This window comes from Macrosteles quadrilineatus, unplaced genomic scaffold, assembly GCF_028750875.1.
Source record: "Macrosteles quadrilineatus isolate MER2022 unplaced genomic scaffold, UCM_ALF_1.0 Scaffold_8__2_contigs__length_117827958, whole genome shotgun sequence".
NCBI classification, from domain to species: domain Eukaryota; kingdom Metazoa; phylum Arthropoda; class Insecta; order Hemiptera; family Cicadellidae; genus Macrosteles; species Macrosteles quadrilineatus.
The window spans coordinates 4,777,989-4,911,885 of record NW_026542601.1 but is presented as its reverse complement, the minus strand read 5'-3'; the positions used below and the strand labels follow the sequence as shown (position 1 = coordinate 4,911,885).

The 133,897-nt window shown below is 35.0% G+C and overlaps 1 protein-coding gene and 1 long non-coding RNA gene across 2 annotated transcripts; one reads left to right on the top strand and one right to left on the bottom strand.

Moving 5' to 3' along the window:
* The first annotated feature begins 25,654 nt into the window (after positions 1–25,654).
* Positions 25,655–27,996, top strand: LOC128999485 (uncharacterized). Its single transcript, XR_008491299.1, has 2 exons — positions 25,655–25,805; positions 27,878–27,996. It is a non-coding gene; the product is annotated as an uncharacterized LOC128999485 (long non-coding RNA).
* A 5,126-nt stretch (positions 27,997–33,122) lies between these two features.
* Positions 33,123–107,331, bottom strand: LOC129000905 (uncharacterized). The gene is made up of 4 exons (XM_054427984.1): positions 107,169–107,331; positions 81,316–81,365; positions 62,986–63,023; positions 33,123–33,836 (listed from the first exon to the last, which is right to left on the bottom strand). The coding sequence occupies exon 4, from the start codon at positions 33,832–33,834 to the stop codon at positions 33,175–33,177; it is 660 nt and encodes a 219-aa protein (XP_054283959.1). The 5' UTR covers positions 33,835–33,836; positions 62,986–63,023; positions 81,316–81,365; positions 107,169–107,331; the 3' UTR covers positions 33,123–33,174.
* Between the last annotated feature and the right edge of the window lie 26,566 nt (positions 107,332–133,897).

The window sequence follows — 133,897 nt, the reverse complement described above, 5'->3', positions numbered from 1 at the left end:
CAACCATAGGTTATGTAAATTTACTCACGTTAGGCTATTTCTCAGAAAGGCATCTTTGCGGTCACGTGTGTCGTTCCCACCAAATGTGATTGGTTTCCCGCCAATTTTACATCCCCCGCGAGACCGGGGGTGACTTTCGGTCAAGCGAAACTTCCCTTTATTCCTCCCTCTGTAAACTACGTGCCAGATCTTATCGTGTGGAAAGGGTGGTTTTCCTCAGTGTGAAACATGTTGACTTTATACCACAGTTTTACTTATTTTACGCATAAATGAGTTATATTTAAGCTACAGTACTTAATATGCAGAAACTGAAAATCTTTTTACAAAACTATTTTATTCTTTCCATACCTAAGCAAATAGTTAACTGTGTAAACTAATTAAGTATATAAACATATTTATTATGGTAAATTTACGTATCCTCGATGATTATTAGTGATGCTTCTATTACATTGAAAAAATATTTACGAAATTAATTTTCCCATGCAGATGAAAGAATGCAGTAAAAGGACTAAAGTGAGTAATTTTTTTATAGTCACTAAGGTCAAGCATGTCTTTTTCTTATATCGTTAATATAATAGGGCAAGAAATAAGTAGGAGCCTAGGTAGACTCAAGGGCAAAAATGAGTTTTTGAAATCTAGTCACTTGGGTTTAAAGTGAGAGTTTCTCTTATGTAGTTGCTAATGTCAAAAATGCGTTGCTATACGTATTCAGTCGCATATCCAAAGTATATTTTTTTTAAGCCTATGTTCTTAGTTCTTATACACGACTTATGAAGGCATTGTTCTGTTCTAAATTAGAGACCCTTGGAAAGATAAAGAAACAATACCCTTACTTGTCGAGGGTTGAGCTAAAATTGAAACCATTAGTGAATTACCTTCGCATTTATTTCATAACAAGTAATACGAGAAATGATAACCTTTATATAATCACAATCACAAAATTCACCATCAGGATACAAAAAAAACCGCACATTTTGTATTTTCTTTATATTTTTATTGAACGGTGAAGTACTTTAAAGAAGAAAAGGAAAAGCAAGGCCAAAGAGAGAAATAATCGTGAGAGAAAGGAAATCAGTGGACAAAAGAAATGAATAAATTCACAACTATTCCGGTCAGTTTACAGAAAAGGTCAAGAACACAGTAAAGTTGACGGCAAAATCATAACGGTGGTGGACATGGGAAGAACGAGCCATGCTATTGTTTGATTATGAAACATCCTTGTATAGAAACCTGTTGTAACCTCTAGTGTTGAAGTTGTTAAGGAGGAATGCAAGTAGCAACAATTGAAAATCACGATGAACAGGTAAAGTGGTTTTGTCGTTCAGCAAGTTTATTTGAAATGTGTTTTATTGCAATCTCCCATTCCTAGTACTTATTCCCTTGTCTGTGGTGTTATTTAAGTTTATTTCTCATATTAAACCAATTTCGTCTTCGATGTAGTAATTAGATAGGTTTTAAGTGCCACACGATGATAGTTTAATTAAATTTTGCATGTCATGAAGGAGAGATTTCCATTGCAGAGAAAATTCTCCTCACTGGGATACTAATTTCTTATACTTTTTCAAACCCTACTCTACAGGACTCGGGCATATAACACTTAACCACCCTGCCTCTATGGATAAATGGCTTCTTGGTTATTGAAAATATTTCTTGAAGAATTACAATAATAAAACACTAAAACACACGTAAGGAATGTTAATACGAATCCAGATGACTAGAACACCAGTTAAAACAGACTGGTTACAGTTAGAAAAATCCTGATTTTTGTAAGAAAATCGTAAATTTGAGTTCAAATGGTCACCTAGCCAAACTATTTAAGATTAATATGATTATAAATAAATAAGTGGAATTTTAGATAAAATATTAGATTCTCAGTCTACAAAAAAACACAAAAATACAAATAATCGTAGACATAACCAATTTGTGTACAACAAAATTAGATTCAAAAGTCTTTAGCTACGTTTGATTCCCTACAAGCTCCACTAAGTGATAAGTCTAAAATTTCGTCTCGCACGAAAGCTGCTTACAAGAATTACAGTCTGCAGCCAGAGATAGCTCTAAAAGCTTTGGAATCTTCCACACGAACACGATACCAGTCGTATCTTTACAAGGGCTGTAAATGTTTTTGGGCAACACTCAAGTATCTATGACACTCCTCCTGGAAGAGTGATAGGGACTGCTCACAAAAACTTTCTAGAGTTGTCAGAGATTTCCAAAGGGAATTCTTTGTATGATCTAGTTTATTCAGAAACCTCCAAAATATGTAATGATAGTTATCTTTGTGGGGATTCCAGTATTACGTACCTATCGATGAAAGTACAATTTAAAACACCGTAGTAAATTCATTAAGTTGGTTATTGTTTTTATTAGATACAATAATATGAGAATATTAAATTTATTCATCAACTAACCTATTCAAAAGTTCTTAGTAGTTTAAAGATTTGTGGAATGCAAAGTTAATACTATTAGCTCATGTTTATGGTTAATCATAAGTAAAATGTGCTCAATAGAAGGCCAATTAAACATTTGTCCGATGCTATACATTCGACTGATAAATAAGTAAATAATAGGAACTGACATAAGATTTTTCTTTAAATTACGAATTATTTCAGTTTTAATTATCATGCCACAAATTTACATGTTGAACAGAAAAATATATTCGGATAAAACCTGTTTCGCAAAGCCCAAGATAACTACAAGAGCTTGAAAATAATTCCTTGTGAATACAAAAAATGAAGAACAATGTTTGTTAATATAATTTATAAAACGTGGGTTTATGGTGATTTTATTTTGCAGACAAAGTGTAAAACCTAGCTATCCTAATTGCCCAATAGACTAAAGGCATATTAATGACATAAATTATTCAATGAAAAGTCTTCAATCCTTTTTTCTCTTTTAAAACTGACAATATAAGAAGTATAAAAGAAATTTTGAGGAAAAACTAATTCATAAATAAATAACAATTTTATTCCTCGATCATCCTCAGTCCTCCAGCTCAATATCTATTTAGAAGTAAAAGGTTGAATGTATGAAACGTTTTATCCTGAACAAGTTGCATCTGATTCGTCATTAATCCTTCTGTAAAAACTTACAGTACATCAAGAAAGAATGCATGAAAGATTCATTTATTCTGACACATCACATTTACTGATCATCAATCCTGTCTTTGATTCTGATTTTGTACACTCCGACGTTTTAGTAGTCAGTAGGATGTGTCTGTTGCATATTCTGTGGAAGACTTCAGTTGCTTCGCATAACAATGACATCTGGTTGTCGAGGCGGTTTCAGACAAGTTCACGCATCCTGAACACACGTACTTCGCCAGGATTCCCACGTCGAGACTGTGCACAAGTGTGAAATATCGTGTGATACAAACGTAGCATAGGCCTGTTCTAGACTTGTTTTGAAGATAGAAACTTTACTCGATGGCTATGTGTGTGTGTGAATTCAAAGTTCAGTTTTCTTTGCTTTAAATTGTTTGTGACCTCTTTCGATTTTGCATTTGCCCGTTCACATGGGCATTGGGACGTGCAAATCAAAGGGGGATTTTCTCATCATGGAATCAATACACTTCCTATTTCCACATAGTTTCGTAACTGTTTCTATTTGATGAAGCACGTAGTATAAATATAAAAACACACTTTATATATTGTCTTCTTTTGAATGGAAATCTGTGAATTTACTTTCAAAAACCTCACATAAAAGAACAAAGCATTATGACTAACACCCAAGTAAAATGATTAAAATGCTTTTGTCCCAACCCACTCTGATAGCATCTTTGACTACTAGACAATCCATCTCCATGTTAAATTTGTAGCCAGCTTTTTAACCAAAATCGTCGAAGTTGATGTAAGCCACCGACAGATTGTGCTGATCTAAATTACTGATTTCAGTCAAATACATAATATTTTTACCAAGTCAAACTATAATGGAATGACTTATTGTGAAATATAGCACACTTGTTATGACCCATCAACTTTACCAGCAACAAAAAATAAGGTAGAAAATAAAGTTTAAGTCGCTACCGCACTCTGTGACTGGCTCACACCACTACGTTAAAAAAAATTGGCTACAGCTGGTCCATATAAATGGGAAGTCTAATAGTATTCTGTGTGATTCCTTACAAATTTAAATATACTCTATAACAATTCTGCCACGCGAAACTACACAAAAGATCATTAACCTCGACAAGGTAACACATCGTTTGTAATGCGGACTAAGTGGAGCAATTTTGAGGTTAGTACAGACGACAAACCATTCGTACCAACTTGACAGAGTGATTACTCGCCATGCAGTGAAGGCAACCGCCAGCAGCAATGCTGCCAACCCACGGTCGTTAGCTGGAAACTGATGGGGCTTATTGAAAATCTCGTAGAGGGAGTGATTGGCGGGTTTATCCAGAGATTTATACAGAGGGGAATAATTGCAAGCATAAACACTTGATTTCCTGCAATCAGTTTTGTGGAAAGGCTGATAAACCGGTATGAATCATTTTAACCCTGGTTGATTGCGTTTGAATTGAAAACAAGCGGATCATTTCTTTCTTGTTTAATGGCTTGAAAGATGTTGAATCGTTAGGGTAATAGGCGTACTCCTTTCCATGTTTGTTGGTTCAAAATATACCAGTAGTGAGTGATGTTGGAAGATTTGATGAAGGTAACGGCTATTTGCTTTTACGGATTTTTGAGGTTTATAGGTCATTACCAAATTTACGTGAGGGGTCATTCTCGAGGTTCGAATTAAAAACTCTTTGGAGTTAAGGCAGTTTTCGTTTCCAAATACGATTTGAACGTATCACACATTGTGAATACCAGTAAAAAAGGATTATGGTTTCATTTTACATTTTAAGATAAAGTGACATTATTTTCGTGCTAAAACTCTCTATTATTTAAAACTAAACTGGAAGTATCTCAGCGTGCATCATGTTTTGTTTAGACCTCAGAGAATAAATAACCAAAGGCATTTTCCCGAACTACGTACATTTCCTTTTCAACACATAAAGTAAGCAACAGGACATGCGATTCCTAAGTATTTTTTGTCGTAGATTCCTACACATAATCAACTTACGTACAATGTAACATGGGCTTTATTGCGAAGCTATTAAAAAACTAATCAACTGCAAGATCAGGTAAATATTTCTTTCCACTCATCTACCCAATCATGCAATCTTTTTTCCTAAAAACATAAGAAGGGCGCTCCAAGGGCGTTGAATCCCAGGATGTATCAGTTTCAGACATTGACTTTCCAGGTTTCCTGCACGCGATGTGGTAGATCCCCCTAAATCCAAACCCACGCCTCGTCTAACTCACGCATTGCTCTAGATTGTGTCCGATAACGCCATAAATAAACCACCCACATTAATAACAGGGTGGTCCTACGCGGCGTGCCACAAGGTTGCTTTCTAGGCCCGCTTTTGTTTTATCTCTCGACGTAAACTATTCTTCACTAGTGATTAATGTAACACTAATTGATAAGTTTGTAACAGGTGTAGAGCTTTTTTTGAGTGTGAGAATAAATTTGGAGATAAGAAGGAAGGCGGGAAGAAATATGGGAACAGAAATACCGCGTGATAAATGACCAGATTAGGAAGTGACAAAACACTCCGGAAGACTGATAAATGATGGAAGGAAGGGCATAGTATACAAGAACAGACTATTCTGTAGTATTGTCTGTGAGTCTGTGCGATATAAATTCTTTTAAACGTAATGCAGAATATGTAGATGCAGAAACAAAAAAAAAAACACAACAAAAAAAACACTTTAATCAGATGAATTGTTATGAAGATTGTCGACGTTTCTTCTGTAAAGAGGCTTGTGAGTAGTGGACCTAACCTAGAGGAGTATATGTTATTGAGTAAAGAATTTATTGGGACAATGCTTTTAATCATGTCACCTCTTTTTTTATATCAGGGTACGTCTTACAGTGATTGAATGTAATCAAACCAGAAATTAATATAATATTTGCTCGTTGGTGGACTTTAATTGTCTTAAAATCATCTTCAGCTGATTCATAAGGGGCGTCATAACATTTTATGTTAACTCACAGTTACACCTAACTACCCCTGTTGTAGGTTTTGTTACAAACCCTTACACATGCCCTTGCGCATCATTAGTGGTGTGAAAGTCCAGGTGTATACATTGGGGTAGTTCACCCCAGAGTCTATACAACCCTAATTGAAGATCCACTTGATTGTGGGGAGTTTGTTATCTTGGTTGGTGAATTGTTCCCAGTTTGTCAAAGCCAGTGCGTGGATTCCACCAGTGTGCATTGCGCCCAGGGGTAGCTGGTTGATTTGAACTTAGTTGAAAATTCGAAGATACTTCTTAATTTTCTTAATCGTTGAAACATATTCTAACAAGTTTATACATTATCAGTGAAAAATGAAATGTTGAAAGTAATTTTGTATGAGTTTTAGTCAAACGTATTTTTACCCAAAATAAAACGTAGTTTAATGAAACTTTTAGAGGGTAAGATGGATCTATTTCCTCTTTTAATTTTCAAGCTAACGACTGTAGATTTGATAATAGTTGATTATAGTAAATAGGTACATACAGTCTGATGTGGTTGCGGAGTTATTATACGCGTTTACACCCCGAAATGGCAAAAGAAAATAATATTTGGCAGCACTTTATTCTTAGGGTCTCAATTACTTATTTTAAAACTGGGTATATAATATAAAGGCAAATAAATGTATATTACAGAAAGTGTACAAACATTTATAAAGTATGTATATAGGAAACGCTCCCTATGTTTAAATTATGTGACGATAACCAACACAATTTAAAAATCAATTGAATCCATGGTACGCACAGATCCTTTAAGTTACAAAATAATAAAGTTATTTAGTGCTATTTGGTAAAACAGAGAATGAGTGGGTAATTTTCCCTAACAGCAATAACATTTCCCAGTAATATGCAGTAAATGAGCCAGTTTTCAACTGGTCAATAGAATAGCTATATAGAGCAGAATGTATGGGTGTCTATTGGGACGTTAAGGAGCCCACAAATCGTCTTATCTTTCAGGATGTCGCGTCGTCACCCCTACACAACACTCCCTTGGTTACTACTTTGATAAGAAGTCTTTCACAGAAAATGTAAATACTAAAGCTGATTTTATGGTTCAAGGGCACAAAAAAGGGAGTGAGGTAGTGAGGAGATATGCATTTTAAAATAGACTGTAATGGGACATCTTTAGGTATTTGAGACATGTTGAGGGGATGGAAGTGCTTAAGTAAATGTTTTCGTAATACCTGTAGTAAATTGTTGATTTTGAGGAAACAAATCTTAGTAAACTTACTCATTTGTTGTATGCAAAAATTGATTGATAACAAATTAATCTTGTAAAAATTTATAAAACGTGTGATACAGTAAATTTTTAAACAAACTTTTTTAATTTGGTAAACGAGCTTATCCTTTAATAAATTTATAACCAATTTTTAGGGAAAATTATACAAACTCTTGCCTGGTGCTGGTAACCCAAAACTAAAATTCTTTAAATAATTGAAGGAAATATTACAAACAAATAAATGCTTGAGAAATCCATCTAAAAGTGACTACTCCTTTTATAATCATGAGATCATTTTACATAAGTAAAAAATTACTTTTGATGCAATCGTTTACGTAAAAACTGCTTTATTAACCAATAAAAAGCTCGTTATCCTAAAATACTGTTGAACTGGTCTTCTAATTTCACTTTACTGTATTTCAAAGTTTAAATGTACTTAACATTTGAAATTGTTCAATTAAATTTTATTTTAATTTACATATAATTTATCTATTTACCTACAATCCAACATAATAATTTTATAGAAATTCAACTGAGTTTATAAACACTATTAAGACTAAACTGTTATTTTACACGAATAATAATACTTTTCAAACTGCTTTACTGAAAAAAAATCTTTGAACCAGCTTCAAATATGTAGCTAGACTCACAAACTCTCTCGACGTATATTCAATGTTTCTTCCTTTGCTATTTCAGTTCAATGAGTCGCAAAAGGTTTCAATTCGGTTCGTACAAGTCCCTTTAAAGTGTAACCGAAGTAAACGTAGCTTAAAGAAAATAAAGCACTTGCCAAAGACGAACTTACATTGAATTGAATTTATAAAGTTTTCTGTTTTTGCTAATACACTTATATAAACAAACATCCCTTTAGTTCGAACGATCTGAGAAATTAGGGGTTGCAGGGAAATATTGAAAAAATTAATTAATAATTCTTCCAACACTGAGATTTCAAAATTCTTCAGAATACTGTTGAGATAAATTCCAAATAAACGTCGAACAAACAGTAGAGAGCAACTGAAAGAAGACGAGGAGTATTTTGTTGGGCGTATAAATCGAAGATTGTTGAGGAGAAATATTTATAAAGAAGTCTCAGTCGAGAGAAGCTAAATCTCATGGTCTAGTGGATACGTCCCTTTCGCTTGAAGACTTCACAGTCTTGGTACAAATGTTGTTTATTTTATTCTTTTAAATAGTAAAATATAATGCTATGTCATAATAAAATAAATATTTAAATCAGACTCCAAAATCAGTAAAGAAATTGTTTTTTTAATATTATCAAAAGTAAAATACCAGGTGTAGCATACATTTATTAGTTAAGATCTTTATATAAAAAGAGATTCTAGATTTAGATTTTTCTGATTAAGTAAACGTCTATGAGGACAACTTCCTATTTGTAAATTTTATGTGGATGATTTGAATATTCACAATTATGTTGTGAAGCTGGAACGAAGATTACTGACCAAATTTTTTTGTAGTTGAAAAATAAAATAAATAAACGAATGTTGCAAATAATATTTTGTTTGCTAAACAATTTTCAGATCTACTAAAATCGATGAATATCATTGAAAGATTCGAGTTATGACAATTCGTGTAATGACTGTATATCGCTGTGCAGTTTATAAAATACCGTCGTTTCAATCTATCAAATTATGGTACTAAAATAAGAGTCTTATAACACAAAGTTATGTAGTAATTTGAGTTTTATCTGCACTTGTATTTTAATTATTTATTTTTCTGCTAAAAATCTACTGTACAAAGATAAATGATAATTTTGGGATTGGATTGTTTAAAACCTGAAATTAATGTGGTCAAAAAGCTACTTTTGAAGATCGAACACTTTCCCATGAATGTATTTTTTTACGTAAGAACACGTTCCACTACTTAAGCGTTGGATGAAGTGATATTTACCAATTCCAAAACGCATGACGGAAAATTCAAGCCCCAAAAAGAAAAAAAAATGTACTTATAAATAGTATAAATAATATCTCAACACGCTTATATTTTGGTAAAATTTAAAGGTCTGCAAAGATATAAATGCTTTGTCAAAACAAGAAAACCTTTGGTATAGCGAGGGGAATCATAAGTAGGGGTTATGGAGCTTTGAATTTAGGGGACTGTCCATTTAGTAAAGCCGGGCACGTGAGAAGACTACATTTACCATACTGGGCAATGAGATATGATCGTTCTAAATGATGTGTGGCACACACTTTTAAATTAAGAATCATATAGTCCATGAATGCCCTAGCGCAACTCTTCATAATGGATTCCCTAAACTATTATGAGCAATGGTGGATGTGGAAGGTTCCAATGGAGTACGCCTTGAGTTTACTTTTGTGAAAATGCATACAGTGTAAGGGGCACAGGCATATAATAATGCATCTTTTTGCACAATGAAAAAGTATTGTATTTTTTTATCTTGATAAAATATTTGGACTAAAACAAAGATTTTTTATCCCAATAAAAAAATAATGACAATTTTGTAAACAAAATACTTTATGTGATACCTAGCTTTCATGCTAGTAAAAAGTGTTAAATCACAATAAATTATTGAAAGCTATACAGTGCACGAAAACCTGGTCCTTATTACGAAAAAAATATTATACATTGATTATGATCTGAAGTGTAGGATAACGATTGTTAGTAATGATAAACCTGGTAAAATAAATAACCTATTAGCAAAATTAGATTTTGGATTTTCTTTACCGGCACACCAAATTTTATGTTTATTTAGGAGCGGTAGTAATTCATGGTTAATTTATAATAAAACATTTAGTACACTTAAAAAACGAGAACAAACGATTAGGGGTCTTAAAAATGTAAGAATAATTGTAGAACCAATAACCATTATTTTTGAATTTACAATATAAGTTTACAGAATAAGCATACAGTAAAAGTATAAAGTATAAGTATATAAACAAAATAGCCATTGAAGTTCAACACAATAATTGAAATAATAAAAAAATATTCCATATCAATAAAGTTATCCAAGTTAAATCTGTAAATAATCGTCAACAAATTTTTTAACACAATCCTAACGTAATTTTTATCATAAATTAAATTTATTTAAAGAACAACATTAAATACATTAAAAATAAAGTATTACTTGACAAAACACATCCAATATAAAACAAATGTGTTAGGCTTACAGTAATACATTCCTATTGAAATCTTAATATTCATTCCAAGCACACTATTGCATATAAATTTATTGAAATAATAAAATAAACTGTTTAGCTCTCCTCAAAAATACTTAATTTAGAAAATAGAATTAAATATATACAAATATAATATATATTTATACAGTATATGTTTAATTTAGGCATGTTAAAAAATTCGATCAAAAAATTATTTTGTTAATGAACCTTTGAAAACCTATTAATGAAACCTATTTTGTTTCGTGACTCACCTTGATATATTTAATCACAACTAGTAAATACGTCCACCAATGTTCAGTTCACTGCGAGCGCTCCGTACGTTCGCTACGGACACCAAAACGCAACTGAAGAACAGCTGAACACTGAGCAGAGATGTTGGGCGTGCGCCTGGGGGAGGGGAGTTCTACCGCTACCTGTTCAGCAATGCATGTGCACTTTTACCAAAAACAGATGGTGCTGAAAAATGTCGTTTTTCAAACATCTCCTGGTTTAAAATTCTACAAGGGTTGGAAGGAAAATGGAGGAGGGCGAAATGGATATTTTTAGAGAACTGGGATGAAGAATCGTAATTTTTAAGACGTTTGAAATGACCAATTAGATGTGACGAGTTCATGATGAGAATGGAGTTTTATTTATTCTAAGATATAATGGATTAAACAAATCACTTCTTTGATAGGTCATCATAGTGAGCAATCTACTACGATAACGTATAAATAATATTTATGTTCACTATTATTTATTTCTCGTTAAATCATCAGTTATAGAACTTTAAAATCATGAACAATATTGTATATATATACTCACAAATGTCTTACAGCTATAGTAAATGATAATAGATCCGATTCAGGTGGTTCCGAGCCTAAATTTTTGTAAACACATCCATAGAATAAAATGTAGATCTCCAAGGTGAGAAGAACTGTCTCGGTATCTAAAATTCAAAACTTTAATTTAATAAAAATATTAGAATATTATTATAATAAAATAACACACAACAAGTAAGCTATTTTTTGCAATAGCTTAAACTGTTTTTTTCAGCAGATCACAATTTGCGAAGATGTTATGATTAACAGGAAAATTATATAACTTAATTACACGTATCTTCAAATTATTTAAATTTAATGACATTTACTTAATGAACTGTAACAAGTTCCCAGGTTTAATTACGGAAGAAGCGGTCTCTTGGAGGTTAAATGTTGAATTTATTATTTGCTAATTGGACTCAAAGAAACGTTCCCTCTTTTCTGAATTTTGTTGCTTTTATTAATTAAAAACTAGGGGCTTTAGTGTATCAAAGGTGAAGGGAGTGGTTTCCAGAAATACTGAGAGAATAATTGTCTTAACCCACTTGGAATAATTTATAATAATTAGCAAAGGGAGGTATTTAAAAGGTAACAATACGGAAAAAGTATAACCCTTTGCTTAATTCAAAAATAATAATCATATTTTAAAACAAATGTATAAAAAGTTTAGGAATTTTCATATCAAGATAAAAAACTTTATAAAGGTGAAAGAAATAATAAAATTTATAGGATTCAATCGTACAATAAATATATTGTTGATCGGATTATTTTTTTATGGAGCGTTTTTTTGAATTGACGTATCAAGGATGAAATTCATTTTTGTGATTTATTGCCGATCACAAAATAAAAATGTATACTTTTGAAACTTGTGCTACTTTTTTGTCCTAGGACGCTAGGCACGAGCCCGGAATCGTTTTTCACATTGCTTCAGGCTAGACCTAGGGGTTGCGGCATTATCACTTAGATAAAATCCATTGGTGATTTGGCAGGATTTTACACTTATATTAGCAAATAATACAATGTCATAAGACATTTTTATTCCTGCCCACTTTCCTGTTTTAAAAACCTTATAACAGCTGAAAACGAAATCATGATATTTTATAACTTTTTTATGATTGATAATTATAATTAAAACACAAAAACAAAAACCCATAATATTCATTGAAATCCAAACAAATACGTCCATTACTACTAATAAAACATCGTCCCTCATAACAAAACAATTTCATCAAAAGAAAAAGATATCTAAGAATATGTTTTGCCATAAAAAGAAAATGGATACAGAAATAAGGAAAGGACCGAGAGCCCCTCAGCCCCTGTGAGCCCCTTGGGGTCATCGATTTTGGACAAACCAATCACATTTGGGGCAAGGTCAATACTTCCCCTTAAAGCGTTGTAGATCCGCATTCGATTTGAACTCCAATAGAACTGGATTTGTGTTACCACTCTTTATGTCGTTTTCTTTTACGTTCTTCCGTTTATTTCATAACTTTATTTTACCGACGTTATGATGTTGTACAGACATCGGTTGGAAAAGATAATTTAAAAATGTCCCCATCAAATATAACCATTATAACCACATTTTTCTTATCAGCTGTTATGGTTAAACGGATTTTTTTTTAAATAATCTCCCATATTTTATGGATAAACTTTATGACTAGACTTGTAATTCACAGACTAAAATTTAAAAGTGACTTAGAAAATTAGATTTTATAGAATTCTTTCAGCAACCACTGAGAAAATTCCACCCCAAAAGGTTATGATGGCATAAACTATTCATCCACCCAAATCAAAGAAATCCAACAACACAATAAAAAACAACAAATAAAAATGTAATATGTTTGTTCAAAACAAACAATTGAATAACGAAACAAAAGTTAATTGTCTGGTGTAAACAAAGGCTTCATATCAACAGACCGGGAAGGGTTGCCTTTATTGGAGGAAGAGTGAATCATCTGATCTGGTGTCTAGGGGAGAAGTAGGCTTAGCAGAGGGGGAGTGGGGGGAGAGAGGGGTGCGTGGGGGTGACGTCATTGATGACGTGATTAATACATCTAACAGCTGAGAAGCAAAGGACTACCCCAAGGTTGTGATCCCGCACATTTTTCTTGATCATTTATCAAAAGCTGGCATGAGAACGACTCGTGTGAAACTTTCCTGTAATCCAATAGTTTATTAATAAGGTTTTAGTCTAAGCTGATAGTCCATAAAGGAAGCGTGCAGTCACGAAAGAGATTTTTACATACTTACAAAGACTAATGTGTTGGCCTACAATGATTAGGTGAAATATTTCCTTGAATAAGGTATTGTGTCAACACACTAGGACAATAATTTAATCTTAATACTTAAGGTAAAAAAATTCTGAATATTTTAAAATGATACTTCAGAACTTGACTCAACCAGATCATAGAATAATTCAGTTAATTTGTGTTTTTACCAGGAAAGTTTTGGGGTAGTTTTGATTTTTTCCATTTCTTATGTATTTCGGGGTGCTGAATCCGAATCTGAGGTTTGCCAACAAAAATTCTTGACGCAACATTGACAAAAATGAGAAAAATATGGAAAAAATGATATTTTTTGTAATATTTGGCTTATAACTCTGAAACTATCAACTTTCCGTTATTAGACTATATTATAAAAATTAAAGTACAAAAAATTTTCTACAAAATTTACCCCTAATGTGGTAATCTCCGATGAACCGTTTAGGCTCCAGAGCTATTTGAAAATTGGAACATTTTTTGTTAGTTTTTAAATTTCTCCAATTATTCTGTCAATGACATATATTAATTGTATATACCCAGGCAATTAATATATTAATTGTATATTGGGTCTTATATATATCCAAAGTCTTAAAATTGATTAATTTTGTGTTACTGAACCGTTGATTTTTTATTTAGTGTAGAGAAAAGTTACACGAACTGTTGCCGTATAAATTATCCTCGCTCAGAGGGTTGTAATGAGGCAGGTTCTAGCAAACATTTCGATGCATTATTTGTGAGCATTCTAGCTTGTTCATCTGGGCATTTAAAAAAAGTTTAAAAGTAAAAAAAATTTCTAAATTAAAATAACAGCAATCTGTTTATCATGTAATATCGTATGCACCTGATGACGTGATATTAAGATTTACGTAAATAATAATAATGTTATGTAGGCATATACTGTTACTAAGCATTTATATTGTGTGTAGATTTAACAAGTTAACAAATAAAGGAATGTGCGTTTGGTACCATACTTACTTTCTTACTTACTTAGACTCTAGCATCACAGCCCATTGTACATCCTCAATCGTATTGGCACCCATTATACAATTTTCTGTGTAAAATTTCAAGACCGATGCATGGCTTAGAGTGATTGGCACTGTTACCATATGCCAATACAAATTTTTTCACCCCCTATCATTCACCCGAATGTAAATGTAAACTCTAAGCGAGTTATGTCTACGCAGCTGCTTGAGTTGGGGGCAGTGAGGCAATGTTGGATTTAGTTTTCTAGCCAAAATTCGTATTGACTATCTTAAGTCAATTAACCCTTACCACGCTCATGTAGGCCTATGCCCTAGGCCCTAGGACCTACAACCTACAAAATCTACACACAATGTAAATGCTTAGCAACAGTATATGCCTAGATAACATTTTATTATTTACGTATATCTTAATATCACGTCATCAGGTGCATACGATATTACATGATTTAACAGATTGCTATTATTTTAATGTTGATAGTTTTGATTTTGGTGTTACTTATTATTATGTGTAACTTTTTTTACTTTTAACCTTTTTTATATGTGCAGATGAACAAGCTAGAATGCTCACAAATAATGCATCGAAATGTTTGCCAGAACCTGCCTCATTACAACCCTCTAAACGAGGATAATTTAAACGGCAACAGTTCGTCGGTTCAGTTACACAAAATAAATCAATTTTAACACTTTGAATTTATATAAGACCTTTGCCTGGGCATATACAATTAATATATGTCATTGACAGAATAATTGGAGAAATTTAAAAAAATGTTCCAATTTTCAAACAGCTCTGGAGCCTAAACGGTTCATCGGTGATTACCACATTAGGGGTCAATCTTGTAGCAAATTTTGTGTACTTTAATTTTTATAATATAGTCTAATTACGGAAAGTTGATAGTTTCAGAGTTATAAGCCAAATATTACAAAAAATATCATTTTTTCCATATTTTTCTCATTTTTGTCAATGTTGCGTCAAGAATTTTTGTTGGCAAACCTCAGATTCGGATTCAGCACCCCGAAATACATAAGAAATGGAAAAAATCAAAACTACCCCAAAACTTTCTCGCTATGAGTAAATTTAAATACAAATTTACTGGATTAGAAATACTAAATATTTATAAAAAAATTGTCAAAAACTCATGAAGTTGGCAAATAACAGTTAAGTATCGTGATTTACAAGACATATTAAGAAATTCTTCAAACATATCCAAAAAATCTCAATCTTTGTCTATAACAAATCTCAAAAACTCAATGCATCGGCAAACCACAAAGTTAACAGTTAAATAAAAAAAAATAATAAAAAAAAAAACAATGAGCGATTCTCCAACATGATCATAAAAACGTTAATTAGTATGAAACAATCACACTAACCTCTTGACTTGATCATACAATATATGACAACAAATGTTAGACGTTGCACGAAGTAACGTGGCGTGTAATACTGCAACCAGATGATTAAATCCCCGATTCTTAGTCCAAATTCAAAAACTCACGGCATCGGTGGATCATAAATACAAAATTAGAATTTTTAATTTCTAGTGAACAAAACCTCAACAAATGGTTTTACCATCCGAAACCTCAGCGCAACGGCAAAAAGTTACGTTTCGCACGACAATTGAAAATTTTCTAACCTGATGATGAAAAGCCTTGATTTTCTAATAAATCTCCAAAACTCATTGCATCGGCAAATCTCAAAGTCAAAAGTTGGAATTTGCAAGACGTAATGAGCCTAATGAAAGAGGAAGAAATGACATGTTGCTCTCCGTTAGAATCAAACATGGATGGTCACGGCATTGTCCCGTAATCATTGCCCAGAGCTGTGGGTCCAGGTAATCACAGCCTGTCTTCAGTCTAGTCCCACGATCGGCGCATTCGATCCCACTGACACAGTTTGGCCGTTTACGGACCTTAGACTGACCGTAAATCCCTAGAGTTGACGGACCATCAGGGAGTTCACTGTTGGAATAGGAGCTATGAATGGAAATTGCACTGGTTACAGTGCTTCCCTATGAATCTGGTGACCAGTTAGAGAACAGTTTGCGACTTTGATGGATTGTTTCAATTCACCCAGCTGTTTTTAATTTATATTTTTGTAAAAGTGGTCATGGTAGGAAACAGCTGTTTATCTTAGTGACAAACATACACTAGACATCCCACTCATAGCTTGATTCCATATTTGGAAAATATTTCAGTCTGAACATCGTAATAGTAATATAACGATGGAATTAGTGGAAATTTTGAATTATTTCTTGAAATGGATATTTAATTTATCCACTTCTCAATAATTTTTTCTACCGTTTGCAAAATTGAAATTACATGTACATTAACATGATGAGTACTGACAGGTGTCCATCATTTTTTTGAATGAATAAATGGTCCTTTTTTTATTGAGGCAAACTTAGGACCTCATGGTAATTTCTTACAGTTAGACTCAATTTCTTTCAATCAAAACTTGGATGATTTATTTTTGTTACATACTTGTGAGTATGTAACAGGTTAATAGACTTAAGTGTCTTGTTTTGTAAATGTTCAAGTTTATAATTTACAATGAGACCGTAATCAAGTACAAGATGTTTTGTAAGAAACAGCTGTAACAGCAGCTGATAATTAAATCATCTGGTTCATTGACAGCAAGCTAGCTGCCTCTAGTTCAGATGATTTGACACATCATTAATCACAGGGAAATAATCTTGGTAACTGACATTGACAGATTGATATATCGATACAAGACCAATAGGATTTGTTATTGTTATGAGATAATCATCGTCATAAAAACACTTGACTTATCATGATGGTGACCTAATGTTCGTGTGTGTAGTTGTTGAGTATGAAATATTATATATTTCTAGGGTTGTTGGGTATACTTCTGTTGTGATTTTGTCGTGTAATTGAATGAGTTTTCGGCTTATCAAGGATTTTATTAACTTGACTATTTATTAAACGGTCTAATAGCATAATTTGAGTAACAAAAATGTTTGGTGCATTTAAAAGTGAGAATTTTATTTACAAAGTAAACCACTTTGTAGTTGTGAATGTTGTTGGGCGTATAAACAATATCTGTAGTATAATGTACGAATCTTGATAATTGTTGATGAATACAATTCCATGTTAACTGGATAAGACAGTTTGATAGGCTAAAACTGAATCTAGCTTCAAAACACGATTTTCAGGGCCAACTCTGTTTTATCATTAGTTACAAGTAAAAACTTCATGGAAATAATTGAGTGAATAAGTATTAACTTTATGAAACGTAATTTTGTAATTGAAACGTAAAAACATAATTGCTATCGGCAGCTGAAATCGAGGCTACAGTAAGTAATAACATCGTTATTTTGCGATGAAAAGAAATACAAGAAAAAGGTCTTTAATAATTAACAGATTCAAGGCGCAAAGGCTGTGAGAAACACAAGAAAATCCGTTTCCAAAGCAATAACTGCATAATGCAGTATGCTTTGTTTATTGGATCTTCAGGTATCTTTATATCCCTATCTTCCACTGGTTTGGAAGATTGTTTCCTTAAAAAGTACCCTTTGTGAAAACATTTTTTAACAGTTACCGTAAATAAATATAAATAATTTTGTAATAAACATTTTGAATTCCACATTATATTTGGTAAACCATTCTTTCACAATACAAATTTGCTGATAACGGTTTTAACCTTTATAAAGCAACTACCGGCATTCTTTACTACCTCTTTCATCACCCATGATACTAAATAATTCTCATACGCTCTTGTATTTTGTCCCAAATTTGATTTAATTGAATAAGTATTTCTGTTACCTGTAAGTAGGCACTAAAAACGTTCCATCTATAATATGTTTCGAAACAATACCGCTTTCTGACTCGAAGAGATCTATTTTTAGAGACCTCTATAATGATCCACTGTTTTGACTACGACCTCCATAATGGTTTGCCGTTATAATACTAAATGGCTATATGCTAAAACAATTGAGAGGAACATCAAAAATGCTGCATATTGAAACATTCGTAAATAAAAAAAATATTTTCCCATATCACATAGGCTACTCTAAAGATGGCTCATTAAAACGCAGATAATTAATATTGTAAAATTAATAAAAACCATAATATTAGAACGACCTCGGTCTTTTACAGTAATGTATCTACGGTTAAGATGTTACTTAACGAAAATTGTGAGGCAAAAAAATACTTCTACAACATTGTTAGCGGAATTAGTTAGCGGGACCAAATGATGTGCGTTTTTAGAAGATGGATTTTCTACGAATAACTGGACGAGAAGTGTTCCTAATTTAGTCTTTAGAGTTACAAAACCATCTTAACAGTTACTTCGAGGACGTTTTCAGTACTGAATTTTAATCACAACTTTTTGATACTTTGATATTTTGCATACCCAATGTCTAAGTAAAGATTTAAGATATTTAACCATTAAAACAGCGAAACCCGCTAAATACAGGTTACGCTAGTGACAAATGTTGCTGGCTAACTATGATTAAATTACTCTCTATTTTCATCCAATTAGGAGCAAATTAGCCCAAATAAGTGTGATTAAGAGACCTACCGTGTAATTTTGGCACATTTGTGTGACAGCGAATAAATCAGACTAAAGAGGTGTGTTGAGCAATGTTAAACACATCTCGTCTGGAGTTTGAACCGGAGAGATTTTAACTTGAGAAAAATCAGGTCAACAGCTTCCTCAAGAGCTGAGAACTACCTGAACTAGCTGAACATATTGTAGACTATACAATTATAGTCCACAATATTAATAATCAATAAATGCACACAACTACAACTTTAAGGTTATGTGAAGAAATATTTAGAGGAATCAGCAAAAATAGTAATTATTTGCCAGGTAAATAAACGCGGTGACAATAAAACAAGTCTATTGCATTGCTATGGTTACTGCTTGTGTATTTTATGTACATTAACGTTTAAGTGGATAAGCAAACAGCTGATTTTCGGCCTGAGGGATGTAAAAACCTGCTCGGTCCCCAAATGAAGATGACAGCTGGCATGGACAGCAATACACGTCGGCCACCAATAAACGTTTCTAAAACGGCTAAAAACATCGTAGTGTGGTGAAAAATAGTATTGTAGCTTCTAAAAAATATAGGATGAAGCATGAAAAGTCAGAATCGTAGGATTGCAATTAATGATCAGCAATATTATAGCACTGTAATTTAGGTAAACAATTGTGATGGTTTCAGTTTGTATCAAATCACTTTAAACTTGCTAAAACATCACCCTTTAGTTCATAATTCCCTTTTTTCCTTAGTATATTTTCAAATCATAGAGATATTTGACCCGTTGTTCTATCATCTAGAAGTACTGAATTTAATTTCGCTGGAATGACTCTTTTCAATGATACTAGCCTTATCTGAACATTTACAAACTATACAAAACAATATTTCATACAAAGAAGCTACTAAAAATATTTGTATGTAAATATAAGAGAGACCAATAAAGATCTCAACAGTAAGCAAGGTTAAACATACACATAACCTAATCATATTACGTAAACATCTTACAGTCAACAGTTCCCGCCAAAAGCTACTCCAGTGGCAATTGAGGTTATGTTCTCGAGGCAATTTGGCGGGAAGTTCAACTTCATTACTGCCTAATTACTTCCAGACAAAGATTTGCTCTCCCCTCTGTAGGTACCCTAGAGCGTGTAATAATTAAAACCTTCCCCAAACCCTTGCTTCGCTGTCCTAAAGGTAAACTGAACGCTTTGTTATTTTGTTATACATTCGAATTGTGTTATTTTCGCTGGCTTTAAGTCGAAGTAGCTTAAGTCGGAGTATTTTTTTCCGTAGTGGGACTCAAAGATTTATCACTCTTGATATTAGGGGCTGATGTGAATGAGTCCCTGTATTCAGTGAACAATCAACTGCTAGAGTGAAAAAATTAACTCACTCCGTTACTCCAATTTAGATTCACTCCAATTGCATTAACTTAAGTCATCAGATGACTGGATAATTAAAGGGTTTGCTGCCTGGAAATACATATAATTCTCAAATTGAAGATGCATAGAGGGCATTTCTATTTTGAGACATTTATATCCAGGCAGAAAAAGGACAGATTAATATTTTTCATAAAGTATTATACTTGGACAAAAACTTAATAAAAAAAAAAATTATTTCCAACTAATGACTGGAAAATAACACCAAAGAATAGTCTTTGACAGAAAAATTTCCCCTGCTGAACTATTTTAATTGTTTGAAAAGGAATAGTATTTTATTCGTAATGTATATGCATAAAAATTGTATTTTTAATCAACGTAAAAAGCAAAATCTGTTAGGTACGATGCATTTTCCCCTTAAAACAAAATTATTAATTTGTTCATCATCAGTCAAACTTTACCAACATGAAACAAGTCACAAAATATTGAAACTATGAATGAGAAGTTTACTTGTACTGTACTATCAAAACCAATGGTCAATACAAATAGAAAATGGCCAATTAATTGTCTTTTCCGTTGTTCACATTACAAGTACAATACAAGAACTACGAAGTCTGTTTCCCTCGTTGGCGGTCGGACACGTACACACGGAAGTAGCGAAGAGATCGCTTCCTTTAATTGGACCATTCGTTAGTCGTAGAATTATGTCTTAATTACTTCAACAGACAATCAGAAGCCCAGTGAACCGGACCAGCCTCTGCAGTAGTGATAGTTGCAGCTAGTTTTGACTTTCGATTTAAATAAAACATTTTTGTGGAAACAGTTTGTTTACTTTGAGTTTTGTTTAAAGAATGTGTTGGGCTTTATTCATAGTTTTTTGCTAAAACTTTATTTTTGTACATAAAGTTATTTGTTTTTGTGCATTTGTGGTATGGGGAGTTCTTCAGTACAGAGATAGCTATTTTGGGTTGTAGAGCCCTATCAAATTTTTAGAGGAAACCTCCAGAACGTTATAAATTTGTAAATTTATGAAAAATTGATTTATTTTTCTAAAGCTTAATTTGAAACAAAATTTTTCTAAAACTTAATTCGAAAACTAAATAATCGGTTGGAACCTAGACTTATACATCGTATAAACTGTATGTTCTTTCATGAAACAAGATTAACCTGTAAAATATTCGGTGTAAGGCCTTTGCTAGAAGTCTTCTCTGAGTAAACTCGAACATTGAACATATAATATAATGTTAATAATTCGTGAGTGAAAATTCCATATATATATATTCATTCACTAAACAAGTAAGCCTAAATGCCTCAAACAAAACGAACTCCCCAGCAGTCCAGCACTATTTTCCACCAATTAAACAGTTAGAGCTCGTATAAAACGAGCTATAACGCATCGTGTAGTTTTTACCAACCTTATTTGCGGGGAAAGTTCCCTTTCTCTAACATTATAACGTCTATTATCCAGGGACTGGTTCAGTTTCCAGATATTATTGCGACCATCTAGCTGCAATTATAAGGCCATCATAGTGGTAGAAACTCGGACAGCTGTTTTACAGATGGTGTTTGCGTGTTCTTTACTGTCTGTTGGCGTTCTTATTTGTTGCTTGGGTGTTGAAGGGTAAAAATATTACTTGTTTAGTGTTGAAGTGTTAGTTAATTTAGTAGCATTGACTTTTGGATGGTACAGTATTTATTACATTCAGTTAGCTGCAGTACAATTAAAAACAAACTTAAATTGGCTGGGCCAACCACTGATTGTGCTACAGTCTACAATTCTGTTTTATCTTTTAGTTTTTTTTTTTTTAATGTCAATGTTACATATAGCTAACAATAATTTTTTCTTGACTGGTACATTTTTCAGTTTTTCCTTGTTAATCGGAAGATCTTTTTGACAGAACTCAGTAGTTTACATCAGTGTACTCTACAGGTTAGGTTAGGTTAGGTTAGGTTAGACTAGACTACTAGGTTAGGTTAGGTTAGGTTGGGTTGGATTAGGTTAGATTAGATTAGGTTAGATTAGGTTAGGTTTGGTGGCTTAATTCACTATTTTCATGTACAGTCTAAAACCCACAACAGATTTAACATGTAAATAGAAGTCTAGTTCTATTCATGGCCGAAGATAGTAGTTTAAAGTTAGTTTGAATTGATGTAAGACCATAATCAAATTAATAGTGTGAAGCTGCTTTTGAAAATGAACTTGATCAGGACCGTGACGCATTTTTGTCCGTATTTATAAGGCAGAAGTTGAGTGAAAAATGAGTGTGATGCTTTGTGCAACTATATTACTGACTAGAATATTTTTTTTCCATAACCATAACCATATAAGATCAAATGATCAAGAATTGCTACCCAGCCATACAATACCACGTATGCAAGCTATGCGTCACAAAACAAAACTTTACATAGCTTCTCTATTTGTCAACTTGACTGAAATAAGTAGTTACACTTCATTATGATAATGAAACGTAGAAATTTCATGTGAATCTTTAGTCAAATGTGTTAAGTATTTATTTTGAAAAATTTCATTACTTTTACTCATTTATATGAACTAGCTGTAAACAAAAAGTTAGCTAGATACACATTACTAATAACGTACCTGAGTTAAAAATACGTTTTTGTACTCTTACATTTGTGTGCGTGTGTAGTGGAGCTATATACACACGTGTGTGTAGGTTTATTGTTGACTTAACGGAATTCACGCAGTTTGCACACATATAATTAATGTGCTAACTGTCAAGTCTATATTTACATCCTTGCATGGTGATTTAACCGTATAAACGAATGACTTGACCATTTCCTTGTCGTTATTAATTTTTAACATGCATCATAAATAAAGCTATGTTATTCATTGACACTGATAATAATTCAGGTAGGTATCATTTTAGTATAGATAGACTACGGTGAATTATAGGAAATAAATTCCTATGTTTTACTTCTGACCAATATAAAGAAAAAGTGTTATCACTAGTTTAAAAAAAAAAAACTTGATTCAATTGCACCACCGTTAGGGTGCTATGCTATCAATAAGAAGTGTATTTAATCACATCAAACTGAAAAATCAACATATTTAGGTATAGCATGTTTGATGTAAATTTTATTTATTACATTCTATGCAATGTCATTCTTCCAAGTTTTTTATTTATTTATTTACTTTTTTTTAAACAGTGGCTTCAGGTGATCTTGAATTTCTATTTCAACATATACAGTGAACATTATCACTAACTATTACTATAACTTTACTGCAACATACACTCTTTATTATGTGCTAAACATGTTTTTTTTAGAATCTTCGTATTAATCACAACGATAGTTTTACATAATTGGGAATTGAATTCAATAAAACACTTAACTAGCAGAACCAATCTAGGAGAACATAACGTTTTGTACTATAGTCACCTGGCTTTAGTTAATTTTATTATTGCGCTCTGCCTTGATACGAAAGTCACTTGATAACTAGATGCCATAACCTTAGAGATACCTGTGGTATACAAGAGAATCTGTTCTAGTGCATTATTAGATACAAATAGAGTCCTAGAATATCTAGACTGTCTGCTATTCCTATATGTCATTATTATACTGAATTTGTACTGAATCTTTCGTGGTGAACAAGCCTTCTTCGATCATTGGACTTTTAATAAATGGGGGTTAATGAAACAGCTGATCTTAGTCAACAAAACTACACAGATTTCACTTCTATACTTCTCCTATTCATGTTCAGCTTAAAATAAATAGCTGGGTGGCGTTTCTGTGTTATAATTAAATGTCGTCACATAAAATACATTTATTTAAATATTAATTTTCATCAAATTTGTGGTTTAAATTAATACTCTCATTGCAAAATATGTTTAATAAGTACAATATTCAATTACTTTTAGAGATTCCAACAGATTAGTGGACGAGAGGCGTGCAGGTAAGTGACATGGCTCTTCCAGTGTTTCAAGACCGTTACACCGAGTAACCAGCACACTCTGGTGTTGACGGAACGATTAACACAGGCTACAATGACCTTGTAGACATGTACACACGTGTATAACAGAGGTCTAGTTCACGGGTTGATACGTTGTGACAGAGCTAGGACACCGTAGTTACTATGATGTCACGTGACAAGGTTTACAAACATGGTGAAAATGCCCCATAAACAAAATTTACACCTTATTTTTTAAAACTACTTTTTTGGATGCAGACATATAACATTGCTGTATATACGTACTGCCTCGAGGTAGTTAACTGCATACATCTATTATATGGTTCAAGTGATACAGTAAAATTTGTGATCATCGCTTAAGCAAGGTCATTAAACAAAATTTGCTAAGAATGTATTAGTTTGAACGAATTACAGGCCAATATCCTGAGGGCTCTGCTTTAACATGCTTTAAAAGTTCACATGATTTTAAGAAAAGCTGGTCGATGAACTAGTATAGACCCCTATTAGTATTACCCAGTTGTAGCAAAATGTTTTTGTTGGTGTTCTAAAAAACAGTTTTGTTTGATCAATGGAGAAAATTATATTCACTTTGCTTTGGTTTAACCTATATTTAAATAAAGAGGACACCATCTTAATTCTGGGACATTAATACTGAATTTGCTAAGTTTAGACAACCATTTAGCAGCAGTGTGTAACAAGACAGCTAAGTTTATAAATGGACCACTTTACAGTTTTCATGCACAATTTATAATGTCTATTGTTTTTATTTTGAGATCTCCTTAGTATTTAGAATACATAGAATAGAATTAGGGGGAGCGAGCTGGCGTAGTGGTTAGAGCACGGGATTTCAGTCCCTGAGGTCCCGGGTTCGATCCAAGGTCACCAATGGATTTTATCTAAGTGATAATGCCGCAGCCCCTAGGTCTAGCCTGAAGTAATGTGAAAAACAATCCCAGGCTCGTGCCTATCGTCCTTAGGACAAAAAAAAAGTATTTAGAATACACTGTCATTATACAAGAGGTACCAAAAAGGTCCAGAACATGGTAAAATTTATTCAATCCAGACTTTTATTATTTCGGATTTTTTGGGTCCCAATCCGGATTTGTGTGCTTTTATAAAATAATATAACCAACTCAATTAAAAAAGATAATTACATTAATATTTAACACATCAATAAGTTATTTATAACCTTTGTTGATATAACTATCACACATATCTCAGTTACACACTAGGAAAACTTACACTTTACTTATTGACCTTGTACTTGCCCACTAAATTACCCAATATCACTTATATGCGGAAACGCGTATGAAGGTCTCTGATACGATAAGTGGACATATAATACAGTGACCACATGCAACTTCACAATCCAACCATGAAGCTGGCTGTCGTGGTGTTGGCACTACTGGTGGTGGTGGGTTCCGAGCCACTGGGTCTGCAGGACGGTAGGGTCCAAACTAGAGGGCTTCTAGATGGACTCACTGGGGGTAGCAGCCAGTGTTCGGAGAAAAATCAAAGAGTAAGTTTTTGCTTTGAGTTATAATTGTGATTTTTAAGTTATGTAAATTAATGTGGATATAATTGTCGCTGGGTAATAGCATTGAGTATAGACCTATCAAAAATTAAAATTAAAATTTAAAAATTAAATTTTTAAATAAAAATTAAAAAAAAATAAATTTCACTTTCTACCTCCTATAGACAGTACTGATTATGGAGAAATGAGTGTTTTATTTAAAATTTTGGAGTTTGAATGTGGGGGGAAATATCCGTTTTGGGCCCCCCTGAACCCCACAAAGTGGCTTTCTAGATCAGTCCACTAGGGCCAGATAGACACTGGAAAAGCGCCACTGCCAAAAAGAAATAATACGTGTAATTTCGTTTATACCGTTTATTTTAAATACCCAGTTTATAAATAATACTCCCCAGTGAACGGTTAAATTAACTTTATCATTAGTAAAAGGGTTGCTAGATTGACAAAGAAGATGTAGTAGCCCAGGGTTTGGAAAGTTAGAGAGGAAGTATTTGCTTTAAGGAAAAAATGTGTAAAATATAGTCCTTATAGTTGCATGGAAAACATATAAAATATACCTAATCTAGATGTAGGCTACAACAACGGTATTTTACCTAGTAAAATAGCTTGTTAAACATTCTGTCTTCGTGGAAAGTTTTAAAATAATATAAAATTAAGTAAATCAATATACCACAGTATGAGCTGATTGACGAAGGTGCTGATATTGATTTAGTCACAGGATCAGCTCAGGGTGAAAAATATGTATTTAAAAAAAATAGGCCCGAAAAGGGGTTTTGGGGCAGCCTTAGAAACTTTCAGTGAAGATGTTAAAGGAAGAAGTTGTTATATACATTTAAAAATTTAATGGATACCTCTAGAGTAGGCCTATACATTTGCATTTAAAATTCCTCCTAAAATTTCCATGTTGTGACAAAGTGGTGGTGAAAAATCAATTTTTATTTCCTGGTTTGCTGATATTGCTTTTTTATGTTTTCCTTTGAAACTTTTTATATAAATATGTTACTTCTCGACAACTATACAACATAAAGAAATAATAATGACTTTTTGTTGACAATGAGTTTTACTTTGTGGACGGCTCCTTAATACCAACGAGCTCGTTATTGGTCCACAATTCCCAAGATTATTTATGTTAAAAAGTTTTCTAATATTTGTAATGGCTGCCATCCAATTTTTAAAATTGTTTTCTAAAATAGGTATATTCATTCTGTTTATTGATTTGTCATTAGGCCTATTATTATACTTTGTAGTGTATAGCACCATTTGATATCAGATGAATTAAAAGTATTTGTGGTGGATTCCAAAGATCCATATATTACATAATACATAACAATTTGAACAAACAATAATTTGGCTTATGAGAAATTTTAAATATCTTTCCGGCGTCGACTGCGGTAATATTTACTTCCCTATAAAGAAATTTACTACAACTATATCCTCATAAGAATAACAAAATTTAATAATCAAAATTGAATAATCAAAACATACTATTGAAATAATAAAACTTGAAAATTTATGGTGTTATAAAATAAGGATGAGTAGATGATAATAGTCTAATTATCGGTTTGTCAAACAATTACCTATGTTTAAGTTATCTTCTATTTTCCGTGTTATTCATATCAGGTGTGATAAACAGGCTATTACTTAAGTAAACATCTAGTTGACATAAAAATACTCCTAATTATTACAACCAAGCCCGTTTGCAATTTGTTTAAAGCAGTTAACATAAAAAAAAACTCCTTCATATCTTATTATAAGGATATCGTATTTTACTTCCACAAGTCATCTAGACTCTAGCTATTTTGTAATTAACTAATAGTTAAATGTTTTTAATCCTCTCTTTTAATACATTTTGATTTATTGGTAACACAGCTACCAATGATATTAACAATATCAGTGATGAAAACAGGAGAAAATATATATTTTTGACAGCCTATGCCTGTTTATTGATTTATATTCGTTTTATTATAAATTGTGGTGACATATGGTACTTACAGATGAGGTGTCTACTTCAGTACCTAAAACCCAATGATATTTTCTTAATATGTATTTTTATTTTTTAGTGCCAAGGGGGGAACTGCTGCCCGTCTCTCGCCTGTCTAGCTCTCCCACTTCTCAACATCAACCTATGCTTGTAACAGTATCATGATATCAGCCAATAAAACAACAGCTTCAAACATAATTTCTGCTTTGTTTTATGCCTTTCTTAGAAAACATCAATAAGTACCTTTATTTATGGGGTAGTTGTATGTGTAAGTACTTTTAAGTCAAGATGAAATATTCATTGACTATTAAATATTTCAGTGCAACAGATAAAAAAAAAATAACGCGAAACAAGCCTTTGCAAGTAATACGGAAGATGTTTAAGGAGACATTTAATTTGGTTATACTCAGAATGTTCATAATTATAAAAAAAAATTAAAGCAAGTCCAAACAATGAGTCTATGATAGTGAAAACTTCAGGCATAAATCGAGCAACCACATATAATAAACAATAACAGTGAGAAAAGAGTGTAATGTGTCCAAGACAAAATGCACAGAGTCAATACAACATTTGATGAATGTCTCAAGTGAAGTGGCTTCCAATGCATTAACAAATTATAAAATCAGTAGATAATGTTGACAGTCAGGAGAGCGTTCAAATTGAAGAATCATTTTGCTTGAAGACTACAGACACAGTACAAAAGATGAAGAACGAAGAATAATTAAAACAGTCTGTTTAAATTCCACGTGAAAATTGTGTTCATACAAAAATTTGTGTTCCATAATATGAAAAACTGCAGTTCACCCAAATTGCACTAAGAAAGTATGCAGTAGGCTCTTATGGTGAGGATTAGCGTAAAAAGTATATCTAATTGGACATCAAGAATGACTTAGATAGAAGACAATTAGTACAAACAATTTTATGTAACAAACTTTGTACTCAAAATAAGAAAACTTTTAAAATGAAGTCTCTCATATAGACAGTCTAAGATAAAGACAATCCTTTTACAGAAGATAAAGAACTATAATGGAGAGAGACTATGGAGCATTCAAGACGAAGACGGAACCTTGTATCTTTGATTATTAGTACTACTAGTTAAAATTTATCACTATTTTTTTTTATCAAAATCGTCTTAGTTGATGTGAGCCACCGATAGATTGCGCTGATCTAAATCACTGATTTCTGTGGCATAAAGGACAAAGTCAAACTAATAGAATGACTTATGGGAGGCTAATAGCAATTGTTATGACCCATAAACTTGGCCAGCAACAATAAATAAGGTAGAAAATGGAATTTTAGACTCTAGCACATTCTGTGACTGGTTTACATAACTATATTCTTTTTTAATAAAAAAAATAGACGGCTGTTCCATATGCATGGGATGTCTACTACAGTATCCAATAGTCAATGCTTGTATCTAAGATAAAGAGTAGTATAACACAAGGAATATCTAGGTTGAAGACAAACTTTTTGTATACAAGATGACATGAAATGAAGACAATGATGGCTACGAAATACATTCAAGATAAAGAGCTTTATAAAGTGAAGACAGTGTATAGAGAGTTCAAGATGAAGACACAACCATCCAGGCCCATGACCCCTGACCCTGCGTAATATTTATATAGTACGTAGTCATTACATGTACAACCTCCAGTTGAGGTCTAACTGACCTTTGACTTCCTCGTCGCGTATTAAACTTCCATTGTGCCTGGTAAGGGTCTTGGCCTAATCACAGTAAAGATGTTCCCAGTTTTGACTATTACATTTGAGATATGGAGTAGAAAATGGATTACAGTATTTTTAAAAAATTATAGTAGAGTTACTTAAGGGTGAGAATATTTTTGATTTGAAAATTTTTAGAAGCAGTTGCTAAATTTACTCCACTGGTCGATTTGTATTGTACTTACCACAAGAATATTTTGGAAACTTTGTGTCCGTTACCGAACAGTTTAAACAATTCATAATTTATATTTTTGTTCAGCTACGTTCAAGAGACTCCTGTTCCAAAAGTTTAAGCTTGTTCACGTTAAAATTGTAAAGCATTGCAAGGTTCCAGGTTTACTTTAATACTTTTCAAAGAAATGGCGACCATACAAAGTAGGTATTTTAAGCCAAGTATGATCTAAAATCTTGGCTCTAGGAGACTTCCTAGGGGATGGTTCTTAGGGGATGGCTGGGTAACACGACTGTGTTACCTTGTACTGTATTTCAAAACATGCAAAATCGGCAAAATTGTTCGATCGAGATACCAAATCCCTAGTGCATCTCACAGAATGCAATCTAACCTCCATCGAATTTTGAATTTACGATGCAGGAAAATCCAACAACCTCTTGTACAAGGAAATGTTTACGTTTCATGAATGCTAATTAAACATGTTACCTATAAAATGCTAAGTGAATGTATAACCCTGGCTGTGTATACGTTCTGTCACTTGGTCACTTGTCGAAGGGCCATTTGGAGTTTTATCCCCCATTTTATTGGCCTAGGACCGGTTGGCCACTTAACAGCACAAGTTTACAGCTGTGATCGGTGAACAGCCTGCAGACCTGCAGAAGAGTTGTGCAGAACTGCGCACTGTGCGTGTGTAGAACCTCTTCAGCAAGTGGTGTGCATGGAATAATTTGTCGACGAATGGAGGTGAGTGGTGGAATGGTTGATCTGTGTCTGTATTTTACTGTGAGATCGACCGTCTCATCAGCCACGATAGGTTAGTTAATAAATGGCCCGATCAAGGATGGCTGGGTCTAGTTTAGAATAATCAGTAAGTTGCTGACTTTCTGATCGAATTGATTGATTGTAGAACTCTCTTATTTATAAAAAAACAATGGGATACAAAAGACAGAATCAGATTTCCTACAAATGCATCCAGGGGATCCTCAGGGTTCTATTTTGGGCCCTATTTTATTTATATGCTACATTAAAAAAAATTCCCAAATGCACTGACTGGGTCAACAAGTGGTGATATCAATCTTAAAACTTTCGGGTAATTCAATTACTGATGTTAAAAATTCTACTGAATTGGAGCCCAAAAATATTTAACAATTTATAACAAACAACAATTTAACACTAAATACAAACAAGACAAATTTGGTTCTCTTTCAAACAAATAAGATCAAAAAAGATCAAACCCCTAAAATTACTCTAAATAATAACCCAACCAATCAAGTTAAATCAACCAAATATTTAGGCCTGATAATTGATGAATATCTAAATTGGAATTAACATATTAAGTATTTGGTTGGTAAAATTAATTCTGACTTGTTTGTTTTAAGATCAATAACTTATCTCTGTGATAAAGATGTGTTAAAAATGATATACCACTCGCTTATAGAATGTCATATTGGTTATAGAATCGAAATTTACGGTGGAACAGCATAAAACATTTAAACATTGAAAAATTTGAAGAAGGTTTTAAAACCACGAAAACAGGCCATTAGAGTTATTAAAAGATTAAGGATAAAAAGTCTGTGAAAAGGTTAAAAACAACCCCAATTTTTTGAAGAAACTAAAATCAATCTGGCTCCCTATATATAATAGAAGAGTTTCTAAATAAAAAATGAATTAGCTATCCATTCTAAAATAGTTGTCAAATTGTATGGTTAGGTTTTTTAGATTAAATTGTATAACCAATTTTGTATGCTTTAACACTATTCATGTTGCCTATAAAAAATGGTATAAAATGAATAAAGATAATTTGATTGATTAGAGAGCTCGATAACAAATCAACCCCTAGCTATCGAAATAGCTAAAACACTACATTAAAACAGACTAATCTGGAATGTTTGTTTGGCCAAAAGAATCAGGATAAAAGAAACAACAGGAAACAATTAATACCTTGTATATTACAAACACAATAACAACTAAACACAAACAATTTACATGCTTACGACTAGAACAACTAGTTCTAGTTAACCATAAAAATAAATTTGATTTACAATATGGAAGTCTTATAAATATTTATTTAACATGAATAAATAGGTTTCTTACGACAATGTAAGAAAAAATAAATAAATACACTTAAATTAGTAAAACTAAATCTTATTCTTTATCCATAGAATCTAATTTAATTTCTTATGACTAATAAGTTACTTCGAAAATTATTAATACTTGTAAGCTTACATGTTCTAAAAAAGTTATTATTTTGAAATTTTGTTACATAAAATAATTAGTTTTAGTTGTACTAATGATCGTTCTGATATAAATATACTTAAAAAGCGAATGCTGAATTACATCATACTAAAATACTACGAAAGATAGAAGGCCTATTGTACAAAATAGAATATACAAAGATTTCAATATGAACTACATACATAATAAATATACAGTTACATACAACATGTCACACTAAACTCTCATACTTAGAACTATAACATGACGTTCTGAACCTAATCTCTATAATGAAAATACCATTAATTTAAATCTCGTGTTATAACACATCGAGCTTCAAATTTACATTAGTAACCATACTCAATATCAACATTAATGTGTGGTGATGTGGAGCGATCCGCTACAAATGTTACATTTTGAAATTTGAGGAACAGTATATTCTTAATACCTTCTGATTGTTATGTATTATGCATATTTATTATTAAAATATATGCATTGTTTGTTAATATTTATTCTGAAATAGAGAAAAACATTACATAAGCATAGGTTCATTATTCATTTACATTATTCATCTAACCACGTTTGAAAATATAAAAAAACTGGGAATTTACAAATATATTTGCGTATTCACCGATAATTTTCTATCGATACCTACAATGGAATCTGAACCCAATATCTGGCGATGTAAAAAGAAATCTAGATTTTGTTAAACTTTCGAAATGTTTTCAGTAGTGCGATGGGTCGATAATCTAACTCGCGAGGTCAAGGCCTTGCCAAGGTCACAGAACTAGTTCCTCCTAATTGCTTCAATCTTGCTCCCGGAATTGAGCTTCCACTTTCCCCATCATTAGACTCCAGACGCCTACAATTTGCAGGAGTCATTTTTCCAACCTTTGGCTACGATTCCACAAATCGCGACTGTTGACAGACCACAATTACCATTAGGTGTCGAGAAAGGGATAATGCCTATTGACAGGTCCATTTCCATTCGATCGTTTGGAATTAATTTCAAAAGGAGCCGACAAGGCATTATTGTTGTTGGATTTATTTCTATTAGTTTCTCAATTTCAAAAGAGATTGTAAAAGAGTTGCAAAAAAATTGAAGAATTAAAAATATTTGTAATTTATTGAATATTTTTCAGAATGTTCTTATCATATATAATTGTCTATTTTGCAGTACTGTTCATTTTAAAATCAACACTCATAGCTTTTCCGTAAGTGTGACAAAGATTTTTATCTCACCACAAAAGTCCTCAAAATTCTTGAAATCAAGGATAGAAATTTGTCAGGGCATCAGCGTAGAGTGAATTGTAAGCATCCCTCAGCAAGTAGATATCAGTAGGTCTTCCGTTGAAGACGTAAGGACCTTTGTCTAAAGTAGTGATAGGAGAATCCTTAGGTGGGGACGATGACTGACTGTAGCCCAGGTCGTTCTCCAGTGTGTACACTCCAGTTGGCTTCCCGTTGGAGACGAATCTGACAGGCACGTTGAGGAATTGTGAGTCAGGCCTCCTCTGGACTACCGGGGGTGGTTGAAGAGTTGGAGGGTTGGAGACGTAGCCGACCCCGGGGATGTAGATATAAGGGGTAGGTGGAAGCCGTATGTAGTAGATCGGAGAGTTTCCAGGCTTCTTCGACCCAGGACGCATCCTTGAAAGGATTTCGTTCTCCTCGTTTTCCCCTCCTTCTGAGTAGGTGGCTGAAGCGAGAGCGGCTGCAAGGGCATCCTCGTACTGGAGAAGCCCTGAGGGGTCGAACATGACGGGGTTGTTCATATATGAGGGCTGGTAGTAGCCAAGGGCTTTGCCCCTTCTGTGATCTGAGGATTTCTTGGGCTCTTCAGGAGTTTCCGTTTCTCTTCTGAATCTCCTTGGAAATGCTTCAACTGCGAGCGTCATCGCCAGGACCAGCAGCCACATTTTGTACATTTCTGGAACAAAATAGTACATTTTAACAAATAGCTGAGTAAAAGTACAACAGTTATTCTTTGATAAAATAACTCTGACCATGAAAACAGGTGTACATCATAAAGCAAATTAACAACAATCTATGATAACTACTAGATAGGCTAAGTACTAGTTTTAAAGAACATTTTCGTTTGGTTGTATTGTGTATTTACTATGGTGAGTACCATAATGTAGCTTGAATCAGCCAATTTAAAATGTTTAACGATAAGACAGACAATTTTGTAGTGTGTAGCATCATTGCCATGACATACTGAAGCCATTTCTGTCCTTGTGGTTCTGATTTCAAAGAGAGCTCAGTTGAATGGTTATCGTATTTCTTTCATTATAAGACACCTCAAAACTTTAATATGGAAATGTAATATCTAGTATTGCAATGTAATTACTGTATTATGTTCTATGATACTGAATAATTTAATTTTCCTATGTACCATTTTCACGATACATTCATAGATGTCCATACACTATACAGACAAAAAACCTGTAAAATATTCAACGAGATGGGAGCCGATCATTTTACTAAACAGAAGTTTATTAAGAAATACAATTTTATAAGTGAAGGATTTGTTTTTCAGGGATCAAGTGTTCAAAACGTTGTCATTCCCATATCCCAGAATTCCTGGATGCACCAAACAAACAGCGTGTACAATTTTCACACCAGGATTTTACCACCTCATCTACAGGAGAACAGGTTTTCAAAGACGTTCCCTATTTGGAATTTATTAGTTGTTTAATGGTCCCAATAACCCCTCCCGAAGGCTCCGAAGATTTCCGAAGACTGACGGAATTTCCCGATCTTTCTATGGCGGCATTCTTAGTCGACATTCTCTGCAGTATTTACAACCCATTGTTGCTAATTGTGGCAATTAATTCTGCCCCTTTACGGCACTTGGCAGCCGGTTACGCTAGAAACAAACCTCGCTAAACTATAAATACTTTTTGCATCGTTGGTTTGTATAGGAAAAACAGTAAGTGATTTAAGCTCATTGAAACTTAGTTATGTTTTTTCTATGAGTTACCAATTTGTCTTTGCCGCTTCTGAAATCTCTGCATTTCAAGGCTGTTTTGAAGGTTTTAGCTATTTTCACCTTTGCAAAATGTTTTAAAGTGAACCGTTTTGGTTGGTAAAACTAAAACAAAGCACCATATACCATAACCTTTACAGATCAAACATATCACATGGTTAGTTAATTGGTTTTATTTTACTTCTAATATTAAGTTTGGATGCTATAAACCCCTAATTCACGTTATTTTTTTTGCAAAGTGTTAGGGAAGTAATCTTTTAAAAACAAAGTCGAGTTTTCCCTATGTAACGAAATCCATCTAATGCAATTAAAACGAGTTAACCATACACATTCAACATTAACTTATGGCATCATTGTGTTCAGTCTATCACTGATGTGCAGTTTCTATTCTTTTCCATCAAGTGAAATGAATTAAGTCACCTTTAAACCAACCTATCAGTTTCATTTCTTTAATTTCAATACCCCAAGATATTTGCATATTTGTTTGAGGAGTAAATGTTGCATCACACAGGACACGATGCAGGAGTTCATGAGACGTTTCAAATTGCGACAAAGACCTTTAATCGGAATTTCTATGGATACGTTAAATTCACTCGACAACGACAATCCAAAGTGCGTATACGAAGACGGGGGTTTGAATGAGTCAACGGCTTTGCTAATAAAAAAAGATCAGCCCTTTAGCAAATCAAAGGACATCTAACGGTCAAATATTCTTAGGTCCAGTTTCGAACCACAAGAGAGCTTCTTACTTTTTCAGAATTAAACCACTAAATGAATTAATATAAAAAAGTTGGCTATATAGAAATGATGTACATAATCAAACCCTTTTACATGACCACTATTCTCCAGTCCACCTGAGCCAGACTGTTTGGTGATTCAGGCATCGGCAGCTCCAGTGGTAAACGGTACCGCCGCAGAGATCCGCCTCGGTAGTCCTGATCCTTCCCTTTCCTGGAGACTTGATTTGTGCCTGAGAGTTCATAATGAATCACGCCAGTTCCCACACCTCGAGCGCTTTCAATCCTTTTATCCTTAGATCCTTCAATCCTTCCTATTCTGCAATTGTTGCCCATCCGTCTTCCAGGACTCGGTGAAGGATGAATGCGCGATTTGCTAATCTGGAAACCTGTACTAATTGGGTCTTTGGTTTATTGAGGATTTGTTAGGTATATAACGTACTTCACTGTATGATCAAATATATTGGCTCAACGTGATCATAATTTTGAGTAGGGATTCAAAAACAGTAAATTTATTTGGTATAAACAATATATTTCAAAGCTCCAGGACTCTGAAAAATAGGATTTCTCCCCATCTCTGTAGTCCTGATTTCATTGAAATTACACCAGTTTTATTATAAGCTCAAAATCATTGTCCCTTACAAAAATTTCAACATAACACAAAAAATAAATTAATTACACTTAACTTTTAACACATCAGAAAACATTTTTTGTGTTAAAACGAATAGATAGTTGGGCAACAAGCTGTCCTTCATATAGGGAACAAGTGACTATTATCATAGTAGTGTTATATAGTCAATGCTATTATATCCTTCATGCATTGGACCTGGTGTAGCCAAAAGGTACATGCAGAGCAGATGAGATAGAATCTAGAGAAATTGTTAATCAGGAATGTAAATGATTTAAATTATTTTAACAGCAAATTACATGTATAATAAAGTCTACAGTTACTAAATATAATTCACACAGATCAGATCAAGAAAAAGGGTGTTACGTATTGCACGGAAATAAATATTATCACAGAGAACTGATATTTTACTATGTTTTTTCAAAATATGTTTGCGCAAGATTGTTGATAACACTACAGAAACGATCACATAGTTTTTACGAACAAGCATGGCATTGTTTAAGAATTTTTAACCATCTTCAAAGTTTACTCAGAATTATGCTGACTCTCTGAAACAAGTGTAATCGGAAAATACCATGAGTCCATCAGCATCATATATGGAAATCCCTTGACTCATTATCTATATTTTCCTGGCGGGAAAAAGTACTGGTTACACACTTTTTACCGTAGATCCAAAACAATCCTGCAATTTCAAGTACCCTGGTGAGGAAAAGAAGGAAGTAGAAACACGGAGGAACCTACTGCTTGAGCATGCCGTTCCATCAACAGCCATTAGAATGTAATAATAATTAAATATTATTACATTCTAATGGCTGTTGATGGAACGGCATGCTCTTAAGTACGGCGAATGTCGTCTTGTTTGAGTGACCTATACTTTTCTCGTTTTCTATATAGGTAGATCGATGCGTAATGTAGGCTTTAGACTGTCCTGCCACGAAATAACCACATGAATAAAAGTCTTTAGTAATGACTTTGAATCCATGACTCCAGAACAGAGGTTCCGCGTTCTATAAGCTATATGGAAATTCCGAGACATAGTGCTCTGGAATCCATATAAAGCTGTTACAAATTGGGGAAGGGCTATCATGAAGATTATCCTTCTACTAGATAACTCCCGTCACCTAAAGGTACAGGTCTGCAATAATTATTCATGTTTGTATATATGTATTGAGAAAGTCGCTATCAAGCTGCCCACTTATGCTGCACATTCAAAATCATATCCAGGAATTCTTCAATGGCTTTGACAACATGAACATTTCAATCCAACTAACAAATCCCATACAGAGACGAATGAACCTCCAGTTGTATGAATGGTCGGCGACAATGACAGACTACGACCTTGACAGTAGCACATTGGCGTCGTTCACGTTGGAAAAACTGGCCAATTTCCGACTGTTGACCGAGAGGAGGCAGCGGCGGCGAATTCAAATATGGCTTCCAGTACAGCTGTGACGTCTTTGTACACTATCTGGGATGTGAAGACATTCTTGGTCAGTTTCAACGATTATATTTTAGTACATTGATTACTGGGCAAAATACTCGGTTAGTATCTTGACAAAACGAGTCAAGTACTTAGTACCCGGTTAGGAGCATTATTTGATTGTTCATTGAAAACTTATTACATTGAATACTAAGAATATTTTGCTGCAATATTTGTGTCTTAAACTATTTATTGTTTGTACATTGAACACTTATTCTGAATATTAATTGCTCGGTTTGTTAAATATAGCTGGGTATCCGAGTATATTGCTTACCTATCAATCAAAAGATCACATAAGAAAACCCGGTAGCTTTTTTATGAAACTGCCCGTCTGTCATTGATTACAGCTTAAAGTGAAACTGAGTGAAGAAACCACTGATCTTAGTCAGCAGTAAAGCTAGATAATCCTCTCAATTAATTTTACCCTCTATAGAAATTACAACAATAAAATTATGGCTAATCACATTGACTTTTGTATGAATGAATAATTTAAGATTGGATATTTATTATGAATAATTTCGTCCCACTATTTCAAGATCAATGTCATTAATATTGAGTCTTTTATTGAAAAAGTTAGAAAGTTTTGTTAAAAAGTAGAAAAAGATTACTAAAACTGCATCGAAAGCCATGTTATAGGCAATAGGAGATTCTATTTCAAACGTCTTTTGCCGATATTTGATCGTTTTCATTATCACTCTTAAGAAAAAAACGAATAACATAACCATAAACATATTTCACCTCTGATCCAAAAACATGACAAACAAACATTACAACAGATGTTGAGGCCTAAAAGCATTTATAGGAAAATCCAATACGAAAATCTTTTGGCTGAAATTCGTACACTTAAGCCAAAATGTCACCTTTGATTAAGACCACTGAGCTTTTATCATCATGCTTGAACTTGTCGAACGATTTTCCATCTGTCACATCCATCTAGCCAGCCACCGGGAAGCAGCGGTGTTTTAACCCAACGACGTCCAGTTTTTGCCCAGAGCTGATAAAATATTCCCGACAACCGTGCTATTACAGCGCCATAAATGTAGCGCTGCTGTTAGGTTAGGTTTACAGCTGGCAACAATGGACCGATCAGCTGTTACTATCAATCTCCCGCGCTCGCGCTCCCGCGTCTGCGGACAGACCATCGGCGACAATTATGGTTTGTGGCCAGTAAAGTAGGATTGTAAAAAGTGCTGATTAAGGTTTGTAATGTCATAACGAGTTTTTGTTAATGGTTTCGAAGGATAGTTTGTCTTTGGGACATGCACTTGGTGTCACATAATTGTTTTGGTATCACGGTTTGGTAAAGATTTTGGATACCCTGCAGCACCAAATATGCAAACAAAGTGACTTTTTTTAAAGGTCCATAACAAAACTACCTTAACGCTTAGCTATGCACCTAATATAGACCATTGACTCTATAAGTAATCAAGCTGTTAGATAAAAAATTAATATATCAGTATTTTTGATAATAGCCATTGAATAATTTGTTTTATGTATTGTCCACTTAAAAAATTGAATGCATCTATTCCACTTATCATTGCATAGATAGGTTAATTTCCTAGAAGGGATTTATTGTTGGGAAATTGTTAGGTTTTTCTTAACACGTTCACTACCACAATAGTACTATTTTTCACAAAACACAACGACGCACATATGCAACAGCTGGTCTCATTAAGATAGACTGCGTCGCATATTTGCGTCGGTATTCCAGTGTTATGAAAACGTTTATATCTTTGTAACAGTCTATTTGAAGGCCCAGAATTTATTCTCTGCAGTGGTCTACATGGATGTCTGTCACATGTGTGCGTCACTTGGTCTGGGGATATGATGATGGGCAAATGATAGTTGGCAAAACTGTTTTTCTGACTTTGGCGCATCACTGGCCCGTGGTCTGTGTGTTCTGTGAACCAAGTGACACCTGGATTAGATGTGTAGTATTAAAATGTATACCTCGGTTCGTGGCAATGACCCTATAGCGTCGCATCTGTGGCAACCGGTAGCGAACGTGTTATGTCTCACAATGTGTAATGTGTCTTTTTTTGGTACTTTACATTGGTTGCAGTTTTACACAATTTATTGTGCACCCTTACAAGTGTACACTAGAACCTATCACGTGACACATATTCCCGCCACTTCCACATGTAGACTCCCGCGGATTCCTCTCTCTTGTCTGGTAACCCCTGACCTGACCATGTATGGGAGATGCGTGCTGCCTACAGCGCAAGCGACTCGTGGTCCGTTACCGAGCAAGCGCAAACGTGCGCATAGATACATGTACTAAGCGTTGTAAATCATTGATTGATGAATGATGCCAAATGGCAAATCGAAAAGCGTCGCGACGAGTAGCAAACGAGAAGCAGGTGATGTATGAAAATCATCGTCGCTTTTACTGATACAGTATGTTTATTGGCCACTCCTCGACATCATATTAGGAGGGGTACGATTCACAGCCTTCAAATATTGAATTAATGAAGACGCTCTTACCCCTTCCTTAGATAGTGCGAATAAAGAAAGGATATATTGATATACTAGTAGAGTACCCGTCCTTCGTACGGGATTGGAAAAAAGTATAAAATGCTTATTGCAGTTATACTCAAGCTATGCGTTGTAACGGTCAAAAATTGACACCTAAAAATTTTTGACCTTATACGAAATAAATGCATATTAAACAAGGAGAGAAGATCGTTTTATTTGTTTTGGATAATGAAAGTAGTAATGAGCGGAGTGGAAAAGTACTGGGCTGAGCAAACGTTGACCCCTCCTCAATTCGGAAGATTCTCGGAACGGCCGCTGCCGCGCCAGGCGCTAGTGTCGGGCCACGAGCGGGGTGGGGGAAGGCAAGAGCGGAGCGAGCGGCAACGGAGAGCTCAGTTGGTCAGTCTCGTACCAACCACCAGCCCAGTCGGACACATCCTCCCCGGTGAGTGCAGTATACCTTTGGTTACACCTTAGTAACACTGTAGCTACACTCTACCGCTCTTATGTTCGATAGCGTAACATACATTCTATCGTTGCTTAAGGGTTATTTCGTTTCGTTAATTAAAAGAAGAATATACTTTTGTTTACATTTTAGTTTGGCATAGAGGTTATTTGCCGTTTTAAGCGGCTCTGGGAACCAGGGTCGCTCCTCTGACACCCAGAGTCACTTCATCGATTTTATTTGTAGCTAGTCATAGAGCCACTATCAATAGAGGTCAGCCCTTTAAGCTTTAATCGTATTGGCAACCAGCGTCGCTCCCCTGACACCCAGTGTCGCTTAGTCAGTTTTAATCGTATTGGGAACCAGGGTCGCTCCCCTGACACCCAGTGTCGCTTAGTCAGTTTTAATCGTATTGGGAACCAGGGTCGCTACCCTGACACCCAGTGTCGCTTAGTCAGTTTTAATCGTATTGGGAACCAGGGTCGCTCCCCTGACACCCAGTGTCGCTTAGTAAGTTTTAATCGTATTGGGAACCAGGGTCGCTCCCCTGACACCCAGTGTCGCTTAGTCAGTTTTAATCGTATTGGGAACCAGGGTCGCTCCCCCGACACCCAGTGTCGCTTAGTCAGTTTTAATCGTTTGGGAACCAGGGTCGATACTCTGACACCCCGGGTCACTTGACCGACCGTATTCACCGTTCTTCGTTATTAGCGATCGAGGCACGATCCCTCGACGCTAGCTCGCCGTCTCGTAGTTTTGGGAACCAGGGTCGCTACCCTGACACCCCGAGTTACTTGATCGACTTTCATAGTTTTGGGAACCAGGGCCGTTACCCTGCCACCCCGGGTCACTTGACCAACCGTATACGTTATTCGTCGTTTCATCGTTTTGGGAACCAGGGCCGTTACCCTGACACCCCGGGTCACTTGACCGACCGTATTCGCCGTTCTTTGTTAATAGCGATCGAGGCACGATCCCTCGACGTTAGCTCGCCGTTTCGTCGTTTTGGGAACCAGGGCCGATACCCTGACACCCCGGGTCACTTGACCGACCGTATTCGCCGTTCTTTGTTACTAGCGATCGAGGCACGATCCCTCGACGCTAGCCCGCCGTTTCATCGTTTTGGGAACCAGGGTCGCTACCCTGACACCCCGGGCCATTTGACCGACTTTCGTTGTTTGGGAACCAGGGTCGCTACCCTAACACCCCGGGCCACTTGATCGACTTTCATCGTTTTGGGAACCAGGGCCGATACCCTGACACCCCGGGTCATTTGACCGACTTTATTCGCCGTCCTTCGTTACTAGCGATCGAGGCACGATCCCTCGACACTAGCTCGCCGTTTCATCGTTTTGGGAACCAGGGCCGCTACCCTGACATCCCGGGTCACTTGACCGACTTTATTCGCCGTTCTTCGTTACTAGCGATCGAGGCACGATCCCTCGACGCTAGCTCGCCGTTTAATCGTTTTGGGAAACAGGGTCGCTCCCCTGACACCCCGCGTCATTTGATCGACTTTCGTTGTTTGGGAACCAGGGTCGCTACCCTGACACCCCGGGCTACTTGATCGACTTTCATCGTTTGGGAACCAGGGCCGCTCCCCTGACACCCTGCGTCATTTGACCGACTTTCGTTGTTTTGGAACCAGGGTCGCTACCCTGACACCCCGGGCCACTTGATCGACTTTCATCGTTTGGGAACCAGGGTCGCTCCCCTGACACCCCGGGTCACTTGACCGACTTTGCCGTCATTCGCCGTTATCGTTCGGGGTCCGATTCCTCTACGTTGTCCCTCAGTTTAAATCGTTTTAAACCGTCAGAAGTTAGGAGTTGGTGATGATGAGCCTCACAGAATAAACCTTGGTGTTTCGAGTCTGGACAGAGTTCAGAGCCTTCTCCTACAAAATCAAAAACCATTGCGACCGTGTTTAGGTAGAGACCTCGCTTGACCCCTGGAAGTTCGGAAACCCGTGCAGGCTGAACTATTTTGGGCACCGATTGAGATATTCCGAACACTCCACCGAAAACACGGTCACATTTTGGCGCCCGAACAGGGACCCTTCATCGTAAATTGTTTAGAACATTCGACAACTTTGCCTTTTGGCTGGCGCCCGAAAACATCGAATTCTACTTTTCAACATGTTTGACAACGCGTTGCCTTTTTTCCTTTGCCCCACGCTGAAGAACTGGAGATGGATTACGACAGCAACGGGAAACCGATACATCATCGATCCCCCGAAATTAAGTAAGGATAGCAGAACACCGGCTCCAACGAGAACGACAGCGGTTACGAAGACACCGTCCACGACTACTAACCTTAGTAAAGACACGACCCCACCATCGACTGATGCTACAATGATAACGACAACCGTTCCGACATCAGTAGAAGCTGTAATGACGACCACACACTTGTCACTCCCCTTGCCACCCACTCAAATACCAGGAGGAGAAATAACGGACCAAAGTAATACAAGAGTAGGATGGGTGTACAGACTGGTAAAGTCGGAGCTACAAGCCGAACTCGCCACGTATGGCATTTCGACAGATGGAACCGTCGATGATCTTAGAAGCCGACTTGTATCTGTCGTGCGGGCAAACTTGCCAAAAACCCAACTAGACCCGAGCGAAGGCGCAGAATCTAGTCAAATCCTTGCCGATAGACAACAAAAGTCGGAAGACAGGGAAGTTGAGGGCAGCATAATACGCGAGTTGCTGGGGCTCGAATACGAAGCTGACACGAGGACATTGATATCGCAGCTCAGAAAGGCAATGACGAGTGGGCCAGAGGCAGTTAAGATCCAACCACATAGCCCCGAACCACGAGTTGGTGAACGAATTGGACAGCATTATCAGATGGGCTCAAACCCCAGGCTAGCCGGAACTCGAGATACTTTTCCGGTGTGGGCAAACCTAGAGCCACGACCTATCGCGTGAGTCGAACAACCTGCTCAGATGCCGCAGAACCCACCACAGGGAAGAAACGGTCGAGATACGGACATATGCGGTTTGGTTCGCAAATGGAACCTACGTTTTGATGGCGAAAGGGACGCCATATCCTTTGTAGAAAGGATGACGGAACTGATGGAGGCCTACCAGTTGTACCCGGATGATATGCTCAGAGCACTGCCAGAGTTATTCAAGGACCAAGCCCTACTGTGGTACAGGATGAATAAAAATTCGTGGAGATCACTAGAAGACTTTAAGCAAGATTTTATCAGTCAGTTCTGGCCGGCAGGGTACGATATCAAGCTCGATGACGAGATCAGGATGCGTACACAAGGACCGAATGAAAGTTTCAAAAATTATTTCCTAGCGATTGGTACGCTCATGAGAAGGCGAGGAGGCTACTTGCAGCGGGAGATGGTTGAACGTATATACCGAAACATGCGCCCTGAGTACAAGGCATACGCTCGAAGAAGCGACTTCGTTGATCTGCCGGGACTTCAGCGGCTGGCGAACGAGTACGAAACGCTCGTCCAAGACTCCAGAAGTTACCAGCCACCACCGGATGCTTCCCGTTCACTAGTACCCGAGACGGCGTACAAGTATAAGCGGAACAAGGATTATCGACACGAGGCCGCGGTCCTAAGTGCCATTGATGGCAAAAGTGTATCGTCCAAGGAAGCAGCCGTACAAGCCGGCGGTACCCTAAACGACAAGTGGGGCCATCAGACCTACGAACGCTCCGAAGGACGCCCAAAGTTCACTTGGATGAACGGAGAAGGCACCTTAAAGCCCGGAAGCTCACAACAGGGCAACGGGTCCCATCGAACTTATGAACGCAATGTAGAACGACCGAGAGTGTCCTGGATGAAAGACAACCCTGAACGTAACACAAACGATAGACCCCGGGCCACAGAGGATACGAATCACAGAATAAGAGCACCGATAGTTTGTTGGAACTGTGACGCCACGGGACATTTCGCCAGGGACTGTACGAGACCGAGACTGTTGAAGTGTTACTACTGTAGACGACCGGGGATTAGGACTACCGATTGCTGCAGGAACCAGGGAAACGCACAACGGACTCTGTCAAGACAGGGGGCTCAGGGTCCGGAAGCCCAGAATACGAGTTACCCCCAGGGAAAGTGAAGAACGTCAAAGCCAGTGGGATTGGGTATTTCAAATTTGAAGATCACAATACCTCGGATCCAAGACCACACGTTTTAATAACAATTGAAGGTAAATGTTTCATTGGTCTGCTCGACACAGGGGCAATGATAACGATCATTAATTCGGAAGTGGCCGACCACTTGAAACAAGTAGGTATTGAGGGCCAAGGCTCGGCCATAGAAATCAGGATGGCAAATGGAGTAGTCGCTAACGTAGACACAGTATTCGATGTGGAGTGTAGTATAAACGGAAACCAAATAAGGATCCGAGCCCGACACTTGCCCACTCTTACTGCCCCTTTAGTGATCGGAATGGATGTTATCGGGCCTTTGAACCTAATAACGTATCGAACGCCGCTATATAATGGACCAAAAGACATGTATGCAAATCGGAACCGGCAATTGGCCATAGTTGAATTGACCGCAGATCAGAACGCACGGCTCAAGGACTTTCTGGAGGTCCAGCTGAGAAAGTTTGATAGTGTAAGTGGCAAGACCCAGCTAATTGAACACAAGATCAAGCTCAAGCATAAGGAACCCATAAAACAAAGAAGTTATCCGAGGAATCCAGCGATGCAACAACTCGTAAACGACGAAGTCGATCGCATGCTTGAAGATGGGATTATTGAACGTTCCTCGTCTCCGTATAGTTCCCCTATAGTGCTCGTAAAGAAAGCCTCTGGCGGGCTAAGATTTTGTATAGATTTTAGAAAAATCAACGAAGCGTCCGAAGCCGACGCATACCCCTTGCCGAGGATAGATTCCATATTGGACAAACTGCGAGAGGCTAAATACATAACGACATTGGACCTGCAAGCAGGCTATTGGCAGGTACCTCTCTCCTACGTTAGTCGACCTATTACGGCCTTTACGGTTCCTGGAAAGGGACTCTTTCAATTCAAGGTGATGCCCTTTGGCCTCCACTCCGCAGGAGCCACTTTCCAAAGACTAGTAGATCGAGTCATTGGGCCCGAGCTCGAACCAAAGGTCTTTGCATACTTGGACGACCTCATCGTAGTCAGCAAGACTTTTGAAGAACATTTGGAGCTCCTGGAGGAAGTATTCGGTAGATTGCGGAGAGCTAATCTGAAGCTAAACAAAGATAAGTGTCATTTCTGCAAACGGGAATTAAAGTACCTAGGACATGTAGTTAACGGGGAGGGGATCATGACAGACCCCGATAAAGTTCGTGCGGTAAAGGAGTTTCCGAGGCCAACAAATGTTCGTGGCTTGAGAAGTTTCTTGGGCTTAGCCTCCTGGTACCGGAGATTTGTGAAAGACTTTGCTCGAACCACAGCCCCTTTAACACAGTTATTGCGGAAGAATACAAGGTGGAGCTGGGGAGGAGCACAAGAAACAGCGTTCACGGCTTTAAAGGATAAACTCACCGAGACTCCAGCATTGGCGTGTCCGGAGTTCGACAAGTCATTCACTGTCCAGGTTGATGCATCAAACGAGGGTTTGGGTGCCGCCCTCACGCAATCTATTGACGGCAAGGAAACAGTAATTTCATATGCAAGCAGGCTACTGTCAGACGGAGAGAAGCGCTTTACCGTTACCGAAAAGGAATGCTTAGCGTTAGTTTGGGCGGTCCGCAAATTCAGACCGTACCTTGAAGGATACCGATTCGTCGTGATCACAGATCACCAGGCTCTGAGATGGTTGATGTCTCTGGAGAACCCCTCGGGAAGGCTGGCGAGATGGGTATTGGAACTCCAGCAGCACAAATTCGACATTAAGTACCGCAAGGGGATTTTGAATAAAGTGGCAGACGCACTCTCAAGACACCCGGTGCCTCAGAGCGAGTCCATGGAAACGGACAGCGGTGACGTAGCCGTACCCATAGAAAGTGTTGGTGAAGTCAGTGAACCGATAACCGAAGATGAGCCCGGAGTTACGAAATCGAATTGGCACGAACGAGTGTGTAGGAGGGTAGAGCGAAACCCGGACAAGTTTCCCGAATATCGAATTGACGGAGGAAAACTCTTCAAGAGAATTGTTGGCAAAGGAAAATGCACCGATCCCGCCACCCATTGGAAAATGTGCGTCCCTCCACGGCTGAGACGAGACGTACTCCAAGAAATTCATGACGCCACTACCGCTGGACACTTGGGAATCCGGAAAACTATCGCTCGCCTGAAAGAGAGGTATTACTTTCCTGGACTCGGGATGTTTGTCAAAAAGTATGTCCAGAGCTGTCCGACATGCCAGGCTCACAAAGTGGAGCAGCGCCAGGCAGTAGGAAAGATGTATTTTCGGGAGCCGAAAGGACCATGGTATATGGTTACGGCCGATTTGATCGGACCACTTCCCCGATCCAAGGCAGGAAACCGTTTCCTTCTCGTAGCTCAAGACACCTATACCAAGTGGGTGGAACTGGCTCCTTTAAAGTCTGCCACAGCCAAACAAGTGACCGAACGATTTCGGGAATTGATCCTACTGCGTTACGGCTCCCCTGAATCAGTAATAACAGACAACGGAACGCAGTTTTCCGGCAAGATGTGGCAAAGACTGTTGTCAGACTGGGACATAAGGCAGGTTTTCACTCCCCCATACAGTCCTCAGGCTAACCCAGTGGAGCGTACGAACCGAGTTTTGAAGACGATGATAGGCCAGTACGTTGGGACTGATCAGCGGAACTGGGACCAATACTTGTCGGATTTCAGATATAGCATAAATACCGCAGAGCACGATTCGACTGGTTTCACCCCAGCGATCTTAAATTTTGGACGGGAACTGCGACTTCCGAAGGCTCTCCACGGACCGGTACGAGTTTCGACCGAACGAGACGAGGAGTCCAGCACACAGGCCATCCAAGATGCGAGGATGACGAGACAACGACAAATCATGGATCAGTGTCGTAGGAATTTGAAGAAGGCATATGACAAACAATCGAAATACTACAACCTGCGCAGGAGGGAGGCAATTTTTAAGGTCGGAGACTGGGTCTTGAAGCGTCAACATCATCTCTCCTCGGCCAAAGATCATTTTGCGGCGAAGCTAGCCCCTAAATTCGATGGCCCGTTCCGGATTATCGGCATGTCAGGAGCAAACATTTACTCTCTGGTGGATGTCAAAGGGAGGCCGGCGGGGTCAGTACATGCAAAGGACCTCAAGCCCTTTGTTCGCAGGGACTAATAACTGATAAAAGCCGTTTGGCTGATCACCAAGACGGACTAGAGGCACTCGGTCGAAGAAGAAAGTTTTGTTTTATTTTATACCCCAGGGGGTTGTTATTTATTTTAACTGTTATCGAAGAGAATTTATTTTGTGAACCAAAGAAGACGGGTTCAATGCTTGGGAAAGATATCCCTGAAAGGCTTTGAGAGCCAACCTATATCACAAAAAAAGGGACAAAAAAAATAATAAAATAGAAAATACAAAAAAAAAATGGAAATTATAAAAGGTTACGTTTGCCCATGGAGAGGGAACTTTCGTAAGAAGAAAAGATTTCTGTTGAATCACAGCAAGTATGCGGTTTTTTTTACTGGTTTTTTTTTACGAAAACCGAGGAGTGTGTAACGGTCAAAAATTGACACCTAAAAATTTTTGACCTTATACGAAATAAATGCATATTAAACAAGGAGAGAAGATCGTTTTATTTGTTTTGGATAATGAAAGTAGTAATGAGCGGAGTGGAAAAGTACTGGGCTGAGCAAACGTTGACCCCTCCTCAATTCGGAAGATTCTCGGAACGGCCGCTGCCGCGCCAGGCGCTAGTGTCGGGCCACGGCCCACGAGCGGGGTGGGGGAAGGCAAGAGCGAGCGGCAACGGAGAGCTCAGTTGGTCAGTCTCGTACCAACCACCAGCCCAGTCGGACACATCCTCCCCGGTGAGTGCAGTATACCTTTGGTTACACCTTAGTAACACTGTAGCTACACTCTACCGCTCTTATGTTCGATAGCGTAACATACATTCTATCGTTGCTTAAGGGTTATTTCGTTTCGTTAATTAAAAGAAGAATATACTTTTGTTTACATTTTAGTTTGGCATAGAGGTTATTTGCCGTTTTAAGCGGCTCTGGGAACCAGGGTCGCTCCTCTGACACCCAGAGTCACTTCATCGATTTTATTTGTAGCTAGTCATAGAGCCACTATCAATAGAGGTCAGCCCTTTAAGCTTTAATCGTATTGGGAACCAGGGTCGCTCCCCTGACACCCAGTGTCGCTTAGTCAGTTTTAATCGTATTGGGAACCAGGGTCGCTCCCCTGACACCCAGTGTCGCTTAGTCAGTTTTAATCGTATTGGGAACCAGGGTCGCTCCCCTGACACCCAGTGTCGCTTAGTCAGTTTTAATCGTATTGGGAACCAGGGTCGCTCCCCTGACACCCAGTGTCGCTTAGTCAGTTTTAATCGTATTGGGAACCAGGGTCGCTCCCCCGACACCCAGTGTCGCTTAGTCAGTTTTAATCGTATTGGGAACCAGGGTCGCTCCCCCGACACCCAGTGTCGCTTAGTCAGTTTTAATCGTTTGGGAACCAGGGTCGATACTCTGACACCCCGGATCACTTGACCGACCGTATTCACCGTTCTTCGTTATTAGCGATCGAGGCACGATCCCTCGACGCTAGCTCGCCGTCTCGTAGTTTTGGGAACCAGGGTCGCTACCCTGACACCCCGAGTTACTTGATCGACTTTCATAGTTTTGGGAACCAGGGCCGTTACCCTGCCACCCCGGGTCACTTGACCAACCGTATACGTTATTCGTCGTTTCATCGTTTTGGGAACCAGGGCCGTTACCCTGACACCCCGGGTCACTTGACCGACCGTATTCGCCGTTCTTTGTTAATAGCGATCGAGGCACGATCCCTCGACGTTAGCTCGCCGTTTCGTCGTTTTGGGAACCAGGGCCGATACCCTGACACCCCGGGTCACTTGACCGACCGTATTCGCCGTTCTTTGTTACTAGCGATCGAGGCACGATCCCTCGACGCTAGCCCGCCGTTTCATCGTTTTGGGAACCAGGGTCGCTACCCTGACACCCCGGGCCATTTGACCGACTTTCGTTGTTTGGGAACCAGGGTCGCTACCCTAACACCCCGGGCCACTTGATCGACTTTCATCGTTTTGGGAACCAGGGCCGATACCCTGACACCCCGGGTCATTTGACCGACTTTATTCGCCGTCCTTCGTTACTAGCGATCGAGGCACGATCCCTCGACACTAGCTCGCCGTTTCATCGTTTTGGGAACCAGGGCCGCTACCCTGACATCCCGGGTCACTTGACCGACTTTATTCGCCGTTCTTCGTTACTAGCGATCGAGGCACGATCCCTCGACGCTAGCTCGCCGTTTAATCGTTTTGGGAACCAGGGTCGCTCCCCTGACACCCCGCGTCATTTGATCGACTTTCGTTGTTTGGGAACCAGGGTCGCTACCCTGACACCCCGGGCTACTTGATCGACTTTCATCGTTTGGGAACCAGGGCCGCTCCCCTGACACCCTGCGTCATTTGACCGACTTTCTTTGTTTTGGAACCAGGGTCGCTACCTTGACACCCCGGGCCAGCTCCTCAAATCTCACCATATTACACACACATATATATATATATATATATATATAAATTTGAACGAATGGTGTTATTTTTAAGTAGTGGATTTTATTATATGTTTTAACAAGTGATCGACTTTCATCGTTTGGGAACCAGGGTCGCTCCCCTGACACCCCGGGTCACTTGACCGACTTTGCCGTCATTCGCCGTTATCGTTCGGGGTCCGATTCCTCTACGTTGTCCCTCAGTTTAAATCGTTTTAAACCGTCAGAAGTTAGGAGTTGGTGATGATGAGCCTCACAGAATAAACCTTGGTGTTTCGAGTCTGGACAGAGTTCTGAGCCTTCTCCTACAAAATCAAAAACCATTGCGACCGTGTTTAGGTAAAGACCTCGCTTGACCCCTGGAAGTTCGGAAACCCGTGCAGGCTGAACTATTTTGGGCACCGATTGAGATATTCCGAACACTCCACCGAAAACACGGTCACAGCGTTTGCAATGGGGGTGGACACGATTTGATAAAATTTGCTTCTTTAAATTTACGGTATACTATAGTACACATCTACCATAGCCATAATATTCTACCACTTCACCTAAACAATAGAGAAAAATAAATTATTAAGGATTCGTGAAATATCACAAATGATTCATGAAATTAAAAACATAAAAGTAACTGCAAACAATCCTACTTTGACAGTTCTCATTGCTTATCATAGTTTTTTTTTTGCTTAGTTAAAATTAGCTGTTTCCATAAGTGCAAAAATACCCCCGCCGCAGCAAACCTGCCGTCTAAGCGAATTTCCATTTGGCCGAATTGGTTTTCAATTGATCTATTTAAATAACATTAGGTTTAACGAGTACCTAGGTTTGCTGCTACAAGGAAACTAATAAAGTAGTGTGTTTTTAGTAAAATATTGATAGCTTACTATAAAATAAATAAATTCGCCAAGTTTGATCAAAATATATCCATAAACAAGCAAACTACAACATTTTACAATATTCTCCGTAAGAATAACATGAGAATTTTAAATTTACCATTTTTTTAGTTTTCTCCGTAACCAATAACCGTACAAAAACACTTTGATATACTGAATTGTTTGTTTTTTTTAAGCTCTTTAAGAAGGTTTAGAGAAAAATTGGGAAATTTTGTGTTTTGAGGGTAAGAAGTGAGAAAAACCAATTTTTACCCCATAAAACCCTGTTCCCATGGTCCGATCATGCTGGATCGCGAACTCATTCAAGTTTATCCCACCTTCCAACCAAATTTCATCAAAATCGGATAAAAATTACTCAAGTTATCGTGTTCACGGACACACATATATATATATATATATATATATATATATATATATATATATATATATATATAAATTTGAACGAATGGTGTTTTTGGCCTCTGGGGACATTAAAATGAAAAAGTAAATCGGTCCCGGGCCTTACCATGAGACCTACGGTAATAGCTACTTCCCTATAGGGAAATTCGCTAAAAGTAATATTAGTGCACCCTGTTGGTAAATCTTATAACTTTTAATGCTTTTTGTATACCATAGAACCAAATTTTTAAGTTGAAACAGCTGACTCAATTCTTTTATTCCCTTTAAATATGAATACACATAAGGTTAACATGGGGAACCACAGAGCCACTGGGGCGGAGCCCGAAAGGATGTTTGAGATAAGAATATGCCTATTATGTTAATTGGGAATGTGAGCTATCATCATGCCAAATTTCAGCCTAATCTGTCCAGTAGGTAAAGCGTGATTGAACTTTAAACAAACAAACACTCAAACTTACACAATTATAATATTAGTAAGATTATAAGCCAATCATCGAATCCAACTAAAGGAATCGACTCTCGACTTTTTAAACAATGTTTTATTGAGACATGTGAATTGTTGGTGCAAATAATGAGAGGGTTTGGGGTTGTCATGATTTGGCTACCTGACTCTCAGTGCGAGACTCAACGGACACATTGGCTTCTTTGTCGACTAACACCACTTTAAATCAAAAATCCTACATGAATTTGAATAAACAGTGGGTTTTTTTATAAGTTAAGTTTGCCTGTTTTTCACTAAACAATTTAAATTATTTATTAATTAAATAAAACACAGTGGATCGATGAGTTAAGTAGTTAGAGCTATCTAGCGGTGAAGAGGCAAACTGTTACGAATCTCCACAACAGTTCACCAAATCACCGCTAGATGTAGCTTTAGTAGTGTTCGTAACAGTTCGCTTCTTCACCGCTAGATAGCTCCAACTACTTCCCAATCATCTCAATCCACTGTGTTTTATGTTTTATATATTTAATCAATCATTTAAATTGTTAAATGCAAAACGGGAGAGCTTAACTAATTCAAGAACAAGTTGGTTATGTTGAATGTACGCTTGAATGAATGTACGAATGAATGTACGCTTTTCTATTTAAAGTCTTGTTACTCGACTAAATGTTGGTTCATTGCAACGTTCCGTCTTCTGTTCAACGGGTGCAGAACGTTTACCGCACGATTTACGTAAATAGCTAGAATTTGCCAGCTTTTAAAACACCCCCGTTGCAGCGAACCTGCTGACTAAGCAGATTTCAAATTGCCTAATTAGATTTTTCATTAAAAAATTCCCAAAAATGCTAGATTTATTCCCTGTTAAAATAAAATGTGGTTTAATGATTCATAGGGTTGCTACTTCATTAATTTTTTTCATAGCTTAGTATTAAATAAATAAATTTGTCAGATTTGACCAAAATGTATCATCAAACAAGAAAACTCTAACAGGTTACTAATTTCTACATAAGAAAAGTATTGGAATTTTAAATTTATTGTTTTTGGACACTTTATCTTCAACAACAATTTTACAAAAAACGCTTCAGTATACTAAATTATTCTTTTTAAGCTCTACGAAATGTTTGGATATGAGCTGCAATATTTTATTTTTTTAGTGTAAAAAATAATAAAACCCAATTTTTATTAAATAAAAATTCCCACAAAATCCAGTTTCCATAGTCCATAGATCATGTTGGTTCGAGAACTCGTTCAACGTAGGTTTACACGTTTGAACAAAATTTTATTGAAATCGGATGATTTTAACTACAGTTATTGTCTAACAAATAGATATATATATACAATATTGGGTAAAGTTGACTTTTATAGCTACTGCAATTGATATTTATAGAAATAAAAACCATAGTTAAAAAAACTCTTTTAAATAGTTTTACTGACTAATGCACATTTTGACACTTATGACTTTAACCATCACCCCATGGTTTGTTTAAGTGTCAAAATGTGCATCAATCAGTAGAAATATTAGAAAAAGGTTCAACATAATAGGTTACATATAGATTATGGATGTATGCATTTGAACTGATGGCATTTTCGGTCTGTAGTGACCTCAAAATGAAAAAACAGCTCGGTCCCGGGTCTAGAACTACTATGATTTCTAGCAAGTCAACGTAGAAGAGGAAACTAGGAAACTATCTGAAATGTTTTCTATGGAAGCTGGAGTGAACTAGGTACAAAGAGTGTTAACAATATATTATCGGTAGCTAATATTCGGTAAAGTCTGATATCCGGACACGGAAAGTAAGTAAGTAATATATTATTATTATTTAAAATATGTGTATTTTATATTAATAATATGACTATTTTCAATTTAATAAAGAGTTCTTAAACAATTTTTAAATTCTGGAGTTATATAAATTTTGTAGGTTAATACAATATTTAAAAAATAGATAAAAAATAAATATGAAATTACCCCGATCTTTTTTAAAAGACAAAATAAGCACCAATGTTTGCACTGTCTACTTTATAAAGTACCAATAGACCATATTATCGGTACAAGAATAATTGTGTTAGCATGAAACCTTTCTTCTAACAAAATCATATTAAAGAATTATTTTTTTGCTTTATATTTTATAATTGTTTTAAAACGTAATAAGTGTATAAATTTTCAATTTATTAAAGATATTATGAAATATATTTTTATTCATTAAATGTGTTTTAAAAAGTTTACCTTCACCTTAAGAGTAGCTAAACTCAATAACAATTTATATCAGTTCCTTCAGCTACTGCATGCAGTTTTTACCACAGTGACGTACTGCGTTCCGTATCGCTGCATTGAAGGTACTAAAATTTGTTTTCCCAATAATCTCACCGTATCCATCTACTAAAAGCAAGGAAAATGTAGATAAATTTAAAATACGTTTTTATTTTGAACTGTTTTTGTTTTAAGTTTAAAGTTGTTTAGGTCAAAAATAGGAAAAACAAACTATTACCCCATAAATCCCCCCGTACCCATTGTCCGATCATGCTGGTTCGCGAGCTCCAAATACCAAATTTCATCAAAATCGGATGATTTTTGCTCAAATTATCGTGCTAACGGACACACATATATACGCATTTGAACGGATTGTGTTTTTGGTCTCTTGGGACCTCAAAACGAAAAAGTAAATAGGTCCCGGGCCCAGGTCTTACCATGAGTACTAAAGGTAATAACTTATTCCTTGTATGGGAAATTCGCTAAAAGTATGATTCAGATTTGCCTGTATAATCAATGGTAAGTGTGTGTAACTGTTTTTTTCTGCAGTAGATTCAGAGACCCTAATTATTCGCTAATACAGAATGTATTTCGAACTCCCCTCCCATTAGCAGTAATGTGGGTCTGAGTACTCGTAAAATCTTATGTTATTTAAATAGGGAATAAATCTGCAATTTTAAGGACAGTTTTTGTCAAAATCTAATTAGTCTAATGGAAATTCGCTTAGAGGTTTGCTGTGACGGTCATATTATTAAGTGAGAAAACTCCCTTATTAAATATAATAATTATTGAAAAGCTGTATTTATAGAAAAAAGACGATTAGTTGAGCATCTGAAGTAAAAATTCATAAAATAATCATAAAATAAAAAAAATAGTGGAAGTAGACAAATTTTAAACGTGGTTATTGGATATACGGACATCAATTCATGAGTTATAAAAGTTATATTGGTAATGTTTAAGTTTGGAAATTCAATTCAAAAAGTTACAATGTTATCATAATTTATGAACATTTCCAGTAAACTTTATAAAATTTAATAATTTTAACGAGAAATTTTCTCCCATCCAAGATTTATGCGGACTTACAAGGTGCCTGCAATCTGTTTTACGCAAACTCACAACTGTGCTGTGCTGAGCATTGCGTAGCACTGTCTTGAAGGCGCCGTCCACGTTTTAAGAAACTATGGTAGAATATATGTTATTTTAATATCAGTAATTTATAAAATTAACCTAGCTAAAGTTAGGCTCACATTTAACAATAATAATAGGCATGCAAAATTAAATAAAATTAACAATATTCATATATTATTAAACTGATGTATCTTACAAATAAAACTATTTACTTTTGTCTCCTCGGTTATAATTAAATCACTTCACATGTTCTTGGCTGAGATGGTGGTTATGGTTGTAATATCTTAAGTATTTAAAACTAAAAATATAGATTAATTGTGAACAATTTATAGTAGAATTTAGTTTAATATTTTTTTTATTGTAAACAATAAGAATAAATTAATTGCTCTATACATCAGATAGTGACGAAACAGGCCATGAAAATAAATTCAAATTGCCTAGACTACTTGAAGTGATAATTGAAACTTAATTGAGGTCCCCTAAATTTATTGTAAATTAATAGTTTTATTCACCTAAAAACCTTTTAAAAGAAATATGAGCTTTGAAAAGTAAAAGGGCGCATCGAAAACAATTTTACGCCCCACTACATTATTTTGACGAACTTCCCACGCAAGGATTTAGTCCAGAAAACAGCTGTTTGCCGCCAGCTTATTCAAATGGGGTTTCATTGCGTAATACTGTTCTGCAATGAGTTTTGCCGGACACCAATCAGCTGATTATACTGTATTTGCGTGGCAATGATTTGGTTATAAACAAAAACATAACCTCTCTTAGAGGTTATGACTAGTGATGTTTAGTTTTTTAGTTGGTGGAAATATATAAGGATTTGTACGAATTAAGTAGTATGGCGTAAACTATCGTACGTAACTCGTCCAAAATGTGTGTACCGGACTCGTATGGTAATCCCGTACTCGACTTCGTCACGCACGGGAACGACCACACTCGTCCGGTAAACACTTATTTTCAGGACTAGTAACGTAATATACTATTTTAACTCCATTAAAATACGAAAACTTTGCACGGGCTCCCTTGTTTAACACTGCGTTTACCAAAATAGTGTATTGTAATAAGGAACAATCAATTAGGTATATACTGATTGGAAACTATATTCAGAAATGGTCTTTTGACGTTGATTTTATTAATATGATCTGTTAGTTTTAATTTAAAATGAAATTTGTTTAATGTATTATATTGCATATGATAAACATTGACAACATTTTTATAGATAAGTATTATAACATTGTTTCAATATTTATACAAAAAAGGGTTTACAATATTTATGATACTGATAAACACAAATGAAATCAATAGAACTGCGGAATTTCTTTTTTCCTTTGTTGAATTTTTGTTTACCCACTCTCACTGACCACGAAATAAAAGTTAATTTCCTCATAAATCCACCCAAAACGTGGTCTCCACCCGCATCAGGTTTTATGAAGATATTAGAGGAGGATCAAGGAAAAATAAGACATTAGTGACCTTGGTGACCTTTGACCGAAAATTACAGAGATTTGACCTTCAATCTGGCAAAGCTCGTGTGTGGGTGGTCATGTGTGGTCATCTCATTCGGTTGTTGTAGCGATACCAACAATCGATATAATCATTCACGTATACTGATTTGGTAAAATAGTTGACCGGTAGTTATACACGGTTGAATTCGTTGCAATGATTAATTGTAATAAATGTTTAAACTGTATTACTTATATTAGTTAGGTTATTATTTTTTTCTGTGAACTTCTGGGTCAATTTTGTAACTTCCCAAGGGTTCAAATAGGGGCCATATGTTTTTAATAATTGAATAGGATATCTGGTTTTGGGTAAAGAAACAAGCTAATCAGCAAAAACCCCGTACATACCATCCATCCATTCTACTCTTCATTCTATATTCGTGTTTTAGCTTGTAACTAGCTGTTGTACCCGTGCTTTGCAACGGGAAGAGGACACAAAATAGAGACATTTTAATCTTTATCTCTTGTATATAATAGTTACACATCCGCCAACGCTTTTAGAAACAAAATTCAACTTTTATGGCCTTAATAGAAACGTTTAAGTTATGAATTTTAAATCTGGTAAGTAGTGGATACCACCATTTTGGTTTTGATTATTAGCGAATTTCCCTATAGGGAAGTAGCTATTACCGTAGGTGGCACGGTAAGACCTAGACCCGGGACCGATTTACTTTTTCATTTTGATGTCCCCAGAGGCCAAAAACACCATTCGTTCAAATTTTTATATATGTATATATATATATATATATATATATATTAAAATTAAAACATATATAACAAAGTACCCTTTTAGTAATTATTTTATTTTTCATGACTTCTACTTCTACTCCTTTTATCTATGCTTGAAGGTTTTCAAGACACAGGACGTTTAAATCGTGGGCCAGAAATCGCAAAACACGCAGCTGTTTTTATGGTTCGAGGACTATACTATCAATGAAAATTACCCGTATAGCAGTTTCCAATTAATTTAACAATTATTTTCTTTGTTGTCAATAGCTATTAACTAATATCCTGTAAATAAGTTTTACAAACTAGTAAGCTGTTTAATTGCGTGTACAGATTCTAAACTATTTTTTAGAGTAAACTAGCTGTAACCCGCGGGCTTTGCCCCGCTTAACTTCTTAATTTTCAAGATTATCTCGTTCGCATGGCTCAATCACGTCCTGGTTGAAGTTTGTTCGCTACGCTCACTCACCTTTAGGTCGGAGCTCGTTCGCTACGCTCACTCACCTTTAGGTTGGAGCTCGTTCGCTACGCTCACTCACCTTTAGGTTGGAGCTCGTTCGCTGCGCTCACTTGCCTTCAGGTTAGCTCGTTCGCTACGCTAACTCGCCTCCAGATTATATAAAATTATAAATTAAATAAGTTATTATTTTATTAAATTTTTATTTATTTAGTCATGAAAAATAAAATAATTACTAAAAGGGTACTTTGTTATATATGTTTTAATTTTATTATATTAGTAGCCCTAAAAATGCAAGAAAATAATATATATATATATATATACGTCCGTGAACGCGATAACTTGAGTAATTTTTGTCCGATTTTGATGAAATTTGGTTAAAATGTGTAAAGCGGGATAAACTTGAATGAGTTCGCGAACCAGCATGATCGGACCATGGGAACGGGGCTTTACGGGGGGGGTTTTATGGGGTAAAAATTGGTTTTTCTCACTTTTGACCCTCAAAACACAAAATTTTCCAATTTCTCTTTAGACCCTTTTAAAGAGCTTAAAAAAACAAATAATTTAGTATATAAAAGTATTTTTGTTTGGTTATAAGTAACGGAGAAAATTAAAAAAATTGTAAATTTAAAATTCCCATGTTATTCTTATGGAGAATATTATTGTTAAATGTAGTTTGCTTGTTTATGGATATATTTTGATTAAACTGTGCAAATTTATTTATTTTGTACTAAGCTATCAATATTTTACTAAAAAACACACTTTATTAGTTTCCTTGTAGCAGCAAACCTAGGTACTCGTTAAACCTAATGTTATTAAAATATATTTAATTGAAAATCAATTCATACAAATGGAAATTCGCTTAGTCGGCAGGTTTGCTGCGGCAAGGGTATTTTAAATCTTGTGTAGGCTGATATGAGAAAAACTGACCAAATCTTCGAGTAAAACTTTGAGATAGCCTACATGATTTACCAGATTTACCTTCATCTCCCTTAATTACACATCTTTTAATTTATTATTGACATTTTCAATTTCAATTTTGAAGTTGCAAAAATACTAATTATTAAATTTAAATATCTTTATATTAAACTCTTCTTTATATTAAATCACAAATCCTTTCATCTTCAGTTTTTCACTCACAATAAATAATTAGCAAAACTAAGTCAGCTGTTATAAACTTTACAAATATTGCTGTGCCTTATCAATTCAGTCTTTAGAAATGTTAAAGAAACTATATCTATATAGGTACTATAAAAAATTTCAAAAAAAATAATTTAGCATTAAAGACAGCAGACAAAACTAATATGACTATCAAAGCATCAAGGACTAAAAAATGTAATAGCAAATACAGTGTTTCATTGCATCGCTGATTCTACTCTATAAAAATATCAACAAACAACTTAATATACAAACCAGTTCTTTTAATCAGTTCCATCGTCCATTGCCTTTACATTTTCATACTTACCATTAAGAAAACATAGTAACAGATATTTCATTGATTTTAGAAACAAAAGAACACTGTGTACTGCTTAGTTTTATGATATTTTCCTTGGTTTAATTTAATCAGTGGTGTGACAAAACACAAATAATAAATGTATCAAATAAAGTAAATGTGAACTGAAAGCTACGTTAAGATAAAATAAGAGTATTTTGTACTACCATTTGATAATTAAATATAGTTACACATATACAACAGATTTTATAAAACAAAAATCAACGTACAATTTAGTTTTTGATGATATTCTTTAGTTTAATTTAAGCATGGGTTTAGCAAAACACAATAACTTAATTTACCTAAATATACATATAAAAAACCATGTGATGGGCTGATGTGCAAGTTATGTTAAGTTAATCTAACACACGTGAAGCAGTTAAAATTTATTTAAAGTAGGCTAGCCTCTAAATTCATACAAAACATCTATACATTGTAATTTTCATACTATTTTCATGAAAACATATCAATAACATTATTTTCACTTAAGATTATTAACTTAAGACGCTTTAAAAATTCCAAAGCAGAGTCGGAGTTGATACAGCAACGGTTATAAAATCTTTTTTTTCTATAATCATTGACATAGTCTTAGAATAAATAATTCATGATAAAAGGTTAGATTAAAATAAACCTACCTCATAGTTATGGAAAATATTATATTTAATTTCTTTGTATCAGCTGTCTGAAATTGTGAAATATGCAGTTTAACAGTTCTTCTTGTTTATATTTAAATGTCAAAGCAAATGTAAACAAACATTGTTGGTGTTCTCATCACAGCCATGGAGACCGATCAATATTTACTTTTAAAATGTTCACCTCAGAACTTTTAAAGCCAAAGGGGCAAAGCCTACGGTCAGTATCGAAATGTGAATAGTCCTATAATGGTCCTTGGTATTGTAGCTATATTTTTGTAAAATTTAAGCCCAGTTGATTCAGTAGTTTTTGCACCTATTAGTAATACGCATACAGACAGACACCATTAGATTTTTATATAATAGTATAGATAAATACGCATGTGTTTTGATGTATTAATATGAAGTCATGTAATAAATTGATTTTTATTAATTATTTATTGAATTTATTATACGAATGACACATTTCTATATTCACTTACGATTTATATTTTAGTAAACATGATGAACCTTTAGTTAAATGAATATCCTAAACACTTTTTTTTAAATAAATATTTAAAAACATTAATAAAAACTAAACTGTTTACTTGTTAACTTAAAAAAATCCATTCGAGTAAAAATTGGATTCAGTATTTTATTTATCATTATTTTAAAAGAAAATAATATTGTGATTCTCTATTATGTGACTGGACAATCAAGAGTAGTTTTATTATGATATTTCTATTTTATTTGGCCCAATAACAAAGCCTTCCTAACAAACCATCCTGTTTTATAAAAATTGGAACCCTAATTTCCTTTTCCCCTTAGGTATTACACCATGAGGTTCTTGAACTCATTATTTTTGTAGTATTTAAATCATTTTATCCGAATATTTCCAAACATTCAATCAAAATTCTAGCAATACCCTAAATGCATAGTGGTCAAGTTTCAACAAATATTTACATTATCTATTTCTCATCCCTAGACTTTAAACACTCCCCTGTCCTTTTGACCTTGAAACTCTAAAATAATCAAACCCAACTATCAGACAATTCATATCAGATCGTTGTCGATAAGTTATCGATTGTCTTTGGAATCCGACACCTGACAACAATCGATATCGATTACAATCGTGCGATACTCTATCTTGTATCAATGTAGCCCATCTAGGTAATGTTGCACGCTCTTCGATATCAATCCGATAATTCGAAACTTCACATTCACTCGTGGAAAGTGATTCGTGATTTGTTCGATCGTGTGGCGTGTGGTACGTAGAATGTGATTAAGTCTACAATTAGAAACTCACTGATTAATTGTTATCGATATTGCGTGCACGAGTTGTCGAGCTGTCACTAGAGGTTAGCGGATTCGTGGAGTATTTTAACGTTGAAAAAGCATCGATGGAAATGTTTAATAAGTAAAATGAAAGAATGTGAAGTTGTTAAAGAGATTTTAATGTCATTAACTGGGAGCAGTACTTTATAGTTTTGATAAAACACTTTTAAAGTAGTCGAAGTTATGACATGATTAAAGTACAAACCAATAGACTCCGTGAAAATTTTGGTTTCCTTTTTCACTGGGACTTTATTTATACGAAAGATTATGTAGGCTTGGATTCATAAATCTTATGTTGTATGTATTGATTAGTTTTACCACATTTAACATGTACTACAGGTTAGAATTATTAGGTTTTACTACAGTATCAAAGGTTTAATATAATAAAAAATTAGTTACATTATATGCTATATTTGAAGTGAAATAGATGATTTCTTGTAATGTTAATGTTAGAGACAAAGACAAAATGTAAAAATATTTTGCCCCTTATTTCGTATAAGAGGCGATTTTAGTTTTGTATTTCACCTTACATGGACCCTATAGATACTCGTAGTGGCGTTTCCCATGTTTCGATATTTAGTCAGTAAAAAAGAATACTTGGTTCAGTTTAACCCCAAGAAAGTGAGCTACTGCGTAAGACATTTAATCATTTTATCAAGCCTAATCGGTGAGACTATTTTTGTAAACGATAATTTTTTATGCATCGGTGTTGGTCTATTAGTACCAAATTCCGAAGTGCAAAAAAAAAAAAAAAATTCTCCACCACTGAATCTCTTTGGTAAACGCTTTGAACCTGCTTTCTGGTCTGAGACATGTTTTTGAGAAACAAAATTGTTGCTGAAAGCTCTATAGGGTGATGTGTAATTTTATAATAATTCTTTTGATGCCTCTCATCATTGACTATATAACACTACTAGTGTTATATAGTCAATGCTCTCATTCGCTTTTACAGTACTTTATAGTCCTATAACACCGAATAAATAGTTCGCAGCTACGATACTATAACAGTGATTCGGTACTATGGGATTCGGTGCTGAGACACACACGTCTTGTACAGAGAAGGTGCATTTATACCGATAATTCAAGTTGAAATGTCCAAAATAAATTATGATACACATTATAACATCTTCGTCTCATCATTATTGTTTGTTAGACAAACCTAAGTAAGGTTGAGATTATTGTTATTTCCAATCTCCAATCAAAAAAAAAAAAAAATTGCAGACTTAAAAACTTCATTATTTTTTACGCCCTTATAAAATATCCCACTTCTAACATAGTAAAGTAATTGCTGTTCAACACAACTAGGAAACTTTACTTTGTGTGTAAATTAATCCCGTAAGTAAAACGAAGACAACCAGTTGAAAGATGAGAATCGGTGCACAACTAAACGTAACGGGTGCAGACATTTACAGGAAATGCAGCTAGTTTCCGGTTGATACCAACCTGAATTATACTTCCGGTGTAGACTCTTCCGGCACAACCTGTAACAGAAGCAAATCATAAGTAACTAGGTAAAAATATATTGAATTTGTAAAAAAAAATCTATAAAATGGGAACTTCAGTATAATCATGTTGATAAAATAATTTTATGTGCCAACTAATAAGGTTAAAATATTGGTGTAAATTATTCGAAGAATCCAAAGATCCATCAAAATGTATATGCAAAAATGCATTAGTTCAACGGGTATTTAATGAAACACTAAAATTGAAAACCATTACCATACCAGCGTACCCTGTTAGAAATCACATGGTACAGTCATCTCAAAACAACCCTAAGGAACCGTTTGAGGCCAAACATAAAAAGTAACATCCAAGGATTATTTCATTTTCATTAAAACCTGACCAAACCCTGTGTAGTATTTTAATTTTACCAGTTGTTGTCTTTTGATGGCTCAGGGTTGAGAAACACTTTGGCCACCCATTCTCATCCTGATACTTGGTCACTCTCAAAGTTTATCCAAACATCAACAGTTGAAAAGTAACCAAACCAATTAAAATTGGATATAAACTAGGTTAGTTTATGCAAGACTAACCCCACCACTATTGTGGTATAAAACCCACCCCTAACAGACCACTTTGATCTCTTGTACCACAGACCTAGCAAATATGACTAAAATTACACAGAACACATTAAGGCGAAAAATATACCTAAACACAGCTTGGGTTACAAATTGAATAATTGCCCTCTTAACTTTCATAGCTTCCTCAACGCTCGAAGGTTTAGTACATAATTGCATCAATGTCTGCATCAAATTACACAGTGTGTGGGTCAGACCGCGAAATTCACGTTGGCGTGGGTCTGAAATTTCAGTTAATTGAAGGGAATTCAGACTAAACGTCTAATTATGAACGCAAATAGAAATTACTGCGGAAACACACAGTGGATAATTAATCAGTTAGCCCACGTCTGATTAACAACTACACGGTTGCCAACAATGGATGGTTCTTCCAACAATAAACTTCTCATGCCATTGTTGTGAATGTGTTACGCCTAATTTTAGCTTTCTTGTGATGTTTCAGTTTTACCGGTTATTCATCGATTTTAAACGCTTACTCTGCTTGAGTGTGAATATATATAGTCGATTAAAAGGTTTGAGCTTATGTTGTTTAGTGTTGAAATGAAAAAGTTACCTCTAAACCTAAAGGTTTACTCCTACTTACTTGGTATTTGACTAATCCCTTCCTTACTGTATGTATTTTTCTTTGATTTCTTTTGAGCTGATGCAATTTTAGAGTATATCATAGCTAAACGAAAACATATTCAAATAATCTAAATAAATTATTTTATAGTAGTTTTATTTTATCCCAGTAGATGCACCCTGCACACATAGCTCTAGCCTAGATCTGGCAGTTCTTTTAAATTATTCCAGAATAAAGACAAAGATTCTCTTATTCTGTAATATAATGAAATATAGGAGTAAACTTCATCTTAAGCTGAAACATTTAGACTTAGTATGTAATTAAATTAGCTTAAGTGTTAGACATTCCTTTTTACATTTGTTCTCCAAATAATTCAAAAACACGTAGACAACCCTTAAAATACAAAATAAAATATTAAAACATACTTTTTTTCGTACAGTCACAAAGCTAAGCTTCCACCAATTCGAACACGCAAAACACATTTCCCTTCAACCAACATCGAAAACTAAACGAAAAACTATAATTTCCAAAGTCCTCGTAAATCTAACCTAATTGAAACTTTTAATTCCGACGCTATTAAAACTTCCCCCGTTCTAAAGCGGACAACGGATTGCATATTGCAGCGGTGCAATACTGAAGATGTTCTACTGCCTAGAGACATCACGATTGAAGGTCCCTGGTCATGATCATAGCGGTATGAGCCACGTGACTAGGGTAATATGTGGAGGGAAACTAGAGGATGCAGATTTGGAGGGAAAGAATAAAAAAAGAAAGGGAAGAGGAGACAGGGAGGGTATAATAATTACGAGATCCGTAGAGAAGTGGTGATTTTGGGTATGTGGAAGAATTAAAAAAAAATAAAGATGGGGACCAAGAAGAGAACAAGAAGAAGCTGTGACTTATTGTTTCATTAGTTATACCATCTCAGTAACTAAAATTACATTCGAACATCGTAAAAGAGAAGTAAACGGATTTACCCAAATAAAATTACTTTTCACTTGGAAGATCCATTGAAGGGGGCAAAGTCCTGCAGACGTGGTTTGGCAAAGATGTAGGTTCGGTGACCGTAGGCAGACATCTGATCTTGAATGTGTGGGAAAAAGAGTTGTGGCCAGAATCACTAACGTTTCAGTTATCAATAGCTTCCATCCTCATAGTGTGTATAAATAATTAATGAGAAATTTCTTTTATAATGAACCATTCAGCTCTTAATGAGAATTTCTATCTAAAGAACCTGCTTAGTAGAAATTATATAATTTCACCTCGTTGACTCTCTTTGTCTCAAAGTATACATCTTATTGTGTTGCCGTCGTTTGGAGACTGTGTAATACACTAAGCTTTGTTGGATGAGTAAAGTTATACTATTCTAATGTATATCTGATCAATGTTTTTTTAAGATGGTAACATCCAAGCAGCGTGAAAAAACCATAACAGAGAGTTTTCATTTCAATGAAAGACCAGTTTATCTGAAATAATTGTATTATGAAAATTTCCATAGATTAAATCATTATTCAAAGATGTTGGACCTGGAAAGAAAGATGATATTGGTTAAAGATTCCTAAAGAAAACTCTCATTCTTCAACAAAAATGTCACCAGAAGGTCACCAACCTTGAGGAAATTCGCGAAGAAGACTCATCATCAAAATATCCAGGTTAATCACTTCTGAGTAGACTTCATGAAAAGACGTTTGTGCGTCTGCCGGGTAATTGCCCTTTCGTGTCTACTTTCCAAGGTATTTCCGAGCAAGTTTTGTCCTCGAGTTTTTACACTCTTGGAGACTTTCCATTTTCTTTGTTGATTTACTGGGTGGGCTCTAAGCAAGATGACATGAGCATTTTTCTCTGTTGTGGAAACGATGGGATTGTGTTTTTGAAATTGTTTGATGGGGAAGGTGAAAGGGAGGGTGTAAGACAGAAGTGAATTTATAAATAGTGATGGTATAATGTATCAACACCAGCCGAGGGTTGAAACTAGGTGTTATCCATGGTCCACGTATTTTTCGCTATACCTTACGTGATCTTTTGCCTTCTAATTATTCAAGTAGACTTCCCATCCTCTTACTAAAGCTCAAGGTAGTTTTGACATGCGTATCATGCTACAAAGTGCACCAAAACCAACTAAATATTTCTTTTACCGACTAAGATGCAATATAATATTGTCTTCAGTGTAATATTTGAATTTGCTGTTATAGGACACTTGAGAAACAGGCTATACAAGATAAATATAAATTGATGTGGATTGGTTCCATCCCATAAATAGACAGAAGTTTTCTGTTTATGTTCTGTTTATGTCTTCAATTGCAGTTAATCGACAGTTACTAAGCCAGATCAAACTGCTGCAGAGGTGGTTATTACATCACATCCAAGATCCACAATTCATCTAATTTCGACAGTAATTTAGTGTTAACAGCCTAATTCTTCCCTATAGAATTACCAACTGTACTAGGAGTCATGATATATTTCAATAGCTACATACAAGGGCTTAGCAAGAAGGAGTGATGATGATGTCAATGCATCTTTGGACGGACTCCAACTCCAGTAAACTCATTGTTTAAGACGCGTAGGTTCATGTCGGCTTCTTTACAAGTCCGGAATGTGCCTCACCTTCTGTCATCTGTCTGGAGCAGAGGAAATGATGAAGACAGTAAGAGGTGGAGTAGAATGCATCGCCAATCAGTATTTTTTGTGTTTAATTAGGGAAATATAGATACAAAAGACATAATTAGTGAACTAGGCACAACCATTTAATGAATTATGCTCTAATTGAAAATGAAGGTTGATGACTATTTTTGGTAGACGTTGAATAAGGGTGAAACAAGTTTTCAATTTTGTAACTGTTTGAATATAAGGGAAGAACCTGCGGGATTTGTACAAACATTTATAAGTTACAAATAAAATATCTAGTGCGGCAAAGTTCAATTTTGTACACTGATGGGTCTAAATAGTTCTGATATCTTCACATATTTGTGATATAAGGTGATTTTCAGCAAATTTCGTTTGGATTGAGTGGTATGAGATATTATTGTTTGTGCTTGTACAACCATATACCACCAACAAATAGATAAGTGAATTGGATATTATGTTTAAATTTAAATATTTCAATTTTGCTCTGTTTTGTTATATTCCCCATAAGTTAGTGAAGTCAAATGAATTTCTGATTTACGTTAAGTAAATCCTACGGTTTCGCAGTAGTAATAGTAGCTTTGGAATATTTGAAAAAATATAACACATAGTTAAACAATTGGGGTGTAGCGCGCTTGTTGCTAGGGAGTCGGCCGATTATCCCGGGGCGGAATATCATCAAATATGAGGGTGGTATGTATCTGTAGTCGCACCAGAGTACCAGAACACACCATATAGTGGTACACAAAGTATAATTTCTGTATTGTTCGAGGTGGCCTGATTGAAATAAGGTCCTGATTAAATGCTTTGTGAAGCTATTACACAACCAACAGTCTCCGCTAATCACTATTGCAACTGTACTACGCCGCGCGCTGGTCAGATTTCTGTTCCACTAAAATGTAGTGCTTTAAAGAGTGTTAAAGAAGGGTTATACCATTTTTCCTCAAGCAATATCCCCTCGATAAAATGGTTCGGCGTAGATGAACCCACCAAGTCCCCAAGGGTTCCACGGTTGAACACCTCTGATGTTCAGCAAGGAAGCGGTGCGCGGTCTGTTGGGCAGACAACTGGGTCGACAAGGTCGGACAAAGTGAATACTGAGTAGTCTTCGGAGTAGATGGAGTAGAGAAGTAATCCTTTAATGGAAGAAGGAGAGTGAAGATTGAACAGCTTTGTCCAAGTGATCTTCGAATAATGTTGAAGGTAGCAAAATAAATATGTGGGTTTCCAAGTCGTGTTTGTGAATAGCGTAAATTTTTTGAATCTATTTATACTAGAACCGTTGCAGTTTAAGAACGTTTCGATGTCAAAATATTGGACTTTTTTTATTACTATTCTGAATTTAGGGATTTTTTCTAACTTGTGATTTTTTTATATTATCATATCAAAACGTTTGGAGTAGTGACGGGTTGAAGTTGAATGTACACTAAGATTCAAAGTGAATTACTGTAATTAAAAATTCCTGTTAAAACAATTATTAGTTACTTTTGTAATTATTGAACATACTGTACTTGTTAAAATTTTACTAAAATGTCAAAATAATAGATGCTTGATGACATAAACAAGTATAACGTAAACACATAAGATATATCTTTTAGTGCCGCTAAATTACTGCGTAAATAAAAATAACTAAAAACATAATTGGTTTTGAAACTAGATTACCCGATTAATAAAACATTTATAACCAGTAGTAAACTTTCTTTAACTATCGCGAACTAATTTACTTTAATTTAACACGCCATTCAAAGCGTTGATTTCTAGTTTTTCCTTCAAACGTCAATAATTAACAATAATTAATTAAAGAAACCCGCCCGATAAATTAGTATTCAAGCAAGACAACATCTGTGGTAAGAAAAGTAATAGCTTCTGCGTGGAACTAGAACTTTATGACCACTAAACGGCTGATTTGTTCGTTAAAATATATAATACGAAGGCTCTCGCACTGAAAAGTGCAGCATGTAAAAATCATCTGGAGGTGACTTGTAAATCGGTATTCTTCCAACAATCCAGCCACAAATATATCAAATATAAATTTCATTAGCTAAATCGTTATAAAATTTATTTCTTCCGTTGAGTAGACAAAGAGCTACACTCACCTTGTAAACTTATAAACGTACTGCGACTATATCACGAGCGATTGGCCACGCAAAGATATAATTTTCCAGTTAGGTTAGATTTCAAAATGGACGCAGAATGGTGATCGGCCTGTAATCTCCACCAATACAATACTGTGTGGTTGCCACGCGAAGCACCGCCACCTGTTGCAGGCAATTCTCTTGCGACGAAAGTGGTCGATTAATTCTAAGATCAATTATCAACACGAAGGTAAAGTACAGAGCCGGCTGGTTGGATGAGTGTACTGCAAGATAAAGCAACCAGAAAGCTTACCTTAGACTTGCAGAAAGCCTCTCACATTCATGAGCTATGTAATGTATATATATTTAATTTATATTAATGTTAATGTATATATTTATATTTACTTCATAAATAAAGTTGCCAAAGTAAACCAGGAAATTTACAAACAAAGTTGGTATGCTATTACAAACCTGACAGCTGTTAAATAAATCGTCATAAAAAATAATGGTGTTTGCTGATTTAGATCACACTGGCATTTATAGTGACATTATGAGAAATACACGCAAATTAAACAGTGCATTGAAAGACGAGTTCTTATCTAACCCTGATCTTTGCTATGCATATTCTAAAACCGAGTAGAAAAACCTGACCGATTTCTTGAGGAGAGAGAGAAAACATGATCGGGATCTTTTGAACCCCGAAAGCACTCGTCAGAGTCTATTTTAAACATCAGACAGCTTGAATAATGTATTTTAAACGAAACAGAATACGTGTGTTTTTTATATGCCAGGAATTGGGGAGCTTTAGCCTATTATTTAAGTAGTTCCTGGAAATATAGGTGGGTCATAATAAATAAATCCAACTTTAATTTTTTTTTTTTAATTATGTCTTTAAATTCATGCGAATTACCTGAAATTGAAATAAATATAAAAATACTGTTATATTTTTATACAAATTTTATAAAAAATCTAAAGAATACTTTATCTGTATGATTTTGTAATATACGAAAAGCTTTAAACATACATTTCAACCTTCTTTAAACGGATGTCATATCGTTTAGTTATAGAGCTATATATAGCATAGGTTTATAAAAAAACTTCTAATAATCATTTTATCTAACTATTCTGAGAATCTTTACTGCCATTTAGACTTGTCAACAAACTATTTTAACCATAAACCTACGAAGGCGGTAAACATTTTCAAAGATTCTCATCCATACCTTGGTTTACAAAACAGCTGTAAAAACAACCGCATTATTCTTACCTTGGGTTACAAAACTGCTATAAAAACACCAGCATTATTCTAAGAAATCTTAAGTCCAATATGTTTCAAATCACAAAATCAATGCTTAAAACAAATTCTAAAACGCTTTGTGTGTTCAACCAATCGTTCTCGATCACTACATTTAAAGCAGCGGAAAAAGCAAGGACCACAATCACTGTAAACAACCACCTTTCCGCTACCAGCTCCAGTAACTAGTTCATAAACCTTGTCCATAGATGGCGCGAAAATCAGATATCATTAATTACTGTTAGCTTTGTTGCTCTGTTATTTTCTGTGATTGCAGACCACTTGCAAAATGTGAATTGGGTCGTTTAAACCACACATGGAAAGCAACGTCTTTGTATAGGAATGTCTTCATTCATGTTTCTGTCTATTGGGTTATTAAAGTTTATGGACCGTGAGATGTGTCTTAAGTGATTGAAAAGTGAAGAAGTTTTTCTAGCTCAGGGTGGTAAAACTTTAAATGATTACTATTTTGTAATAGCTTGTTCGTAACAAATTAATTGCTTTATCAAAGCATACAATTTATTGGCGTTCCCCGCTCTCAAACTCTTAGGCCTGCTGAGCTAATTTTATAACCTGCAGTTAATGAAATAGTTTATTATAGCCATTTATTAGTAATTTGTTAGATTTGTCTTAAATATATTATTGTTATTATGACACCGAACAAATCAATTGAATAAATATGGCTATGCAGAAAGCATATCATACTATAAATCAAATATTTTATTCGGTACAATTCATAGGTACAGGGGTGTGTAACTGGGCTAATAATATAAATAAAAAAATCAATAGGCTACATCGAAAGCATTGTAAATAAACTGTATATAAACTGTACACCGTGTGTACTTTGTATGCTTCCCACTGATATACAGTTTTATTTTTAATATTTTGTAGCTGTATCTACAATACAAAAAGAGAGAAACAAGATTTAGAATCCTAGACAAACATGCCATTATCCTTCGTAAATTTGATGGTTTATTCGTCATAGGTTATAAATACCAGAAGCAATCAGGAAAATGAAAGTGTTTGAGTTGGTATTATTCATAGATAAACACATGTTTCTAGCGGCAACCGTGCCATCGGGCTCAATAAAGAGTCAATTGATAGTTTCAAATTACTGCTAGAAACGTCAAAATGTCACTAATGCTATGTTCCTACCCATAGATATTAATTAATAACCTGATCCCTTTAATTTGAAACCGGTCTTCAATTTGACACGGAGTTGATAATCTCAAAATGACTTAATATGCCCGGTTCTTTATTATTGAAAGAAGAAAACAATGTTTTATTGTGCAAAATGCAAAAAATTCTCAAAATAAATAATGAGAAATTTGATAAAAAAAAACCCGAGAACACAAGAGAAAATGGCCATTGTAAAATGTTACTGAACATTTGTATGAATTAAACACATTTTATAAAAAAGGATTCTCGATAAATTTTGAGGAATGTGCTAAGATATAAAAGTTTAATTTGTTTAGTGGATTTAGTGATTGGGAATATAAAATTACAGCTTAATTTATACATTTACTGGTCTAATATTTTCACTAGTACTAAATCTAGCACTTTTTACCCTTTAGATGTAGATGCTTAACACGTCGGCTCTTATAGTTATATCACCCAAACTTTGCGATTATACTTATCCTACATCATTATAGTTCCATAAAGATATAGATCTGGCGAATAAATGATAACTAAGCCTAAATAAATAATAACTATGAATAAATGATAAAGGTACACACTCTTCAGACAATCGAATCTTTTAAAACCAAAATTTAGTAGCATAAAATAGTCATTATTCTTTCTGCATACTGCCAAAAGTTTTATTGCCAAAATAAAAAGTCCATTTATTGTACTCTATTAAACTTATTTTAAGTGTAAAATACTGTTATTTTAAACAATTGGGCACACAATTGTATGCGAAGGAAACAAAAATGTACGCTCTACAACAAGTTCTGAAATCTCTTGTTGTCTAGATACTCCGAATGCTAGCCCTAAACGTAGGCATATTCTTAATTGAAATCTCACTTATTTCTTCATGTTTTAAAACGTTGATTTTATATGGTCTAAACAGATATAAAAATGTTTTAAAACGTTGATTTTATATGGTCCAAACAGATATAAAAATATCTAAGATATTACCATTAACTTAATCTGTTTCTGTTGATATGGAAATAAAAAGGCATATAAGGATGCTTCTGTATTTTTATTGAATTCATTTTATGAATGATGGTCTACTCAAAGTGTTATGTCCCTCAAGGACAGATCAATGAACGACCAACAAAATTGCAGCAATTTGTTAAAAATCCAAAACATCTTGTTAGAAACATTTTTGTCTTTACATAAGTTAGTTTCGAGATAAGTGAATTTCAAGTTCATTTCTGTGTTTAGAAATTTCTTTCCCAATATGTTTTTTTAGAGAAGCCTATTAGAATCCAATTAGATCTTAAGTGCCATTGATAACGTCTATTTCACTACTCATTGATTCATATATATTTGAGTGTTTCTGTGTTTTATATTATCCTGAGTTTTCAAATAATTTATCAACAACCAACCACCCACAAAATCCAAGCAAGAATTAAAATTGAAACCACCTATCAACGTTCTCTTTATTGTGATGTGTCAGAGAAAAGAACAAGGGGCATGGTATCGTCAACTTCCTCTGAAGGGAGCTCCAAGACAGCCCAACGACCTGAAGATGGCCGGCGGAAGGCACGTTCTCTCACCTCATAATCCAACAGATCTGAGCTGATTGGAGATGTTGCAGGAAATATCTGCTCGTTATCACAGATTCAATGTTCTCTAAGCCAACAGATTGGAACTACAAGGATAAAGATAGTAGGTGTTAAAACTTGAGGTTGATCATCTTGCGCTGAGAGGCATGGGAGCCCAAGTGGTATGGAGTTTAAATTCATGAGTCTCCAACCGTGCAGATTTCTTCAAATCAAGTGTTTTTGAAAATGTACAATAATGGTATTTTCAAGGTGTGTAGCTAAAAAAAATATATAACAAAAACTTTGCTTTTATTCGCTCTTCCAGTGAATTGAAAAGTAATTTACCAATCTAAAAAACTATAGCAATAGCATTTTCTAAAAAATCTAGATTTTCGTAAACAAATACATGTACCGAACAATAATATTAGCCTATAGCTGGAAATAAGATACATTGTTAAATTTTAAACTGAGCCTTTCTGATGGCCTTACATTCAAAGGTATGACCTTTAGCTTTTGGAATAAAAACAACGTTACTTGACTAATGAAATTTCATCCTTTCCAAGTAATTCTGTAGATACGCAACTAAGGTAAATCCTATTTATATCAATTATGCGGTCACTAAATCCTACCCCTCACTATTTCACGCACATTACTGAACATGTATGACATGTTTACGGCAATATGCTAATCTTTGCACGATTCTTACCATGAATACAGTACTTTCTACTATCGATTACAAGTAATAAAGGAGTGTTATTACTGGTATTTCAGTTTCTCCTTGATGCATCTCTGCAACTCCATCCTTATGTTCAGTTTATGGTAAACTTGTTTACCCGTGCTTTGCGGGATATGAGCAATGAATAGGAAATTCTTTAAAACTCAAAATTAGCAGTGGATAATTTTATAAATTTTCCCAATAAATTACACACCAAGAAATTAACGTAGACCTATTACTAACAATTATTATATGGTTTATGTATATTACGTGAGTGGCAGTCTAGAGTAAAAGTTAATTTAACAAATTGAGATATTTTTTTTGCTGCTATGGAAACCAATTTAGGTTTGGAGTACCTTTTACCTCTTATTTTTCGCCAGGTTTATATTGTTTTTGTGTCAAGTGTTGTGATTTTGATATTGTGACCGGAGTGTTGGATTGGATATTTTGCTAGGATTATGGTTTCTAGGATATATTGTGAGAAAATATATTGTGGGGATTTTGAGCTGGATGAAACAATGTGCTAGGTAGTGAGTGTATCCTGCAATTGTTCGTAGCACTTTCTTTTGAAGGATAAGTAGTTTGTCTATTGCAGATGATGAATCCCCGTAACTCAGACTTCGTACTCCGAAACTCAGAAGAGAAGCAAATAGTGAGTAGTAGCGTTGTTGTATTAATAGTCAAAGGTAGTAGGCTATTCTGAAAGTTTTTCGTCGGTTATAATGCGAATACGGTTGATGCCATAGTAACAGTAAAACCCAAAATCACTACTTAAGGCCAATGAGATGCTTTGGTACAATATTTTTGTGGAATTTTTGGCTGATTTATTCCAGTGGGAATCATCGAATGCTAGACAGGAAAATTAATTATATGTATTGTATATTAAGTATTCCAACACACCACTTGAATTAATGTTCAGCTTAGACTGATTATGTAAATACAACACGAAAAATTGGAGACACAAGGAAATCATGACTTTTGATAATCTACACAATGCATAATATCACATGACTTCTTCGTTATCGTACAGAATTGAAATGAACTGTTTTACCTACAAGATAATTGTAACGATTGTGATCATTTGTGGGAAAATCATTACACGTTAAATCACTACCGGAGACATTTATTTTGACGATCCGGTATTAAAATATCGATTTGTGTCGGATATATAATATCGATTAGTCGCGTCGGCATCTCCGGGCATTTCTCTAGGCAACATAGTAACACTCTGTTCCACGTTTCAATTGTCTAGGGGGTGGACTATGATAGTAGAATGATGCATATCTAAGTAGCTTCGATGGAAGAGAAATCTCTTGCAGTGAATAATGAGAAATGGCGCTGCGCTTGAAGACCATGGGAAGACAAACCTCGGTAACTGTATACGTTCTTTGAGTTTACCGGGGTATCTCTAACCATAGACAAATAGAATTAAATATAGCAGTGCTGAAGTTAGCATAAGTTCTGGCGTCCACCGCTAGGAGCACCATGTAGTTAAATCGCACGCTACGTAACTGAACGGCACTCCTAGCGGTGGACGCCAGAACTTTTTTAACCGCATCACTGCAGTCGGTCCATAATTAATTCTATTTGGGGTTGGTACGTATGCCAGTTACTACCATATCACTATCGTATGACTGTATGTTAATGAGTGGAAACAAGTAATCAGATTTGGTTATTAGACAAATCCTACCTTACGTATGGCTTCCGCCGTTTAGCATTCAATCAATTATGTTTTTAACAACTAAAATCTATCTAAAATTCAGTCTTGCTTACGAAAATTCCGTAAATAAATAATGACAATCATAGGCCCATAGTCTATTTTATCAATTATAGTCTAACTATTTTACCCAATCAAGATTTTTAATGTATAATTATTGATTCTCATTCAGCGAACACCTTTGATCAAAACCCGTTACCTCTAACTGTAAACTAAACATTACGTAGTGTCCGAATGAATATTTGTCAATGTCATATTTTCTTCGCTCCTTAGGTCTTATCTACGGTTAAACATCCTTTACATCGTTTCCTGCTCAACCAAAACAACCACCACGAGGAGACCACGTTCTTGTTTAGAGAAAAAAATTGTAAACCCATTAAAAATATATTTCATGTTTCCTTTCCACGTTGGATACACAAACAAACATATACAGGGTGTCCGGTGATAAGTGTTAAATAAAATTTTGCATTAAACTACATGGTAATGGTGACAGAATGTCGCAAATTTGAGGTCCCCAACTTCAACAGTTAGAGAATAACAAATAAATTAAGATTTTTCAAAAATTATTGTAGTTGTTATGAAAAAGGTTATTTTACTCTGTTAAAAATGCACTTACTGTCAGTTTCAATGTCATTTTCAGAATCCTCACAAAATTTTAAATAAATATAACACATAATCGTTGGGGTACGTAAAAATATTCTATTTAAAATTCTTCGTTAAACAAATTATTTTTATATCGACGAAAATGTAAATAACATTCAGCAGTTTATTTCTCGGTTGTTGAGTTCCGGAGAGGTTTACAAATATGACTAAAAACTTCCTTATTTAAAGGGCTTTACAATGATGTATAACAACATTTACCTACTGTCAAATCCATGGTGAATTTTACGCACTATTGTGAAAAATCACGGTCAAGCCAAAACAGATATTGTAAAAAATAATAAAATTTTACTTACTATTTTATGAGCTGACCACTGATGATGAGGGTATGTATAATTTATGATTGACCAGACTACACTTCCATCAAACTAAAGAGTTTTTTTTAAGACTTTGGAAAATTTGTAATTAATAAACACAACACATTAGTAAAAAACATAATACACACTACAATTTAAATATGAAATGATAGTTAACCCATTAAACAAATCAATGACACACTTTGTCCGAAGCACAAATCACAGTTTGGGTGTAAAGTGCCCACCGTTTTCCCGCAAGCAGGCCCTAGCTCTTTTGCGGATTGCGCCAACTGTGACCTCATACGTCAATTTTTCCCTTACTTTCCCAGCAGCCTCAAAGATTCTCTCCCGTAACTCAACTTCAGAGTTTACAACAGTTGAGTAAACTAGACTTTTCATGTAACCCCAAACAAAAAAATCTAACGGGCTCAAGTCTGGAGATCGAGGAGGCCATGTCACACTTCCTCCACGTCCAATCCATGTCGGGTAGTTTTGGGATAGCCACAACCGAACGCTTTCAGTAAAATGTGGTGGAGCACCATCCTGCTGAAATATGATTTCAGCTCTTTGTTGAGGATCAATTTCATCCAACAACTGAGGTAGAGAGTGCTGAAGAAAATCTAGATATAAATCACCGTTCAGATTTCCTTCGAAGATATGAGGACCAATTAACCGATCTCCAATCACACCTGCCCACACGTTGATCCCAAACCTTTTTTGAAAAGAAGCTTCTCTGGAGGCTTTTGGATTTTCATTATTCCAAAGATGCATATTGTGAATATTTATCACACCTTCTCTGGTAAAACGGGATTCGTCAGTCCATAGTATTTTTTTAAGGAAGTGATATTCAACAATATCACGTTGAAGAAGCCAGCGGCAGAACTCCTTTCTGGATTCGAAGTCACGAGGCTCCAATCCTTGGACCTTTGTAAAATGATACGGATGGAAGTTATTGTCCTTCAACACTTTATGTACTTTCCACCGGGACATACTAGTTTCAAGGGCAAGCTGCCTAACACTAGTAGTAGGATTATCCATAACTCTCTGAATTACACCCTCTTCAGCTGCAACATCATGCACAGGTCCTACTTCTTTCTTCTTCTTCTCAACCGATCCTGTTTCCAGCAAACGTTGATGCACTCTAGTAAACACCTGAGTACTGGGGGTGGTGCGATCAGGATACCGATTCTGGTACTCTCTCTGAGCAGCCGACGCATTGCCATTACACAAACCATAAATAAAATGCATTTCAACATACTCCCGAATCGAAAAATACATAGTTGACCGATCACTGTCCACATGTGACTGATAGATCGTTTTAAAATATGACTACTGGTTCGCTTTGTTTTCTTATCGCTTGGATAAAGTATTGTTATCAGTAAAATACTTGAATCTATTGACTAAATCCATTCAACAAAATAGAAATTCCGGGAGATAATTTAAATCTTATATGAAAATTATACGATAACCGTAACTTTATCACAAACACATTTTACTACTATGTTTCTTTTCTTAGCTGGGTAGTTATAAACAAAGCGTTGCATGCGAGAAAGAAATACAAATTATTTGTTGCCTGCACTTAAATGTATTATTCTTCACAATAGATTTTCTTTGCCCTACCATGTTTTTTCACAATAATGATCGAATTACATTAGGAAATTTGAAATTCGGTAAAAACTATTATACACCATTGTAAAGCCCTTTAAATAAGGAAGTTTTTAGTCATATTTGATAACCTCGCCGGAACTCAACAACCGAGAAATAAATTACTGTATGTTATTTACATTTTCGTCGATATAAAAATAATTTGTTTAACGAAGAATTTTAAATAGAATATGTTTACGTACCCCAACGATTATGTGTTATATTTATTTAAAATTTTGTGAGGATTCTGAAAATGTCATTGAAGTTGACGGTAAGTGCATTTTTAACAGAGTAAAATAACCTTTTTCATAACAACTACAATAATTTTTGAAAAATCTTAATTTATTTGTTATTCTCTAACTGTTGAAGTTGGGGACCTCAAATTTGCGACATTCTGTCACCATTACCATGTAGTTTAATGCAAAATTTTATTTAACACTTATCACCGGACACCCTGTATTTAAAAATTTGTTATGTTGTTCATTTGTTAAATTAAATAAAAATTTAGGTACTGTTGGTAAATTAGAACCAAAACAAAATCGAGTCTGACAAATAAGCTTTTAAGTTCATGCGTGGAAAGTCCTTCAAAACAGAATACTGTTGCAGAAATATTACTTGTAAAAAATACAGGCTAACAGTTTAAACAAAATCTATCTTGCTAATAACCCCAATTATCTTTCCATTTCTTTATTGTATGTGACTGAGCGGTAACAACAAAGAAAAAACTAAACAACGTTAAGTTGTCCCACAACTCAAGATTTTACTCTTTTTTCCATTGCACCCAAATGTTCAACCCCTTGATCGTCCAACGCTTTCCCAAACCAACCACATATTATTAAACACGCTGATCTTCTAATACCATTCCTCATATCACCTAAATATTTAACTCCCTTAACTGAAACACCCATAACATATTATTAAAGGTTTGCCATATCATTAGGGTATATTTTTTAGAGTATATTAAAGGATATTTTCACCATATCAAAACTTTGAATATTATATTTTCCCCATTGTTCCCAAACATTAGATCCTTTCATCTTCCTATACCTTTCCTCAATTTACCCATATAAGTATCATACAACCCATTATACTGAAATCCTTTTTCCTCATCAAACTATGAAATTCCCTTATATTCTAATACCTTTCAGACAAATAGTTAACATCCTGTTCGTCTAATACCTTTCCCAATGCATCCCAATATTCAACCTTAACCGTGAATACCTTTGGTTGTGTATCAATTGTGCCAAACCCCCAAAGGGTCATAACCATGTTTACGTGTGTTCCTAACCTATCCTGACCTAACTTAACCTAACCTAACCTAACCACTCAATTATACAGTCAAAGAGGGCCGCCACTTGGTGCAGTTAACGAACGTATCGAGGTGCTCCCTGGAGTGTTTGGCGCAATTCAGGAATACCCGACTGACTAAGGTCAGTTGGCGTAATTAATGCCCATACTTTTTACCATACAATTCAACATACTAATCTTATCTCCTCCTACCAACCATTGCGACAGTCTCTTCACCCCAGATAGGATCGTCTGCACAGGTTCCTGCACGTATTGCTGTTATCGCTAGCGTGCAGACTAGTTAGTTACCCAGGCTGTCGCTAGTCGCTAGATCGCTACCGCCTGTCACGCGTCACGTGTTGGGTGCGTTACCGTTGGTTCCGTGTTGCTATCGGAATGCTAAGTAGTGTTACACGCTCGGTTACGGTATGTTGACTGAACGTGGTTCGGGCACTGTGTGAACTTGTGAATTAGACTTGGTTCTTGGAAGCGGAGTTGTGAAATCAGTGAGACTGTTGAACAAGGTTTTAGATTGGCTGTGAGAGCTACGGTGCAAATATGCCTGTTGGTCAGATGGTTTGTAAAATTTTTTAAACATCTTTGTCTCCAAGACTATTTGAATATATAATAGGTTACGTACCTTGGTCCATTTTCAGTCTTATTTTAGTCTATCGATGACTAGTTTTGGGTACAAAGACCCACTAGCAAATCCTTTAAAACATCGTGTAGAAGATGGTCAAAAATCCGACGAAAGTCTTCTATATATCGATGAATACTTCCGTCGGAATGTTGACCATCTTCTACACGATGTTTTAAGGGATTAGATAATGGATCTTTGTACCCGAAACTAGTCATCCATGGACTAAAATAATTGAAGACGGACCAAGGTACGTAACTTATTATATGTAAAATTTGTTTACAAAGCCGAGACAGTTCGATAGTGTTTGCGTTCTTCTGGAACAAACAAACGGACATATGCTACAGAAATTGTTTTCTTATACGTATAATGGACTTAGGTGGTAACAACACATCTTTAGCCATGAGCAACTTCAATGCAAAAAAAATAAAAAAATAAAATAAATAAATCGGACGGCTTCCATGAAAACACATTAAATGATACCATTCACCATCGATTCTCTACCGAAAAATTGCCATCTTACATTTTAAGCATCCAATTAAAAAAAGTCAAAGTGTACTGTGAAAAAATAATTTGTGTCCATTACCATAAATATCCCCTAACCATCCCAAAGACTACTGTATGCTTTGGAAAAATTAAAAATGTTCTTTGGCCCTAATAGTTTGCGGAAACCTCGTATAAATAGGACCAACCGTACTTTAAATTGCAGGATAAATGAAAAAAATTGTCACAAGATGCCAGACGTAGACGTTTGTTGACCCTTTCCCAACCCTGACCTCACAGGGACCAGTGAGTCAGTCAAGATCAAGGAGTCTACATCCAATTGATAATGACTGAGAGATTTAGAGGCCGCTATTGTCTACCGTCCTTCAACTTCTGACAAAGACTTCATCAGTGTCTTGTCTCGTGGTCCAGTTACAATAACAATTCTTGGAACCCGTGTAGGAGGTCACTAATTGATCTATTGATTTCTTTGATTATGGTGTAAGATAACATGTAGATGAATCAAGGTAATCTTGAGTAATTACTGCTTTACGTCTCACATAAAGAATGGATAGGATGAAGATTTTCCAACGGTAAAATGCACCTTTAATACGTGCATTAACTGCGCCAAAGAGTACCTTAATTGCGCCAAGCCCTCTAAGGGTCCCAAAAAATGTTTCTGTTGCGCCAAGCCCAAGCCAGGTAGGGGTAAGTTTCTGGCAAAAGGAATATTCTTGTTACGTGTCATCCTAACATATCCTAAACTAATCTAACGTCCTAACCTAACCTAACCAAACTTAACCTAACCTAACCAATTATACAGTCAAAGAGGGCCACCACTCTCCCTCCTTAAGCTTCGCCAACTTCTATTCACACTTTTCTTATTTTAAATTAGTATTCATCTTCCACATGAAAGTGTTGATTTAACGCATGTTGCCTAAATGGAAGAATTTGTCAACGTTAACACCATTATCATCCAAGATTCTCGAAATACTTACTAGTACTACGGCTTGATGTTCCCTTGGCCACGCTCTGCCAGTATAGGGACCTGAAAAAAAGAAAAACCTTGTTTGCATTATTCAGAAAACGGGTGGTTTCTGCAAAGACAAATTCAGAAACACGTTTTCATTCTGAAGAGTCTACATGTATGACTTAAGTTGACCTGTAGCCTCGAGATAACCAACAGTTAAAACATTTTATCATGATAGTGTCAGAGGCGCTCCTGAGCTCTGTAACACCCGATCTTCCCTTTTGCGAAAGTCCGCGCCGAATTTAGCATTGTCTTCCACCAATTTATCCCCACGAGGTGTTATTAAAAGTTCGATCTTTCTTATTACATCAATTTATCTTGGTCTACTTCCTGCGTTTCCTTTTCTGGTGATAATTCGTGAGTAGAAAACAGGACGTCGATGAGTCACAGACAACTTTTTTGGAATGTTTTTGAGAGCGGGCTTGTGGTATAAGAGTCTAGGCACAAATTAAATTCTTTCCTTTGTACGCCTAAAGTAAGTCTGCAGGATTGTTAGAAATACTTAGCTTTCGGGGTTAAAATTTAGAAATCTCAATTATTCAAAGTTCAATCTACATGCATTATTTACTCCTATCTTGTTGTCTGGGAATACAAATCACCCAAAATGTTAAATGTTCAATGATTTGAACGTTCTATACTCTAGAAATTGAACACTTCCATTTTACACTCTTCAAGAAACCCACCTTCCGAAAGAAAATCAAATCGTAATCAAATGAGAAAGATGTACCAAAATGCAAACCAAAACCAGTTTTTTATATGTGGGAACATCCTGGTGGAGTTTTATAGGTAACAATGATCTTAATTTTATAATCCTCTGGGCTATAAAATATACAAAGCACTAAAAGAATTTGTGTAGCATATTTTTTGTCTTCCTGTGGCGTCTCGTCTAACGATCTCAAGGCCGGCCAAGGACGTTTGAAGTCGTAAAATGCAAGACAATTACAGCTTTATGACTCTTCTGTTCGAGATCGGTAGTTTATACGTCCATTTAGCCATTATGGACTATCCAAAGACTGACAATTACAGTATTAATTACATTTTAACCAGCTCCTACTTGGATAACTCTGTGTTCTTCGCACATTTTTTCAACGCTTTTTGCAGTTTGCAAATACCTGTGAGGTTCAATATTGCCTTCAATAGTATTAGCTTGCGTCTAAGGTGTTTGAAGAATTTAACTTTTTTTAAATTGATGGTTGGCATTTCTCATATACGTATAAAACAGTCCTTGAAAACATATGGCCTCAGGATCCGTGTGATCTAACTACTGTATTTCATATTCACGCGTTGATTTGGAGGATGGATGTATGCTAACTTTGTTGAGCTTTGTTTTAAAACTATTTAGATTAAATAATTGTTATTAGTTAGTAGAATATTCCTACATTTGACAGTTTCGTGTTTAATTTGTTACCTTAGGTTAGTTCGTAAAGACGAGGTATTCCTTATTCGTTTTAGTATGGAATTCTTTATCCAAATAAGATTTTGTTTGTAATTAGACATTAATTTTATTATTAGTACTATACTGTAAGTTAAGTACAGTTCTGGTAATAAAGTACCATAACTTTGTTACTTGATTATCCTCGTGGAGAATATTCGTTAAATGTCTACAGTTAATTACACTCTTTACACATTATTCCTCTTGTGAGAGTGGTTTGAGAAATCAAGCGACAAATGTGTACTTAACAGAAACTGAGCGAATACAAACCCTTTAACTACAGGCGCCTCGGGCTTATCAGCATCATGAGATATAATTAAAGAAACGAGCGGTTGTAGAAATTACTGCGTGAGGAAGATACAGGCTTTCACGTAGAAAGGATAAAACACCATCGGCTTATAATACTGTGGAAATAGGCACTTGTTTCACATGGACTTGATTTGATGATTTGTTGGACTTAACAAAAAACAAAAAAACTGACCAAAGTTCCGGATGTGTTGCAGCAAGCAATGCATTTTCGCATGTAAATTCAAGATTAAATGTAACTGAATCGTATCTTCAACACAATTGTATAATTTTGACCAGTATTTCTGCCAGTTTAAAAATACCATGAATTTACATTCTTCTTTGGCAGTGACAGCTCACCTTCGAGTTTACAGTTTAGAATATTCAAATCTTTTCTCTGCGTGACAAAGACATGAAATTCTAGGAAAATTCATTTTTTCATAGCTACACATTATCTTTAATTAATATACCTTTAAGGAGTTATAAAATCCGAACATGTAATTCAATAATTACACACCATATCAAAGGCAAATGTTAAGCAGAACGTGATTCATGGCCATTTTACAAAATTTTTCAGGAACATTTCTTTTAGGTAAAACTCCTCAATGGATTACTCAAACTCAATGGATATAAGTCAAACTCTCCATTTACTAAAACAATTTAGGAAATATGAATTATGTGTTGAAAAACTAAAGACGTAGCGAGAAATTCATCTTGAATTAAAGATGAAAATATTCATGCAAACTTCGTTAATTACTTTGAAATCTACATTTCATGAAGAATTGGCTGCCAACTACCAATGGGACAATGCCGATTATATATTTTAAATAAATCAATTTAGTGATGAACATGTTCGTCAATAATTATATCTTCAACTGTTTGGCATACGGGATAATTCGCTTATAGGTAGTTTCCCGTGCTGCAAACCAAACAAAAGTGAAATAACCTTCAATTATCAGAAGACGTACGGACAAAACCAGATAATCAACTTCACTTGAACCTTCATTAACCAAAGTATGATGTTCGCTTGTGTTGCTCATGACATCAGCCAAATAATTTTAGACCACGCATTTGCCTATTGATGCAACCTTGGGGAACTAAATTACAGAATCTTGTCACGAAAAACGTGTGCAAGAATTCTCCATGTGGACAAAAAAATCAAACTTTTGGAAAAGAAAATATTCATCAATTTTCCAATTTGAAAGTTTATTTTTCACAATACTTCAGGCTAGACCTAGGGGTTGTGGAAATATCACTAAGATAAAATCCATTGGTGATTTGGCGGGATCTAAACCCGGCACCTCAGGGACTTAACCACTAGAACAGTTTCGTTCCCTAATTTTTTAACTCTGGTTCCCTTCAAAACGAATGAATCTTTTGCCTTCATGAAGTCTTATAAATTATTGAAGCATCCAAAATTTAGAGAGAAAATATAATTTTTACCACAGGACACTCTATCAGTGGTTCATTAATGTTCTCTTTTAATAAAAATTGCCTACAGTTTGTCCACATGGATCAAAATGCCTTCTTCAGTATACAATGGTTCAATCAACTTCTACAAAATCGGTATGACAATTTAGACTCAAACCTATTGCAAAACTGTAACAACTTCCGATCGCGAAAACAAAAAAACAACGCGACCTTGGGGCACCCCATTCGCAAGCGGTGTCGCCTCATCAAATACGTGCCGTAGCAAACCAACAGCTCGGCGGTCGTTGACGGCGCAATTAACCGCTGATGAAACGGAAAGCGTGCATCAGCCGTCATTAGCGGCTCGCAACGGAAGACGTGAAGACGAGCGGCGGGCGGCGGCGAAACGTCCTTGCCAAGGCCGCCCGGTCGCCCATTGATCAATATTTATCGGGTGGTCGACCCGTGTGTTTATGTAGCCATTACACTCTGCAGGTGGCGTTAGATGCGTCTGACAACGGCGGTAAATCGTAGAGATTGCAGTTTTTGCACTGCTTATGTTTACGATAATGGAGTTACCTCCTCTTTGTGTAGGAGGTGTTGATTCTAGTTCGGGTAGGCCTGTGTGAAATATGTTTTATTGTTTTTGTTGTTATTTTAGCATTGTGTGGGATTAAGTTTCAGTTTACGATAATGTCAGCTGAACGTGGTAAAGCTACAATATTCTTTTAGTCAACGCCTGCAGTCTACTAGCAATTAACAGCTATGTAGAGATTTGGAATTTTTTCGTTCTTATCATTCTGTGGTGGTTAAAAAAAGTTTAAGTACTTAGCCTAAAACTTTCAGTTCAGAAAATGCTACTTATCAGGCATATACATGTGAAAATGTCCTTTAAAATGTAAGAATTTGGAGTAGACGTGTGGATATAGTGCCCTCTTCAAATGTGGATGTTTCAGGATCAATTCTGAACCCAGAAGGCATTTTTCATTGGAGCAGAAATTACTGTTGCTGCATAAATAATGTAAAACGTTCCATTGGCGTGGAGATTCACTGAAGCAAAACAATAACAATTCTCAATCTTTATATTCTTTGACGTCTAAAAGGGATACATTACTTTCCTTCTTGACTCACGAACCTCCCGAAAAGGATATCCACAATTAGGTCCAAGAGAAACCAGTTTATCTGTGAAGATCGAACTTTTAATAACACCTTACTGGGAGAAATTGGCGGAAGACAATACCAAAATCGGCGCAGACTTTCGCGCAGGGATCGTGGGTTGCAGAACGCAGCTGCAAACCTGATCGTGAGGGTTGTAACCGGCTGTTAGTGATAACGTTATCTCAAGGTCAAGGGTCAAGTCGGCCACACATCTAGGCTCATCAACATGCAAAACGTGCGTCTGTGTTTGACTTTGCAAAACCGCCGTGCGATTAAGTCTGTTCGGAGTGCAGATTTTCTTTTCAAAGAATATATTATTGGAAACGTTTAATTGCGGGTTCAAGGTTGAAGACTCCACTTGGGTTTGGAGTCGTGATTGAATGTTTTTCAGTTGATAAAACTGGATATAGCCAGGCAACATGACCATAGGTTCTTCTGATGGCCTGCATAAGCTAACCATGTCTTTGACCCAGTGAATATTGAAAAGATATTGAAGTTCCCTTGAAAGTCAGATAATCATTTGGCATCAGTTTGAGTGAATAGACCTAATATGTTTTTGGCTTTCAAATATATAACTGAGACATTTCAGATAGTAGGTGAAAATTGGAAAAGCAACTATTTTACTTTTCAATGATATTTGAGTTTCAAGAATTCGATATAAACTAAACAAATAACCAGAGCACTCAAGGTTTTATCTTTAGAAATTTGAATATTGCTCCTGATTTTCTGTGATCCAGCCTGATCTATCATAGTTAAAAGGGCAATGATATTATACTACTGGTATATGACAACGACTTCTTATACCACACGCATAGGTAGCACTAATCAACATAAAATTCAAATCAGAATCTTACAAGAATTTAATTATTGTAAAACACGTGATTCTGTTTACATCTGGACGAGGTCCTTCAACCGTAGTAGATGGTGGTGAATGGCAGTAATATTTTAAATTTATATCAACAAAATAAATTCTCCTTTTTTAAGGTAAGAAGTGTGACCAAATTCATTATCATACAGGTCAAGACGTGAATGAATGCCCCCTCATTTTGAGGGTTGCTTTAGCTTTACAATAAGTACAATAATATTGTGTAATGCCAATTCCACTGTTCATTTCAAACAAGACCTGCCCATTTTTGAATTCCAACTTCGATTGCCAGCATCACGTGCTGGAACATCTGTTGTTAATGGCTAAATTCAACTACAAGTTTAATAAGGCCATTCGGATTCGTAGTCATGCGCTCATTAGTCTATCTGACCCATTACAGCCAATCTAGCGGAGGGCGGACAGATTGCTAAAATTGCTGGTCCTAAACAGACCTCCTTAATTCTAGGGTTCGTAGCGGCTGGACGCAAAATGGCTTCCGGGCAACAGCAACACCCGACGTCTAAAAATAGCTGTGAATCTCATTTAGGAATGCTATATTGAAAAGGCATGAAATTGGATTGTAGACACATAATATAAATCTGTTTGGCTGTTTGTTTTTGAACCCGTTTCTCACTAAGATTAAACTTAAATTTTGATTTTGTTCGTGTATCATAAATAAGAACGATCTCTCTTTTACTTCAGGACATCAACATCAATGCACTTCTTTATGTGTGCAGGTTTGCCAAGCACTTAACCACTTAAAATTCCAAATTCATCTCCCTACACATTATCTTAGGTAGGGTAAAATTGTTGATGGCGTAATGTGTACATTCACATCGAAGACTAAAGATTTTGGACGCATAGCCTGATTCTTGTTTTTGAAAACATAGAAAGGCAATTCTTTACCTTCCTACCTTTCAAAGTTGCAAATTCAATCAACATGGAACTGGTTGTTTTCCATATAACGTCATTTAAATCTTTAAGAAGGACACCATCATATGTTTCTAACCATTGAGGGTAGATTAGTGCTTTATCTATTTTCTATATAGAGTAGTTCTGTAAAGCTATTCACAAATTAACTTAGGCCTACACAAGTCTATCCACAAAATTAGAAAAGTCTTAAATAATTTCTTGAATTTTAATAGGAAAGAAGTTCCAATATAGAAAACGCCCTCTTCGGCTAAGGTATATCATATTGTTCTAGACAGGTCACAGCTACAGCTAAACATAGAGTGACCACATAGTTAAATCCATTGGCAATGGTTGAAATGCAATCCCAGGCCTCCAGAATGTCAGTCCCGCGTTCCAACTACAGAAGGAGGTATGAAGGCAAGATAAAAAGAATATCATGAATATGTTTGAACTTCTAAGAAATATTTCACTGGCGAGTAAGTGGAACAGTAAAAGTAAATTGAAAGGAACTTGACCCTAAAATATCAAATGTGACTCTGCACAAACACTTCAAACAAACACTTGCATCTTCAGATCGTCGGGTGTTCACCCTGCAAGGCCGCCAAGGTCGTTGGGAAGCCTGAGGCGAACGCATGATCAGCATAAATTCGCACATAACGATTGGAACTTGACTCAACTGGAGGCTTCAATTAAAATCATTCTGAGGAGTTAAAGATTTACGACAATATGGCCCAGTCGTGTTACAGAGATCATCCTTTCTTTGTTGAGAGTAGTGATAGTCTTCTACTGAATTTACTGGAACGCTTATGGGTGGACTGTTGATAGAACAGTGTTTGGGGATTTGGTAAGAATGGAGTTGAAAACCAAGAAGTCCTAAAAATTATTTTTATCAATATAAAGTTAGTGAGTCTTTAACACTATGACCACTTTTTACTATCCGAGAGCTGGAAAGCAAAAACATTTGCGAGAAAATCTTCTCCAAAACATAAACAAATATATTGTTACAATACAAATCATCTAACACGAGTTTTGGGGGTGGGTTCTTTAAGATCCGTAATTGTAGGTACTTTGGCCAGAGGTAATGATAGCGGAAATTAGTTAAAGAGTTTTGTAGTTGTTCATCCCTATTGTAAGAAATACAGCCATGTTTGTAATTGATTATTTGAATTTTTATTAATGATTTCGGGCCAGTAGGTTTTAGTAAAAACTGAAATCATGCCGAATTTACACACGTTATTTAAAATACGTCTCAGCTTGTTTGCCATTTAATTGCACGGTAAAACTGCTACAATGAAGTTTCTTTGAAGTGAAATTTCTTTATATAATGATCGGAGAGCATTAATTTCTTCTAATATAAATTTAGGAGTTTATAAGCGGACAGTTTACAAGTGGCTGTGAGATAAACATTTGGAGTTGCACAAATCATGTCATCTCAAAAGCCTTATATTGTTATTTCAACTATAATATTTACAGATATGTTCAATTTTTTAATTCGGGGGACTAAAAGTCAAGATGCCAAAACCCCTATATCTTTGTTAGATTCCTAAAAACATCGACAAAGTTTACCATTATTTAAAAAATATATCATCAAGTGTTTATTTACAATAAGGTATCTCAACTACTGTGACTTTCGTCATGTGATCATAAATCTCACAGTTGTCTTCGTATGTCATCCTGCAAAGACTGCTGAAACCCGCCAAACCACACGCACTTCATTATTTGTTTCCCTCCAAAGATTTATCACACAACCGCTTGTAAACGAACCAGTCTCGGTAACGAATGTTCACCACTAATACTAATAGGAACTACTTTTACTCGGGACCAGACTGGAGCGAACTTGGAACCGGATGACCGTAAACTGGTCGAGGAAGGAGCAGGATGTGCAACTGTTACAGGGATTCCGGCGGATCCACCAATTAGGTTGAGTAGATGGAGCAGAAATGTTGTCGTTGGTCAGTGTATTCCTGGTCAAAAGTCTTGAATATTCAAAATAGGAGTTGAATTTTATGAATAATTGGAGTAAATATGCTGTCGTTGGTGTGAAGGTTGTGGCCATTGTATAACTGGTTCAAAGAGTCTTGTATGATCAAAACTAAAGAACTTGTAAATTCAGGGGGAAGTTGAGTTGATGAAAATCGGCTTTGGAATTATCAGATTGGAGTGGTTAGACATATTGAATAATCTAATTCAGGCATTAGTTTCTACTGAACATATTCATTGCTATTCCCAATCCAGTTAGACTTAATGAGTTATGATTGAAATATAGATGATTGAAGTCATCCAGTTAATGTAAAGAACGTCTATAAGTCTGATTGAAAAGAATGGTTTCCCAGCCACAATGGTTTTACCGGACTAGAGTATTAGAATAGGAAAAAGTTTTAATTCTAAGCTTTTCGTAAGAATAACAATGAAACTTTGAATGAACTTGAACTTTAAGAGAAGGAGAAATTTTGTTTTAACTCTTCTTGGCTCTAGTTTAAACACAATATGCATTTAGTGAGTGGATCTGAGTGAAAGATATGGCCGAAAATAAACCATCCATAACTGATTGCAGCGAGTAATTCCTTCAAGTATCTATACATTATCCAGGTGTTATACTGAAAAAAAAACTTTAATCCCAAATCTGAACAAACGGTTTCACTTACAAATATATCTCTTGGCACAGAACAACCAGAATTCCTGGATCAAAAGAATTTCTTCTCATTTCGCTTCCATCATCATTAAAATAGGAGGAAAAAAGGGTTGTGGTTTAAACTCTTAGCGCATTCCATTTGTTATCATTGCCATAAGCTACTGGGAGGTCTACCGCACTTTTTAATGCAATAAACCACAGAACTCCACCGCCCGATGCGGTGTCGGAGTTTCTTTTTGTTTCCAAGTGGATGAATTCGCGGTGACCATTGTTAGACGCATGAACAACGTTGTAGAGCGTTAATGGTTTTTAGATTGGAACAGGCAATGATATAAAAACCGCAAGAAAGATTTCCGGTGAAAAAACGTGTTGATGGAAATATTGAAAAGAAAGTGATTTCTCGAGCTAGTTTTCGTTTCCTGGATTGATTTGTAATTTTCCTACTGAGAATACTCACATGGGTAGCATTGTGAAACAATGTCTTAGAACATACATTTTAGTAGAGCTCATGAACAATTTTATTTTATTTTGAAATACCTAATGGACCGATAGGTACAATTCTAATGATAAGATCGACGAACTTAAGACTTCAGTCCTAAAATGGCTAAAGACCAGGATAAATCCAACATTTTACAATACGTTAGAATTCGATAATTCCATTTCAGTGTTTCGTAATATGATCTAATTAAGTTGGGAAGAAGATAAAGATTTCAGTATAAACTGAGTAAATTATTTTTGAATAAGTAAAAGTACCCTTCCTGGAGAGAATGTTTGAAAAACAAGAATCGTGTGAAATTACAAGAGAGTGAGTGGAAGTCTCCATTAAAGTTGAAGACGCTAGTAAAAGTGGAAGACGACGAGTAGGGAGTAGGTCTAGGTTTATTAAAGAGGCGAGTATCCATCTAGGGAAAAATACCTTTCTCTCATTAACTGCAGCTTCTCAATTACACCTTGTTAATGGGGTATTATGATTGTGGGAAACTCATGACAATGGGCAATCTGTTAAACGTAGGTGGGCGTTGCAGGTAAAATGGCCATTGGTATTAAGGTGTTCAGAACGTAAACATTAGTAAATATAATAGGTTAATCAACTCTTTATCACATTTGAATTATTATTAGGTGTTTGTGTTGCTAAGGAAATATAAAACAAGTCTAAGGAAAGAAGGAAAGAGTCTAGGTGAAGAATTTAATTTCGGTACTGCTGGGTGCCTTTTCATCTAATTGTAATGTATTAGAGTTTGTTTTTTTAAAAAGTCTGTGATTCCAGCAACAGTTGAGTCTGTAAACGTTCTCTAAGTTTTTTTGTTATATTTTAAGGCAGATTTTACAGTGTAGATTTTCAAGCAGTAAATTTTTATCAAGGAGTAAGTTAAAAATATATCATTATTTTGGGCCTATCATAATTTTAGAGATATAAAACTAATTTCAAATAAAAATATTATGTCATCGCACTTAAGTTTTACAGGACATAAGCATTGTTTAGGGTTGTTCCGTGTTAAATCTATGGTTGTAGTGGAACATCTCGAGACACTATCTATCAACGATATAAATCTTTGAGGGAGTTCTAAACGTTCTACTCAATAAATTACAACATTTATTAGTTAAAAAAAAACCTATTCAACTTTATACCTTACTACTTTGCACAAAATACTCTATGCATGAAAATGAAAAAATCGCCCTCGAATTTCGACCAACGGTTCAGAAAAAAATTAGCTACTGCTAGAACAACAAAACAAACTAAAAACCTGTTACTGTATTTTCAACACCTTGCAATAAATTTACCAATTCCCGGAAGCTTTTCTGAAAATCGCCCTAATCAAAACACCTTCTTTTTCATCCTGCCGCGTATCCGTAATGATCACAAGTTTTACCATCATACAGTCAAGATGAATGATATATTTGCCTAACCGTCCACTTAAAATGACAAGTGGGAGAGTTTAAAACTGTCCGCGATCATTAACAACAAGTTCAACAAGTTCCTACTCGACTGACTGGTTCATATGATTTACCCTCGTCTTGAAGTGTCTGAATGGTCGCAAGATTGCTGGCAAACGCTTACTAAGCAAAGATAGTTACTTAATTACAGTAGCTATAAAGTAAGTCAATCGGGTAGTTTGGTGCAAGTTGTTTGTCTCGGAAAGGCAGAGTAAGTGGTTAGAAAGATTAGTTTGTAAGGGTAAGTGGTTTGATTTAAGAGAGTTTGTGGGACAGGTAAACTTTTTTTATGAAAAGCTTGCTTTTTCAAGAGTTGTGTATGGAAATGTGTATCTAGCTTGTCAGAGATGTGCTGAGGTAACGTATGTAGTAAAAAAATAAATGTATTCAGCATTGCCTCCAGGCTTGATTTATGATGTGGTCGGAAAAATTCAGGCAACCAGTAAAATGCTATTATTTAAACACATTGTCTTCGTCTTCCGAATTTGTATTGATGATGACTACCTGTTAAATAATTTTATGTAAGACGACAAGGGGCTTGAAAATGAAACAATTGTTTCGAAACTAGTCGTCCAAGAGTAAACTGGGATTGATGACGTAATTTACGTAAACTTATTCTATATTGTTGAAATTATAAAGTTTGTGTGGCAGGTTAAAGTTCTCTTAAGAAGATCGAGTGTATTATGTTGCAAGTAGAAGTTGTCTTGTAACGGCTGATTGGTTTGTAAATCAATTATACATGAAGGTCGTTTTAGGTGAATGACATAGAGGTATAATTTAAAACGATTGTATTCAAGTTAACTTTACGTAATTGGCAGGTAAGAAAACAGCCTTATGAAAAAAGGTTGGGCAAGTAAAAATAATAATACTTCTGCTTGTATAAAAAATAGTTATAAATTTGATTAAGATTGATACATTCTTATTCTTATTGAAATTATAAAATGGTAGAAAGTAGCATATATTACAGTAGAGCACCAACACTACCACAGACTATTGTACCTAACAAGAACGACCCCAGAAAACATAACGAGCCGAAGAAACTGCAACATTTTAAGAACCACAAATAAAACCTCTCTTTGTGGGATGCTGAAACCCAAGCGACCGCAGTGTAAAAGAGATGTCAACCGCTGCGAACGAGCAACCAGACACAACCAGACAACCGAGCAACTAGCGAGGAGAGTGAAGGTTGACCTACAACGGGACGAGCTGTTGGCGACTGGAATAAATACACACACAGACACGCACACAGACAAAATATAAACAACACGCACACAATATAACCAGCACACGAACACCAATCATAAAGTTACTAAGTCTTGCACATAGGCAATATATTGTACACGATTAGAGAGTTAGTAGCCTTACTCTATAGTAAATCGTATTTAACTAAAAAATATACTTTTTCCATTTGATTCAAAAGTAAAAATGTTTAATTTAGAAGGCATATATTGGGTAATTTGGCATACGTTTTACAAATGACAACCGCACCCACAGTGCCTCATCTTCTAAAACTCCGAAGTTTGGAGGAATGCAATATTAATCCTGATAAATGCACTGTAACGCACATTCTCATTTGGAAACGACTTATAAATTATTGATGAGTAAGTTTATTTTACGTCCTTATTGTGGACGTATATTTAAACTGTAACTTCCATAATGTATTTGTGCGTTTTGAGGCCTAAATATTTAGTCAAGTTTTTTTTAAGAACTATATAAACTGTTCTTGTTGCTCTCTAACGTCACCTAGTTGTTTTAAAGAATAGCCAATTAAGAGTCCAATAGAAAATCATTTGCATCTTCTGTTCTATAGAGAATTTGTATTTTTGGCTTAATAACAAGGGTATATATTTGTAAATTTTAAATTCATTAGCTGACAACACTTTACAAATTCTAATAGTGAGTTTTACATTTATCATTGGTAGGCAAACAGATCACTAGGAACTCAGTTGATCATTTGTATGCAATGTTATCAATAATTTATCATTATGTCAATAATATGATAATGAGTAGTATTCTATTTAATTGATCCCATCACATTGGTAGGGATATAGGCTGTTAGTTTTAGGATATGTTATTTTATTGCAGCCGGTAATTTAGTAAAAATAGCCGGTTAATCAGTTGCTTATCATTAGTAAGTCACCTTATTAGCAGTATGTAAGTTACCCATAACAAAATAGCTTTTCAGTAGCATGCCAGCTTATAAATAATAAGCTAGCTGAACAATATAACGTAAGTATATAAATAGTAAGCTAACCTATCAGTAGTAAGCTAACATATCAGTAGGAAGCTAGCTTATCAGTACCGATAGTAAGCTGGCTTATCAGTAGTAAACTGGCTTATCAGTACCGATAGTAAGCTGGCTTATCACTAGTATACTAGCATATCAGTAATAAGCTGACTGATCAGTAGTAAGTAATTTTATCAGTAGGTAAAGTAAGCTGACTTATCAGTAGTATTCGATCTTATCAGTAGTAGGCTATCTTATCAGTAGTTAAAGTAAGCTGGCTTATCAGTTAAGCGTATCAGTAGTAGGCCAGCTTATCAGCTTGATCACAGGAACTGGATACACCGTCTCATCAGCGAGCATCATCTCCACCTTCACCGTTTCCCTTGGTCTACTTCCACGGGCATTTCCCCGTTCTGTCATACTCATTCATTAGAACTGTCCAACTCAGCTTAGTAAATCATCTCGACGTGGTTTGTTTTCCTGGTAAAGAAAGTCAATGAATTTTAAAGTGGAGAGTGTATATTCATACGTCGTAATTTTAATGTCTGAAATGAGTTTCTGTAAACAGAAATGGTCTAGCACGTTGAAATTAGTTTTACCAAGGTAACCTGAGTATGCTAATTCAGTCCTTTCATAGTGTCGTATCTTGTAGTCAAAATTATTTTCTCTGCCTCTTCTAGTGTCTAGTTTCCACAGTGATCTCAACAGGTTTACAAAGCCTGATGACGGACTAAGAGTGTCCATTATCTTGAGTCCGCGGTATCATCACAAGAAAGTCTCAGATTGTAGGGAAAGTCCTCCCACAGTAACTTGGACTTTCATCCTTAGTAGGCTGTGCTTACCGGTTATGTCTACCAAGAAATAGGACTTGTCGTGGGAATCGTCTGGCTTACAGCAACGGCTATGCACTGTATGATGGATACTAGAGGCAGAGGGAATGTGGTTTATGAGTAAAGAGTCCCATATGTTAGTCATGTTGACAAACCAAGACTGTTGTGATTATTTTCTACATGATCTGGTTTTGTTAGAGTAGCTAAGTTAATTGCACTTCAAATCTACCATTTGATTTTGGACTTAAGTTAGATCATACCTAGGACAATAGTACGGTTAAGAATGTTTTTATAACACCAAAAGAGTAACATTGTTCGGGAAATTTGAAAAAGAATGAGTATGATTGGCAAAGTTCAATAGAAGAGTTATCTTGTGAAAATGTATTATTGATCTAAACAATAATAAAAAATATTAAAAACCAAGGATAAAACGAACCATTTATACAACTTAATTGATCTAGTAATTTTTGAATTACATATGAAGCACGAAAACCAATCAACAATCTAGCTACTATAAAATTACACCTGTTTGATAATTTACAAATAGAACAGTTCGGGAAACCCGAGATATGTTCACTAGTACATAGTAACCGATTTATTCGTATACAGTACCACTACTGTTTGCCAACGATAAATAACACCTGATTAAAATTATAGCTTCCCTCAACCAAACACAATCCGGAAGACAAAACGCTCCTCCGTTACACGTTTGTAAAACAATAAATAACAACGGACCGAGTACACTACCTTGCGGGACGCCGAGCGTATAATCACAACTTCTCGCCGACCTCGTGACGTATCGTGGACAAATCGTTTGTCGTACGATAACAGATATTATCTCCACTCTAACGAGAACGAGACGGCTGTCGGTAACGACGATCGCACGACTTTCCAGAACGATTCGATGATTCGATTTTAATAAGCAATTGAATCCAACGATTAGGTCACAACACGTGGGTGACGAATTCGGACATTGGATCACTTTTCCTTTTCTCTCAGTGGCTCATTTCACTTTGAATGTCACTCTCTCAGGGCAACGTGCGTTTCAATTGGCCCGATTACGAGCGTTGATTGTGTCTCTTCATTGCGACTTCTCTTTTCTATGACTGAAACACAGGTGCTTACTGATGATTGATTCTTTTGTAAGATTAACGCGCTTCAAGTTTAATATGTGATTGTATTCGTAATTGGACATTTCTAACTGTTCTTGAGTGGTTGATTGATATGTCAATAGTTGACTAGCAGAATGAACATTTTCAATCTCTTGAAAGTAATATAGAGGACTTTACCACTTATTTAAATTGATAGAGAATATTTCGTATACAGTATATTGTTATAGACAGGGTGTTTATTTTAAAATGATTCCGGGTAGAAAAAAATTACTAGGGTTGTATAAACTTACTCCTGACTACGAACCAAACAGTTTTGCAAGATAATCACGTAATAACTGCAACTATTTACAAGAGTAAATATTTTTCAATCAGAAAAAAAAACTGTTCACGTTAATGTACCTATTGTATGCTTATAGTATGTCTAATAATAAACTACTTCCATCATTCAATTAACTTCTCTGCTGAAACATATCGAAGCAAAGGAATTGAGTTTAAACTAAACATTATCATTACGCATTAGGCCCAATTCTTGAAAATTTGTTTTATTTTTATTCAGTGCCAATTTTACGCGATATAGATGGAACAGGTTTAGAAAATAAACTTTTGAATAAATACCACAGTCATAACTTAGAAAACAAATATATATAGAAATTAGAATAACTAGAGTAGCCTATTTAAGAGTAACAAGTATAATGCAGACCAATAAACAGATTTTCAAGTCGATCCGTTTCAGTTTGACATTGATAAGTTGTACAATACTTAAAAAGCATTTGATAAATTATATAATCACACTAATCACTAACGTTGTAGTGAAGTCACGAAAACAATTTAATCTAATTTCAAATAATGATAAAACAAACCACAGGATATATTTAGCATCCTAACGGGCAATCATCCACGGAAAACATGAAGGATACTCTAAAAATATAACGACGAAAATTACTATAATTTCACGCAGTTGAACTGGAAACAAATTAATTTACAAACGATCTCCGGATAACAATCTACGGTTTCCCCGAATTTTCGACAAGCAATTAAAGAGAATTGGGCAAAATAGTTTAAATAGTGTATGCTTTCATCTAAGGCAAATTAGCGCTTTCTATCATTAGATTCCCGGATCAGGCCAGTGCTAGGCGAGCTGGTATTAGATATGCCTGCTTTCCCTGCCTAATTCACCTAGTAGTTGCGGCTTCCGAAATAAAACTTTGAGCTTCTGTGGTTTCTACCGCAACGGCCTTGCAAGGTTTCTCTGTCTTCACGAATTTGTGATGGGCCTACTTAAAGACGGATGTCTCTGATAAGGACTGGGGCAATGTAGGATCCTTGGCATGATGGATTTGCTAAGTACGGTTGCCACTTGTATTTTCTTTTTTGGCAACTTACTTCTATTAACTGTGTAAGGGCCAATCACTTGTATAATTGTGCAATCACTTTGGTGTTTGACAAAATATTTTTGGACGATAAATAACTCTTCAGCAGCAGTTTGAAACTATCCAAGATGACCACTAGCCTCCAAGGACTCTTAATGTGCTTTGATGCATTCTTTTGAAGTTTATAATAACTTTGACTCTTGGGAACGATTATATCCTCTGCTAAAACTATTGATGACACGACGTTTGTAAATTGTTCCTATTTGCTAATTAATTAAATCATTATTTTATATATTAAATTTAATTTTCCCAAACTTTACATATTGTTTGACAAAAGGATGGTTAATGTAGTTATAAAACACACAAGCATACCATTGCCCAACTACAACTACAATCCATAACGCAAAACACTTCTGTGGTAAATGTTTGTGAAGTAATAAATTTAAACGGCATTGTTAATAACTCTGATTGTAATAAAAATATCAAAACAACGTTTGATGTATATGTAATTTTAATAATTTTTTATACCTCCGGATTAGATATTGAAAATGTAAAATACTTATTTTGGTAATACCTTAAACTGCAATCACCAACTGGTTTTGATACCGTGAAGCCATCTTCAGATTGATTTTTCTTCTTACAACAAATAAACTCCAAAAACAAACAAAATTTCCAAACAGACCTCCATGGGGGTTTCTCCATGGTAGATCACCAGGATCTGGCACGAACGTCGGTAGGCGATCTATAGGAATGTGGAAACTGGAATCGCGTGAAGTTACCAGTCCAGCTCGTTCAGGTCGGTACCGTTCTATTCTGTTCGGCTAGAAAATTAGAGGTCCCAGACTTTATTGGCAGTCACTTTCCACAGAGAGAGTTATGGAAAAGACTAATGGTCCCAGAATGGACCCTTGGGGAACGCCGTGGTTTTACGGCAGTTACGCACAGGTAGACAAAGGTGAAAACTTGCGATTGTGTTGAAATGGTTAAGTCTCCAATCTAGAAAGAATTGACGTATTCTGTGAGAGAAGTGATGTGTAGTAAACTACTTTTGATGACTTTGTGGTTGACTCATCTTCGAGTTTGAAGGTTGATGCCGATTTTGAAAAAAAACTGATATTTGGACACTGTGCTAGACATTATTCAAATTTATCCAATATGTAATTGGCATTAGGAAATAGGGCAAAACTTAAAACATGACGATTTTAGAATACAATAGATGAGTGGTATTTCAACTATTAATATTTTTGCCGTTTCACCATCTTTATAAAAAACTAACTAAAATAAATAAACGTTAGTTTTAATAGTGTTTACTAGAAAAAGTAAATTGGTATCGCCAAAAGAAGACCTTTTTACACAGTACTTTTTAAATTGACTGATTGATATGCGATTGGAATGATGATGTGGTTTGGGAGTTTTTACACTCAGCAACTTTAAAACTTGAGAGTATTATTGATAAGATACATTTTTAGCGATGCTACTAAAACCAGTAGAAGATTAAAGTCAGAGTATTTAACTGACATCACAATGATCAAAGTAAATTTCAAATTTCAAACATCCTCCAATCTGTTTAGAACTGTGATGACCAACTAATTGAACCAAAAACTTCAGTTTATCAGGTCATCAACCATTAATAATCAGGTTAACTAAACCCAGCAACACAGTAGGCCTATCTAAATCTGACACAATTTATTGAAACCTCAGTAGTCAAAGCCGTTAGCGTACAGTTTCGAACCATCTCAAAATGCTTAAATTATATTCTAGCACACTTCAGATAAGAGAGCTAGCAACATAATCCTGGAGAATGGATTGCATGCCTTTGGTTGCTTTGCAGCTACATTTTTAACAATTTATTGCAAGCCCAACGATCAGAAGTGTTAAATACAGTTTCAAGACTCCAAAGTCCTCATTTTTTTGTATCATCAGGCGAGTACTCAGATTGTATCCCTTGCAAACATAATTTACATTTTTACTTTCGAAGAATGGATCTTTAATCCATTGTTGTTTTTGCTTAAACACGAATAATTCTCCATGTAACCCAAATACATGAGTTATGTAACATCACCCAGACTAGTTCTCCACGGATCTAATCAGTTTGCTTCACAAGATCGTCAGTTTGTGGAACATGAAGGCCTCATGACTTCGAGTCTTCAACACTTTCCAATCGTATTTTCCACTTCATCACCTTCCCTGTAGGCCAGTGCTTTTCTGCTACCGTTTTCCGTCACCGCACACCGACCGCACACGGAATTGAAACTTGAATGGGTTCTAATCTGATTGTGTGGATGTTGAAATAAACAAACAAAAAAAATGGAGTTCTACTAGTAAATTCTAAATTTCTCTAAAATGTCAATATTTTGAAATAAGTCTATGGCAAAGTTCAAACGTGTGTTTTAGTTATATCTTTTTTTATAATACATTGGATGCTTATTTAGTGCCAATTATATTATCACTAGGCCTACATAAGTCTACTACGATTTTCACTTTGGTGGAAATATATTCTTTATTCTTCTTTCCAGGATTTTTACAGTTCGAAGAATAGACTTTGTAGAAGTTGCAGCGATAAGAGCTATACTTGTACAAGCCAAATGATGATTACTATAAAAATTGCTTGTCTGTTAGTAGCCATCATGTAAGTTAAATCTATAATATATTTTAGAGGAACCAACTTTTAGTGGCTTCTTTGTAGCTCTGATGTAAGTGTTTACAACGATTAGGAACTTCTACGATTAGAAGCAACCAAGTAAAATTATGCAATCTGTAAACTGTAACTTTTAAAACATGTTTATTATTTTGAACATTTATCAATAATAAATCTTATTGCTAACTATTTCCTTAGTCATTTTATATTGCATATTGTCTGCTAAAAATTGAAAACAGTCTATTCCTAGTCAAGAGATTCTCTCGCGAAAATTATAGTTGCATTTTTAAAGTCCAAAATGTATTACTCATAAGAGCCTCATAAAATTATGGTTATCAAAATATTGATTTTAAACCAGTGTAGTACTGGGTTTGAGAGGCTTACTCTCCATAAGGTCGTGACGTTCCTTAACGGACTCCCTGAAAGATCCAGAAGTCTTGACAATTCCCTTCTTCTTCTTGAGAAATTCTTTCTTGTTCTTGAGAATATCAAGTATTATTTAAGAGAAGACTAAAGCATTAGTTGAAAAGTAGTTTTTATATGCGATAGATACGTGCAGCACACCATTACCCTTAAAAATCCTCAGTACTACAAGATTTTATACCCCAGGAAGTTAAATTGTAATAATATATTTTTATCAATGATACATAACTAAACGTTTTTTCTCTACAAAAAGGTGAAATTGTTTGAAGCAACAAATATAAGTACCTTCCACCAGCCCTTTTAAGCAAACTGCCTTAGGGAGAATGCTTAAAATGGCTGGTGGAGGGTAAGTTCATACAAGGGCGTATGCTTATTCTATGGAACCACCCAGCATACTCAAACACTTCACCACATTCCTGCCTACACGCTACTTCCACACGATCAACTCCAACTGTACACAACAAGGCTGATTGTACGAGTCACGCCTGTTTTTCCAATAGTTCACCCGAGTCAAAGCCCATCGCGCACCGTAAGAACGGTCCTGGCATGTGCGCGGATGTAGGGCAATAGTGTGATGTTCCGTCTGCACGATTAGCTGACAAACAGCTGACAATAGCAGCTGACAATGGATCAGCTGATCGACGTGATCAGGTGACTGGAACTGTATGCTTGTGTGACATGAAGCGTTGCTGTCCAAGGGAATCTCTTGACATCTACCGACATCGGTTCTCCACGTTATAACCGTTATAGACCCTAAAATTATGTAATCTCAATATACATAGGATCTAATGGAGCTTATTGGGAGCTGCTCACAATGAAACATCTGTTCACAGAATATTCGAATCATAAAAGGAATGTTCTTTAAGCCTAATGCCCATAGCCCAACACATTCCGTTAATGATTGATAGTAAGATTAATCAGATTTTACTAAATAAAAGAGATTAAAAACAATAGATAGTTTATTAACATGGTTGGGAACAAAAACTGGCAAAATGTAAACAAGTAATGTAAATAGATGATTAACAATTAATACAACATATGATTTATGTATAAAAGGCAGGCAGTAGAGAATATACATACAGTACTTCTAACACATTCTTTACCAATAACAGAAATACTTTCAATCTGAAAATTCTAGCCCATTCAACAACATTCTCTGAAAGACATCTAACTTATAATGCCATCAAAATGTTCAATGCTCCCCCTCTTAAAATCAAATCAATATCAGATCCGAGATGCTTCAAAAAAGGTAATTTCTCAAGGGTTATTGAAAAAATTAACAGATTCCCTAGTTAAGTTCCAATAGTATTTACAGCACCAATTAATCCTAATAGTTACAAAATGAAGTACTCGTCGAGCACTAGACTGCCGATTCATTAGCACCTTTCAGACCTAGGTGATGTCTGGCACGCGATCGAGCTTTCTACCGCCGCAAACGCTTGTCGTGGAGTTCCCCAGGGAACAACACGCGTGCAGGAGCAAGACTTGCGGAGTCTGCATAGTAAACAGGGAAAGCTCAGGTGTAAGAATGCGGGAGCTTGATGAAAGTAAGGGTCAAGCCGGGTCGAGTAATTTGGGAAATTGTCTAGGCTTATTGTTCCCGAGAAAGGGAAGATGCTATTGTATGTTTATCGTTTTTGTCGAGTTGAAAACCTCTGAGCTCAACAGATGTTGGTGCATTTTTGTAATGAGCTCTCAAATATTTTGGTAGGGTGGACAATTTTTTTGGAGTTCCAAATCGGTGCTAATACAGTAATGAGAATTTTGAATTCATTCAAAGTCAAATACAGATCTCAAATTTTGGTTATATATTTTTCCCTTTAGTGTTTGTTTAGCCTTAGCTTGAGCCCTGAGTACACAATATTAGTTGGTCAAGTGATAACTTTGCTTAAAAAGCTGGACTGAGGAAATTGGGTTTTCTGTCATTTCATGCTTTTCAAATTGTGCAATTTAACTAGAGATTTTACTATTTCAACCAGATTATTTGGTAAGCCAATTATAAAAATGCAGATACCATCCTCTTGCTCGCCCAACTTTCCTACTGACATCTAAATATTGTATTGTTGAGGGGTGGACTCAGAGTCCCAGCAAGTCATCCGAAGCTTAAACGTACTCATTTGATGTAACTTTTTGTACACCCGCCCAAAAATTCATATTTAATTCAACTTGCAACTGACAGCTGGTCTATTGTGCTCCAGGGCTCTCTGCAATTAGCTCTTCAGTTTTCCCCATTTAATTTATCTCTATGGAGGCAATATGGCGGAAGCTGGATTTATTAGGCCACCAGAAGCGCTGATCACGGATGTGCGGAACCTAGGGGTGTTCGTGACACCGCGCCCGTGCTGCTGTCTACGGTAGCCGCAGGAACTACGTGAAACTAATCACCGTCGTGGAATACCCTTGTGATGATGTCTGACTTTGCAAGTCGGATGAATGCGAATTTGCAACTTTTGATTTGCCGTCTGAATACGTCAAGAGTAATATTTCAATCCTTGACGTCTTGAAATGTTGTCAAATGATTTGTGATATAATTTTCGTACAATTATGTTTACAAGTTTGGTTGTAGGCCTAGAGACTTCGGTTTTAAATAATACGATTTTTTAAATAACGAGTATAACTACTGTTATGTTACAATCCAACTTGGACTGGAAAGAATAAATCGTTTCTGAAAACAACAATTGCAAAGCTATAGCTCATGACATTGTTCTCAAGAGTGTTTTACTGAGGTTAATTTGAAATTTTATCAATTAATTACCTTAGTCGGTATAGTTTACAGAGGCAGATTTAAAGATTTGCCTGGGCTACCCACAATTATTGCAATCACTAAAGAAATAATCTCGAAGGATCACTTCCACTGCATTATGCAGAGGTACTTCAACTTACCAATCAGCTTCAAGTCTGTAACTACTATCTGTGAGTGAAGCCAATTAACATATAGGAAATGAAGACTGCGACGAAGGCCTCTATATCACACTAGCTAATGAAACAAGATGGAACGCCCCCGCCTCTAAAGGTTACAGAGGCAATTAGCATTGAAGCAGGTCTTCTCTTAGAGACAGTCTGAGAGACTTTGATAGCTCTGACTGCAGAGAGAGATATAGATCAGCTTTTAGTACTTGTTACCTACTTCCGAAGACTGTGGTGTGATGAACTAATATAAATGCGTTTTGTTTTCAACGAACCAGTATGGATTAGGAAGGGTAAAGTTGTTCTTGTGGCATGACACAATTGTGCATACTCTGTTGATTAGAATATGATATTAAGACGTGAACTGTCAATGGAATGGACGAGATGCATGATTAATTGAGTTTTGCTACGACCATCTAGTGACAGATTTGTTTAGCACTACCAACACTGCTGGTGCAAGACCAGTAGACTGGACTTCATGTCACGTTGAACACCAATGGCTTGGCTTGACTCACCCCGTTCTGACATTTCACTCTCTTTGGCTCACTACACAGTAGTAGTCTAAAATGGGATAGTCGTTGTAATCATTTAAAAATTCGTCTCTTGATCTAGTAATCTGATGCCACTGAAATTTCGTTATGTGAAGTTTGCAAAGAAATGTGTTCCACTTCAAAATTGATGGAGCTGAAAAAATTATTCTAGAAAGCCTAATGAACTTGAAGAACTTGTTTGTCTTTTATCTGACGAATGGTTTTTCATGATGTAAACTCATGTACATTACTGTTGGTTTTGCTTTCTTATACTCCATAACTTGTGTTTGTGATCTCAATGAAATCAACCAAATTTTAAACCATTTGTTTTAACTTGATTCCTACAAAAAATTCTGATCTTTAAACTTTACAAAATAGTCTATAAACCTTCCAATCAACCAATTTTGCCCACCATAAGATAATTAGTATTTCAGAAAGATGGAACTTATAAAAAAATCAAAACACCATAAAATCAAAAAGCCATACCCCATTCAGGATATCCTTGATCATAACATTGATGCATGATATGAATTGCGACGTCTAATCGACAGGGTTGCCAACGGATGTAAGTCATGCAGATCGTCCCCCCTAGCAGTCCTGCCAACTTAATCGTCACGTATCGCAGTACAGCCAACCTACCGGCACGTATAACCCAGTTCTACCTTTTCCGTCCCACCTTTCACTTGTCGTTAATTATTTCCCGAAATAATTTATAGCAAGTTGAATCTCTGTCCTTTCGCCGAGTTGCAGCGCCTATATGGCACTGAAAGATAAATATACGAGATGGTTCCAATGGGCATTTTTTTGTTAATATGAAAGATAGCAAAAAACAAATGAAATAGTATTTTAGATATATGCATCGTATATTAACCCATAATGTTTCCAAAGCACATGATCTTATGTTGTTCACAAGGTTATTTGGGACAATGTATCACGTACTTCCATAACAAATTTAAAAATATTTGTTTAGAAAATTTTTACTAAAAATATATAAGCTATATAAATTTATTTCGTGATGCTAAATATGCCAATTAAAGACATAGAATGAAAAAAAATTGCAACGATGGTAAATACTAGAATATAAAATTTGTTTATTTTATACATTTTTTATTACAAACGATGTTATTAAGGTAATTTTTAAAATAAAAATAAAAAAATATACGAGTGATTAGAATTAAAAATATAAATGTGTTTGAAGGGAAAAGAGTCAAACTGGAAAGTGTATTATAAAGTATTGAAATTCATTATTAACAACATAAATCGGAAATCAACGTCATTAAAAGAATTGAGACATATAACAAGTAATAAGACTCCTTATTCAAAGAGGTTTGCTCAGAATTTATTTTTCTTTGGAAGCCTAAAATTGTATTTTCGAAAAAACATCCAAACCTCAAAGAAGAGGCTTTAGTAAAACATGATTGATAGTTAGTTAGATAGTAGGATTTGAAATGTTATGTAGTAACAATCTTGAACGTTCTGATTAACAATCATTAAATTTAATTTTATAACTTTCCCTCAAATTCGACAAGTTTTTTGACTATTGTTTTAAAGAAAATTTATATCAAGTATCAATCTATTATCAATTATCAATTATTTGAGGAGACGGTGACACCACTATTTCAACCCAATGAATGAAGGATGTGCGTAGAATGGTAAAAGATGATCTGTGTAGCTTTGCTACTTACTAAGATCAGCTGTTTCATCAGTCAAGATCAAGTTTTACTACTTTCACTTTGACGACAATCAAATTACATTTTATGCAGTAGAATATAATATTAAATGTAATAGCTCTCCTCTGGTATTATAATTAAACGTTAATAAAACGTAGAACACATAAAACACTTTATTAATAATAAAACAACAATGCAGATAAATTTAAAAATAAACATTAAAACAGGACATACTTATAAATATAAACATTATAATTTTAATACTTTAGCCTACTAATTATTTAAAAATGTATCGACACACTCAAATGTGTAAAAAATAATAATACTAGCTATGGAAAACATATATACATGAATATTTCAAATGAAACAAAACAAACCTATTTTAGTTTTAACCATCGTGAAAATTGGAAACCTTTGAAAAATATTTACCACGTAACTTTCTGTTTCTACAAATTACAAGCTATGTGAGTTATTAGTGGTTTTCCCGTTTTATAAACTCCTCCTCCTTCTCTGAAAGAAAGTGAACGCATAGTGCGTAACTAACTGCCTTTACTTTCCTAGAGATAATTGCATAGTAGATCTAATTTATCTTACATCACTTAGTGTTTCACACTTTGTTAAGATATGCGATGATAAATGGACGATAGAGAACAAAGTACTGAATGGTATATTATGAGTTATTAATATTTTCGTTGTATTTACCTTATCAAGGCTTCAAGGATTAGGAGTTTTTACTTGTGATACAGCACTTTTGTTTTTATACAGCACATGTAGGTTAATATGCTAAGGGAATTTGTGTAAATATATTTTAATATTTATAAAATCAATGGATTTGCAATGTTTACAGAATAAGGTCATTACACTGTTGTTTCAAATATGGTACTACAAAATTTCTATGGGATTATACAACATTTAATCCTTACAACATTATAATTTATGTAATACACTTTTTCAAGGGGAAACATTTATTGCTGGGGCCAATTTAACCTTATCATACAGAGGCACTTCATATTTGGGTTGCAAATATAAAATATGATTTTAAATAAGAAAATTTTATAAAAAAATTGAGGTATGGTCACCACAAAAAATACCAAGAGCTGGTGTAGTGGTAGAGTGCGAGACTTTGGTCATCGAGGTCCAGGGCAGAAATCCCGCAAATCACTAATGGATTATATTTAAGTGATAATAACAGAAAATCCACTAAGCCTAACCTGAAGTAATGTGGGAAACTACCCAGTCCTAAAATTTAGAGAAAAAACGAGGACCCCACGCCCAAAACGTTTGCTACGAAGCACAGGCTAATTCATAAAACTACAAACTATTATGAAACTGCAATAGCAATTATTTTTAAAGAACAAATTTTTTAATTATGTTTTTTTATAAAAAAAATCTATTAAAAGTATAAAATAAAAGCTTACAAATGTGGTGATGCCCTAAAGAAAACCAATAAATTATTTAAACCAATTTAAGAACTTTTATACTCACAAGAAACTGGAGACTTTAACGCCGGTAGTTGCAGGAGTCCTTCGAAAAACAACACTAAACTACCAAAACACACGGCACTATTAGGAAACTTGTGATAAATATTATTTGAAATTGTAAAGATCGCACCAGTTATCCAGAAGGCACGATCGCGCACTTCACGGAGGTGGTATCGCGGACGGAATGAGCGTGTACAGAGCGCGTCGTTCTTTAGTATCTGATACGGTATATAGGAGGGGGCAGTGAAAGGGGCAGCGCTTGGTAGCTGTAAAACCCCCTGAAAGTGACTTTTATTTTCATTTAAATTGTTACGAATTTCCAAATTAATATACTCGTTTAATTGTATAAGTAATTCAATTTAATTTGCTTAAACACATGACTATTAAAAAACAATTTTAACTGAAATACAGTAAAATCCAGTTAGTTTTAACTTTTGATGAAATATTTATAATTAGTTACAGTACTTGGTACATGTAAACCCCCTGAAAAAGAGATTTTGTTTTCATCTAAATTACTACAAATTCCCAAGTTAATATACTCTCTTGATTTTATCAGCAAATACATTTACTTTTATTATAAATAGGCCTCCTAAATAACACTATTTAAACATAAATATAAGAAGCATTCATGTTGATTTGTATTGGAATCTTAATATTTAATTAAAGATACATATCGAAAATATGTTTAAATTATTTTATAAAAAAAAATAATAGAACTAATAGCTTATATTACAATATTAGAAGCATAGATATATTTTAGGTCCCAAAAAGTCAACAAAGATCTGTTTAACAATACTTATTTATTTTTTGGTTCTTTTGTAGTAAGACGTAATTCTTCCAATAGATTTTGTAATGGATTGAAGGAATGGTTATTCAACATAGCCTAAGTCATACTTGGTTACTCAGGAATGTTTTAAAATAAAGTATTATGTTTTTATCCGTCTTGAAAATTTTAATAAAACTTTATATACTTTCGTGTTCATCACTGAAAGTATATCCATATTAATGTATATTACTCTTCAGGCAGCAACAGGAGGGAGGGGCTTAGTACATTAACAGGATGATAAGACTGTAACTCTATGATGATAAACATAAACATATGGTTCTATGTACACTGATCACAGCTGGATAAAACGGTCAGTAAATTTCTAAGTTGTACTATTTTTATAAATGTATTGTTTTGTTTTTAAGGACATAATTTAATTTCTACTCATTCTTGATTCGTATAGAATACAAAATACCCTTGGTAATATAGGGGTGGTGATAGAGACAGCACTTCATATGTACAATCCCACTTAACCGGTACGTGACTATTTTGTAGTTTTAAAAATAAAATACCTTATTTAATTTTAACAATTTATTATTTAAATTAGTCTTGAGTTTTTAAAAATTAAACATATTTATAATATATTATTAATTTTACAATTGTAGTACAATATGAACCCAATTTATTGAATCTGAACTTCTTTATTAAACACTTAAATACATTACTACAATACAATCTTCAAGATTTATCAAAAACCAGTAAGACCAGTTTTCAATAAGGTTGTTTGAAAATTAATTGAATGATTTAATTTTTACATATTTTTGGCACTTTTAATATATATTTAAATAAATAAATCAACTTTTACATATATAAATTATGTATTTTAATTTTACTTTTTAAATTAAATCCTTACAATTACCTTAAAATTTACCAAATTCGAAGGTGAAAATTTCCTCAACGATTCATGAAACGAAAACGATGACAACAACCTTTGCTACGTAATTTAGAAAAATATATACATTTTAATTTGCACCTAAAACAATACAAAAATCTGTAGATTATATATTAAATAAATGGTCAATGAAAAATAAGAGTATTAATTTACAAATAATACACATTATATTAGATATTTAAAGCACTTTAAATATTTAAAGCCTCTTTAGATATATACAGAATATAAAGGGGCTAATAATATGATGTTACATTATCTTGATACTTGATAGCTATACGCTTACTTGATGAAATTGCATAATCTTGACCAAATAACTAATGTTTGTTATACATTGCTTTTTAACTTGTTAAAATATTAATTATGTGCCAAAATTACACATGATTTGTTAATTACAGGACAACATCTATAATAAACACTGTGAGGTTTTATTAAAAATCTAAAACAAATACCGGTAGTTTAAAGCAGAACGTAGTAATATAGACATCAATTGCAACACTTAACAACACAAGCACGGTTAGTGCCCGGAAAAATAACTGTGAAAATATACTTCAAATGGGAGACTTTAATGGTGGTAGTTGCTGAAACTCTTGGGATCATCAAAAGAACGATGCTACCGAGAGAGCTGGTGTCATTAAAGATTCAAGATTATTTATTTCCAATAAACAATGACAATAATGTACATTTGTGACATATATTATGAATATTATTATCTTCTCGTCATTATGTTGATATTTAATGCAATATTCGCCAAACTTAAAATTTTATGACTCTATCTTTGAATACGACCAAAATCGATAGACGTAATATGATAGGTTCTTGGAGGTATTTATGACCACCAACTGGAGTTTTTGGCTTATAGCGGACATTTTTCATTACGAAGAGTAGAAAAAGTGTTCGGATGAACTCAATGGATTTTACTATTTCTCTTTGATAATGTTTGCAATAATCTTAATAATCCAAACTCATAAAAACTATACCTAGGCTATATCGTCGAAATCTCTTCTTCGACCAGTTAGCCATCAAAAAAGTGTATTAATTTATAGTTAAAGTAATAAGAAAAGGTTTTTAAATTGCCAAATAAGATGTTTTTCATGAAAGTTTTAAAATTTGAAAGAAAACTACCCATTATCTACAGGTTATCATAATCATGAATGTGTAAGTGGTTCTAATGCAAGCTTGTAAGTATGTAAGCTTTCATACCTAGATTATTTATTGAGTATTTAACTGGAAATAAACTGATGTGATTTGAACACATTTTAATAAACAAATTGAAGCTGAAAACGACATCAATTCCGAGAGAGTCTCGATGTGGTTTTAACCCATCGGTGTTTTCACAAGCACATGTAATTCATAAATTGGTAGTATACTGAATATCCTGATATTAGTTACAACGCTGAGGCCATAAAGAAAGATATTGCTTTAGACACATAGGCACATAGTCTCCTTTGGTCCTTTGTCTTCTTTGGTCTCCTTCCATCGTCTTTTATTGTTACACTGATCTAACGGAAATATCAGTCATTGAAGCATGTCTTGGAGATAATTCCACAGCTCGTAGAGAACAATGCTGAACGTTGAACACAGTGCCCTAGTCACCAGTCGCTCATAGTTGCACAACAGATAATTCACAACAGGTCTGCACGCTTGGTTAATGGGGATGATCACGAACAGGACGAAGTAATGGCGGGAACATACACCATTTTGGCGGGAACTACAAGGCCGAACAGATCACATATTTTGCAGTAATTTTCTTGACAGCCTCTGACACGTCAAATAGAGTATAAATAGAAATGCTGGTTTATAGATGGTCGGTTACTACAATTACTATTTGTTATATTCTGTTTTATAATACCCAAAGTGTAAAAGATTAGAGATGGGGTCTAAACTTATTTACATGGGTTGTAGAAAATGTACATGATTAAACATAATTTGTTTGCACTTCTACTTATTTGAAAAAAACATTGGTTGATGTGCCTTAACTAATTTAGTGTTCAGTATAATTTCTGCAACCGGCATTTAATGTCAAGTTCAATTGATCTTAGGGTCTTAAAGTATTTTTCAATAATGGCATTTATGTAAGTAACTTAATTGATTTTTCACCTGATAACTGTCATCAGACTAATTCTTCATACACCAAAACTTTTAAATTGTAATTTATTCTGTACTATTATTAACGAGTAATTGCTTTGTAGGGTTGTCAACTTATTAGGAATGGTGTTTGTAAACAAAAATAAAATAAAACTACTGCATGAACGACTAACACCAGTGATTAGATTCCCAAAGAATAAGAAGAATAATAATCCTTTATTGTCAAATACACATTTGTGCAATAGACATTGTCAAAGCTATACACTAAAAAATGTAACAAGATTCATGAACATTATCACAGTGTTATGTAACATGTATAACAACGCCAAACAAACCATGACTTCTCTCAGAAATACCCTTTTAAAATTCCTTTTCTATGAAGTCATAAAATATATCCAATATTGACTCTTAACACCACACTTCAGGGTTATCTTTTATCTTCAATGGAGATAATCAAATACCTTCAGACATAAAGCTGGACTTTCTCTGGTATTAATTTATGCAGATAAGTAGGTTTTAGTGAGCCAAATGTTATCGGTCAGCATCTGCGGACGTCATAAAAAGATGGCTCGATAGCCAGGGTCATGACTGGATGGTGAAAATATAAATACCAACGAGCACACAAACCAACACCAGCAAGTATCGCCATTCAATTGTTAGCTGTGACATCACTGTTCAAATAACTGTCAAGCTAACCTATACAGATAATATAACTGTCGTACACCCTTATTTTAGGCCCATAATAATGTGAGAGGCCAAAACAGAATGTAAATGACACAAAGTCAGTTCCTAGAATCATAACTGTATCTAAAAAATAAAATACGCTAGTGCTTATCTGTTAATTTTATGTTTAAGATATGAATGAGCTATATGACATAAAGAAAACCGAAAATTATTTACTTGTCAACTCAATAATTTATAGGTTGGATTTAAAGACTGTTTGGTAAATTCCAATGATGTTTTCTGCTACCAATATAAATGTACCCAGCTACAATAAATAATTTGGTACTTGCCATTAGCCTGCTTTAAAGGGATATTTTAAGCATAAAAAACCTAAGCCATGATAGGGAAAGTGTTGATTTGATCATATCAATGTAAGAGACATGGTGTTAACACAAAACTTCTAAACTAAGCGTCACGAAGTTTACTAAAAGGTATATTTACGTTTGAGGTAAGCAAGGCTTGTAGTCTTAATTACCTGACAGTATTAAAAAGGTAATACAACCTAAATAACAAGACTATTTTAGTACAAAAGCAAACAGCGATAGGTCTTACAGAATATGATGGATATTCATATTCTGTATGATAGCCAGTCTTGAACTAAAAGGAATAGGGAATTAGGATTCTGGCTGTAGAAATTATAATTTTAGAAGAACAAAAGGGAGTTAGTTGATCGAAAAGAAATTGACAACTTTTTATTGAATTTTTATAAAATAATACATCAAGCAAACCCTTTACATTTCATGCCAAAAAGGTGGAATCTTCCATGCAATGCTCTTTTGAGCTTCACTTTTATAAAATTTAACATGCATATCAAAAATGTAGATCAAAATTGCAGTCCACCTTCAAATCCTATGATTCACATGCTGAGTCACTTCTTAACTAGTCAATCAAACTTAACACTAACCTGAATATTGGCACCCTAATATTGAAATTTGAACGCATGGCCCAGGCTTGCTGTACATTGGACGCCACTCCACATTAAATCTATCATTGAGCTTCAAAAAATGTTTAACAATTCTGGTAATTAAATTTCCCTAATTAAAACTACTACAAATAAATAACTAAAAAAGGTACAGCAAGCCACTTAGAAATTAAATAACTACACTGAATTAAGGAACAAGAAGAATAATTAAGTCCCTACTGCCTAAACATAATAATAAAAAAATTGGGATAAAACTAAACCTGGAGACAGCTTTCTAAAATAAAAAAATCTAGATGTCTCTATTAATATTTTTTTTTACCTAAAAGGAAAGACTTCGAACGACTCCAGAAAATACTGTAGCAGTTTTGTAAGATCGAAAAAAGCAACACCCAACGGGTTGAAGAAGAAATTATAATTCAAAACCAAATAACCTTATCTTAAGGTGCTCACTCACGATACCAGATAATATATTCTTCTGCACGTTACAACAAAACCAGGTCAAGAAATGCACGTGGAGTCAGACTCGTCAAATCACGCACCTTGAATGTAACAATGCACTCAGAGACATCGTGGCCCGATAGCATCTTCTCGCTTTCCTATTTCACGCCCTGGGCGAAAACTCAGCAGCTGAGAGCCCTGATAAGAATATGAAGACATTGACCTACAGAGCAATGTCAGGTCCAGCTAATTACACTGTTTGTGCGCAGGAAACGTTCCAGGACGTATAAACTATCGTAACCATCCATTCCGGACTTTCTACCACGGGTCCAGATACGGAGTTTGGGTGTTGATGTCTAGGATTTAGTAGATTCGGCGATACAGGCCCCAGATAAGATTTTGGGATAGGTGTGGGATAAATTTGGTAGGATGAGTTGCTAATCATGGAGTTAGAAGATATGTCGAATTAGAGACGAAAAGATAAAATAGCATGTAATTTAGGCATGGTAATCAAAGTTATGGATAGACGAGTCAGTATTAACATGCAACTATAGCGTTGTATAGCATATAACAAGTTATTTACGTTATATTGATGTAATTGTATGAGGAAGTCTTCTTAAGTTAAGGTAAACAAATATTTTTTGACAGATTATTCTGTATATCTAACCAGGTTGGAGGAAAATATGGCATTGGTAATGTAAAATGAACTATTAAATAAAACATTGTAAAACTCACATAAAAACATTATCCCTAAACTATAAGGAAAGCTAACTATGAGTTAAACGGATTCATGTGTACATGTGAGCTATCTATTTTGTACAATTGTAGTGGCACCAATCAATTATCAATTATCAATCAATTATCAATTATTTAAGATGGGGACGCCACTATGTGCGTATTTTAACCCAAATATGAGTGAAGGATGAGTGTAGGATGAGTGGCGCGATCTTGTAGTCTTGTTAGTGACTAAGGCCGACATGTTCCTTAGACACAGCTGTTAATTAATAGCCCATACAGCTAATGGCAACTAAGGGACCTACAGTTTATTGTGGAATCCGAACCACATTTTTCCTCGTAATTAACGAATTGGTCTAATTATTTAGGATAGTACTGCGGATAGTCGTTGTACTCACTAGTGCGGACGTTAATCCACACCAGGTAGCATCGCATCCACAGTGCATCCCTATAATTATCCACAATTCGTGACCTCCTAGTAGCTGGATTACAGGACGACGCCACCCGTCCCAGTCCTAATCATTTAAATGTTGAATGGTTAATATTTTTAAGTAATTGAGCTCACCTCTAATACCATAAATTAATGACAATAAGTAGGATTTTGTATTTTAGACCTACCAATATTCGTCCATACCATCATTCGTCACGCTAATATTTCTTTTTATCAAATATCAAACACATCACCATTATAAAATATATGACTATTTTCTGGTAACTTATTCTATTATATTTCAAAATACCACACGATTTTGTATGACTTTTTTTACGACCACCAAGCAAACCAATAAATACATCAACGTTACACGATTTCTAAGTGGTTCTTGCTGTACGATTGAATTACAATTACAGTACTAAAGATACACTTGAAGCACACATAAGAAACACAAAAGGTGAAATCATTTTGGGCGATAAGTCACAGAAGCTGCACTTTGGGACCCCTTAAAAAAATTAACATGTGTCTTTCAGATTTTTCTATCTGAGATTTATTTGTACGAAATGCCATTTAAAGGGTTCTTCTTTTACAACCCTCAGGCACAGTAAGACATACCCTAAGAAGTAGGCGATGTCTGTAAGAGGTTCCTTTTACTACCTGAGTTACAGCACCAAAGATAGAACATTATAGAACTTTTTTCTCTTTTCAGTTATAGCACTTCAGTTATAGAATCTTTTCAGGATTCAGTTATTGCACCAAACACCCCACCAATTATTTAGTTCCTCTTTTACAACCATGAAGCACTCAACGAAATACCATAAAGTAACATATTACACAGTCATCATTAGCGGAACAACCCTCCGTAACCTGACTTTCAGGGGCTTGAGACAACCGAAAGTGAACTGGGTAGAGAAAGTGTTTCATTAAATGGCGGCCAGTGAGCAGAACAGCAATTAGTAGTGGCATCCTACTGTGCGAAAGTGTTGAGATTCATGGGGATAATCCAAATAGTGGAAGGATAATACTCTCGTTCTTAAAACTGTGCGGAAAGTCTAGATAATGCAGCAAAGAAAATATAAGTTGTTTCTTGGCTAAAACATTTAATTTGCTGTTTGTGTAACGCAGACATACATTGAGAGATGAAAAAATTTCCCATCGATCTACAAAAATCAATACCTAGATTGTAGACCTTTAATACCTTCAGAACACATGTAATAGACCTTCTGCAGTAAAGATCAGCAAACTAAAGACTTGGACATCCATCGGACCTGACTACACAACAAGACTTGGCCTTTTGATCTGCAAATTCTACCCTGTCTTTGATTGCACCAGCTGTAGTTAGGTGTTGGCTATGTTTTTCAAGCACTATAGAAAATGGTCTGGAATTAATGAGATAAAATCAACAAAACCATCCTTTCCACTTTTTCATTAGATTATTCACATCTAAAAAGAACCGGTCATGGGTACCGGAATACGCCCATGAAGTAGCATCCATTAAAATTGACGGTATTTATTTTATTTCATAAACATTGTGATTGAAGTACTTTTAAAAATGTATAAGGGTCAAGTACAAATAGATGAATATTACTGAAAACCAGTTGACGAGGCATTTTAGTACTATTCAACTCACGGTTTGACCCTTTAAAAATGTAATATGCGAATAATAGATTTTAATAAATTATAGAAAAAAATGTTTTAACAACTAACATTATGTACAAGGTGAAATATGTTTTTTAATTAAAGGAATTTTTTGCTATACGTAACATAAGTATTAAATAAATAAATGCAAAATGTTATAGTTTAACTGTAAAAAAAAACATGTGCTATGCATTAAAAAAGAATTTTTTTGTAGATATTAGCCTAGACACCTATTTCTTATGAGTATTTTTACCTTTTTTGGTAGCCTAAGGTGTCCAAAATCCTTATCTCCTGCGAGACGCGTTTCGCATTAATTACAATGCATCTTCAGTCGCTGTCATTGTCAGGTTTCAACATTGCCCACAGAAGTGGTTGTCACGATTTACAAAACATATAACACAGTTCACGAAACACATATTTATATACAGTTTTACAACCATGGTCACACACGTACTGTACATCAAGCGAGCGGGAGACGACACGCGATACCGCACAAGGTTGTAGGCCTACTGGTCATTCCTCCCTTATCTTGTCTTAATCAGCTGTTGTGTTATCCGTGGTAACCTCTTCCCCCTCTAGTCTACTGTACAGACGATAGGTAACTTTATCAGAAAAAGAAAAACATAGTATTGACAAGGGGGTTTATCTTATTAAATGCAATGATGGAGATGATTGTGATAAAGAATATATTGGACAAACTAATAGATCTTTCAAACAACGTTTTAAGGAGCATAACGCCCGAAACCAAAAAAATCCCACGTCCAAAGTTGCCCAACACCTGAAAGAACATCCTTCCCACAATATAAGTTTTGATAAATCGCTAAATGTGCTAAAAGCCTGTGATAACGCTCAAAGGTCGAAAATATGGGAGGAGTATTTTATTTTCAAAAAGGTCACTTCAATGGGTAAACATAGCTTGTTAAATGTTAAAGAAGACTTTTCTGATACAGTTACCTATCGTCTGTACAGTAGACTAGAGGGGGAAGAGGTTACCACGGATAACACAACAGCTGATTAAGACAAGATAAGGGAGGAATGACCAGTAGGCCTACAACCTTGTGCGGTATCGCGTGTCGTCTCCCGCTCGCTTGATGTACAGTACGTGTGTGACCATGGTTGTAAAACTGTATATAAATATGTGTTTCGTGAACTGTGTTATATGTTTTGTAAATCGTGACAACCACTTCTGTGGGCAATGTTGAAACCTGACAATGACAGCGACTGAAGATGCATTGTAATTAATGCGAAACGCGTCTCGCAGGAGATAAGGATTTTGGACACCTTAGGCTACCAAAAAAGGTAAAAATACTCAAAAGAATTTTTGTTTCATATAAACTATACTATTTTCTCAATTATTAAAACAGCACCATCTTTCGCACCAGTTTATTTTCATGTTTTGTTGCAGTTAACATTTAAGTGCTAAGTAGCTTATAAAGTAGAAGTGATTAATGTCAGTGACTGGGGAAAAAACAATGCTCATTATAGCTATACACGGAACTTAAGCAGGAAATGAAACATTTCCTTGGAAAAAATTAAAAGCATTAACTGGTCGTAGGTGAGCATTAGCTTGGTGTCCAGACATGGTTTCTAGCTTTCTATCAAATCACCATACAATGGTTACCATTTCCCTAACTACACTGATGGGAGAAAGGAGCTATACTGGTCTCAGAATGTTGTCTTGCATACATCCTTGTAAACATGGTGTACAAATAATCGACGATGCAGGAAATTCTGTTAACAAATTTTTAACTACACATTTTTCCCAACAAGAGTATAACAATAATACATTGACTGGTTTAGGAGAAAGGAAAAATATAATATTGGAAGGAAAAATAATACTTAAAATAATGTAAAAAATCATAACACTGAGCCATCTTGTAGTCAGATTTGGAAATAAAATTAAAATAATTTTATTCAGCTTTTACAGGTTCTACACAATTTATATTTAGTTATAGCCTTTTAGGAGAATCAATGTGTTTTCGACCCTAAAAAACGAATAAAACATGATTTTTTTTTTACCTACAGTTGGATACCTTTATTGTTATTAACAAGTTGTGCTGAGAAGACCACATTAAATTCGGCTGTCAAGACGTCCAAATTTCAGCTTATACCTTTTTAGATATTTCTAGATAATATGCCTCACCGTTGTTCATTTTCCTTCATTTCAACACTTTGAATACTATTTGTAGAATAAAGCGTACTACGAAAATATCTAGACTATTTAGGGACCTAATTATTTTTGTACAATAAAATGTACAGCTACCAACTGGACTCTTCTACTCAGCAATTTCTTAATCGAGGTATCAAACATATTATGTTTATGGATAGTATTAATCAGGAAATTGGTATATAAAGATTTAAGATTTGATGTAATCATACTGTAAAGAACTATAACTTCAAAACGTAAACAAAACAAATAAATTCTCAATGTATGTTTATAAATTAAAACCAACGAAAATAATCAAATATACAAAAAACTGCAAAAACGTATTTTTGTTAGTTTAATGGTTTGGGAAACCATCAATAAACAAAATTTAATAAAATAAGCTACCAAACTATTTAAACTATATCTGGTTTCCCACGACCCAAGGAAACACCAGGCTCTGACTGGATTCCTGTTTAAACTAGTCTAAAGTGATCGATTATGTCTTGTGCAACATTTTATCAGTCTCATCTCGATAGATACTTCACCAGATTGCTAGACAAGTGCACGCCTTCAAGTGGAATGATTAATGGTATAGTCATCTAGGTGAGGTTCCAGTATTTGAAAATTATAACCTATACAGATTAGAATATGTCTAAGCTAGAATACAACCTATTTTGGAGGTAAAATATGCTAAATGGGTAGTTGCAAAAATTATTTCTGGGTAATTTGAGAAAGGAAATTTCAGGGTATGGTGGGTGAATTGGAAGATAGTTATTTGTGGATCAAGAAAATTCATCTAATATTTTGAAACTTTTACTCTTGGTTTTTTAATAAATGTGATTTTAGAAGTCAACCAATTTTTATGCAAGTTCGTTAATTTAAAAATCGGAAATGACAGATCTCACACCTACAAACTCATTCTTCTTACCAAACTTCATATGATGAAGCTTAATTTTTCAAATCTTTAAGGAAAGGTGTAACTAATAACAAAAGTGTGTTTAGGTACAACCTGATATAACAATGGGCACATTATTCTAATTTGCCAAATCTACGAAATTGGTCAGTTTGGTAGTTTATATTGTCATAAGTTAGTTTTGAACTGTTTTACTAGATAAGGGACGTATCAAATATTACAAGCTGGTTCATAGCATGGTTTATAAAATAGAATAGACTTCCCATGTAATGTAAAACTTTGAAGCCAAAAAACGTGGTGCAATTTGTTAAGATGGTCTGTCAACTAAAATGACAATAACTATACTGTGTTGAGTAATAAATCAATCAGCTGTTTGCTATGATACTTCACTAATTTGAATTAATATTCAACCTAATACACTATTGACCTCTGGTCCGATGGTTCTGAACTTAATTTATTTTGACTTCAAATATTTTCATTACATGGGAAGTCTATTATGTGTAGAGTCATTGTTTAAAGATACATTTTTATCTCCATCCCGACTATGGTCCACGGGTGCACGTTTAGCGAGAGTGAGGACCTGCACGTAGTAAGGTGCTTTCTATCCTACTGTTCGGAAAAAGTAAAAGTTATGGCTTTTTGCCACCACTTTCTACTGGGTGTTCGATTCCGATTGTTTGTGATTTAAGGAAATTGACGTGGTTTGATAACTTATAGAAATCACTAAAATATAATTTTATAAATTACAAAATAATAAATTATAAATTTTATAAATTAGCAAAAAAATATTGCTACAAGTATCAAATGATTTTTTTTATGTAAAGAAAACGATCATTTTTAGGTTGGTATACATTTGTTTACTTATAGAAGCTAACATACATAGTAAGAATACATAAGGGTAGTATTTATTGAATGTTACAGTACTTTAAAGTACTTAAAGATACTTTAACACCATTGTAGATAGAGGGATCAGGGACACGGTGTATAGTTATAACACTATAACGTCCTAAACTTAAATATAAAACAACAACTAACTATTGGCTCCTATTTTACCATTTGTTTTTCCAATTTCCCCCATTTGAGACCTCATCATGCTGTGTACATTAATAATTTCAACCCAAAAAACATATATAGTTTGATTAAAGATTGGAATAATACTTTAATCCGCCACGATCCTGGTATTAACTGCATTATATTTACTATTTAACTTAGCTCATCGTTCTTAATAATATAAATTATGTTAAATGGTACGAGAAATCTTCAACAGCCCATTCTAGCAAATTGAGCTCCACGATCGTCTGCTATTATTTATGACCCGCTCAATTTTAGCAGATATGTAATTTTCCCTCCAATTCATGATCATTAGTGGCCATTGGCTGACACATGTTTATCCACCAGGGGTGCCAACTGTTTGACCAAGGCTAGAAATAATTACCGCGTGCGTAATTTGTAATATTATGTTAAGGTCGGTATAAATTTATCTTCGAGAGTTTAGCGATAGTTTTGGATCAGTTGCGTGTAAATTAAGATAGTATGGCTCAATATACAAATATTTTACTTTTGAAGTAAACAACAGACTTAATAAACACAATTGTTATGTAATGCATATTTTCTTCGAACAATTTTTGCCAAGTGGATATGTAGAAAAGCTAATACCTATGAGTGAACAAACAACATGCAATAGTTTTTTGTTCTAATACGAAGTTTTGTTGAAGTATTTCCTAATTGACTGTCTGAATTTCGTTAAGTTATTACCAACTGTTATTAGCTATTTAAATATTAATTGTTAACTTAGTTATAATAGTTAAGACTGGTCAAAAAAGTGTTTCATGTTTCTCCATGATTGATGTTTACATGTGTTGCCAAATTTAGCTGTATTATTTTTACATCAGATGCTCTCAAAAGCTAAAAAGGTTCTAGCTCATTCAAACAATTTAATAGAAAATATCCAAAACTGTCACTCAATATTAAATGGTAAGAACCCTGTGAACATACACTCTTTTGTTCTCCACTGTTGCACAACTTAAATTACAGGTCCTCACACTAGTATCTATTTAAGCTCTAATATTAATCGCAGACGAATGAAGATTACAAATTCCCCTATTAGAGCAGTCACCTCGGTAGGTTTGCCACACTGTCATAATGAAGGCTATCAGTCTCCAGTTAGGCTCTAATGTTGGTATCACTGCGCCCTTTAAAAAGCCATTCGGGGCAGCGTCGTCTGCTGTTTAGAAACGTCAGAAGACGAGTGTAGCTATTTATAGAGAAAGTACCCTAGGATTAAATGCAATTTGATTTGTTTTAAATGACGGTTTTCTCGTGGTTTCTCTAGACCGGTGTTGTGTTGGTTCTGTGACATGTTTTCAAAGGATAGATCATTGTAGAAGGGTTTATTTGTTTATATTTTATAAGGATACAATGCTTGGTATACAGGGTGTTCAATATGTATGGGTGTTTCCAAAATGTCTGGACATATTTTGTGGACTTGTTCCTTGGACTAAGACAAACATAAAATTACATAATAGTATGGGTCTAAATCACAAACATGCCGACGAACAGAAAGTTTGTCGGCATGTTTGTGATTTTTTTAAAGTATTTTATATCTTGTATTTTATATCTCGATCCTTTTTTTAGATGAAAATTTCAAAATTAGTATAAATGTGTAGTTTTGAAGGTGAAATCAGCTTAAAAATGTCGTTCCAATACATCAATCCGTTTCCATATGGAGGCCATTTAAAATTTTAAATGCCAATTTCTTGAAAACCGTAAATACATTTAGAAAATAACACTATTGCCACTTCAAAAACATCAATACTAACACAAGCTTGCAAGAGTTTAGTAAAATTATCGACATTTCAAGATAACTTTAATGATGATAGAGGGTGTGATACCATGGAGTCGCTATGGGCTTCATGTTCACCGAACCATTCTGCCAGAAACTCAAAATTTAAGATAAATAAAAAAATAATCAAATAAAACCAGGACACAGACACACTAAATGAACAGAAGCTACTAGCTTCCTAGCTAAGTTTTGATATTAAGTATTATAGATTCCTTTAGGAGGAAAAAGAGTAAAACTTAAGACAAAATTCAAGTTATAAAAGGTTATAGGCCTAGTCCATAAGAGCCTTTTTTTACCCTTGAACATTTTACCATTGACATGCATACTTTAGGACTAGTATAATATTCAATCATTTTACACATTAGTACCAAATATGAAACAAAATCGAAGCCAAATATACGTATAACGTAGTTGGTTACAGCAATTTATTTATATTACATTTAGAGTCACGTTTTGATGTCAAATACTCTATTTTTAGATGAGTGTCTACCACCCATCACTTTAGAACCTTAGAATTACCTTAGTAAATTTATATTAATTTATTTTTTAAAATAAGAAAAAATATTGTAAGATTTGTTAATGACTTTTTGAGTATTAATTGAACTTCACTGACAAGTTTTGTACACTTGTACTGTAATAGTATGAAAATATTACAATTTAAATAGTAACCTATACGTGTGCTACAATATTTACCTAGTATTTCAACCCTCACTTTAACGTGTAAAGCATCTTCTTGAGAAAGTTCATTTATGGGTCATTGTTTCAGCAGGTCGTCTTCAGTTGAGTTATCGCCCTCCAATGAAAACCCGATGATATACGGTTTGCTATTGTTTCCCTTACAAAACATTGTTTACGATTAGTATTTCGTGTCGTATATGAGGATTATAAATCAGTCATTTCTGTCGTAATAGGGTCGATATGATAGAGCTTGCTAGTGAAGCGGTGACTGGAAGAAACAGATGGTCTCGTCTGCCCTAGGGAACGGGGGAGCGAGTTGGCATAGTGGTTAGAGTGCGGGACTTCGGTTCCAGAGGTTCCGGGTTCAAATCCCACCAAATCACTAATGGATTTTATTTATGTGATAATGCCGCAACCCCTAGGTCTAGCCTGAAGTAATGTGAAAAACAATTTCGGGCTCGTCCCTAGCGTCCTAGGACAAAAACCCTAGGGATCCACTCTTGGTAACTGTAGTTCTCATGTCTTAAGTTTAATGAAATATCATAATAAGTATATTAATACGCCTTTCTAATGCTAGAGTAATGTTTAATAACTATATTCTAGTCCATCTTGAATATTACTAGTGGTGACAAAGTAAAGTAAAATATCATAATACAATTTAAATTGGTTTGTTTTGATTAAAGTGAACTTTTTTTCGATAAATTTTAAATGCATTTAATCTAACCTTTACTTAAATCTGCTTTGGAACGCATAACAGATTTAAATTATTTTTTCACCACACTATCATGTTTTTGGCTGTATTACATACGTTAATTGGTGGCCGAAAGTTACGTTTTGCTGGCGATGCCAGCTGTCCATAATTTGGGGACCGAGCAGGTTTTTACAGGCCGGGGCCGCAAAATCAGCTGTCCGCTTACTTACTTAAAACATGAATGCATTTTAAATACATAATCAAAATCCATAGCATTTCAATAGAATTGTGTTATTGTCACCGTTGCCTAGCAACTATATATTTTTATTTTTGCTGATTCCTCAAATTATTTCTTCACATAACCTTAAAGTTGTAGTTGTGTTGACTATCAGTGTGCATTATTATTGTGGTGAATAGTGGTAATAGGGTATAGTGTGGTGAAAAATAGCGTTCGTACCACGGACCGAAATGGTTTTGCGGCTCTCGATCGATTTAAGTTCTCGACTTCGTCTCGAACTTAAAAACTATCTCGAGCCGGCAAAACCTCATTTTCGGCCCTAGGTACGAAATATACTATTACCGCACTATGATGTTTTTGGCTGTATTACATACGTTGATTGGTGGCTGAAAGTTACGTTTTGCTGGCCATGCCAGCTGTCATCGTAATTTGGGGACCGAGCAGGTTTTTACAGCCCGGGGCCGCAAAATCAGCTGTCCGCTTACTTACTTGAAACATGAATGCATTTTAAATACACAATCAAAATCCATTGCATTGCAATATAATCGTGTTATTGTCATCGTTGCCTAGCAACTATTTATTTTTATTTTTGCTGATTCCTCAAATTATTTCTTCACATAACCTTGTAGTTGTGTTGACTCAGTGTGCATTATTATAGCGGCGAATAGTGGTAATAGGGTATAGTGTGGTGAAAAATAGCGTTCGTACCACGGACCGAAATGGTTTTGCAGCTCTCGATCGACTTAAAAACTATCTAGAGCCGGCAAAACCTCATTTTCGGCCCTAGGTACGAAATATACGATTTAACTTGAGTTTTTTATGTACTTGTAAAAAATAAAGTTTCTATGTATGTTCAATGTTTTATTTCTATCATCACAATTTGCTAAGCCCTTGTTGGTTTGCTAAGAATAATTTTTCTTGGACTGGCTCATTCTTCTGTATTGTTTTGTCTACTTAGTAGACTGCTAAAAAACATATGTGTTCTATTTCTGTAGTTTTAGTTCACTTGGAAGTTAATTTTAGATTAAGTGTGAATAACAATTACACAATTAAATCCCAATTAACAAATAAACCGCATTCCCATGGGAATTATACATAATTATGGGAATGACAATTCACTTAAACTCAGAAGAAGACTTGTGTAGATTAAGGCCAAGAATTGTTTATTTTCGTTCTCCTAGTTTCCTAATGAAATATATTTAGTGCCAAGTATTTATTAGTTTAAATCACTTTTTATCAGTAATTAAAGTCAGAGTTAGTATTTAGTATTTATTTATTATTATTCGTATTTATAAAGTAGTTTCGTATTTATTTATTGAATCACCCCAATTATTTATTTATTGTTAATGTTCAATTAGATTTTCAGTTTAAATACAATTTAAATTTTTACATCTAACTTATGTTATTTCATATCATTGTATTATTGTTAATAGAATTTTAAACTTAAAATATAAATTATACATTACTGTAAATGCAAGCTGTTTCATTAAATAGCAAACAGTTTGAAAACCAGAGTTTTCCTTGAAAAGATTAGTTCAGCCTGTTTGAAACATCTTGAGGAACACATGATGATAAACAACTACCAAGAATGGAAGCCAAGTAAGAAGATCTAAAATTCTGCTGGTGTATGACAAAAATAATCTAAAGTTAAAGTCAAAACATAGGGAAACTATCAAGTTAGTTTTAAATTACTTATGCAGTTCATTATGTAAGTGACTTTTCCTTCAGTCAAATCTTAAGTGTTGACTTTTTCCAACATATCTTTGTAAATTGTTGTAGTAAATGTATCTATTTTTTCATTAAAACCATATTCAACGTAAACAAAATATATTTAGTTTTTTAATACAAATAAAATACATATTTCAGTGATTGAACGAGCTGGTTTTAAACACGAAACCAAACTCAAAATTTCGGGACATTGAGGAAAGGCTTGACGTATCGGAACGGCTCGCTAAAGAAACAATACAAATTATTTCTATAAAAAACTATCATGGAGGATTAAACACTAACAATAAATACGCATGAATGTTATTTAAAGAATCATGATTCATCTTGGATTGGCCACTGATACTATACAAATTGTAGTAAGGTTTAAATATTGGGGAACTCTACAAGTTTGACGCATAGCTTACATACATTATTAGTACTTACGAGCTGTTGGCCCGTCCTACGTACGGGAATAGAGTAGTCCATTAAAACTGTGTATAGCGCGTCTATTACTAATTCAAGCATAGTTTAAGCAGCTCAAAATGTATAGTAAAGAAAAAGCTGCAAAATGAATTAAAACATGTTTTCATTGTTATTTTCCCAACCTTTCTCCAAAAAGTCGAGTAGTAAAATAATGTTCATAAGCTTTCTTTTGAAGATTCGTGAGCTTCGATTTGTATACAGCAATGGTTATAGAATCTTACTTATTACCTATAATCTATGACAAAATCACAGAGTAAATAAACTAACCTCATAGTTCCATAGAATATTTTTTTATTCAACAAGATGTTAGTTATAACAAATTAAACTGCACTAAAACAAACTATATATTTTAAAGACTGCTCAATAAATAAATTAGATTACATATCTAGTATTTTACTATGTATATTTAAATAAACTCTCATCCTGTTACCGAATAAATGAACGTCTAAATGATTATAGCATTACACATAGTATGAATAAGTCAATTCTACGCATGTAATTTAATTTTCATCCAAATTCTGGATTTTTGTTGAAAACGCTGAATGTTTACAGCTGTTACGTTAAGCGAATGGTATTATACCAAAAGCTAAAGTAGAATGTTGGCGTCGGCTGCTAGACTTTTAAATATTTTAAACTCAATTTCTAAAAAACTGAAACCATAAACTAAAATTATGGCTTCGACATTCCCTAGTTCTCAAAATTATCTTTCTTTCAACACAAAAACTACGAAAATCCGTCAAGCGGTTGATTCAGAAACGTGAAATAAAAAAAACCTGTCACGTTTTAATATATAAGATTACTTGGATGTAAACTCGTGCCTTCAACTAGACCAGCTGCATCCCCATCACTAACCCACAATAAGGTCCAATCAAGCAATTCCACTATTGAGCTTTCCCCTTTGAATATGCATTTCAAGAGAAAACCTCTGGTAAAGCAATAGCCACTACAAACTCAGAATCTAAATAGCAGCTAATTTCGGCATTAACATTTTAAACAAGTCGTTTATGGGATTCCCACATCCACCTACGAGATTCAATTTCAGATTGTAGCTTTCTCGGTTTGCCAATTAATGGTCAAATCAGTTAACAGCTGCTATCTCATTGACAAGTTTACGGAAGACCGAGCATCGTGGTTGAATTTGATTGGGTTTGCTAATTTTCGCGAATGGCACCGTTAGCACCTATGCAGTGCACAGTGCAACTGTTAATGACAATGTGAGTGTAGAGCATGTAGAGTGCAGATGATAGTGAATGGTACTTAAATATTTTGTACAAAACCTTTTTGAATTTTTAGTTTAAACTTTATTTATTTATGTGTTGCTTGGTGTTTTCTTTGTCATCTCGTTATTTCTTACCCCATGAGGCAGGACTAGATTATATAATTTATTCAGAAACTTGAGTTTTCGAAAGTAATGTGAAGGTAAAGGTCCCCCCATAATCAAAATGATAGCAAAATTCGTGATGGCTTGGAATTTATTTGGTCACAATAAACCCCAAAAAGATAGTGAATATTGCACTATCCTATTCCACAACTAGTTTGTTTTTCTTTCGTATCATCCATTGGGGTATCCAATTATCATTTATTACATATAAACGAAACTTTAATGCCACAAAAATCAACAATACATATTACATACCTTACTTGGAATAGATAAATGATATATTAACGCATTATAAAGTAGGCCTACTGCAAAGTAAACTTTACGAAAATAACACGCAAGCTACAAAGATGGTTAAATAGCAAAACTTCAACTCGTATAATCTTGGAATACTAACGCTGAGAAAGTTTTTTTTTCTTCACGATACCATGGAGCTTTTACCTACATGCATTTTCCATTCCCTATATTAACATTCCCTATTCTAGAAGGTACTATAATTGTTTCTCCCAATCGTAAAGATCACAGCCATAGTTTTGTCCCCCCTCACTCCATTACTCCCCCGACACCACCATATAACTTTTCCATATCTCTCTACTTACCTCGGAAGCCTCTGATATGATCGAATACTCGAGGTAAAAGCTGGTTGTTGCACGCAGTCACGTGACAGGTCACATGGGAGGTCACGTGATCTACAATCAGCTTATCAGAGGCGTGAAAGAGAAAAGCCAGAGGATCTGGCGCACTGTCACACAAGTAGACTGTGACTATCAGCTGTTTGCCTGACCTTATGATTATTTCATGGCTGGAAAGTAAACATAATGAGTGGTCAATGGAAATAACTACGTTTTAAGTTTAAACTATAGTGGTATCTTTTTTTACGAACCCGTCGAATTTTCATTTATAGAAAATATAGAAAAGACAAGTCGAGATGGATGGTTCCAAACTGGATACAACTGTCCTGGGATATAATAAATGGCCTTGACCAGAAAAACTGCTCTTAGATAGTAACAAAAGCTTAAAGTGCACACTCTGTTTTACAAAAATTCATTACTCAGGATAATAATAAAACCCTGGTTTTGTCTGTTAAAACTAACGTACTCCTTTTGTTAGATTGGGAGCCAAATGGTAAATTTCGTTTGAGTGCAAAATAAATTCCAGTCTCTTGCTAAGAACATTGTTCAACCCACGAGACCACATTCCCGAAAGGAAATTTTATAAAAAACATCACGCGACAACGGTATACGAGTTTGCATTAAACAACGAGCAGAGCAATACCAGTTGAAACTGAAACTGGCTTTCCAATAGAATCCCTCTCAACCGGAGCAAAGATCAGGTATAACTAGTATAAGCTGTAGCCCATTAGAGGCATAATGTTAATAGGCGATATCTAGCTATGATCCTGTAAACACAATTAGTGAGGTACACAAACCTACTTATGGCGGGAAAGCGACTGTCATTGGTCGGCTTGGGTGCATCTTCGGCGGGAAACTCGTAACTCGTCAGGGAGAGGTTTTCCGCCTTGGTAGATTATAAGTCTTAAGATAAATGTGTCAATTAGATTAGGTCTTACGTAGTTAAGGAAATTATTTCTACTCTAAAAATATTTTAACTGTGAAAAATATAATTTTGTAGTAAGGGGGTGGTACAGATATAGCCCTACTCAGATGTAATGATATTTTGATGACATTATACTTTGATAAGATGATCCTCTGACAAGGTTTCATTCGGATAACCATTTTACTCTGATAATGTGCTATTTCTGATAAAATTTTGTTTGAGTTATTCTGATAAGACTTTTACTCTGACGTTACTGGTGTATGTATGGTGTTGCTCAGATAATGTGTTAGTACCAGGGGACCGAGCTTTGCTTGATTGTGTTAATTAGGTTTAATCGTTAAAACAATATCGTAAACAGACATTTTATAATTTGCGAAAAACATTTGTATTACAAATTATATAGATAAAATAGTTAACTGATGTTTATCACTTTGTAATGTATTTTATAGTTTGCTAGTATAATATAGATGTCTTGTTATATACACATGTTACAAGTCTTTTGTTTACTTTTTACTTGTTATTTGTTGAACTAACATATTTACTTAGCAACTCATAAGGCAAATTTTTTTAAATTTGCAAATGAGTTGTGTAGCGAAATATAGATTTTCCTGAGGTTGTGGCTGATATCAATCACGTTTTTAAGGCTATAAGTTTCTAATTCCTAAAATCAGTCAAAATCTTTCCGGTGGATTTTGAGATATATAATACAGACGTACATATATATACATACAAATATTTAGACAGATTGACAGACTTTGCTCGTATAAGAGTATAGGATCATGATACATCTTATTCTCTGATGAGGTAATTTTCTGATAAGCTTTTACTTTAATACGGAGGTCCTCTTATTATTTGTAAAACTGTGACACAAATACTAAACCAAACATCAAACCTATATACGACACGTGGAAGACCGATTTTAGAGTTCAGCGGTTCTCACTCGTACCAAAATCAAAGACTGCTGAAGCAACATAGACCGCAGTCTCCACATTTAGCGGTCGTTGAGATCCTCCCACTTGATTACCCAAGGACACACAAGGCCGTTCGGAGGTCCTCGACCCTTCTTCTCCAGCTGCGTTCTTCTTCTCAGGGGATCCTTAGTCTTTCCGACTGCTACTAGGAATTGAATTTTTTATTGCTAGTTACATTGATGATTTACCACTAAAGTTTCTTAATGATGGAGATTTCGAGTCAAATTATCTCTACGATTTCCTTTCTTTTCTCAATGAAATCTTCGTATGAATACAATTTCATAAAGTAGACATCTATTTGATTTCTTGCTCATCTGGTACATTTTACTTTTCGCATGTCAAACAACTCTCACTCTACTTATCCTACCATTTTCTAAGAACATGTTCTTCAAAAACAACTCTACACAGTATACAAAATGTACTTCCACAGCATCAACCTCATAAGTAATTACAAAATGCTTAAGGTTTTCTTTGGTGATTGGTTTGGATTTATTTACTCTGCATTGATTTAAAAACATAATTTTATAAAAAAAATCACCTCTGAGTTGCTCTTCATACACATAAAATTATAGATGACCACCTCATGCTCCACTTGAAGTGCCAGCTGCAATAACGACATGCGAGTGCCTCTACGCGGACACCCATGAAGGTAATTTCTCTCGGATATGTCTCTATCCTCGACTAGTCTTAGACAATGACTAATACAAGGTCTTGTAGACAAGCTTGAACAAACGCCCTGAGGTCTCTACACAGCTATCATCAGCTAACTGGACCTTGAGTAAATAGTGTCTTCATTAAACTAGACAACGTCACTGTTGGTGTTCATGGAACCTGCACTGTCGTCTGGAAGGAATGCGGAATATACCTTGCTAGACGATGAAAAAATATGGAAATTCATTCTTTTTCAACAGAGTTGTATATTTAAACTCAATCTTTCTTTGGATTATCAGGAGAGTATGAGAATAGTCTGTTAATTTTCTATAAGTACTAGCACAGACAATGAGGTACTAGCTGGAATTATTGAAAGACATACTTTACTATATTCTTGCCACATAAACCACATCATGTGTACTGACAATCTAACAACTCTTAATACAACGTCGTACCACTTTTTACCAAACGGCCACCTTCCCTTACGGGTATTGAAGTTCTACATCCTGTATCTAACAAAATTCAAACAACATGTGGTGTCTTGAGATGCGATCTGGCCTGCTGAGCCGTTTTACGCGCCGCTGCCCATTTTTGAGACGATGGGTGATAGGAAATGCCGGGAGCTGGTAGTAAAGTGTAACTGGCGGCTGCGGGTTCAGAAAGACTACTTTCACGAATATTAGGCAGAAGGTCCGGTATTGGCCCCCAGTACGAGATGGAATGCAACTGCAGTATTGAACATTTGGAGGAAAATCCAGTTTTCGGTGGTTTTATTGATTTCGATTCACCCATAATCATAAAAAAGAGTTTTTTCCGTGCCGGATTTTTTCTGTAGAAATATTGAAGGTTCGATCTGCTAAGATCTTTCAATGACAAAATAGGCTTGCTTACTCCTTCAATAGTCCAAATCGTTGTCAATATCCCAGTCTAGCAGGATAGCATCATTTATAATTTCATTTTGTGCAACGTTCGTTTTTTTACCTTTACATAACAGTTTATTCATTCATTATTATTTTCTATACTAGTGCTGTTTTTATGAACACAACTATTAACGAAACTTAACAATAAAAGTGGTTGAAAATCCTTAATTTATGGATATGTTAGCGATTGAAGTTGTCTTACAAGGCTATTATACATGTGGATAGACAGACAAACAAACTTTCCTCGTATTTTATAGTATAGGATCATGGTACATCTTATTCTCTGATGAGCTAATATTCTGAAAAGCTTTTACTTTAATGATCACCCCAGTAAATAAATGAATAACCCTGGTTGTTTTGTTGTAAGACGGTGGAAATAGATAAAATTATAGTTCTTGTACTTCCAGATGAAAGTCTCACTAATTCAAATTGGTTATTGGAAGTAAAAAATAAAACCATGTACCTTATCATCACAATGGAAATAAATTAACAACTTTCAGTGGACATTTAAAAACAAACAGTAACGTTTCTAAATGAAATCACACTCACTCTCTTACAAAAAAACGACAGCTAAGAAATCACATAACCACACTGTAAATAAAACTTAACTATTTAGAACATTATGTTCTAACATTTAGAAGTCAATTTATAGATACAGCCAAAAATGTTCTTAAATGAATTCAGGCTCGCTCTCTTTCCCATTGCCTTTCCCGCAATTTTCATTACCAGCTGATTCACAGCTGATGTAAAGTGCGTACGTAGCTAACAGCTGTGTCTCCGCTAGTAAAAAGCAAAAAGCGTTAACTGACTAGGCGGTCTTTAACGTGCAGAGTTAGTAGACTGTGAATTTATTTTGCTTTGTTTAGGTATTAGCATTTAAATCAGTGTTTGTATGTAGGACTGCTTTTGAAATTGTTAAGTTTAGTCATGAAAGATTCTAGATGTGCACTAGATTTTAATTTATTATATTACTTGATATAATTTAAAATTAAAGGTTTAAGTAGATGATAGTTTGATTCAACTGTTGCTTTAGTAAGTCTTTCTAAAGGTTTATTTTGTCATTAACCAGTATTATTATGTCAACCTTTTGTAAAATAATGATACATCAAACATGATCATTTCTAATACATGGATTTTATTAGAATTTTTAGATCATTTTTTAATTTTTTATTTTTGATTTTAAGATTATTTGTAATGGATTAATTGAAGACACAGCTTAAAGCTGGTTTTCTTTGTTAATATTGTATGTTTTATTATACATTAGTACTGTATGTGTTAAACCTACTACACTCCCTGTCACTTTAAACGTACTGATAAAACGTACGTTTGTCAAACGTACTTATACGTATGAGAAATTTGATATTTGTCTTACTTATTTGCTCGTTTGTATTGTTCATTTGCATTATTCACCACGAGCCATATACTTAACCTACTTATTTAATAGAACTAGGGAAACAGTATGCGATGTGCATATCTTTAGCAGGAACCATGGTTGAGATGCATTACATACTGAGATGTTACTGTAGACCTACCAGTGGCAGATAGCTAGGAACCCAGCGACCCAGAAATGGGAACGGGTCTTTACTAGGAGCGTTACTGTTCGCGGCATTATATTTTATTTTATACGGCAATGTCATTTACAATAACAAAATTCAGTTATGATGTGTTAAATGGAAGTGCCGTGTTGATGTTATGGGTTAATACTTTCGAAGTTCATTTGAAGTGCCAGCGGTGATTTAATGGCGAATCCTAGTCCTTTCTGTGCCATGGGTAACAAAAAGACCGATCCAGTAAGTATTATACGTTTGAGCTTTTAATCAACGGATTTGGTTATTTAAGCATGGACCCTGTTGACTTGCCCGTAATATCTTTTGATGGTTGTAATTTAATTATTATTTTCTTTTTCTACTGACTTGACAATTTCAGGTCAGATTAAGTAATTTTACAAGCAAATAAAAAAAATCAACCGGAAAATTTACAACAAACAATACTTACTGTATTTCCAAAAAGTAGATATGATTTCCCACTAAATGTATATAATGAAATTATATTCCATTTATGTAGTGTTTTTTTTATATGACCCATTAAAGTATGACGTTTTTTGTATAATATAGCTCATTATTTTATGCTTGCGTCATTGTAGTTTTAACTTGAACATTATTCTATCACGAAAATAAAAAGATATTTTTTCAAATGATTACAGATTAAATGGTTTCGTTTGAAAAAAAAACTTTTTAGCCAACGTTAGCGCCCTTAAACGTAATTGGACAGGAAGGCTCTCACACCAAAATAGGTTTCAAGTTTAATAATATGAAAAGTCTACCTTCCGAATCCGAAACGGTCAAATCGTTGACAATCGCTGTACATCAATTTGGTAAATTACTTGATTTACACTAAAAAAGTCCCAAACCTAAAAGTAATTCAATTTAAGTATGTATAGCTGGTGACTCATCATGATCTACTATAGTTGTTATCCTAATTTATTTTCAAACAAACATACAAGTAACAATTTTAATATCCAAAACAAATAGTGGTCCATTTCAAATTCCTGAAACTTGATGTGTTTTCCCAGGCTACATATCAAGATCAAATAACACACGAGACGATTATGATTTTAGCGTTAATCCAGAATCCAAGATAGTCACTCAACACTATCCTTACCTCACCTCACCCATAGTCCCATGGGATAACGAGGATTTGGCGGGAAAGTGTTGTGGGTGTGATTGTTGGCGCGAAATCCATTCCCACTGCTTTTCACCAGTTTCCCGCTCAAATAACGACTTGCGATCACATGGAAAGTGGACCCAGTTGTCTTGGTGTTTCGGTGCGGATCATATTTCTGATTGTAAACGAAAACTGATTATTT

What these genes read in the sequence shown, in the direction of transcription:
- LOC129000905 (XM_054427984.1), bottom strand. Translation starts at nt 33,834, where the DNA reads ATGTACAAAATGTGGCTGCTGGTCCTGGCGATGACGCTCGCAGTTGAA.